General features: G+C 40.3%; 6 protein-coding genes across 12 annotated transcripts in view; 5 read left to right on the top strand and 1 right to left on the bottom strand.

Annotated features, from left to right (window-relative positions):
• Window positions 1-48,167, top strand: part of cntnap2b (contactin associated protein 2b) — a 53,770-nt gene extending 5,603 nt beyond the window's left edge. Inside the window, exons 2-25 of the mRNA XM_083525263.1 lie at window positions 16,312-16,422; window positions 20,064-20,257; window positions 20,858-21,005; window positions 22,472-22,675; window positions 25,437-25,621; window positions 27,003-27,146; window positions 28,823-29,081; window positions 29,894-30,043; window positions 30,551-30,713; window positions 33,412-33,518; window positions 34,408-34,527; window positions 34,634-34,746; window positions 34,844-34,928; window positions 35,549-35,705; window positions 36,464-36,591; window positions 37,132-37,302; window positions 37,587-37,805; window positions 37,992-38,228; window positions 38,547-38,771; window positions 39,048-39,181; window positions 39,679-39,772; window positions 41,719-41,949; window positions 44,385-44,459; window positions 44,924-48,167. Coding sequence (XP_083381389.1) covers window positions 16,312-16,422; window positions 20,064-20,257; window positions 20,858-21,005; window positions 22,472-22,675; window positions 25,437-25,621; window positions 27,003-27,146; window positions 28,823-29,081; window positions 29,894-30,043; window positions 30,551-30,713; window positions 33,412-33,518; window positions 34,408-34,527; window positions 34,634-34,746; window positions 34,844-34,928; window positions 35,549-35,705; window positions 36,464-36,591; window positions 37,132-37,302; window positions 37,587-37,805; window positions 37,992-38,228; window positions 38,547-38,771; window positions 39,048-39,181; window positions 39,679-39,772; window positions 41,719-41,949; window positions 44,385-44,459; window positions 44,924-45,123 — 3,854 coding nt within the window. The 3' untranslated portion in view covers window positions 45,124-48,167. The remainder of the gene's footprint in view (window positions 1-16,311; window positions 16,423-20,063; window positions 20,258-20,857; window positions 21,006-22,471; window positions 22,676-25,436; window positions 25,622-27,002; window positions 27,147-28,822; window positions 29,082-29,893; window positions 30,044-30,550; window positions 30,714-33,411; window positions 33,519-34,407; window positions 34,528-34,633; window positions 34,747-34,843; window positions 34,929-35,548; window positions 35,706-36,463; window positions 36,592-37,131; window positions 37,303-37,586; window positions 37,806-37,991; window positions 38,229-38,546; window positions 38,772-39,047; window positions 39,182-39,678; window positions 39,773-41,718; window positions 41,950-44,384; window positions 44,460-44,923) is intronic.
• Window positions 48,168-50,559: 2,392 nt separating this feature from the next.
• Window positions 50,560-65,199, top strand: cul1a (cullin 1a). The gene is made up of 21 exons (XM_083525281.1): window positions 50,560-51,001; window positions 55,122-55,491; window positions 55,658-55,829; window positions 55,953-56,120; window positions 56,215-56,265; window positions 56,637-56,727; window positions 57,999-58,162; window positions 58,508-58,670; window positions 58,772-58,902; window positions 58,984-59,091; window positions 59,679-59,834; window positions 60,033-60,164; window positions 60,309-60,426; window positions 60,638-60,714; window positions 61,021-61,152; window positions 62,612-62,704; window positions 62,820-62,867; window positions 62,962-63,044; window positions 63,269-63,374; window positions 63,484-63,597; window positions 64,395-65,199. The coding sequence occupies exons 2-21, from the start codon at window positions 55,352-55,354 to the stop codon at window positions 64,473-64,475; spliced, it is 2,328 nt and encodes a 775-aa protein (XP_083381407.1). The 5' UTR covers window positions 50,560-51,001; window positions 55,122-55,351; the 3' UTR covers window positions 64,476-65,199.
• Window positions 65,200-66,680: 1,481 nt separating this feature from the next.
• mcm6l (MCM6 minichromosome maintenance deficient 6, like) lies at window positions 66,681-73,827 on the top strand. Its single transcript, XM_083525280.1, has 17 exons — window positions 66,681-66,834; window positions 67,520-67,666; window positions 68,045-68,155; window positions 68,340-68,589; window positions 68,695-68,860; window positions 69,502-69,647; window positions 69,987-70,137; window positions 70,271-70,412; window positions 70,497-70,638; window positions 70,726-70,833; window positions 71,208-71,363; window positions 71,450-71,578; window positions 71,854-72,015; window positions 72,217-72,325; window positions 72,417-72,611; window positions 72,715-72,854; window positions 73,621-73,827. The coding sequence occupies exons 1-17, from the start codon at window positions 66,740-66,742 to the stop codon at window positions 73,741-73,743; spliced, it is 2,472 nt and encodes an 823-aa protein (XP_083381406.1). The 5' UTR covers window positions 66,681-66,739; the 3' UTR covers window positions 73,744-73,827.
• Window positions 73,828-76,129: 2,302 nt separating this feature from the next.
• ahrrb (aryl-hydrocarbon receptor repressor b) lies at window positions 76,130-102,696 on the top strand. Its single transcript, XM_083525300.1, has 9 exons — window positions 76,130-76,392; window positions 76,729-76,806; window positions 80,325-80,506; window positions 92,005-92,102; window positions 93,165-93,254; window positions 97,292-97,412; window positions 97,748-97,881; window positions 98,734-98,912; window positions 99,962-102,696. Exons 2-9 carry the CDS (start codon window positions 76,745-76,747, stop codon window positions 100,869-100,871), a joined length of 1,776 nt encoding a protein of 591 aa, XP_083381426.1. The 5' UTR covers window positions 76,130-76,392; window positions 76,729-76,744; the 3' UTR covers window positions 100,872-102,696.
• Window positions 102,697-103,442: 746 nt separating this feature from the next.
• On the top strand, window positions 103,443-111,607 carry exoc3 (exocyst complex component 3). Of its 2 annotated transcripts, none has more exons than XM_083524779.1 (13): window positions 103,443-103,813; window positions 104,950-105,103; window positions 105,335-105,554; window positions 105,645-106,326; window positions 107,990-108,107; window positions 108,281-108,406; window positions 108,488-108,588; window positions 109,238-109,348; window positions 109,430-109,571; window positions 109,670-109,792; window positions 109,882-110,043; window positions 110,783-110,904; window positions 111,013-111,607. In XM_083524779.1, exons 2-13 carry the CDS (start codon window positions 104,960-104,962, stop codon window positions 111,200-111,202), a joined length of 2,241 nt encoding a protein of 746 aa, XP_083380905.1. In that variant the 5' UTR covers window positions 103,443-103,813; window positions 104,950-104,959; the 3' UTR covers window positions 111,203-111,607. The 2 variants fall into 2 exon arrangements, with proteins under 2 accessions (XP_083380905.1, XP_083380906.1); XM_083524780.1 differs by having other exon boundaries at window positions 103,653-103,813; window positions 104,958-105,103.
• Window positions 111,608-114,386: 2,779 nt separating this feature from the next.
• zcchc2 (zinc finger, CCHC domain containing 2) lies at window positions 114,387-142,129 on the bottom strand. Of its 6 annotated transcripts, none has more exons than XR_014530811.1 (14): window positions 140,738-142,129; window positions 137,339-137,438; window positions 137,101-137,189; window positions 127,427-127,498; window positions 126,552-126,649; window positions 123,718-123,812; window positions 122,245-122,328; window positions 120,505-120,565; window positions 120,071-120,191; window positions 119,937-119,980; window positions 118,923-119,020; window positions 118,244-118,339; window positions 116,814-117,909; window positions 114,387-115,055 (listed from the first exon to the last, which is right to left on the bottom strand). XR_014530811.1 is itself a non-coding variant. In XM_083525274.1 (14 exons), the coding sequence occupies exons 1-13, from the start codon at window positions 141,434-141,436 to the stop codon at window positions 116,864-116,866; spliced, it is 2,703 nt and encodes a 900-aa protein (XP_083381400.1). In that variant the 5' UTR covers window positions 141,437-142,128; the 3' UTR covers window positions 114,387-115,055; window positions 116,838-116,863. The 6 variants fall into 6 exon arrangements, 4 of the variants coding, with proteins under 4 accessions (XP_083381400.1, XP_083381399.1, XP_083381397.1 ...); XR_014530812.1 differs by having other exon boundaries at window positions 137,339-137,441; window positions 140,738-142,128; XM_083525274.1 differs by having other exon boundaries at window positions 116,838-117,909; window positions 140,738-142,128.
• Window positions 142,130-144,179: the final 2,050 nt, after the last annotated feature.

Here is a 144,179-nt window from a genome sequence, read left to right as displayed (position 1 = left end):
TAATTCAATTTATTTTGCATTATTTTTATTTTATTTTTCTTTAATTTACTTCTTGTCTGCCTTCATTTATTGAGACTGAGAAATAACTGGATCATGTCAGCATGTGAAATTCTCTACAGTACATTCTCCAGGAAATGATTTCACTTCTAAACCATCAGTAGAATTTTTGTCTGAATTTTAAACCCACAAAAGAACACAATTCACCCTCTTCAGTGTGAGATTGAAAGTTGCCCTGTAAACACAAACGGCGATTAAGGCATGGAAACTCTCTCGAGTTGCAATCATCCATCTCATGTCAACCCATCATGCCGCAGGGCTTCTCCAGAGGCGGTGCAGGTACTGAAAACACCCTCCACTGCAACGAGTGTGGAAAGAATAGGGGATTCTCTGTCCACTGGCTAAAGCAAAGGGGTTTATAAAGTGAAATACCGTATTGATTACGATAAAAGGTCAGCAGAAAGCTTTCCTGGACGATGGAAGTCAGCATCGGATTACTGGAAAGGTGGAAGTTGGGATGGCTAAGTGCCAGAGATGCTGTCCATTTCCACAGCTGTATTAGCATGAAGTCACTGGACTAGCATGGTCTAGAAGAGACAAGCACTTGATGAGGCCTCCAACTTTGTTTGGGGAGGAGCCACACGTGATTGAAAAGGTCAGGTGTCCCAATACTTTTGTTCATATAGTGTGTCTTATACGGAGGTTTTCAGCTGGAGGGTTAAAGCCTAAATGTGTATCTAGCAAAGTGGTTGATTGGGAGACAATGTCTGTTGTGAAAAGCGCTATACAAATAAACTTGACTTGACTTGACTTGACTTGGTTTATCCAATCAATACTCAATACAAAAATTTGTTTAAATTTGTTAGACCCAATTTGGCCAATAAGTGTTTATGTGTTCCACTTATTTCATCATAATTTTACAAATGTCTTCATTTCTTTCATTTTTCATTCATTCACTCCCTCAATATGCAGATTTCTTTACCATTTAAGAGACATTTTTGAAGCTGAACATAAAGCGCAAAAGAATCCTGTCATAAAAAACAGAATTTGCCTCAATGTCTGTGTCTGAGTGAGTTTTCCTCTAAATAACTCAACAAACAGCCATTATTGTCTAAGTAGCTGGCAACAAGGGTCAGTACACCCTAACATGTCAAAACTGTGTCCAAATTGTATATTTTTTGTGAGCATCATCGTTATCCAGCTCTGCCTCAATCCTCTTGGTCATGGAATTCACCAGAGCTGAACAGGTTGTTGCTCTGATCCTCTCCCACTCCTCCATTAAGACATCACGAAACTGCTGGATGCCCCAGAGGTGCTCAATAGGTTTCAAGTCCGGAGACCTACTTGGCAGTTGTCATCTTGTGTTTGGGGTCATTATTATGTTGGAAAACGGCTGTTCAGCTGAGTTTCTAAACGAAGGGCATCATGTTCAGAATGTCACAGTTGAAATCCATGTTTCCCTCAATAAACAACTCCCCAGTATCAACAGCACTCATGCAGCCCCAGACCATGATGCTACCACCACCATGCTTGACTGTAGACAAAATACTATTTTCTTGGTGCTATTTATCAGGGTGTCGCCACACATGCTGGACACCATCTGAGCCAAACAAGTTTATCTTCAGACTACAAACTGTTTGCGGGCTTTCTCGTGAGCCAGCTTCAGAAGAGGCTTCTGGACCGGCAAATACAAATTGATGGCGTATGATCTGAGCGCTGACAAGAGGACCTTCCACTTCTGCAACCTCTAAAGCAACGCTGGCAGCACTCATGCGTCTGTTTTATGAAGTCAGCTTCTGCACCTAACAAACTAAACATTTTTAATCGACCATTCGAGGTCCGTTCCAAGTGGAACCAGTTTTGGAAGACCTCTGTATGAGCCTGTACTGTAACTCAGTTTCAGGGCTTACTGATCTTCTTATAGCCGAGGCGTCTTTGTGGAGAGCAACAATTCTCAAATCCTCAGAGTTCTTTGCCATGAGGTGCATGTTGAACATCCAGTGGTCAGTATGAGAGAATTGGACTCAAAGCAGCAAATTTTAACTGCTCTAATACAAGATACACAAGCAGATAAAATCATAAACTTGATGAGGATGTGTGACTTTGCACGGTTACATGACATACAGCTGTTATCACTTAGGGTGTACTCACTTTTTTTCATACTCTTTTACTATTGCACAATATATACTCTCCACCCCCAAAAAACTGTCAAGTCTAAATCAAGTCGAATTCATCATCGGTTCAAATGTGTTTTTATGTAGAGCTTTTCGTTGGAAAAAAAAACTGTGACCAGGATGAATGTCCAACTTTTAGCCATGTTGTTTTTTTCTTAGCATTTTACCCCATAATTTATAATGTTAAATATAATGTTATTCATCCTATAACATTACATATGATGTTATATATAATGTTATACATAATATTTATACTATAAGTCTTTGCAATGTTTTTTTAACTGCTGTTCATTCGAAAGAGAATAAAAAAAAAGTGGATGGAAGCTCGTCCGTTCGTCTGCAGTGGCACAGTTTCCTGATCCCAGGGCTTGGTGCAAGGCAGGTTAAACCTTGCCGAAACGGGAGAAGCCCATCGGTTCAGAATATGGACGAGTCCCAGGAGCCGAGTCTGACACAGATCCTCAGGCAAAGAGGCTGCATGTGTTCCCAGAATAACTTTACTTTATCCTCAACGTGATTTTCCTGATGTGGCTGCACTGATATGGAATTACGGTATTGGGAAAAGAGGGGACGGTTCATTCATTCATATAGTCATCAGTTGAGCGTTCTTGTTTTTTCCTGTCAGTTTTGGTTGAAACAGCTTTCATCGACATATTAGTCTATTTCTATTTAAACTACACTATATTTGTGGAAACTTGACTATAAGATTCGTATGCGCTTTTTGAACATTATTTTCCACATTTAGTGGCCATTTGCTGTTATAATAACCTCTACTCTTCTGGGAAGACGTTCCACTTGATTTTTTGGAGATTTGTGGAGATTCAAGGGATTTAGTAAAGTCAGGTACTTGTGTTGGTGTGGTGAGGAGGCCTGGGGTTCACATACATCCCAAAGGTGTTCAGTAGTGTTAGAGCTCTCTAGCAGGAGATCTTCCACACACTTTCAACCCATAAAATCATTTTTCAATGGAGCTGGCTTTGTGCACAGTCATGCTGGAACAGGTTTTGGTCTCCTAGTTTAAGTGGGGGGAAAATGTCATGCCAATCGCATCAGCGTGACACACAACCAGGATAGACAAATAGAAATTATAGCTGCAAGCAGCAGTTTGATGGACCAAGAACCCAAACTATGAGTATTCACTGGAAAGCAGGGCGGTAACTTGAGACACAGGGATTCCAGAGTGATTTGTAAGTTCTCTCATAATATAAATGTTTTGACCATGGACAGTAGTGGAATTCTTTAATGGTAGATTGAATGTTCTAGATGAACAAATGGGGAGCATGGAGTTTAGATGACACGAGCCAACCCTGGTGAGGACTGGATCAAATGAGATATAAGCATATTAAGCAAGTTTTTGTAACTTTTGACCAGTGGGAGGCACTTAGAGTTCAACGATTTTTACCAATTAATCAATCGATAGTTTTTAAAATGGATACTGGTTTAAAAAAACAAAAAAAATAACATTCCATGTAAAATAGTATTGAACTTATTAAAAAAATAATAAAACAGTACTGAATAAAAAAATGAATTCAAAATAAATTAAATATAAATGATATTAATTAAATTAATATATTGATAAATATTGAAAAAAATAAAAGACATGCATTCAAAATGAAAATAAAAAGTAACAGTAATCCGAAATGTATATAAAAAAAAGACACCTTAAATAAACAGTGCATGGCATCAGTGATTTCCCTCTAGAGGTCGCTTTTCATACTGTATAACGCAACCCAGAAAAACTATTGGTAGAGATTTACTGCAGATACCTGCCTGATAGTTCCAGCAATCAGAAATCAGTGCAGAATAATTTGCAAAGCCTATGAATCGGTTGACCTTTACTAGCATTATCATGAAATGTTGAAAACATGGTTTTGTTGTCAGATTCGTCAGACCATTGTCAAATTCTTATCAATTTTGGGACAAAATCCAGGATGGCAAAACAAATCTAATTAGGGACTCAGACATGCCTGACCTATAAAATGTAGATAAACATTCTTTCGGCTTCTCCTATTAGGGGTCGCCACAGCGGATCATCCGTATTCGTGATCTGCATGTTCGATTTGGCACATGTTTTTACGCTGGATGCACTTCCTAACGCAACCCTCCCCATTTATCCGGGATTGGGACCAGCACTACCTATAAAATGTACTGATGAATGATACTCAGTTAAAATTTGACCTAATGGTGACCCCGAACCATTGACAGCACCCAATTAGTCTGCCAAATTTCCCAATTTTTTTTAAAAGACAATTCTATAGGCTTTCATAGGCACCCTAGCTAGAAGAGAAAGAGGAGGAAGAAGAAGGAAAGGTAGAATAACAATAGGGCCTTTTGTCTTGGGCCTAACAAAAGCCTACAAGTCTTCAGTGCATTGCCCCCTAAAAATACAGCACCGTCCAAGAAATTACTCAAACAAACTCATTTCAATTTGGATCCTTTTGTTGAAAATATTAATTGAAACTTAAAGCAAATCATGTTATAGTTGCAGCGGAATGTCATACACATCAGCTCATCGTCAGACAGCTTTCAGAGCGTAAAAATAAGAAATTGGATACACAACATTGTATTGCACTGCTTTCATCACTATACACACATACACTTTCTCTCATAAACAAACACACATACACTCTCTCTCATACACACACACACACACACACACACACACACACACACACACACACACACACACACACACACACACACACACACACTCTTACCCTTCTGAAACCCTGCAGCTGCTCAAACTTTGGCACAGAATTCCAAAATTTGACCTCAGAGAGAACATTCTGCTTTTTTTGTCTTTTTTCAGTTTTCATTTAAACTGTGAAATGCCACAGGGGCAAACACTAAATAGAAATGTCAGCGTTCATTAAGCTGCGCTCTTCTGTCGTGGGTCTTCGCCCCCCTGACTTGCGTCGCTCCGAATCCTGCAGGTGAAAAGTGCTGTAATTTCCCTCTTTCCCTGAAAATGCAGTATCTCATTCAATATTCATGATGGTGAGGAGAAGAATACTCCCTCCTAAAACGCTTTACAGATCATTACATTGTGACAAGAGGGTAAAAAGTTAGCAACTGGAATTAGGGTCGTGCATTCTATATACTGAAGATACGAATGAGTTTCAGATCAGGATTATAGACACAAGAGATGGCACCAAAGCAAGTTTAATTGGATTAGCACCAAAACCTGGGGAATTAACCGTCTGGGTTTTTTTTTCCTCGTAACGCTAAAACGAACTTAAATTACTCTTTGTTTTTTTGATCGTACAGATATAATAGTAAATACATCATTCGAATCTGTAAAGGGTCGACAGACAGGGGGCGCTCTCTCTCATCTCTGTCTTCTCTCTTCACAGACACATCAATAAAACAACCTGAATCTCAGTGAAAACTGACCTCACAGACATCATAAATACATGAATAGAAATCATGAAATGTCTACTTTTAAATAATCCAAATAATTCGGATCGAAAACATAGATTATTTGCTTCCGTATTACGTATAGAGGTTAGAAGAGGTACAGGTGCTCTGGTATCACCTCATTAACGTCTGTGTGGAAACATATCAAATCGTGACCTGATGATTTACGTCATTTAAAACACCATCATTTCTTTAAAACATTTACAATAATATTTGGTCTTCATGCTCTATGTTGAGTTTGGTTTCACTAATAATAAACAGACATTTGCATAAAGCATCAATATTTGTCCATGCTCATGTTGATTAGAGTATTAAAAACTTCAAAACGATTAATCACGATTAAATATTTATTCGATTGACAGACCGAATATTAATATGATGTAAGGTTTCGTTACCAGCGTGACCCTTAAACAGGTCGTAGTAATGGTTACTTTTTACTTAAGTACATTTCAGAGCCCAAAATTCTTTACTTTCACTTAAGTAAATAAAGTGTAGTCAGTACTTTTTCCACCTTTGCTCAATACTCCCATAACCTGATGAAATATTAACCCATAACAAAATGTTCAGAGCCCAATTCAGAATGTTCACGATTTAGTCTCCAACTTCTTGCTCACTGCCTGAAGTCTCTGTTCTCCCTGTTTCACTCTGTCAGAATCCCCATAATACACGCACTCTATCCATCTATTTATTTATGTCTCTCTCACCCTCTCTCTCTCCTTAAGTGACCTGAATTACTCTTTCACTCCTCCTGCCTATCTACTAAGAACACTCTCTATCTATCTATTTCCTTGTGCCACTCCCTCACTCCATCGTGCTGAACTTGACCTCGCCAGTGCTTCATCTGAATTTCCACAGTGATCACAGCAACGCTGATCATCCGCATGCATTATTAATCAAGGCGGCACGGCTGCTATACTCTCAGCCCCATTAACCCGCATCGAAAATGTTACGCATTAGCTAATTGTGCATGACGATGCGGGTGTCCAAAAGACACTGCGAAGTTCCTCATGGAAACAGAGCTCAGAGCTGCTTTTGTGTGCGCTACTCTAAAGGCTGCTGACTTCCTTTAGTTTAATCCAAACAAATTATGACCACAATTATTAAAAAAAAACGCAGGCCATGAAATTTTCGTAAAAATATCACAATATCACAAGTAGCCATCATCTGTAGGTATCATTCTCCAGAAGCTGATTGACTGTAATTTGATGCTGGACTTCATGTCAGTGTTCATTTCCAGGCATGATTTTAGATGCTTTTTTATGTCTGTTATCTGACACCACAATGTTTTGTCGAAAAGCCTCGAATTCCTGGCGGCAGAAGGAAGTTATTGGGTAAAAAAGCAATGGTCTCCAAAATCCCGTGAATAAGAACTGTGGAAAATAAATGGCTTCTTGAGAAGAACTTGAGGCAGGCATGGTCTTGGTTTACCTTGGCTAGCTAGCTAGATAAATAGACCAAGACCAGACCTGCCTCAAGAAGTAAAAATCCTGATAGATAGATAGATAGATAGATAGATAGATAGATAGATAGATAGATAGATAGATAGATAGATAGATAGATAGATAGATAGATAGATACTAACATGTTTCACTGTAATACATGTGTTTTCAAGGTAATAGTTATTGTAACTTCCTTAGACTTCTGTGCATCCCTGTCCCACTGTACTTGTCTACATCGTCTACACTACAAAAATGTAATGAGTGAAAGTAAAAAGTTGTACTTGAATTTGTACTTCATTACTTCTCATCACTGCTCAGCACAGTCCTCCAGACTGATCATCTAATCAATGCTCTATTTTAATGAACTTATAAGACTTATGGTTTTTCCCCTAATGGATGACCAAATATCTGAAAAACTCCCCTTGACTTTACATCCTTCTAAACCCAAGGAATTATTGCCAAAAAACCAAACACTGATGTCTTCAGCGACCTCTGACTGAGAAATGAGAATTCCTGATGATTTAAGAACTGCACAGTTGAGAAGTCAAGTCAAGTCAAGTTTATTTCTATAGCGATTTTCACAACAGACATTGTCTCAAAGCAGCTTTACAGAAATCAACAGTCAAGGTGAATGGTGTGTGTTTATCCCTGATGAGCAGCCGTGGCGACTGTGGCAAGGAAAAACTCCCTAAGATGTAATGAGGAAGAAACCTTGAGAGGAACCAGACTCAAAAGGGGAACCATCCTCATTTGGGTGACATCAAGAGTTTGATCATAAATCTTTCAACAGTACAGAACACTGGAGAGTGAGAACTAACATGAGTACTGGAGTATAAGATTATGAGTAAATGTTCTTTCTACAGTCTTTGGTATTAAAGTAGGAGCTACTGAGTTCAACATTTGTGATCATCACAGGTCCAGCATCAGCTTCTCCATGCCAGAGCCTTTAAACACTCCAGGAGGTCCAATGTCAAACTCCACACATGCAGTGGGATCCAATTGGCACTTGTACGTCTCTAGATGGTTCAGGATGTTGGCATCTACTTCTTCAAAGTCCATAATCTTCATGAGGTGGGACGTGACTGGAGCTGGCCAAACCTCAGGAAGCCTCGGGATGGGGAGAGAAAGAGAAGCAGTGGAGAGGAATTAGCGTAGCTGCTGTTCATGATATTAACAGCACAAGTTGATAATGTGATGTGATCAGATGTTCTGGAGCACAAGGTTATAATGTGATGTGTGTTATGTATAGGCTTTGCTAAAAAGATATGTTTTTAATCTACACTTAAACTGGGTGAGTGTGTCTGAGCCCCGAACACTGTCAGGAAGACTATTTATTGAGAAGAAATGGCTTTGTGATAAGCAACTCACCGGATGTTCTGGAGGTAAAAAGAGACGTTTATGTTTACCTTCACATTAATGAATTATGCCAGGTTTAAATGTATACTGTGTTTGGGTGTTGGCTTTGACATTTTATTTTAGCTGACAAGCTCCTGGCAATGAGAATGAGAACAAAGGCTGTGTGCTCTCATAGCTCGCATTGCGAATGCAGAAAGAGTCACAGCCGTCTGTCTGCAAGATTAATGCACTCCCTGTCTGTCTACTGGCACCAAGGAGGGAACCACATCATTCTCTGTAGTGGACTCAGACTGTGAAGCTATACACAGACAGGCAAAAAGACATCAAAATTGAAGTAGGTAGATGGATAGATGGATGGATGGATGGATGGATGGATGGATGGATAGATAGATAGATAGATAGATAGATAGATAGATAGATAGATAGATAGATGGATGGATGGATGGATGGATGGATGGATGGATGGATGGATGGATGGATGGATGGATAGATAGATAGATAGATAGATAGATAGATAGATAGATAGATAGATAGATAGATAGATAGATAGATAGATAGATAGATAGATAGATAGGTAGGTAGACAGACTTAAAAAACTGATTGTACACTTGCTTCACGGAGGACGTCTTTGGCTGCAGTAGCATTGAATTTTCCATTGACTTGAAATAGAAGACCGAAACCAGCTCCATGAAGATATGCTTTACATGGCTTAGAGCGGCCTCAACCCTATTGAACACTTTCGGGATGATTTGGAACATTGACTGCACTCAAAATCTGTATTTAGACGATTGTAGCTGAATCCGCACAAATCTCCACGACCAGACGCTATTTATTATTATTCCTTTTATTATTTCTGATATTCAAATATTTCTTCCAAGCTACGTCCACCAAACTCAAAACAGACCTTCAGCTGATTTTTAGTTTCACGTTTGGAATTGTGTTTTTTTTCCAAAATTCCCATTGACTTCCATCCTATATTTTGTTGACCATTAAAGACAATGCCTTCGATACCCCCAAAGACCTTCCATGTGGAAGATCTTGTCGAAGTCACTCAGATCCTTACACTACCAATTCTTTTTGTCCAACACATCGACTTCGGGGACGAAATGTTTACTTGCTGCATGATATATACAACTATTGACGCCACGGCGAGATCATTTTTATTCACTTCAGCACTGTGCTAAGGGTATAACAAGAGACAGATATACATTGTAGGTAGACTCGAAGACAGATAGGAATAGAAAGTTTCACACAAGACAAAGAGTAGACAGAGTGATAGGCAGATACAGAAAGATGTTTAGACAGATGGGTAGACAAGAAGTGATAGAGAAAAACTGAAAGAGAGATAATAAAAGATAATAGATGCAGTTCAAATGTGTGACAGAACAAACTTTCCAGGACAAACAGAAGCTAGCTCTTTCAGCTCACTGCTAATGGTTAAAAACTATGAAAGAATCTGTTTTTTTCCCCTTACATTAAGAGTACACATTTATCTCTATGTCTTTCATTTTTGTTTTGATCTCTCTCTTTCCCTTTACTTCCTTATATGCATAGTAATGGCTGGAAGCTAAACGCTGGTAATGGTGGGCTTCATTGAAATAGACGTCAAATGTTTTTGTGCTGTAGAACGTAAAGGCTGATAGGTGTTTTTTTTTCCCTCCACAATATGGCTGCATGCCTGAGTTCCTTTACTGCAGCCGGAGATGGAGAAACACGATTAACGTTCCGCTATCTGCTCACGCTAATGGAAGCTTAAAGGCAGCGTTTAATGGGTTGGACCGGCGTAAGGAAATTTCATTTACCTCCGTCCACTCTTCACTCTTTGCTGCCTTCACCCAGGATGAAAGCAGAATAAACGCAGGAACTTTTCTTTCCTGGAATCAGCCTTTTTTTTTCTTTCTGTTTACTTTTGACATCATGATAAATGCAACAAGAAGGGATTAGCTTTGTCACTTTTCCATGCTTTATTCATAAGAAGCGCATATCCTCTCAGGAGCGTCTTCAGAGTTGTGTCTGGATTTAATGCTGAAACTCTGTGCACCACAATTCAGACCTCAGAAGTAATGTAGCAGTTAGATGGTATCTCGAAGCTTCATTAAATTGCTTACACGAGCAACTGTTGGTGCACTGTATTATATAAAATAATAAAATGCATAATAAGACGATGTGCTGGATCAAGTGCTATTTTCGCATTTTGAGATTTTAATTCTTGTCATCATTTTTGTCCCATTTCAAATGTCTTTTGCTTTTGTGTGGCTTTGACGTACGTTTCAACTGCGAAGAAGAACATTATTTTAATATTTCAGTCCGTATTTTCTATCCCGGGGCAAATACTTACATTTAAACATGGTTGTGTACATGAAAACGACACACAGGAAATTTGCACATCAATACCCGTGACCCAACTCTAAATATACTCAACTTTATATGTGTTAATATGAATATACAATATGAAATTTTAAATACCGTTTATATTTAAATTACCCAATGAAGCTTGACGGTTTCAGGTCCATTTTACCAACTCACTTATACGAGACGTTCCGTTTTAAATTTGCTTGTTCACACTGTGGTGCAATTATATTTGGGAAAAGCTTCTGAGAATAGGAAGCCAATTGAGCCATCATTCCCTTTAGAGGACACCCTGGGTATTTTTAGAATCATCTCAAGTCAGCACTTTGGCTGTGTTTCGAGGCATAATGAGGCAAGGGGTTAAATAAGGACAGCTTTAGAAGTCTTTATTACATATTGCAACAAAGGTGAGGTTAATGAAGCAATATTAGGTAGTATATGATTCTAGATTAGCATACTGGAAAGAAAACTGCACGTGTTCGCGTTTTAAAACAGATTCAGGTTCGGATCTTATTGCATGACTGTGATCGTGAGGTAAAATTGCTACTTCAGCATTTGCACACAGAGATGGTAATTGTGCAGGACCAGCAGTGGACAGTAAGGAAGTACAATGATCCCCCGGAACGTCTTAGAACGTGACCCCCGCGAGTTCCGAAAATACCCGCGAATCTTGGACGCAGCCCATATGGTACCTTATTGTATTCATTTAGACATTATGTCACTTCAATAGAATAACGTGTTTTAAAAAATGTTAGGAAATTTGTTAGCGAAAACGTAGTTTAAAATGTTATTCCTAACGTTCCTGGACATTCGGTGGTATCTACTGATCACCAACATACAGTTCAACAGCAACCATGTTGAGATTGATAAATGATATAAGAAACGGTAGTAACATTATTTGCTTGGAATGGCCATGACCTAGATGATTTCATACAAAAGAAAATCTAATGATTTGCAGAGAGGTATACTACCCTACTGTTCCTCATTCTTATTCCAACCATTCCAGGTCCCTGATTTCTTTGATTATTCTAAGCACTAGCTCCAGTGCTCTAGTTAGCTTTTTCACTCTTACTAATGGCCAGGATGCGGAGAGAATGACCTATCCACCTTTACCATATTTCCTGCCTGAAAAACAAACCGCACATAAGCAGTTATACCCATAATCATTTTTACAGCAGCGCCCCCAGGAAACAAGTGGATCCTGTGTGCATACTGAGAACTTTCAGAGGGCTTCTCAAATATTTTTTCTTCTCTTCTGTTTGAGTAAGTGTATTGATTTTATACATTAAAAGCTTTTTAGAAGTGGAAAACTTTGCAGGTTTGTGCCACCTGCCAAATGTAATTATTATTGGCCTTGCTAGTCTTTACCCCCCCACACTCATCCAGCATGCAATCTAGTCACTTGTTTTGAGCACCTTGCCAACCAAGGTCATCCCGAAAATGTGGGTGTTTCACAAAAGAGACATGTGTCACGTGTATTTTTTGCCTTTGTGTGAGAAACTTAAGGTCATGCCAGCCCACCCTTGCAACCTTCTCATTATGCAAAGGGGCACACCGATTACTGCCCCTATTAGCACTGGTTGCAGTTCTTATCGTGACCACTAGGTCATATTTGTATGCAGCTAAAATGAGGTGCAAACTCTGCAAATTGGAATTTTAGCAAAATGAACAAGACAACACAACCTGAATTCCTCCTTATCCTATTTGTGATAAAAAAGCAAAAAAAAAGGCGAATGTTCTGGAAATTCTGTAAGAAGTTCAAAGTAATTATTTAGAGAATAAAGACAAGTTCAAGGACCATCGTTTTTCCATTATTGCTGTGTTTTTTTCTCATCTGACAGACTGAGAGACTTGATAAGTGGCTGAACTGGGAAACTTTACTTCAGTCCAGATTGGGGCCGATTGCAGTGCATAACATAAAAATGTTCTTTTTGCATTGCAAGCTGATGCAGACGGTTATAACATTATGCGTGGGTTATTGTTCGAATGCGATCATATGCATTGTTTCTATAATAACAGCACCAACTATACGATCATAATGTACACGAGTGCACATTTTAATCACAATGCACAAAATTGTAGGAGCCTCTCACAGTTCCTTTATGTCATCTCAGGGAGTTTTTTATTTTGTTCTTAAATTGGTGAGGGTTATTTTATTGTTTATAAAATGCAAAGACAAGCACGTGTACGTTTTCCTCATGTCGAGTAATCGATCGATGCGAGTGCACTTTGAGCTCGTATCTGAGAGCAGGGAAATCTGCTAGAGACTGTCGGAGATAAAGATCACATTTCTCAGCAACTCTGCTTCCTCTGTTCCTGAGCCCAGAGTCCTGAGGATTTCCCCAGCTATATTATTACTTTGTCTAAATATTACACTACTAGTGTGGGGGTGTTTGTGTACATATTTGTGCGTGTGTGTATGCACACATTTATTTCCGTAATTCCCTGAAAGTGTCTATTTAAGCAATACTGGTTCAGCAGTTCTCCGTGATTTCTTTTTTTTGCTTTGCACAGAGATTAAACGATACACTCAGGGACTCGACTATTGCTATTCATAAATACAATTTTGTTTGGAAGGGAAATTTATAATCCTGTCTAATCTCTGCAGCTCAACCTTGTAATACAACACACAAAGTTATTATTTTGGTTTTGGATGATATTTGGGGTGTCTGAGCCTGTTTATGTGCTTGCTCAGCATTGGGACTATTAATGGCTTTCTGGATGGGGTTTATTACACAGGGATAAAGTTGAAATATAGCAGAAGGTTTGTGTGTTCTTTTTGAACATCCAACTCCACATTTAGTCCCTATTTACTGATGTAACCTCCACACTTCTGGGAAGATGTTCCACTAGATTTTGTTGAGATTTTGGCTCATTCAGTCACACAGGTGTTAGTGAAGTCTAATGAGGTATGTGAGGTCTGGGGTGCAGTCAGCGTTCACAGTCATCTCAAACCTATGTGAAGCATATATTGGCTTTGTGCATAGGGGAATTGTTATGCTGGAAGAGGTTTGGATCTCCAATTCAAGTGAAGTGAACATTTCATTTTACAGCATCCAAAGGCATCCTATACAACTGTGTGCCAACTTCATGGTAACAGTTTGGAGTTAGATGATCCGCTGTGGCGCCCCCTAATGGGAGAAGCCGAAAGAAAAAGAAGAAGAAGAAGACTTTTTTTTCCAGAACTTTTTTTGGAAAAAGCTCTAATGGACAGTTTTTTCCACACTAATTTATCTTAGTTGAACAAACACAGATTTTTTTTTTTTTGCTAATGGCGTATTACAGTCATTGTAAAGCTTCATGCTTTGTAACATTTCTCATTAGTTCCTGGAAAGGCACAGATCGTCATCTCTGCATGTCCAAACGTTCGTCTAGGCCGAAACCCCCCGACCACCTGTTCAGCTATTTTCGTGTAGGGAAGTGTTAAAGCTGTGTTCTTGAAAGCTGTCAATCTTCCGATATGCACATTGAAAGTATAATGAGGGTGAATTTATAATGTAAAACGTTATTGGTGTAGCTTTGCTCGAATTATCTGAATGATTTCATCCTCGAAGTGGATTAAAAACAGTGCAAATAGATTATGTATGCACTTTATTTAATACCGTTTTATCATTATTCAATATATTTTGTCATATTTGTTTTGATTTTCTCGTATTTTTATATTTATAGATCCTTTTATCTGATGCACAATTTTCTGAGCAGCCGATCAGGTTTACATTTCACTGCAAGTTGTATTTTGTGTAGGGTTGCAAAATTTCAAAGATTTTCCAGACTTCAATGCTGACGATTAGCCCTTTCTCTGCTCTGTTCACTTTCAAAAATCATAATGTGGAGTATTTCTTGCATGTTTGAGCACTTTGTGTAATTCGAATCCTCATCTGTGTGTGTCAGGGTGTGTGCTTCACCGTAATGAATTTCTAAACTCGAAATGGGAGAGCAATGAGACACTGTAAGAGGTCGAGGATTTGCTTCACCATCTCATGCTCAACAGCAATATATGAGAAAATGACTAGAACATTCTGGTATTCCTGTTTAAGAGCAGTGCCTGATGAAGACAAACTACATTTTGTTATTGTTTTTAAGTAAACAATGAGAGCAAAAATATTGGGACACCTGCCTTTTCTGGCCATGAGCGGCTCTTCCCCAAGTCTTTAGAGGCGGTAGAATGAAAGTTCCCTTTCTAGAAGACCCAAACCTGTTCAAGCATGATGATGCCCATGTACACAAAGCCAGCTCCTTGTAGATATGCTGTACATGAGTTGAAAGTGTGTCGAAGCTCGTGAGTAGTCTGCTATAGAGCTCAAACCGTATTGAACACTTTTGGGAAGAATGTGAATACTGACTACACCCCAGGCCTCCTCATCTCCCCTACATCAGAACATGACTTTTCTTACACCCTGGTGGCTGAATGAATCTCACACAGATATCCACAAAATCTGGTGCAACATCTTCCCAGAAGAGTGGAGGTTTTTATAACGGCACTGTGGAACGCACATGCCAATCTTACGGTCAGGCTTCCACAAACTATATGTCCATATAGTGGGCCATGAAACCTTTAGCTTAATTATCAGAAACTAAGAAAACAACTTGATTATAGAGAGCTCGTTGGTTTAGGGATGAGGAAATGGAATAAAGGCATCAGAAGGCATCAGTTTACAAAAAAAAATTAAGTGTTTAAAATTTACCACACACACACACACACACACACACACACACACACACACACACACACACACACACACACACACACACACACACACACACTGGTAAACTAAAGCTATGCTGTTTTAAACTGTTCATAGTGAGTTTGCCAGGGTGCGATCCGGTGAAGAAAACCTGTTCAGAGGTTTCACAACTGCTGTCCTAGCACCTTCTTCACTGGGTGACATTTAGAGAAGGGTATTACTCACAGTTTCATGCTCGATGAGACGTGATACATAGACATAATATCGCTTATTCGCACTGGAGGCAGCAGGAGGACATCAGGATGGTGTTTCCAGAAGATTTTCTTCAACCTGGATATTTTTAATAGGTTTCATTTGACAATTTTGGATGAGGGTATTAAGAAACGAGATGCTTACACATTCTATGAGATTATTGTTTCTTGATTAATGGATGGCTGATATTTCAGTGGTGTTTGGGTCAACTTTGGCCCATGACTGTAATAATCATTAAAGCTACTTGACTTGACTTGAATGTGTTCTGGCAATGCTTTTAAGGAACAGGGATTAAGAACCAGGCCAGGGTTAAAGGCAAATAGACTATTCCTAAAATAAAAACCTGTCCCTGTCTGGGAAAAAAACCTGAGACTGGGGTGGAGGTTCATATTCCAACAACCTTCAAGCATGCGGCCAAAACTACTTTGGAGTGCTTTAGAATGTCAGAGCGCAGCCCTCAACTTGATCGAATTTCTGTTCACATAGTGGTTTTTATGCAATCTGCGAAAGAGGGAAAATTCTGATCATGCTATCTTCAGATTAAGCTTGCTATCATCTCTTGTAATTGTATCACGCTAATAGTATTGTAGTAATCATTTCTCTTTCTGTTGTCTTCCTCTGTCTCTCTTTCTTTATTTCCAGTGAAGTGTGATGAGGTCCTGGCGAGTCCTCTCCCCTACAGCGCCTTCAGCAGCTCTTCTGTACTGGCTTCTGATTTTGGCGCAGGCTACGCTAAACTCAACCGCAGAGCCGGTATGAAGACACACACATACACACACACAAACACACCTGCAGAACATTGTAAGAAATAAGAAAGTCCTCACTGATCTGAGAACAGCATAGCTGTGGTTTGCCATTATGTCTCAGGGTGCGATTCGATAAAGAAGACTTGTTCAGAGAATTCTCCCCTGCTGTCCTGGAACCTTCTTCAGTGGATGACATTTAGAGAAGGGTATTACTCAGGGTTTGATGCTCAATGAGACGTGACACATAGACACGATAGCGCTTGCTCGCACTGGAGGCAGCAGGAGGACATCAGGAAGACATCGGGAAGTGTTTCCAAAAGATTTGCATCAACCTGGATATTTTTAATAGATTTCAATTGACAATTCTAAATGACGGTATTAGGAAACGAGATGCTAACACATTATATGTGATTATTTTTACCCGGGTGGCTGATATTTGAGTGGTGTTTGGGTCAAATTTGGTCCAGAATGCAAATCATTCCAAGATGATGTGCTCACTCGATATATATTGTTCTGAAATCTAACTAGCCAGCTAGCTTGGTCAATGTTAGCATAAGAACCTGGCTATGTTCATTTAATTGAAAACCTGGTTATGGGGAAGTGGTAACTCAGTGGTTAAGATGTTGGACTTCTGATTAAAAGTATGAATTCCAGCACCACTATGCTGCCACTGCTGGGCCCTTAAGCAAGGCCCTTAACTTAACTGCTCTGTGTGTAAAATGACAAATGTAGGGCACTGTGCATAAGGGCAAACAAGTAAGAAAAACACAACAGGGTGTGAAGCTGTTGGAGAACAATCAATGATGAGGTGGTGTGATGTGGGTAACCGATTGTGAAGTAATGGAAGACCTGGAGAGTTTTATTTCACTTATATTACAGCGGTTTTCCAGTGCTACAGATTTTAATGTATTAAATACAGCTGTGGACAGTAAGAAAGTAAATGTAATTTGTTACTGTGCTTAAGTAGCTTTTTCACGTATCTTTACTTTATTGAAGTGTTTCCATTCGGGGAGACTTTTACTTTCACTTCACTACATTTCAAAGTCAAACATCTCACTTTTTACTCAATCAGCACTTACTTTTTATTTATGAGGATAAAAATTGTACTTGTCAGACACACAGCAAGCCACCAATCAGGGTCGAGCACGCGCTGTGTTTTAATCTTGTTTTGATTGGCGCTTAGTGGAATCTACTGATCACCAACATACAGTTCGGCGTCAGTTCAACAGCAAGCAGAACAGTTAGAGAGGAATAAATGATGGAAGACACTCCAGACTAACTTGCCAAAACACTTGTGGCCTCATTTGCATGATTTCTTTTTAAGTCATTGAAAAGAAGGTTCTGGGCTCATGATCATTTTATTATATATCAATCAGTGTTTGACTCATTAATATCATTTTATTAACAGATTGTTGCAATAAGAGTAACATTAGAGTCTTTTCACATGAACTTAATTGATTAAGCAAAGTCTTGTGACGTTTAATTGAACGTTTAAAATGAGCACTTTTACTTACTAGAATAGAGTATTTTACATCGTGTATCTCTACTTTTGCTCAAGTACATGGTTTGTGTACTTTGTCCATCACTGAATAAATAACATATAACATGTTATCCATATAGAAATAGAGTTGCTGTTAAAGAAAATGAGTTGATGCCTTTTAACCAATCAGATTTGAGAATGTGTAGCTATGCTGTGAAGACACGGTACAGTGTTGAATAATTCAGAGTAGGAAGGATGCCTGGAAAATGTGGGTGGGGCAGAAAGAGGACGAGGTGGTATTTTTAATTTGCATATCATGCATATTTACAGTGAGGAAAATAAGTATTTGAACACCCTGCTATTTTGCAAGTTCTCCCACTTAGAAATTATGGAGGGGTCTGAAATTGTCATCGTAGGTGCATGTCCACTGTGAGAGACATAATCTAAAAAAAATAATCCATAAATCACAATGTATGATTTTTTAACTATTTATTTGTATGATACAGCGACAAATAAGTATTTGAACACCTGAGAAAGTCAATGTTAATATTTGTTTGTTTGCAATTACAAAGGTCAAACGTTTCCTGTAGTTTTTTACCAGGTTTGCACACACTGCAGGAGGGATTTTGGCCCACTCCTCCACACAGATCTTCTCTAGATCAGTCAGGTTTCTGGCCTGTCGCTGAGAAACACGGAGTTTGAGCTCCCTCCAAAGATTCTCTATTGGGTTTAGGTCTGGAGACTGGCTAGGCCACGCCAGAACCTTGATATGCTTCTTACAGAGCCACTCCTTGGTTATCCTGGCTGTGTGCTTCGGGTCATTGTCATGTTGGAAGACCCAGCCTCGACCCATCTTCAATGCTGTAACTGAGGGAAGGAGGTTGTTCTTCAAAATCTCACAATACATGGCCCCGGTCATCCTCTCCTTAATACAGTGCAGTCGCCCTGTCCCATGTGCAGAAAAACACCCCCAAAGCATGATGCTACCACCTCCATGCTTCACAGTAGGGATGGTGTTCTTGGGATGGTACTCATCCTTTTTCTTCCTCCAAACACGTTTAGTGGAATTATGACCCAAAAGTTCTATTTTGGTCTCATCTAACCACATGACTTTCTCCCATGACTCCTCTGGATCATCCAAATGGTCATTGGCAAACTTAAGACGTGCCTGGACATGTGCTGGTTTAAGCAGGGGAACCTTCCGTGCCATGCATGATTTCAAACCATGACGTCTTAGTGTATTACCAACAGTAACCTTGGAAACGGTGGTCCCAGCTCTTTTCAGGTCATTGACCAGCTCCTCCCGTGTAGTTCTGGGCTGATTTCTCACCTTCCTTAGGATCATTGAGACCCCACGAGGTGAGATCTTGCATGGAGCCCCAGTCCGAGGGAGATTGACAGTCATGTTTAGCTTCTTCCATTTTCTAACGATTGCTCCAACAGTGGACCTTTTTTTCACCAAGCTGCTTGGCAATTTCCCCGTAGCCCTTTCCAGCCTTGTGGAGGTGTACAATTTTGTCTCTAGTGTCTTTGAACAGCTCTTTGGTCTTGGCCATGTTAGTAGTTGGATTCTTACTGATTGTATGGGGTGGACAGGTGTCTTTATGCAGCTAACGACCTCAAACAGGTGCATCTAATTTAGGATAATAAATGTAGTGGTGGTGGATATTTTAAGGGCAGACTAACAGGTCTTTGAGGGTCAGAATTCTAGCTGATAGACAGGTGTTCAAATACTTATTTGCAGCTGTATCATACAAATAAATAGTTTAAAAATCATATATTGTGATTTCTGGATTTTTTTTTTTAGATTATGTCTCTCACAGTGGACATGCACCTACGATGACAATTTCAGACCCCTCCATGATTTCTAAGTGGGAGAACTTGCAAAATAGCAGCGTGTTCAAATACTTATTTTCCTCACTGTATATCAGAATGATTTTTTTTGGTGATAATAGGTGTCGAGATGTTTCTAGAGCATTTTAGTGATTTCCTGTTGTAGTAGCATCCAAAGTATTTTGGTTCATTTTTCCTCCTTCATATCGAGTTCTACTTTGTGTTTAAACTCTATCTGTACTCTTACCCACAGGGAATGTTCTCATGTTCAGAGTACAGCCTTTTTTCCTCTCTCTCTCTCTCTCTCTCTCTCTCTCTCTCTCTCTCTCTTTAAGGGAATGGAGGCTGGTGCCCATTGGACTCAGACAGGTATCGATGGCTGCAGGTGGACCTCCGGGGAAGGAAACAGATCACAGCTATAGCAATGCAGGGTCGATACAGCAGCACCGACTGGACCAAACAGTACCGGCTGCTCTACAGCGACACGGCAATGAACTGGAAGCCTTATAGGCAGGATGGCAACATATGGGTTAATATCTTTACGCATTATTCAAAGATGAGTCACTGTGCTATCTGACAAGTCCTAAAAAGTGCTATTTCTTAATCAGTGAATGTATTTTTCTCCATGTTTAATTCTTATACATTATGACTAATAAGTACATCCTATCATTTTAAACTTGTTCTCAATAACTAATAAAACCGAAACACTTCTTGTGACCCTGTAGTATAATATCACCATAATGACCTCAAACCATTATACCAAAATCCATTAGAATAGTGTAATATTCACATCCCACAGTCCATTCCTCATTTTTATATTTTTTTTATTTTCCTTCCTGTCCCTTCTCTCTTCATTTTATTACGAATTACAATAAATAATAGATCCTTCTCTGCGTCCAGGCGTGGAGTTCAGTATCATTGGGCTCATCACTCAGTCAGTATATTATGAGATAATAAATGAAAATTAGTAAAAAAAAAAATTTGCTCACAGCTAATGAAGCGGAGTAAATTAGAATGGAGGATTGCCGTCACGCGAGTCGGGTGCAATGATGCGTCGTCTGATTGATGTGTAAAGCAATAACAGGAGGCTGTGTCTGGGTCTGATGGGTCTCTTCGTTTTACCTGCCAGACCTTTTCAGGTAACTGGAACTCAGAGCGAGTGGTGCGTCACGAGCTGCAGTACACAATCGTGGCCCGATATCTTCGCTTTATTCCCTTGGATTGGAGTGCAGATGGGCGAGTCGGGATGAGGGTGGAGGTCTACGGCTGTGCGTACTGTGAGTGTCCGCTGCAGTCACAAGCTGGAAACATAAGTTCAGATTGTTTTATAGAAATGTTTTTACTTAGCTGTTCAAACCCTAGACTTTCTTGCTTTTCTTTACCCTTTTTTCCAAGTAACGATTGATTTTCTAATGAGGAACTAATTGAAAAGGCAATTTAAGTCTCAGGACAAAATTTGAAAAGTTGAATAGCTTAAAATAAACTTTGTGTTTCCAAGAGTTTAGGTGTTACTAGCTTGAAAAAATGTTGAAATAACTTGAAAAATGTTAAATAACTTGATTGTGAATAAGAAGGATATCACACAAGACACTAGAAATGTAATGTATATCCCAAGAGTTTAGATGCTACCTTTCAATTAATAATTTCCCCAAAAATTTAATTCCACCCAATTTTTTCTTTTTCCTTTGTTAGCTACCAATTTTTTTATTTCTTTTTTAAATGTTGGGTCACAGTGCATAATATCACACTCATAGGAAAGCGCTATCTGCCCCCTTCCACATACACAAGCTCATGGACAGCCATGATTGCACAGTGTTGCTGTGACTGGGGAGAGACTGCAATGCTGTCTAATAGTATTAGAGACGCATGCATCTTCTATTTGTTTATATACAACAAACTATGTAGCAAAAACACACAGTAAATGAGTGGAATAAAGTTGAATCCAAATGTCACAATTTTGGCTATAGCAAAAGAACTTGTGTAAGACAGAGAACAGAAGAGAAGATGTTAGCCGACTGCCTCACCCTCACAATCAAACATGGAGGTGGAAGCCTAAGGGTTTGGGGTTGTTTTGGAGCAGGGAAGGTTGGAGATTTATTCCAGGTGAAAGGAACCAACATGGCATTTGTTTGGTTAAAGTAAATCTTCATAGCGTTACATGACCGGGTTTGTTGCATAGAAACAAAAGGAACATGCATGTGTCTCTTAAAAATGACAAAAGACTAGGTGTTTCCACACGGCAGGCCTATGCACTGTTTCACTTTATTGAAAAGTACTGAACTTTCCGTACTTTGCGCAGTGCCGGTTTACTAGTCGGGATGATGGATGATAAACCACACAAGCCTCAAATGTACAACAAGGCTCTGAAGGTCCACTCCATGCATCATAAATGAGTTCTAAATGAGCCTCATTACGTTTTCTAAAAAACTGTGCAAATGAGCTCAGTTTGGTGAAAGGAAATTGTAAGGGATTATAATTGCTAGTGATGCAACGTCTAAAAATTGGAGAAGCATCGCTTATTGGGATAATATTTAAATCAACAAAAAACTTTAAGCAAATACAATATTCTGAGAGATTCTGATTAGTTTTTCGGGCTGAAGAACACATTGAACAATGCCTGAGGCTTAAAGTGGTTTGAAAAATGTCCTCTCAATGCATCGTAGGGGTCGGGGCATGGGGGGGGGGGTGTTATTTCAGGTTATAATTTAACCCTGAAGACATTTCTGTTCTTTGTGGTTTGAAGGGGCCGATATGATCAGTTTTGACGGACAGGAAGTGATATCATACCGTTTTCGCCAGAAAAGGATAAAGATCCTGAAGGATGTTATTTCATTGAGATTTAAGACGAGTAAAGGAGAAGGGCTTCTGCTCCATGGAGAGGGACAGCAAGGCGATTACCTCAGTCTGGAGCTGCGCAGAGCCAAACTGCTGCTGCAGATCAATCTGGGTAACGTTGACTTGAACAGATTCTTCAACCCCGACATACAAAGCCAAAATGTTGCTTTTTACAGTATATTAATGGTATAATAATACTAAATAATAAGTCATTCATACGTGTTAATAAATATAACAGTTGCTGCTTAATTACATTTAAAATATATAGACTTTTGCAGTGCAATAAGCTATACTCACACTATGTACAGTCAGTTTACACAAAATAATAAGTATATTTTGGATGATTAATAAACGGAAGCTTCAAAGAAAGTACAGTAAATTTTTTGACTGAATGGCCTTTTTTACATTTAACATATTAACAAATACTACTTGATAAAGAAATTGTTGTGTCTGAGCTTCTTAAATTAGTGGAGAACCACAGCTGCACATGCTAACTGAAGAAATGTTTGTCTCATTAATATGCTAAGAGTAAAAACTAGCTTGATTATATGTTCAATTAAATTCGGTTCGATTGTTAGAGGACGTTGTAGCTCAGCGGTTAAGGCTCTCGGTTATTCAAGCCCCAAGCTTCACCAAGCTTCCACTCTTTAGCAAGGTCCTTAAAACTCTGTGCTTTAGTGGCACTGGATCATATCTGACTCCAGCTTCCTAACATCGTTTGACGTTAAAAAAAATCACCTTTATATTTGTAGGGCACTTTTAACATTAAATATTGTGTCAAAGCAATGAACAGTGTCCATAAGTTTATCCCTAATGAGTGAGCCAGTGGTGACAGTGGCAAGGAAAATCTCCCTGTGATGGTACAGAGGAAACCTTGTGAGAAACCAGATTTAAAATGGAACCCATTCCCATCTGGGTGACCCTGAATGTCCAACATAGTTTAGGTTATCAACTGTTCACTAAAGGAGACTGGAGTGAAAAACTGTCCGTGGCTTTTGCAGCCTGAAGCTATGGTAGCAAACTTTTTATATTAATATGTATGTAAGCTGGTTAGGGAAATGGTAGCTCAATGTTTAGGGCTCTGGGCTACTGATCAGAAGCTCCAGAATTGCCAAGCTGCCACTGTTGGGCCTTCGAGCAAAGCTCTTTACTCCCTTTTTGCTCCAGCTGAGAAATGCAAAGAAAGAATTTTGCTGTTCTGTAACGTATATGCAACAGGAACAAAAAATCTTTAGTCAATAAACTGGAATGTTCCCCACCACAAAACATTTAGCTAGTGAATGTGCTAAGTTGTACAATGAAGTGATAGATGAAAACAGAACAAAAAACTAGATTGTGAAAATTCAAACTGGTTTGTCAATATTCTGGCACATGCTAAATGGGAAAACATTCTTAAGAAAGGTCTTTAAAGGAAGTGTTACATACAGTAGTATTCGACTGAACTATTTTTACTTTTAAAAAATGACCTTTTCAGTTTCAATATACAGTGGAACCCGGTTATCTCGCCCTCGGTTACCTCGACAACCCTATTAAGTCGACGTTTTTGAAGTGGAACCGCCAAATTCTCGCTTTTTCTAAGCATTTTTTATCGGTTATTTTCTATGTCGCCGAACCCTGATATCTCGAGCACAAGGGGGGGAAAATTTGCCATTCAACGTCGGTTATCTCGGTGCAGCCGCAGAAGAACTCGCGGAAGTGGCGGAAAAATCAAACCTTACAGCTGCTCCAGGTGTTGTATTGTATACTGGTGAATCTCTGCTGTTAGTTAGTGTTTGTAGTGTTAGTAGGGGCGCGGCGCGGCTTTGGGAAGAAAAGAGCAGCCGTTGAGAGAGTGCCGGTGGAAAGACACGTACCGGGATACGCATGAGCGATAACAACGACCGCCGTGAACCAACATATACCAACAATAACGGACAGTGCGAGTGTGGAAGTTTAAATAGGAGCTGGTGATGAGGATAAACGAGCACCATATGTGCGCGATTGAAGCCGGGAGCTTCAGAGAAAGCGACCAAGAAAACACCTGTCACGCTGAAGGGGGCTGAAGGGGGCGTGGCAGGTGGATTCCTGACAGATAAACATGTATGTATTTTTATAACATGCCTTCATCAAACAAATCGCAGCAACGCTGTTGTGTAAAAAAAAACTCCAAAAACACGTGCATGCACATTCTCATTTATTAACGCACATCATGTACATAAAGAAATTTCAAGCACGTTAATATACTGCCGCCATTTTGATTTTCGTTTATCTCGATCATCGGTTATCTCGATGCTTTTTGGCGACCCCCTAGGACATCGACATAACCGGGTTCCACTGTAATAACAAAATCATTGCATGAAGAGAGAATTGTTGACTGAACTCATAATATTAGAAGAATTCCAGGTGTATGATAACAGGAAAATGTCTGGAAAGTGTAAAACAACCAGCTTGTGAAAATTCCATCTAGTAAATAACAATATTAGCATAATCGAACCCTAAACATTTAGCTAGTGAAGCTGTTCATCGCTAAATAAAAAAACAATACTCACTAGTGAGTATTTTATCTGTAAAACAACTAGTGATTATAAAAGTGTTAAACAAACAAGTAGCTGGTGAATTTGTATACTGGCATATGCTAACCGAGAAAACATTTTAGCGAATGTGTTTAGTTAAGTGCTAAATAAATAAAAAACTAGGTAGCGAATACGCTAACTGATAAGCAACTAGTCACAGTGGCTGTGTGACCATGAAGTAAAACTATTACAAATGTTCATCAAAATTACAAGTTAAAAGTTTTTCTGCCATATAATTTTAAAATTTTATTTTTTTGGGGAATCTATTAGTAAACATTCTGAAAGGTTTTGCATTTCCCTCTGATGCCTGTACTACTCCAGGTAGCAATCAGTATGGCTCGATTCAAGGTCACACGTCGGTGTCGAGCGGCAGCCTGCTCGACGATGACCACTGGCATTCTGTGAGGATTGAGAGATACCGGCGCAGTGTGAACTTCACCCTTGACGAGCACACGCAGAGTTTCCGGACCAACGGCGAGTTTGACCATCTCGACCTAGACTATGAGGTCAGTCGCTTCGCCACACGTTCGCGCCTTTTTAAATGTATTACTCCAGCACTGGTACATTGTGTAATCCTGAGGTGATATTTCATCATTACGCGCGCTTCTGAGCGGGACGTCTGAGGTTATTATTCATTTATGAGCGGCGAAGGCGCAGACTTTGGACAGATTTTTTAAATTAGCCTCAGGCTATCTTTCAGCAGCCTCTTTGCCTGTCCCATGAGTCACGTCAAGCAGCAGCTAGGGCATGAATATTTGAATATAAGCCTGATAATATAGAAATATAATAATGCAGCCTTTTCTCGCTCGCTCCGTCTCACCCCGGCTTGTTCGGAGTGTCCGCTTTAATTATTACCCTGATGCAAAAGCAAGTACCTTATTGCAAAAACAAAAAAAATGGTTCACCAGGGACTATTAGTGGTGACTGACAGGCTAAAACTCTTCAGTCTTTGGAGCAGCGCCAGGTTTAGAGCTTCCGTTGGGCTCTTACAGCCTGCACACACACCCTGGACTTTATCTGTTTTCTAGATCACAAGCTGGTGTTTTTTTAAACAATAAACATATTTACAAGTAGAAAATCTTGTTACGGTGAGACATGCATCTTATACGAGGTGGTAAAGTTTCGAGACTAGCGCACCCCAGATCCGGTCGCTTTTGCCGAATGTTCTCACTCAGCCTTAAAACCACTTGGACAAGCTGCAGACCTGCCTCGCCTTTTTTGATTGTGGAGATGAGGGGCTTCCACTGTGAAGACTGTTGCTTAATCTCAAAGTCATGCCCGTACACCCAAGTTTTGTCACCAGTAATAATCTTTAACATTAAGAACGGGTTATCCATAGCACGCTGACGGAGTTCTTGGCAGACTTCGACGTGGTGTTCCTTCTGCTCCTGGATCAGCAGTATGTTCAAATCTCACGTGAGAATCGTCTGGAATGTTCCATATGACACACCGACAATGGCAGCAATGTTGTGGATTGTTCTTTGACGGTCATCATGCAAAAGTTGCTGAATGGTTTAGACATTTCCAGGGGTTGAGCTCGTTATAGGTCTCCTGATCTCTCATCGTCTTCAAATGATGTTCTTCAACTTTTAAAGATCATGTTAAACGTCTCTGTGGCAGATTTGCCCAGTTTCATGCATAATTTCTCATTTGCGCTTTGTTCCAATTTGCTGTCCATGATGAAATCGCAGATGTGGTGATCAGAATGTACACAGGACAATGTCTTTTGGCACACTGTCTTATGAAGGTTGGCGCTCCCTGTGACTTTGCATTCCATCTGTTACAAACTAGTCTCGAAACCTTTTTATACAAACTCGTAACAATCTCATAATAATCTTAAAATTGTCTTATATTAATCTTATAATAACATGCTTGTCCTATTCATAGATCAGTTTTGGAGGAATGCCTACTTTGGCCAAGCCCAGCTCAGGAGCTCCTCAGAACTTCATCGGGTGCATGGAGGACATCCATTACAACGGGGACAACATCACCAACTTGGCACGCAGGAAACGAATCGACACTTCTAGCTTTGTAAGTGTTGGTTTTGGGTGTTTTTTCTGTTGTTGATTTTTGTACCTGACTCTGGATCATTGTTGCTTATCGAGACTCATGCTGGGTCCAGAACATTTTTACACATGTTTGCTTTCGTTACAGAGAGCAGCTCGATGCTTGGGGTTGGAACGTCATCATTTTGTTAGAAATTAAATCCATTCTTGATACAATAGATTGCACTGGCCAGCATCTTCATTACTGAAACTGGAGTCTGGTGCTTTAAACCTTCTCACAAAAAGTTTTTGAGCTACACATGTTATAAGTGAGGGAAATCCACATCTGTTTTAATCTGAAAGTGTTTGTTATGCGATTTTATTAAATTTTTTAAAACGGTATTGTCATGCTGGAACAGGTTTGGGTCTCCTAGTTCAAGTAAAGGGGAAATTTCCTGCTACCGCACTCAAAGACCTCCTATACAGATGTGTTTCTCCAACTTTGTGGTAACAGTTTGGGAAAGAACCACATGTGACTGGAAAAGTTAGGTGTCCTAATGCATTTGTCCATATTGTGTGTATTATATATAAGTTCATACATCTAGAGATCTGCCTTCTCTAGATCGTACACAGAGACAAAGGAGTGTAATATGATTATTATTTATTGGAATGAAATTGAATAATTAGTTAATTAGTTAATTACTTCAGGAGAAAATGTGGGAAAGAGAGAGTACAGTGGTTAAGATTTTATAATTTCTGATCAGAAGTTCGTAAATTCAAATCCCACTGTCATACTGCCACATCTGAACCCTTAAGCAAGCCCCTTAACCATCAAAAAGGGAGTCTGCCAAATGCCATAAATGTAAATGTAGAGGGAGAGATTAAACGTGTTTGGATTACATGTGGGCTGCATTTCTTTTAATAGCAAAGCTGTTGGTGTGCCATTACCTTTGTGCCATTACCCTTATCTTCTCTCAAAAGCTTTATATTCACCATATACATTACATGAAACACAAGATTTAGCTCACACACTTTCTATGCAACTTCAACTGTATGCTACGAAGGTTACAGTTGTTTATAAGGCAGCGCTTTCATTTAGAACAATAGGATTTATATGCTCACCCTCTAGCCAATCAGAAACGAGTATTTGGACTTTTGTATAATTTCCTTTGTATTTTTGTCTTTCATTTCTGGACTTGTGGTGTCTCAGTAATGTTTTAAAATCTGCTTTCATTTGTCGTCTGTGCTGCGTACAACCATTATGCAGTGCATTGAGCTTGGGGACTTATGTTTTTTAACCAAAAATATGTAAGTGATTTTACTTTTCATTGTCCTTGAACTTTCCTCTACAGTGTTGTGTGTGTTTGTGTGTGTGTGTGTGTGTGTGTGTGTGTGTGTGTGTGTGTGTGTGTGTGTGTGTGTGTGTGTGTGGGTGGGTGGGTGGGTGGTGTTTGCTTCCCTCAGTAGATACCGAGTAGACAGCTGTTTTGTAGTGCACAACTCATTAGTGTAAGCAGTGAGCTAATGAGTTGAACTCTAGGGTACCAAAGAACGCATGTGAATTCCTTTTCCTGAATTCTTACCGCCGTGGAAGCAAATTATTCTATAAATGATTCTTCATAAATGTTATGAATAATAAATCATTTATACCATTGCAATAACATAATACTACTATAAAAAGATTTAATTTGGTTTAAAACTTGTCCATATGCTGTTTCCCAGCGTAACCTGACGTACACGTGCGAAGCCTCGCCGACGTTCCCGGCTTTCTTCAACTCCAGCAGCACTCTGCAGCTCCCGGGCCGCAGTGACGCAGATACGGTGGCAGTGAGCCTGCAGTTCCGCACGTGGAGCCCCAGCGGCCTCCTGATGTTTACTCCTCTAATGCCTGGTGGAGTCGAGGTCAGCCTCGTGGAAGGCAAAGTGGTAGTGCACATCTACATCTCACAAGGAAAGAATACACGGGTGGACATCTCCTCAGGTAACAGTGCAGAGCTACAGATGTTTCTAGATCTTCTGGTTTTTATGTAAATGATGCATTATAATATGTATAAAAGCATGTACACCACTAAAATATATATATATATATATATATATATATATATATATATATATATATATATATATATATATATATATATATATATATATATATATATATATATATATATACACTGTATATATAAAGCGTCAGTTTCCATGTTTGTGTGTTCGAAGTGGAAGTACATGGACAAGTCCATACTGTTTGCACGTAAAGCTTCAACCATTCATACAACATTTTGCACTGAAGTTGCGGCATAGCAACCACAAGCTAGGGCGCTAACGTTAGCTCTATCACGTCAACGTCAACGATAATCTTTTCAAAACAGTGATTTGTGGGCCTATGATCTAACCAAGTACAGGGTGTGTTTATTAAACCAAATTTATTAAACCAAATTTTCACTATTATTATTATTATTATTATTATTATTATTTTTATTATTATTAAAGCCAATGCAGCTGTAAGTGCATTTAAGATTTAAAGAAAGTAATGCTAAATTGCTGCTAACTGTAAATAGGTGAACATATTAGGCATCATCAATGAAAGAACTGTAGCTTCAATCTTTATTTACTTATTATTAATGGATCAGATTTCAAACACATCTCATTATATCGATTATAGTTTCTGAAAAGGGAATAATCATTGTATAAATATTGTAAGTTTTTGGCCAAAATGGTCCTATATCGTTGCTATACAGCTCAAATTTTTGTTGTTTGGGTGCATTCAATCCAAATCATTTTATTCTTGCACAGGTTCAGGCCTCAATGACGGCCAGTGGCACAGTGTTCATTTCCTGGCACTGGAGAGCTTCGCTATGCTCACCATCAACGGTGATGAGACGTCGTCCGTCAGAGCAACGCTCCCCATCCAGATCCGCACAGTGGGAGATTACTACTTCGGAGGTCTTTCTGTTCCATACAAACTGTTTTGCCCAAGTGGTTCGTTATTAAACACTGATTTGGATTGGATTATATTTAGTACAGATAAAATTGATTTTCTTCAAGAAAAGATTTATTATCAAAAGCTTATTTAATATTTAATAATTTCGAATTGCCTTGCTTCCCAACCACAGATAGTTGTGACATTGAAGGAAATAAAGCATGTGGTTATAAGTAGTTTCTTATGATTATTTGTTACTTTGACTCTGTAAAGCAACATTGAGATTTAGTAAGTATTAGTAGGGGGCCAAGCACCTTTTTCGCTTCTCATTTTTCTTTATCAATAGCTGAGGTGTCTTTGGCAGCTCATAGAATTGTTGCTCATTGGCTCACTGATTGAAAAAGAAACATTCTGACCAAATTTGGCCCCAGTGCTGCCACAGCTCAGGGGAATTTGAACTTCAGTTGAATGTGCATTTATATTTGGTACCTAAATTAGACCTAAATCCGAATACTGGTCTCCGTACACAGGCTATTTCCCACGGACAGACCTCTCGCCATCTCATCGCTCCTTCCACGGTTGCATGCAGCTCATCCATGTGGACGAGCAGCTGGTTGACCTGCATGCTGTAGAACAGGGAAAGCTGGGAGGTTTCGAGAACGTCAGCCTGGACATGTGTGCCATCATCGACAGGTATGCTAACTATTTTCCCAAACCTTTATTATCTCAGATTGTGTTCAGAGTGAAGGTAAAATTTGTTTTTCTTGTAATGCAAAATGAATATTTAGGCCAGAGATAGAGATTCAAAAGAAATATGTAAAAAAAATTTTTAAATCAAAAACCTTGTTACAGTTATCAGGACTATTTAGCAATCACGAGAGTTTCAACTGTCAGTGGTGGACGAAGTACAAAAACCAAGTACTTGAGTGAAAGTACAAAAGTATTTGCCTTCAAATGTAAAGTATCCAAAGCACTATGATTTATTATGGCTTTAATCTTCCTATTATATTTTTTCTCACAAGACTCTACTTAATCAACAGCACACTGATCTATTAAAAGAATGATATCAATAAGCCAAACACTGATTAATATCTATTAAAATGATCATAAACCCAAATTTCTGCTGTTCAACAGATGCTGAACTGTATGTTTGTGGTAAGTAGATACCAATAAGCAGCAATCAAAACAAGTTAAAACAGAGCATGCGCTTTGGAACAATCATCTTAAAATCTAGCAACAATATAAAAACTCTACCCAATCAAATTAGTGTATCGAAACTAAGTCTTGTGTAATGCTAGTTTCAATCCATACATAGTTTCTATCTATCTATCTATCTATCTATCTATCTATCTATCTATCTATCTATCTATCTATCTATCTATCTATCTATCTATCTATCTATCTATCTATCTATCTATCTGTCTGTCTATCTGTCTGTCTGTCTGTCTGTCTGTCTGTCTGTCTGTCTGTCTGTCTGTCTGTCTGTCTGTCTCTGTATGTCTGTCTGTCTGTCTATCAGCAATGTGAACCCCAAAACCATAATTTGCAAAACTAGCAGAAATTTCTTGCCTGTCAGATTTTGTGGTTAGGAGCATTTTAACAGTTTAAGAGCAGCAAAGCTTGAACGGTCTATCCTTCTCATCTTGCTGTTTCTTCTCAGCAGGAGCTCATCTTCAAAGACGTCTTCCTTTTCCTAACTTGTCCTTGTTTGTTTGACCCGAAAGCCCCCAGGATGTTTGGGATCAGACCAGAGCGGTCTTTTGATCTCAGACTGCCTTTACTGTGTTGGGTTTTTGGAGTTATAACTCCCCGAGTGCAGCTCAGTAGGGAATTGGGACTGGCATATGGGGCAATATATGGGCCATACTGCTCCTGTGGATGTACCTGCAAACTCATTCATCATCGCGACAGCTCCGGAGCTACGGGCTGTTTGAATCTGCGGCGTTTAAGTCGTTGTGACAGTTTGTCAGAAATTATACACTCGCCAAAATTGGATTCCTTGATGTTTAACAGTTATTGCTCATATCTTATTAGTTCGATGTGAAAAATGAAGCTCTACTCTGAACATCTAGCATATAAGAATAGAACAATATCAGCTTTGTATATAGTTTTTCCTAAATATTATTTTACTCACGGTAACTAGACATATTAGCATCTTAAAAAAACGTCCATTCAACAGAGTCAACAAAAAGTTTGCCGAAGTTGACAGATTTGCCAAATTTTCTAACAAGAGTTTGTATAAGAAATAAACTCTGAAAGGAACCAGACTCTTCATTAGAGTGACTCCAAAAGTCCAATCATTATGGTTCTATCATTGTTAAACTGTTCGCTGATGGATGCTTGAGTGCAGAATTGTTTGTAGCATTTGTAGCCCTGAGCCCATGTGGCACCTGTTTATATTAATTACAGTCCAAATCAATTTATAAGGTTTCTGAGTTTAAGCCTCCACAGTAACTTAATGGATTTTTAACCAGTTTAATTGGAATCATCTTCAGCTGCAGCGAGTGGTTTCCAGCTAAAGATTCAGAAATAGAATGTCAGGATGGTTCAGGCAGGTCGGGAAGGAAGAAGGGGGCAGGATCACTGGTAAGTCAGGAGGATGTATAGCTCGACAGGGTGGTAAAGATAGGAGGACAGGAAGTGAGAAGAAGAGAGAAAAACATGGGTTATTATATATCCTTCATGATACGTAACAGCTAAAGACACTTAGCTATATTTGTTTTTATTCAACAAGGCAGTCACTGATATCCTGAAACCTTCTCCCGTTTGGTAACAATCAGGAGGTTTTTCCTGTTTTATATATATATATATATATATATATATATATATATATATATATATATATATATATATATATATATATATATATATATATGTATATATCAGGCATAACATTATGACCACCTTCATAATATTGTGTTGGTCCCCCAAAACAATACTGACCCATGGAGCATTAATAGCATAAACTTCTTCAGCAGTTTAAACTACAGGAACTCGTCTGTTGGATCGGAACCATGCGGACCTCGGACGCCCACGACCCTGTTGCCGGTTCACCACTGTTCCTTCTTTGGAGCACTTTTGATAGATACTGATCACTGCAAAGCAGGAACATCCCACAAGAGCTGCAGTTTTGGAGACACTCTGACCCAGACGTCTAGATGTCACAATTTGTCAAATCCTTACGCTCGCCCATTTTTTCCTTCATCAACTTTGAGGACAAATTGTTGACTTGCTGCCTAATAAATAAATCCCACCCACTAACAGGTGCCATGATGAAGAGATAATCAGTGTTCTTCACTTCAGCGCTCATAATGTTATAAGGTCATAATGTTATGTCTGCTTGGTGTATAGTCCCTGTATAGACTGAAAAGCTGACTGTATTGTCCTGCAGGTGTGTCCCAAATCCCTGTGAACACGGAGGCCGATGCTCTCAGACCGGAGACATGTTCAAATGCAGCTGCGATGGAACTGGATACAACGGAGCGACCTGCCACACATGTACGCTGCCACGTATATCAACCACATCATTGCTAATTACTGTGTACTATCATGCAGCACATTCTAGTCAAAGGCAATGTTGTAAATTATAACTTAACATATTTTTCTATATGCAGTTTACACTATATGAACAAAAGTATCGGGACACGTGGCATTAATCGATACCACAAATTACAGGCACACAATTGTATTGAATGTCTTTGAAGGCTTCACTTTATCTAGGAGACCCAAACCTGTTCCAGCATGACAATGCCCCTGTACACAAAGCCAGCTCCATGAAGATCTGCGTTCAATGTGTTGGAAGTGTGTGGAAGATCTTCTGCTATAGAGCTCTGACCTTTGAACATTGAATGTGAACGCTGACAGCACCTCAAGAATTCTCACTTCACCTACATCAGTACTTGACTTTACTAACACCCTTGTGGCTTAAAGAATCTCACACAAATCTCCACAAGCACACTGGAAAATCTAGTGCAACATCTTCCCAGAAGAGTGGAGGGTATTACTGAAAAAGAGGACAACATGTGAAATTAAATACTCCAAAAAGTACATAATGATCTTATGATCAGATTTCCACAAACATTTTTCCATATAGTGTATCTTAGTGTAATTTTAGCAGTCTACTCCATCATGCTAGGATTAGCTGATTAATGTGTTTGCTAACAATTTATGACTAGCACATTGCAAGTGTGCAGTATTCCTGAACTCCTTCAAGGTGTTTTGTCTTCTCTTTGCATTCAGGCTAAATTTAGCTGATTAATGTAGTACAGAAATAAACTGATTTAGCAATTATTACAGGTGTGAGGTGTGTGTGTGTGTGTGTGTGTGTGTGTGTGTGTGTGTGTGTGTGTGTGTGTTCGGAATTGTGCTTACCTCTGCTTCTGTGCAGCGATCTACGAGCAGTCATGTGAGGAGTACAAGCACCTGGGCAGACGCTCAGACTCGTACTGGATCGATCCGGATGGGAGCGGACCTCTCGAACCGTTTAAAGTCATCTGCAACATGACTGGTGAAGAGACTCTTTCTGCTTACTCTGAAACATTGGTCTTTTTTATACAGATGATGGAAATTTCTACAATTTGGTGTGTGTGTGTGTGGGGGGGTTGATATTTCAGGCGATAAAGTGTGGATGATGCTGGTGAACGATTTGCCAGCTCAGAGTGCGGTGAACTCCGGGTCTGCTCAGGGAACTGTACTGAAACTCAATTACAACGTGTCTACACAGCAGGTGCGCTTTTTTTTTTTTACGTTAAAAAAACACTACTGATATTAAAAAAGGCGAAAAATGTTCGACAACATTATGTTTTTGTTTGGTTTATTTCAAGATAAACACCATCACCCGCAACGCAGAACATTGTGAGCAGTACATAGCCTACACCTGCCAAATGTCCCGCCTTCTCAACTCCCCAGGTAATGTGTGTTTGTGTGTTTGTGTGTGTGTATATGTGTAGATCTTCACTCTATCTACCTAACTCACACTTTCCAAGATAGTGCCCCGGTCCTGATTACCTACAAGTGCATTATGGGTATAGTTTACTCTCTAGACATAATTATTATGTAATTGTATGAATGATGAGTTACTAAAATACAGTGTACTTCACCTTGTTCTTGTGAAGGTGATGTCATGTTATAGATATTAATCAAAATGTTTTGGCGAAACAAATGATGTCACTGAAAACTGTAACGTTAGCTGAACACTTTGGTCACACTGTGATGCATGAAATTTTGGTCACATGTGATGTGACGTCTGAAATCACATGATTGCATAGAAACTTCAATGTAAACAGAAAAGCTATGAAATGAAGAGAATAGACTATTGGTAATAATTCAAGACGTATTCATAGATAAAACAGCTGATGCGTTTGGGAAAACTGCGAATGGGAATATGTCCTTCGTAACATAATAACACCGTACTGATGTTACTACAGAAACGATCATATTTTAGAGTATTCATCATCAACATCTTGTAATCTGAACCCTCAGAATCGAGAACAAGTTTATCATGTTGGTGCACTTTGTCATTCTGTTAGACGGCCCGCCGTATACGTGGTGGGTCGGCCATGGGAACGAGAAACACTTCTACTGGGGCGGCTCAGGCCCAGGAATCCAGAAATGCGCCTGCGGTATTGAGCGCAACTGCACCGACCCAAACTACTACTGCAACTGCGATGCAGACCTGAGAAGATGGTAAGACATGAGACCTTCACTCTGTCCATAATGTCTTAACATCAATTACAATGAATAGTACAATAGATACACTGTATGGACTGATCCAAAGCACTACTGATACATTATATGTATTAAAAAAACTATTGGGACACCAGACTTTTCCAGTTATATGTGGTTCTTAACCAAACTGTTACCACAAAATTGGATTTACACAAGTGTATCAGACATCTTTGGACATGAAATTTTCCCTTTATTTGAACTACTAGACCCAAACATCTTCCATATGCTTTACATGGGTTTGAAGGTGTGTGGAAGATCTGGATGTGGAGTTCAAACCCTATCAAACACCTTTGGGATTATTTGGAACACTGACTGCACCCCAGGCCTCCTCACTTCATCTCACCTCACAATGAGAACAAATCTCCATGAGCACACTCCAGAATCTAGTGGAACATCTGGAATGAGATGTTTAAGAAGAAATCTTATGGTCAGGTTTCCACAAACTTTTGTTCATATAGCGTATATTTCTGTTAACCAAAAGTCATGATAGTACAAACTATCATGTGACTTAGTAAAGACACTTAGTACAGATAATCTATTTCAATGTGCAAATACTGTATGACATCTTTAAGCAGTGATTAGCAAAAAAGCAACTCCCTGAACACCTACAAGACCAGACATGAGGACCAACTTAATGGCACGTCCCCCTCTGGTGGTCGGTATGATTTATTGGCGTGTCCTTCTTCTAATTTATTTGATGACTTTTTGACTCTCAGGAGGGAAGACGCAGGTGTGCTGATGTATAAGGACCATCTCCCCGTTACTCAAGTGGTCGTTGGGGACACGCATCGCTCTGGATCCGAAGCCAAGCTTACCGTGGGACCTCTGCGTTGTCAAGGAGACCGTACGTGAAATGCATTCCGGAAAAGATATACGGAATTATTACAGTGTTACAGTGAAAATTTGCAAAGAAATATAAAGAAATTTGAATATATTGTTAAATATTTGTGCTACAAGTATTGGCACCTTATGAATTCATATGAGTGAAATATTTTTACATAATTACAAATACAATTTTTACAATTATTTTAAAAAGTGTAAAACTTTTTTTCTTGAATGTATTTAAATGATTTATAGAAATGTTACAGCTAAAAAGGCCTTTAGTAAAGTCTAGTTTTATCAGGGGTTTTTAAGTGTAAAAGTAAAATTTTTTCCGTTTGTTTGTTTGTTTGGTTGTGAGGTCTGACTAGCGTGCTCTCTGAACATCCAATTGAAGGACAGGAAAATGCAGATGTTATCAGATGCCTTCTAGAGGGCCTTGAATTGGCCAAATCACGATCTGATTGGTCAAAGCAACAGCCACTGTATATCTGTGTTGATGTATCTATATCTATATCTATACAAAGAATGCTGGGTAATTTTTTCACCTACGCTCATCATACAGGAAACTTCTGGAACGCCGCGTCTTTCATCACCCCAGCGGCATATCTGCATTTCCCCACATTTCAAGGCGAGTCCAGCGCTGACATCAGCTTCTACTTCAAGACCTCGTCGTCGCATGGCATCTTCCTGGAGAACCTGGGCAACACCGACTTCATTCGCATCGAGTTGAAATGTAAGAATTTTTGAAAACAGAAAAACACCTGAGGAAAATAATAAATAAATGGGAAAGCACCTCAAAGTTGTTGTACGTTTCTTACACCATGGCAAAATGCTAACAATTTTAAATCGCATTCAATAAGGGACAGTTTTGTGATTTCTTTTACAAAAGGTAAAGGGGGGGGGGGGGGGGGCGGTTTCTTGTATTTCCTTTTAACTTATTTTTTTATTCCAAATACATTTCCTGCATTAATGGAACATTTATTTCGTCAGTTATAGATAATTTTTCTTTTCACGTAGATGCTAACGTCGTCTCCTTCTCCTTTGACGTGGGGAATGGGCCTGTGGAGTTAAACGCCCGATCGCCGACGCCCCTTAACAACAACCAGTGGCACAGGGTGGAGGTCGAACGCAACGTCAAGGAAGCCTCCCTGCGATTGGACAAAGTTTACAGAGACGTGCGCCCGGCCCCGACTCAGGGCCACGCCCGTCTCCAGCTCTTCAGTCAGCTGTTCATTGGTAAAAAAAAATAAAAAATCAGTCAATTACTGTATTTCATTCTGGAACGTCTTGTCATAACTGTTGCCATAACCTTTTTCCCCAGATAATAGCGCTACATAGTGCTAATGCTACACAGACACATTTAATTTTTATGCTAATATAAGGGCTAAAATGCAAAGCAGTGTTATATATTTTTCATTCTAGGTGCCTCTGGAGGGCAGAGGGGATTTCTCGGATGCATTCGCTCGCTTAGGATGAATGGCGTGACCCTTGACCTGGAGGAGAGAGCCAAGGTGACTCCAGGAGTAAAGCCCGGCTGCTCGGGTCACTGCCCCAGCTACGGTACACGCTGCCAAAATGGAGGCAAGTGTGTGGAGAAATATAACAGCTACACGTGTGACTGCAGTCTCACGGCCTTCGATGGACCCTACTGCTCTGACGGTATGACATACAGTCCACCTGTTATCTACCGCGCTGTTATGTGTGTTATGGATGTAATACATTTCTTTACATTGTGTTTGTTCAATCATATTATGATTTTGTCCGATTTAAGCTTCCTGATAGATATATAGACAAAGGTTTTGGGACACCTGACTTTTCCAGCCATTTCCATATAGTGTTACAACTAAAATATACATTTTTAGATTTGAATGTTTCTAATATTTGTAATTTCTTCGATTGTACAGAGATTTTTTTTCCCATTCTTTCGTTTAAATCCGAGGAAGCCATTTTATTTACTTCTTCCTTAATGTGCTCTAGATGTGGGCGGGTACTTCGAGAGCGGCACGCTGGTCCGCTATGACTTTATGTCTGGCAGCATCTCGTCTCCTGCGGAGAAGGGCGTGTTAGGAGCTCTGAGTCTGGAGGGAAACCTGACGCAGGAGGAGCTCAGCTTCAGCTTCAGCACCTCTCACGCCCCATCCGTCCTGGCGTACATCAGCTCTAAGACTCAGGACTATCTGGCAGTGGTGCTTCGAAGCAACGGTTAGACTTTTAACAAGCAACAGACACGGAAGAGGTTTTTATGTAATTCAGGAGTGAAAAAAATCGATCTTGAAGACGCTTTGTGGAGGTTGAGCTGGTTTTAACTTTGTGATAATCACAACGACGACATTTCGCCTTTCATTGCCCTGTATTGTTTTATCTGTATTATTTGTATTATTATAGAAATAATTATTACACAGGCCGCATATGTTTTTCTTGTAATTCGTCCTCCCTGTGATGTTGCTAATATAGCATGTGACTTGATTATGCTCTCAGGTACACTGCAGATCCGCTACAACCTGGGCGGCCTGAAGGAGCCATTTGTGATCAGCCTGGATCACCGCAATATGGCCAACGGTCAGCCGCACAGCATCAACATCAGCCGACATGAGAGACTCATTCATCTGCAGGTGAAGCGAGAAGCTCAGATTCATTCGGTTTTGTACTGGAAGTCAGCATTATATCATTTACAGCCCTGCTCTAGTGCGTGTAGTGAACATTGACAGTGAGATAACTTGATTTGATCTATATATAATATATATATTACACAATTATTAGACAAAAGTTTGGACACCTATCCATAAGATCACAACATCCCATTCCATATTTTGTTCCCATTTGCTGTTATATTAACTTTCATTTTTCTGGGAAGGTGTTCAACTAGATTTTGTGGAGATTTGTGCTCATTCAGCCACCACGAAAGTCAGGTACTGATGTAAATGAGATGAAGAGGAATGGGGTGCATAGGTCAATAGGTCTGAAATCAGAGCTCTATAATAGGAGATCTTTCAATCCAACATCTCTCCATGAAGCAGGATTTAATTATAGATTTAACTATAATTGGAGTACAATACAATTAGATTTGGGTTTTGAGTGTGTTTATATTTGTGTTTTTCTATGTGTACAGTTAGATCATTACCCCACCACCAGCTACTCCCTCCCTGAAGCGTCCGACACCGAGTTCAACCTGATCAAAACCATTTTCCTCGGAAAAGTCTTCGGTGAGCAGTTCCAAAATATACAATTAAGGACCTGGAGACCAGATTCATTAAGCTAAGCTTTCACACAGCATAATGTGTATTTGTGTGCTGTCCAGGTTGCTATATATAGAAAGTTCAAATGTCATGTATTTTTGTGATGTGAAACTAAGAATCGTGTCAGAGCTCTTTTTCACCCTCAGTGTTTAAATACAGTGTATAGAAAAAGAGAAAAAGAATCAGAAACATGATAAGGGGTACAATAGGATGAACCAGTCATACACTATATGGACAAACGTTTGTGGACAACTGACGCTAAGACTGTGCTTTTTTGGTTTGGGTCTCGTAGTTCAGGTGAAGGGAAAATTTCATGCTTCCACATCTAAAGTCTAATCTCCAACTAGAAGAAACACATTTTTGTTTTTGTGGATGTTCCCCGACATGTGTCCAGAAACGGTTCAGACGTCCAGCTGTTGATGCATTAACTTATACAGGTGTTAGGATTTCAAATCTGTGTTGTAGATGGGAATACAGTTCCACTATGACCATATCCAGAACCACTTACATTTATCTTATTTATACAACTAAGCAGTTGAGGGTTAAGGGAATTGCTCATGGGCCTCAGCTTAGAGGTGCTGAGATTTTAACTTGTGACCTTCTGATCAGAACATCTTAACCTACAGTTACATTTAAAGCATTAGGCCGAGCGACTTACATTTATCTCATTCTTAAAAACTGAGACGCTATGAGGTTGAAGGCCTTACTCAGGGGCCCAAGAGTGGCAGCTTGGTGTGGCTGGGATTTGATCTCACGACCTTTAGATCCAAACTCCAATGCCTTAACCACTAAGCCACCCCTCCGGTGAGCCATTACATAGACAGTAGAAGCAGATCCCAGACCCTGAGAACTGAAAACTCTAAAATGCACCACACACAAGCTTCAGGAGGCAGCCAGGAAACCAAACAAAAAAAATTGTGTAAGTCGATGATGAAGTATATGACAGACAGGAAGGAACGGGCGTAAAAATAGACGGATAAAGGAAGACAGATAGAGAGGCTGACCACTGAGGGGCTCAATACTGGAAGGAGAACATTGCTGCACGTCTGAGAAACCAGACAATTGCACCTACAACTCATATATTTTTTTTCTTTCTCTCTCACACACATACACATACACAGGTTGCTCTGTTTTTGTTAATGTAAGCATTATATTTCACAGTGCTCTCGAGTTATCAAATCTGATTGGTCGGAAAAATGCGTGAATTCATTTTCCTACAGCTGCAGCTTTGACACCGGTTTATATTAATGCGCATAGTTAAATTTAGTTTACAGTAACATTAAATTAAGTGGATAAAAAAGAGTGTTAATACTCTGAATCTCGCCGTGGTAGACGCTTTAGAACTGGAAACAGCTCAGCTCTAAGGTGAAACATTTCCTTGTCTATCCATGACCGATTCGTTCCCATCCTGGTCTTTTATTCCTTATATACCCAGGATGGTACACATTTATTATATTGTCATATCGGTATGGAGAAGTCTTAATTTAGTCAAATTGTCATCCTCGGTTATATAAAGTGTTATAAAGTGAAAACTGGAGGAGGTTTATGGATGTGGTGAGGGAGGACATGCAGGTTGTTAGTTTGAAAGGGGCAGATGTAGAGGACAGGGGGGGTATGGAGATGGAGGATCCGCTGTGGTGATCCCTAATGGGAGCAGCCCAAAGAAGAAGATGCATATATACAGTGGAACCTCGATACTCGCAAGCTCGCAACATTATTGTTTCTGACTTTTTAAATGGAACCGGACTCAGCCTCCTTCTTTCTGGAAATAAACAGGAATTAAATAATTCTGTACATTTCAGCATTATTTATAATAAAACTTGTGCATTTGCGCTCGAGTATTGCAGTGCTTAATAGATGCAGGTGGCTCAAACTAATGTAATGTATTAATATATTATGTCTTTTTTTTATAGAAACTGGTCAGGTAGACAGCGTGCTCATAGAGCGCTATAACACACCAGGGTTCGTCGGCTGCCTCTCCAGGGTGCAGTTCAACCGCATCGCTCCTCTGAAAGCGGCATTAAGACCGAGCCCTCCGTCCACCGCCTCCATCCAGGGCGTGCTGGTGGAGTCCAACTGCGGGGCTTTACCGCTCACCATCCCAGCCATGTCGGTCACCTTCAACCCCTGGCAGCCCGAATCAGGTGAGGGTGTAAGGATAGTCTGAGGGGTAATTATTTACTGTATTGGAAAAAAAAGAATTTATACCTGATGCAACTGTGGAAAATTATTTGTTGAAAATGTAACTGTAAATGGATAAAAGGTAAATGTGCTTTTATTTATGACCTATTTTAGCCATGGGATTATGTCACCTCATGCATCTATATACTCTGCATTTTAGTGCCAGGAAAAAAATAATATATATATATATATATATATATATATATATATATATATATATATATATATATATATATATATATATATATATATATATATATATATTGTATATAAGCGAGAATTGTATATAAGCAATACAAGTATAAAGTTGTAATATTTTGAGAATAAAGTCAAAAATACGAGAATAGTCATAGCAGTATGAGAATAAAGTAGGAATTACGAGAAAAAAATCGTAGCAATATGAGAAAACGGTTGTAATGTTTTGAGAATTAGGTAAAAAGTACTAGAATAAAGGTGTAGCAAGGCGAGAATAGAATTGTGGCAATACGAGAATCAAGTTTTTTGTAGAATACAATTTAAATGACGGGAATAAAGTCGTAGCTATGAAATTGCAAAACAGTAAAACGTTTCTCACAATTCTGTGATTTTTTTTTCAAAATTTTACCACCGTATTCTTGTAGTGCTACGACTTTACTTTCATAATCTTCGATTATTTATCTATTTTGAACTTGGCACTAAAACACTCTCATAGTATTTGTATAAATGTGTATTTTTTTATTACCTAATAAAAACCATTGTATACAGTATTTCGATCATTTTGATTCGTTAGTATATTTGATTGGTTATTAGATAGTATTTATAGCTCTTACATCATTAGGAGATCTGCGTAGTCAATAAGGAACACAGGAACAACTTACGAACAAATTCATGGTACGAACGGTCGTTTGGAACGTAACTCGCTCGTAAGGTGAGGGGCGTCTCTATAGATATAAATAGGACACTAATTGTATACAGAACATGTTGTTTTTTTATTTAGAAGCCATCGTTGACATCGTGGGGATTTTTTACTGCTCGTTAAATCTTTACCGATTAGCTCGCGCCGTTTTCCCTTCAGGCTCGTGTTGCTTCGTGATCATTAGCAAGGATGCCTGATCAATCCACGCCTCGCTGACGGTTCATGACTGCTGGTTCTCCTGAGGCTGAAGATCTATAGCTCTTTTCTTCTTCCTTCTTCTCATCATTTTGAGTATTCTGAGCTCTGGATTTAAATGTCTGGGATGTAAAAGAAAACAGCCAAACACCCACAGTTGAGAGAGGTGTGTTTAATGAATATTCGATATCGTGAAGTTGTGGATGTGGATGTGGGTTCAGAAGATGTTTTTGTGAGACAAAGTGGGAAAATATTGCTAAGATGACTGAGTATCACCTCTAAGTATTGGTTTAGGGGTGTGTATACTTATTAAACTAAAGTGATATTCTAGGACTCAATTTATTTTACTTTTTAATCCTCTAAAGATGTTTCTGTTTTATTTTTACATCGATTTTTTGAACTTTCTTCTTTTCTTTTTTTTTTTTTTACGTTCACTTCAGGTGTCCCAATACCAAATTTATGAAATGTGCATCTCAACTAATTATTAGCATAATTAATACTCATTTAAATACTAGTATTTACATGTAACAGGAGGCAGAATCAGCACGACTTATTTTGAATATTCATTGCATATTTGCATATTATATTTAGTAAACACACGTGTGTATTTTTTGTGTAACTCAATAGTGAGAAAGGAAAAGCAACAACTTTACCATAGAGCAACATTTCATAGAGTTTCTAGTAGGTTTATTGTTATGATCCCTGGAATTTATTGTATTTTTTTCCTAGAGAAATTGTCTTTTTTTGCATTTTGGTTCCAAAAAAACAAAAAAAATACAGGCCATGGTGCTGCAGCTTCTTGGTTCACCTTGCGATTAAAGAGACTCTTCTCTGAAAAATGACGTTTCTCTGTTTAGCAGAAAAACCCAACGCTACGTGATAAAAGGTTGTACAGCAGAAGAAGACCCTAATGGATGGTGTGTTCTTAAAAGAAAGCGATAGTGAGGATGCTGTCTGCGATCCCTGGTCTACAGAAAGGATTAGCGCTGGCACATAAATCACGTACCATGTGTTGTGTTGTGTGTGTGTGTGTGTGTGTGTGTGTGTGTGTGTGTGTGTGTGTGTGTGTGTGTGTGTGTGTGTGTTTGTGTAGCTGTGCATTTGGTATTCCTGGGTTTTTTGGGCATGTAGAGTGTGTGTCCCACTGAGACGCCAGCTGAAGGGAGCAGACGGTTTATCTCAGATCTGCTCCTGTGCCAACCTCACCCTCTCATCACAAAGCACACTGATTGTAACACACACACACAGAGAGAGACACACATGTTTAAATGAAAATGACCATTTTTTTAAATCTCTTCTTTGTTTCAGCTGGGATTCAGTTCCCGTTTGATGACGAGGGAGTGACCCGGGACGGAGTGAAACGCGACTCTGCGATAATCGGAGGTGAGGTTTCATGCAGGTTCACTTCACTTTATACCGAATCCATTGTGTCTAAGGAATTATCATAGAGATTTTGATCTAGTATATTAATAATATAAATATACTAACATTTATACACATCTGGCGTTACATTGATGTCAAACACTGATGGAGGTGAAGGAGGAGGCCTGGATTACACTCAGTGTCATTTCATCCTAATGGGATTTAAAAGGGTTTAAGCTCTAAAGCAGACCACTCAAGATCTTCCAAACACTTCCAACCCATATAAAGCAGATCTTCATGGAGCAGGTTTGGCTCTCCTAGTTTAAAAGGAAAATATTACGCTTCAGCATCCAAAGACGTCCTGTGCAATAGTGTGCCTCAAAATATTTGGGGTTAGCTGTTTGGAGAAGAATAATACGGCTGGAAAAGTCGAGTGTCCCAATACTTTTGGCATTCATCCATTTTTTTTATGTGCTGTTCTTCAGGCATCATCGCAGTGGTGATTTTCTCCATCCTCTGCACGCTGGTGTTCGTGGTGCGCCACCTGTTCCGCCACAAGGGCTCGTACCACACCAACGAAGCGAAGGGGGCGGAGTCGGCGGATTGCGCCGACGCCGCTATCATCGTAAATGACCCCGCCTTTACAGAGACCATTGATGAGAGCAAGAAGGAGTGGTTTATTTAAACCCCTCCCCCATCCCTGGTGCATGAAGAAAAGGGGGTTATTCTATATACCGACACTGACGTGTGTGTGTGTGTGTGTGTGTGTGTGTGTGTGTGTGTGTGTGTGTGTGTGTGTGTATGAGTGTGGGGCATCCTGCAGACTCCAGGAGCAAGTGGAGTGTGTTTACTGGCAGACAGGACACTGTCCGGGAATTACACTGTATATAAACCCACTTCATCCTGTTCACGTCGAGAGGAACATCTTCTCGCTTTCCACTGACGGATGGAAGCGATTGGGAAGCAGCCATCAGAAAAGGTGGATGGATTTCTTCTGAACACCTTCTTCATGAACCCCGAAAGCACAACGGATATCTGTGTAACAGACGATGACACGTGATTGTACGTTAGTAGGTTTTTCAGCACAGCAGTATGGGACATGAGCAACGTTTCTCAGTTACACTGCGAACTTTATACACCCCGACTTCTACAGACGTGTTCATCCCCCCTTCATGTGTGTGTGTGTGTGTGTGTGTGTGTGTGTGTGTGTGTGTGTGTGTGTGTGTGTGTGATTTATCCAATCCCCTCGTATGGAAAACAGGAATTTTTAGGAACCAAGCATCCCAGTCTCAATAGTGCTGTTGGAGTTGATAACAGAAAAATGTCTCAGAAACAGGAAATGATTCAAGAAATAGAAAAATGGGTTTTAAATGGGTTTGACTGATCGATTGTTTCCTTGATTGATTGATTGGTTTGTTTGATTGTTTGTTTATTTGTCTCTGTGGTTCAAAATGTACAGCACGAAAACGACAACCTTTTTAAGGTTATTTTTTTGTTTGTTTGTTTAATTTATTCATATTATTTATTTGTATGTTTGTTTTTGTTTGTTTGTTTTTGAAATTATTGATCATTATTTTTGCAACGTTTTATGTGTAGATATTTCTTTATGTGTAAGTTTTGCTTTTTTTGTTTTAATACATTTATTAATTTGTTGTTGATTTTTAGGTTATTTTCTATTTTCTATTGTTATGAATCGATTTGTTTATTTATCTATTTATTAATGGATTATTGTTTCATTTTGTATTTTTATTTATGATTTGTCTATCTATCTATCTATCTATCTATCTATCTATCTATCTATCTATCTATCTATCTATCTATCTATACATTTATTTATTTGGTTATTTTTTCACATTTTGTGTTATTTATTTATGCTTTCTTTTTATAAAAAAAAAATATATATATATATGAATTTCCTTTTTTTGTTTCAATGTATTTTTTGTTTGTTTGTTTTGTTTATTCCAAAAAGAAAGGACAGCGTGCCAAAATAAATCACAGGATACAGACACGGATAAATAAATCTGTTTGTTTGTTTGTTTGTTTACAAGTGTGGATCTGAAGGAAGACACAGTGCCTAAAATGTGTTTTTTTTTTGCTTTTTTTATTAATTTGCCATTCTGTTCGTATGCTTATTGTTTTGTTTTTTATATGATTTTAAAAAATGAGATTCGATGCGGTGATGATCTTCATCCAGCTTGCAGAGGATACAGAACTCAAGCAGAATTATGTTTGTTTGTATCATTTATTCACCTGCGTGGTCCTACAGGAAGCCTGAAACAAACTCTTGCATGTTCTCTGATGCTTTCCAGCAAAAAAAAAAACTCCTGATTGGATGTGATGCTGTGTGAGAACATGAGCTCAGTAAGTCCTCAGATCAGGAAAATAGTACCAGGTGAGTTCATCAGATTCTCAACTGCTCATAAAATCCTCATAAATCCTATTTATTATATTGTTACATCAGAGTTTCAGTTTGCTGATCAGAGATGGTGTAGTCTAATGATGGCAGATACACAGCATTATTTCCTATATACAGACTATCAGCAAAAGTATTGGGACACCTGACTTTTCCAGCCATATGTGGTTGTTCCTCAAACTGTTCTCACAAACAATCGTATCGGACGTCTTTGGATGCTGCAGCATGAAATTTAACTTTTGGTTGAACTTGGAGACCCAAAACTGTTCCAGCATGACGATGCCCTGGTGCACGAAGCACAGCTCCATGAATATCTGCTTTACATGGGTTGGAAGTGTGTGGAAGATCTTGAGTGGCCTGCTAAAGAACTCGAACCCTATTGAAAACCTTTGGGATGAATGTGAACGTGACTGTACCCCAGACTCCCTCACATCAGCTACATCAGTACCTGATTTGACGAACATCCCTGTATCTGAATGAGCACAAATCTCCACAAAATTTAGTGGAACATCCTCCCAGATGAATGGAGGTTTTTATAACTGTAAATGGGATTTAAAGTGGAGTGAGATGTTTTTTTTGTTTGTTTTTTAAAAAGCACATCCCAATGGTATGCTCAGGTGTCCACATAACTTTTGTCTATCTAATCAAGTCGAATGCAATTTGTATCTTCGTTTTATCTCAATTTATTAGAACATTGAAGAGACGCACAAACTTGAGCCGAAACCTTGCTTTCTTTCAGTATTAATTATATTTAGCTTTAAGGAACATCTCGTTGCTATAAATTGCTCCTGGTAACTTTTCCTACATTTGTTTCAATAGTGTGTAAATGTATGCACACCACCCTAGGATAGAGAATGTAATTTTCTATTTGGCTATATTTTGTCTCAGCCATTCGTTTGTTTGTTTGTTTGTTTGTTTGTTTGTTTGTTTGTTTGTTTGTTTGTTTGTTTGCAAGCATGTTCATTATTAAAGCGAACGTTTTAACCTCACGGATGTTGTCGCATTTTCGTCTTTCTGATAATCAAGTGGCATTTTGCTGTTGTCAATAATATTTCAATAGGAAATTGTATGTATAGTTTCATTTATTTGTTTAAATGTTTGTTTGTTTGTTTGTTTTCTTCCCTGAATGCAACATTACAGCAAATAAAAAAAAATAAAAAAAAAGTGAATGCCGTTAATATCCATCTATGACACGTTGAGCATTGAGTCCACACACAAATCTGCCGTTTTAATTGTTCTGTTTTCCCAGTTGTATGAATGAAGAATTTATTTCAATAGTGAAAAAATCAATTAAAAATATTGCATTGTTTCTCAAATGAGTAGCCGCTGCATTCGAGTGCGACATGACCTCGCTGACCTTCAGACTAAGAGTCAACTCGATTTCGGTTTCCTCAGCAGCTACGCGCAGTTCATTTTCTGTTATTTCTAACTTTTGTGTCTTGGTGCTTATACACATACAATATACAAATACGGATGTATATAAATATGGTTACAAAAGACTGATTTTTACATTGTTGCATGAGCGTAAAGAACCAGGTTTTGAAAAATAATTTGGCAAATAAAGAAAATAAACATAAGTAGATTCTAAAATTTTACGATTGTCTACTGCATTCATTCATTCGTTTCTCAGTTACGCCCCCGCCTTCGACTGCTGCCCAATCCTCACAGCACCGTCCCTTACGGTCCCTCCTGCAGGTGATGAGCCCACGGGAAGGCGGCCCCACGTCACTCCGACGTCACGGACCTTGATATTTCCCTTGTAAGGGACCCCTGGAGCATAGAGGGTTAAGGGCCTTGCTCAAGGTCCCAAGAGATTGTCTACTGCAGTAAATCAGAAAAACATAAACGATGTTAAAAAAAAAAAAAAACAGGATCTGATTATTTGTATCTATTACATGTTTGTTTAAATGGTTATAATATGGGTTAATTGTCTGGTATTCAATGCCACACTTATGGCTTATATACACGTCTCGGTTTCCAAATATCAGTTGGAAGTTATTAATTTTCGAATTATTCAAAAACAAACAGGAACAAACAAGTCAAATTAATTCTGGGTATAAATACAAACTATGAAATGAGATGCAAAAAATTTCAAAACTCAAACTTCAAAATTTCAGAACTGGATTATAATTTTATTATAGCATATATTTTTCATTTGTTGCTGGTTTATTTAATGAATTATGTATTTATACTAAAATGAATGGAATATACGTACAAATTATAATAATATTATAGCATTAAATAATTTTTTTTTTATTTTTTTTATTCATTTATTTGTTTAAATAATTGGAAGTTAAGTAGAACATCAAACTATAAATTAAGATGCAAAATATTTTTAAGATAAAATTCAAGTGCTCTTATAAATCAAATAACCTGGATTATAACACTGGTATAGCATTTATGTATTGATTTAGATTAAAATGATTGGAATCTAGATACAAATTAAATCAAAAGGTCCTCCTAACTAGTATTATATAAAAAAAACTGGATTATAATATATTATTATACTTTAATTATTATATTTATATATACACAAATCATATTTATATATATGCAAAATAATTTTAATGTCACTAATTTTATTAGCGTGCTATTATTCCAGCGAGCATTTCTGTTTGACCATTTTTATAAAAAAATATATAAATAAATATAAAAGAGGCAAAATTCAAACCTTTAACGCAACAAACATTTATTCACGCCATCCTTTCTTTACCCAGAGATAAAACAAACAAATAATCTCAAACATAAAAATATTAATCACTAAACATTTGTTTTAATGATGCGCCAAGTTTCAAATCTAAACACCAAAATCTGCCATTGTGCACACATCCGACGTTTAAAACCGTCCGTGTGGAAACATGGAAAAAGTTTCTTTTGGTGTTCTGATGATTCCCGCATATTCGTCCTCATTCAGCGTGTATCCCTCGTACTGGCAGCATTCCCACGAACGGACTGTTTACTATAGTATTGTGAACACGTGTGTTCTATGAAAGAAGATTCTCCTTTCAAGCAATAAATCTCTTCCTCCTTCTCATCCTCCTCATCTCACTCACATTCTTTTCAGAGGTAAAGTGCAGGGTCATTTGTTTTATTTTTTAATTTAAATTGTGTACTAATGTTTGTTATTTGTTTCAGATACATTATGGACAATAATTTGTACATAAAATACCATTAAAAATAATTTTATATGAATATTTTCTGGGTGTTTGGATCGTATTATATAAGTTTACATAATTTCCTATTGGGAAAATACGCTGTGCATTGAAATTTTCACAAAAATAAATGTAACTTTAAAACATTTACAAGAATATTTTGTCTTCATGCTCTATGTTGAGTTTGGTTTCACTAATAATGAACATACATTTGCATAAAGCATCGATATTTGTCTATGCGCATGCCGAATAAAGTATTAAAAACTTGAAATGTATTAATTTAAGGTACTAATTTGCGATTAATCACGTTTATTAATGACAATCATGCAATTAATCTCTCTCTCTCTCTCTCTCTCTCTCTCTCTATATATATATATATATATATATATATATATATATATATATATATATATATATATATATATATATTATTTATTTATTTATTTATTTATTTATTTATTTATTTATTTATTATATTTGCACACATGTATATGCATATGCATGAAAGTTTGTTTTTATTTGTTTATTCAAATGAACCACTGATTTAAACAGCGCCACTCAATAAAAGAGGAAGCAACCCAGAACCCGATTCACACACTGTCACGTTTCTTACGGACAACATTTCTGTGAACGCACCTTCAACGCCATATAATTGGCAGGGTCCTAAATGTAGCCCTTTTAATTACATAGTGCACTTCTTTTACCGTTACTTTATGCACTACGTAGTGCACTTGTAAATGGTGTCGGGGTGGATTTGGGCTCAGACGCCATTTCGGAGCTGCAGTTGTAGCTTTGTTAGCGAAAAGCCCGACCTGCGTTACAGTGAGCGGAGGCTGAGTCCGGACTGCTGAGCGGTGTTTTGCTTGTTGGGGGGGGGTATAGAGAATTTACGAGTTGGCAATTTATCCGGGAAGTGGAAATTAATTGTAGGTTTGTCTGCATTCCATGTGTTGGTGATCGGAAGATTGAGAAGCTCGCGCTGCTGCTGCTGGACAATGGTAAGAGCGCGCATTTAGCCGGTTAGCCTGCGACCCGGGACTGCTAGTTCACCTTAACCATCTGACTCGGTTTAAACCCAGTCCCTAATCTACCTGTATGACTCATTACAACGTATTATACACAGTTATTCATAATAAAACTAACCCTACTCGAGCCACCAACCCGGGCCTCTGCTAAGACTTGCTTGCTAGCTCGTTAGCTTTAGCTGCTAGTTTTTTTGCAAACTAGCATAATCAGAACGGTTCCGTGATACGTCATATCTTGTGTGATTTTACACAGCAATTTATAATCGGACAACAATCCATTTAGGGTTATGGGGGGAAAAAACTGAACCGTCTTCCGCGAATAACAGGTACCACCGTAAGGCTTTGACATCCCATAATAATAATCATCATCATTATCATCCCAGGTCAGCGCGTGACTGTGATCATCCACCAGATGTTCATTCCACATCGAACACGTTGAACCAACATCTGGATGTTTACTGACAAGAAGCAGCTCGTTGTTGTTGTTTTTTTTTGTTTTGTTGGTTTTTTTTAACCATTTCAGATTTTCCCTCCTTTCGTTTCCATAGTAATATATTTGCTTTGATGCTGATCATGATGACATTCGGTTTTCAGGAAGGAGTCTCCAGTGTCAGTCCAGGAGCTGAGACTCCTGGACTTCCTTCAGGCACCTTTACTGGTTTTACCTTTACCTTTACTGGTTTGTCTGACGGTGTTCTAACAAACCTGATAGAAGGAAGTAACTTTAAGGGGGATTTCATAACATCTCCAGAGCCTGTCGAAAGTTTTGAAACACCTCCGTCTCTCCTTTGAGAGACCCGAACTTAGTCTGCTTTGCCTGTCCAAGTTATGATTCGTTATTCAGTAGTTGAAGGTTTATTCATGATCCAGTTCATCCCAGAGCAGTTAAATAAGATTTAGGTATGGTGACTGGGCAGGTCTTTCCACTATAGAGACGACTGTTTGCTCTTTAAATAACGCTTACAGAGTTCAGACATACGCTTTTTTCTCATCGCTTTGTTGTATGGTGAAGTCGGTTCCAATGAGACGCAATCCAAACGAAATTGCATGAAGTATTGAAAGGTTGCCATGTTCGTTCCTTTCACCCATTATACATCTCCAACCTTCCCTGCTCCAAAACAACCTCAAGTTCTTCTGTTAGGATCCAAAAACGGGAAATTTGGACCCACAGACCTTCCATTTATTCACCGTTCAATTCTTGTGTGTTTTTGCCTTTAGAAACAAAAGGATATGCAGTTATGGGAAAGTAATCTTCTCTTGACATGGCGATGATCTTCCTGTTATGGATTATTTCTCTATAACAGCACACCTGCACGTTATTTATTCCATACAGAGTCTTGTAAATCTTATGATTCATCAATGTGTACCGATAACGGCAGCTAGTTTGAGTCGTGCCTGCCCATAACCGTTTAATCAACCGTTTAATCGGATACGGAATGAATAAATGTAAATATATGATTAATTCATTCTAAAGAGTAAATACAGCAGAGCGCTCTCCGTGCAGCGCGCCGTCTTGCGTGTAAAGACGAACAGCACATAGTCAACGTTTTTCCTCTAGAGGCCGCTCTTGTAATGGCTGTGGACCGGAAGCTGGAAAATCTATCGATTATTGATTTTTTGGGTTTTCTTGGTGTTGACAATTCCCTTGTTGTCCAGCTTGATTAATGAGATCCAATGTATTTAGTAAAGTTTTGGACACTATGACAGAGGGTTGGATTGTTTAAGTCCTATGTGATTTGAGAACTGCTCTGGTTTTTTTTTTTTTGTAGAATGTCATTTAAAATTTGCTTCTTTACAAAAAGAAGTGTCCTGGTAAATCCCAGATGCTCACAGGGTCTCCAGTTTGTTTCTTAGCTTGGCTTGCTCTCCGTCAGGGGTGTTCCACGTTCTCCTTTTGTCCACTTGACGTTTCTTTTGCACCCCATAAACATTGACTTCAATCAAAGGTGTGATCGAGCACGGGAAAGTTCCAGGAACCCTCATATTGTTCACAGCAATCCTGACCAGGATGAAGTTGTCAGTGAATGACGTTTTAATTTTGTGGGAAATGCAAAGAAAAATTGTTTGGTGTGGTGTTTGGATAAAAATCCTCACTTATCACACAGTAAAATGCAGATATATAATAAGCATTTTGACAACAACTTCCTCTGAACTTAGTCACTTCCTCTCCGGCTCTGTTTTCGCAGTCGGACTCCGCCGACTGTCACCACCTGATGCCCTCGGTTTACCCTGTTAAGGCCTTTGATCTCTTATTGCCCTCATTCTCTTAGCTGTCAGAACGCGCGAGAACAGCGACGAAGACTGATTAGCTCAATTTATTGTGTTCAGCACGGCCATTGATGTTCAGAGATACCGATCTCATGTTTTGATTAAAGCCCGGGAAACGGCTGCAGCCCAGACTTTCCACGACTCTCAAAAGACTCAATTACAACCGATCACACGATCGAGTCACTCGTTTGTTCGGAGTCATGACCTCGGTTGCAAGCTCGCATGCCGACACCACCCTCTCTGACTATTACTGTTATCCATCCACGCGCTTGGTCCCGTTGCTGTGGTTACCAGGATGAAACACTCAGTGTCGCTTCCTCACAAGCCATTATTATCCAGAGGGAAAACAGCTGCACCTTCTATTAGCAGAAAGACAACGTCAGAATGACAGACAGACTTGATTTTCTCTCTCGTGGTACCGTTCTTTCCATTTTTACGCCCACATCTCGCATGCGCTCCGGGATTCTGACGCTGTCTTAAAAATTGTTTTTAAAAATGTAAACTGTTGACGTTATCATATGAGGTGTTCAATGTCCGATTTTACATAGAAATACCAGTTTTCTCCCAATAGGTTAATATGCAGCTTATAATGATAACGCTGCAACTAAAAATGTGAAAAGAAAGAATCTTTTATAAAATATTTTTGTCGTGCGTGAGTCAATTCAACGCCCTCTGTGGTGGATTCAAGTTTCCACTTACCAATATTGAACAATATCTGGGAGATTCTGTAAAAGTAAATAGATTTTTTTCCGGTGCACCGATGTCACGCTCTTCTTAAAACGCGCTCGCACGGGCGATTTAGCCGATTTACCCTGCCGACACGTAAAACACAAATCTTGTTTGCAGTGTTGCTTTTCTGCACTTAATGATTTAGACTTAGCGATTGAAAAAAGTTTTGTCGTTTGATGTTTTGTGCTTAAAAAGGCATCATCAGTTTCATCTGCCAGTCGACGGGCATCTACTCGTCTGTTACCACGCAAAAAAAAAAACTCACACAACCTATAATTCGACTGTAGGAAAGACTTAACTATTATCTGTGTCTCCACAGTAAGTGTTGTTAGTGTGGATCCATCCTTAAGCCATGTAACACACCAATAGGTTTTCGCTTGAACGCGTATTTTTCTCTCTGTTTTTGGGCCTTCTGTCCACATTGAGACTCCGTTTTCCCATTAACAAAAAATCAGGCTTTTTAAAACCACCCTCCAAAATGGATAAATAACTTGATGGCGATGGTGAAGAGCCAGAAATTTAATACAGCGACGGGTGGAAATTACGCAGGTCGAAGCGTTTTGTGCAGTACAGGGAAGTATGCGTTTTCAGACGTTTCAGTGTGGAGGAGCAAATTGTGGACGCAGAGCTTTTTTAGACGGAAACGTTGTTGCATCCCGAATAAGAATAGATGTAGCCTTAGGTGAAGCGAGTGCCCTTCAATTTAAGTGAAGTCCAACTAGAAGTAGGACATCAGGATAGAGGCATCAGGCAGGTGGAGAGAGAGAGAGAGAGAGAGAGAGAGAGAGAGAGAGAGAGAGAGAGAGAGAGAGAGAGAGAGAGAGAGAGAGAGAGAGAGAGAGAGAGAGAGAGAGAGAGAGAGAGAGAGAGAGAGAGAGAGAGAGAGAGAGAGAGAGAGAGAGAGAGAAATATGGAAACACTTAATTGCTGGGTGCACAGCGTTTGATACTTCCTACATTTCCAAGCATTTTTTGCATGTGATTGATTTCCTAGATTATATATTATATAACATTCAGCATTACGTTAATGTAAATCCAGAAGAAAAAAAACGACCGAAGGCCATTATGTAACCTGAACCGTATTCGTCCTTCTCCAGGTTTCTTTCCTGACTCTGACCTAAGTGTCCTTTCCAGTCGACGGCCGATCTGCCTCCCCGGTCCGAGGCCCGGTGTTTTCCTCCACGTTGTCGCCGCTGTCCGCCGCGCCCATATGGAGGACTAGCTGGCCGCCGTCTCACCGAGCCAAGGGACACGAAGAGCAGAACGCCAGGAAGAGATTCCGACACAGCAGCAGCAGCAGGAGGGAAGACGCAGGGGAGGACCGAGGATGTCGTCTACCAGGAGCCAGAACCCTCACGGACTTAAACAGATTGGGCTGGACCAGATCTGGGATGACCTGCGAGCAGGCATTCAGCAGGTCTACACGCGCCAGAGCATGGCCAAATCTCGCTACATGGAGCTCTACACGTATCCTTTAACGCCGGGGTCAGATGTTGTAAGGAAATCGATTGGGTGTGGTTTGAATCGTCCAACCTGATTTCAGCAAGTCATGTTGTAATTTAGCAAATTGTTATGTGTTATGTGGTATATACCTGTGGTATGAATCTGTAAGTCCTTAACTACATGACTTTAGTCACGTGTATAATTACTGCACCAGCGTGCACCAGTCGAACCAGGCTCGCGGCATCCCCCAATCAAAACCTTCCAAGAAGGCACCCACTCCAGGAGGAGCCCAGTTTGTGGGCCTCGAGCTCTACAAGAGACTAAAGGAATTCCTGAAAAATTACCTTACAAACTTATTAAAGGTAAGAAAGAAAGAAAATTTTTTTATTTATTTTTGCACGTTCTTCCTAAGAATCTGCCGGGACACGCGGCCCCGAATAAATTCGATATTCACAAACTCATGACTTCTGACTTTCTGCTCTCAGGACGGAGAGGACTTAATGGACGAGAGCGTTCTGAAGTTCTACACGCAGCAGTGGGAGGATTACCGGTTCTCCAGCAAAGTGCTTAACGGTATCTGTGCCTACCTCAACCGCCACTGGGTGCGCCGCGAATGTGACGAGGGCCGCAAAGGCATCTACGAAATCTACTCGGTACGCTTTGCTAAAGTCAAGCGCATGCACGTGTGTGTGTGTGTGTGTGTGTATTTGGGAGAGTGTATGTAATTTATTTTTTCTTTCTTCTCAGCTGGCTTTGGTAACCTGGAGAGAATGCCTGTTTCGGCCTCTAAATAAACAGGTTTGTGTTTCGTAGTGCGTTACATATAATGTCGTTCTTTCTTCATAACTGATGTCACAAAGAGGTCCAAGCATGTACACAAAGCAAACTTCATGAAGACCGGTTGGAGTGGAAGAACTCCAGCAACCCCTTCACATCCTCAACATCATAACCTATTGATCATTAATGTACCTGAAAGATTGATAATCTTAATGACTCTTTTTACAATGCAGTACTTATAGATTTGTAGATAGTAGAAAGATGAGTGGAGCTTGGGAATGGGTTGTTCAATGAACGGGTGTCCACAAACTTTTGACAAGTGCTTGTACGCTAAATTGTACTAAATGATGCATCAGCGTCAATAAGCTGTTCTCTTTACTATGCTTACGAAGGTTACAAATGCAGTATTGAAGCTTATTGAGAAGGAGCGAAACGGAGAGACCATCAACACCAGACTCATCAGTGGCGTAGTTCAGTCTTACGGTGCGTCCCAACTCACTTTCGTTTTTGTTGTTGTTTTAAAATGTTCCTGTTTGTACTTTGAAATTGTTTAATAAAATGTCTTATTTTCACAATATTTCAATTATCCACAAAACCTATTCCTTCTTAGGACACACAAACTGATTAGACCATAAATGGTCTATATTTAAGGTTGTACATAGTCTTATAAATATGGATCCTTTCAGTTATTTATCTTCTATACCTGCAGCTATTTATTTATTGTTTTTGTTTACAATACAATTCATCCTATTGTACTGTTGTCTAGACCAAGAAATCTCAGTCTGGAGCATTTCTACTATAAATCTACAGTACAGATTTTTTTTTTTTTTTTAGGAACATCCAACACTTTTCACAAATTCTCATTATATTTGTTTAATATTCAAGTCAATGATTTATTATAACACAAATGTAAATATTAATTAATGAATTATTAATTATCTATTTATTATTATATAACAGTTTTATTATTTGTTTATATTTAATTTTTTTAATTATTTATTTAATACTTGTTTTTATTTTTATTTGGCAACTTTTGTATTTATTTATTTATAAACAATTTTTAACGCTATTAAGGTTTGATTTAACCCTATTTAGGCATTCAGGATAAGATTGTTGGAATTGTGCTCTATTAGATCACCTATATTGGAGGTCAACCAATGGATTTTCGCGACCAATAGCTAGTTTGGATCGTACTCACCGATAACCGATCAATCAACCGATTAAAACCAGTTTTTTTAATGGATACTGGATAAGAAAAGAAAAATACACATCATGTAAAACGGTACTGAATCATGATTATGTGTAAAATTAAATAAATATGGATATAATGATTTTATAATTAATAAATTATAAATAATAAATGCTGTAATATCGTTTATGCCTAAATAATGGGACATAAAGTGGTTAAAAATGCACCACCTACTTGTTTGGTACCGAGGTATTACTGTGATTACAGTGATTCACCTCTAGGGGCTGCTCTTGTAATGACAGCGGATTTTTTTTAGCTGCTCCAGCAACTGACGCAAGCCGGAAAAACTATCGGTATGGCTTTTTGCCTAAAGTTCGAACTATCGGTGTCGATTAATCGAGGAAACCCGAGGAGTTAGCCAACCTCCAGTATATATGTAGGTCGTTACGTTACTATAACGACAATTACGAAATTTTGGTTCCCTTGAATATGCTTTAATCTGCAAGTGAGCTGCAAGTTAGTGACCATTATGTATGTGATAAAGGGACGTTTTTCTTCTCTTCAGTTGAGCTGGGCCTGAATGAGGACGACGCTTTTGCCAAAGGCCCTACTCTGTCCGTCTACAAGGAATACTTTGAGACACAGTTCCTGGCCGACACCGAGCGCTTCTACACGAGGGAAAGCACAGAATTCCTGCAGCAGAACCCAGTCACTGAGTACATGAAAAAGGTCTGGCAATGACAAGAGCTTTCTTTGGACTATCAGGTGGATGAAATTGTGGTGACAATTTGGTTAAACAAATACACTTAAAAAATAAATATATATATATGAACTCCCAGACAGAAACTGGAAAATATTTCTCAGTATGAAGAATGAAGTCTGGACAGATTGCCTTATAAGAACAAACTTGCAAGCCAGAATTTCAGAGCTCTGTAGAAGTCTTTCCCAGTGCTAATTTAATCCAGATGCATTGCAGTGAATCACAGATTGGTTCATTTTTGCCATTTTTTGTTGTTGTGTGTTTTCCCAAAAATGTTTAAGCTGTCTTCTAAATTTTCCTTCGTGTGGGTGCAGGCGGAAGCACGTTTGTTGGAAGAGCAGAGGAGGGTACAGGTCTACCTCCACGAAAGCACGCAGGATGAGCTGGCCAGGAAGTGTGAGCAGGTTCTCATCGAAAAGCACCTGGAAATCTTTCACACCGAGTTCCAAAACCTTCTGGATGCAGACAAGAACGAAGGTATGGAGTTCGGAATAAAAAAAACAAAAAAATAAAAACTCAGCTGTGTGCTTAGCTCCATTTCAGTAATGCGTCTGGTTCTCCTCTGGTGTTTTCTGCAGATCTTGGCCGCATGTACAACCTGGTGTCTCGGATCACGGACGGATTGGGAGAGCTCAAGAAGCTTCTGGAAACGCACATCTATAACCAAGGCTTAGCTGCTATTGAGAAATGTGGGGAAGCTGCTCTTAATGTAAGTGCGAAGACTCTCTCAACAGGGTCTAAATCTAAACTCCCGCATCTTTTGATCACATGCTTATTACTTTTGGTCCAGGACCCCAAGATGTACGTCCAGACCATTTTGGATGTCCATAAGAAGTACAACGCCTTAGTGATGTCTGCGTTTAACAACGACGCTGGCTTTGTTGCTGCACTAGACAAGGTAAAGCTTTCATTAGATCCATGCGATTACGTCCACGTGCACGGCTGATACTGAAATATTGTTTGATTGGCAACAAAGAAAATGATGTATTTGATAATCTGTGATGAGGATTTTAAGATTCAGTGATTCGCATCGGCATAAAAGTTTGTGATTCATATATTTAAAAAAACGGTTGACATCTGTATTGCGATGCATCGTTTTTAACACATTTGCATCGGTCAAAAGACGATTTAATAATTTGTGACCAATATTTGATATGTAGATTAATTTCTCCTCACTAATATGACGTCTCAACGCTTTAGAGAAAGAGGCGTGTCCTGAGAGTCACATAGAATACAGATTTACATGGCAGAGGTAGAGCTGTAACTTCCTGGAGACACAACCGGAAAAGAAAATCTGGTTCTTTATATTTGTCTTTAATGTATCATATCTTTTGTTACGCATTGAGATGCGAATAGCATCGGCCTCAGTTATGGAGATGCACATCACACATCTGTCATTGATGCACTGAACGTTTATGGAACTGACTGGAAAGTTAGCGTGTCGTTTTTTTTAATTTTTTTTATTTTTTTTCCCCTCAAAAAAAGGCCTGTGGGCGCTTTATCAACAACAATGCCGTTACCAAGATGGTCCAGTCGTCCAGCAAATCCCCTGAACTTCTCGCTCGATACTGTGACTCTTTGCTTAAGAAAAGCTCAAAGAACCCAGAGGAGGCCGAGCTTGAAGACACTCTGAATCAAGTGGTGAGTTAACTACAAGTAAATATGCAAAACACTTGCCAAGGATGGTGGAACTTTATTCATTAACTAGGAATTGTATTTAAAATCTGCTCCTGATTTGTTGTGTTAACTTGCCTAGACACACAGTGTGTGTTTTCCCCGTAGTGTTGCTTCATCACTCACTTTATTTGAGCTTCCCTCTTACCTCATTCTCTTCTCCAGATGGTGGTGTTTAAGTACATAGAGGATAAAGACGTGTTCCAGAAGTTTTATGCGAAAATGCTGGCCAAGCGCCTGGTCCACCAGAACAGCGCCAGCGACGATGCCGAAGCCAGCATGATCTCCAAACTGAAGGTTTCACTGGCTTTTCTCAATGACAGCACTTCTTTTTTTTTTTTTTTATGCAGTTATCTTGAGTTTTTAAAACATCTATAAAAGAGTCATGTCAGGATGTCTATGCAGTAATGTGACTGAATATGGCCCTGTGTTTTCCTACAGCAAGCGTGTGGCTTTGAGTACACGTCCAAGCTGCAACGCATGTTCCAGGACATCGGAGTCAGCAAAGACCTAAACGAGCAGTTCAAGAAGCACCTCACTAACTCGGAGCCTTTAGACTGTACGTATAAGCACTCAGACCACTGTATTACGATGGAGATGCGTTACAATGACTCCACTGTAACTTGAAAATAAGTGGAGACATGGTCTAGTCGAAAGATTTTCAGCACAAAAAAAACCAGCAAAAACATCTGGATTTGATTTTTTGGCCTGTAAACAATTTGAGCCCTAAAACATGTTATAAAAGTGCTAATTTTGTTTCCTCTTTCCAGTGGATTTCAGTATCCAGGTGTTGAGCTCTGGTTCCTGGCCTTTCCAGCAATCTTGCACTTTTGCACTGCCTTCTGAGGTACTAAACACACACACAAACTCATGCGCAGCTATTTAATTAGGAGGCTGAACAGTGTCATTATTGGCTTACTGCTTACCATCTCACCCAAGGGGTTGTTATCCTCTCGGTCTGGAATATCAGCTGTTTCAGTCTTGTTCAAAATCACACACTTTTTTTTATTATTTTTATTTTTTTATAACTACTGAAAGCTCAATGAACTTAATAATAATTAACATGCATAACTAAGAAGCTGCTTCACTGCATTGCATTATACATCCATTTTCTGGGTGTTCTTTTGTTCTCTCTAAACACACAAACACACAGTTGGAGAGGAGCTACCAAAGGTTCACAGCCTTCTACGCCAGCAGACACAGCGGCCGCAAACTTACCTGGCTCTACCACCTGTCCAAAGGAGAGCTGGTCACTAACTGCTTTAAGAACAGATATACCCTGCAGGTAGGACACACACTCCTGCACATTCAGCAGCAGAAAAACATAGAGTCCAGCCTGGTTTCAGATCATCAGTTCGAAGATTTTTTTTTTATTTTATTGGATTATATGAAGAATTAATAAATAAGACACTTTATTTAAGGATATATATATATTTGTGTATGTCTATCGGCCTGTCTCTTTTAATAAATCTATTCAGGGATGCAAATCTTTATAATTGAGGCCGATGCGATTCACATCTGAATGCATAGTCAGCGATACGATACATTAACGATACATATGAAGCAGCTACTGATGCGATACGTATTCCCCCCCCCCATTGCGATGCAGTGCGATCCGATTTCGAATCAATAAAATATGATGCAATGGAAAAAAAAAAATATATGATGCTCTGCAATTCAATATGGTGCAGATAATTCACTTTTATTTCTTTGGTTCAGACAGACAGCAAATCATCAATTTACGTAAGTGCCTTCTGACTTCTAAACATGGCCCCTTTCACAAACACGCCTTTGTAGTGCAAAAAAGATGAAATAAAACCAGAGGTTCTTTTCCTGTTGCGTCTCCAGCAAGACGCAGCTCTACCTCTGCCATGTTAATCTGTATTCTGCGTGACTCTCAGGACACGCCTCGGTCTCCGTAGTGCTGCGATACGTGAAATTCACTTAGCAGTAGCGGTGCTGTGAAACAGTTTAGCGACGAGAAATCGATCGACATATTAAATATTGGTCACAAATTATTGGTCACTTTTCAAAATAATAAAAGTATAGCGCATCTACTAATAATTACATACAAAGCAAATATGTTAAAAATGATGCAGCGTAATACAAACGCCAACTGATTCTTACTATATATATATACATATATATATATATGTGTAACAATTGTAGACATTCGACTTAATAGTCAAACGTCTGTGGAATCCTGATTATAAGATTCGGATGTGTTTTTTTTTTTTTTTTTTATAATCCCGTTCCACGTTTACTTCGCATTTGCTGTTACAATAACCTCCACTCTTCTGGGAAGATGTTTTACTACATTTTGGAGTGTAATTATGGGATTGTATCATAGACCCACAAAAGAGAAAAAACAAAATATGTAAAGGATATGCAGCTTTTTCTGTGTTGTTTTATCATGGAGGATTAGGATTTGAGAGACACTTTTTTTTTTTTTTTTTTTTTTTGCGCCATCGGTTTTACTTTTTAGTTACTTTAGTTTTTAGTTGTTCTTTTTTGCATTCAAAGACCCAGAATTCAACATGACACAAACATTTAACGTGTACTGGCTGTCTAACGAATGTAGATTGGTTTTAACAAGCACTTTTTTACTTTTACTGTGTGTGTGTGTGTGTGTGTGTGTGTGTGTGTGTGTGTGTGTGTGTGTGTGTGTGTGTGTGTGTGTGTGTGTGTGTGTGTGTGTGTGTGTGTGTGTGTGTGTGTGTGTGTGTGTGTGTGTGTGTGTGTAGGCTTCCACGTTTCAAATGGCCATTCTCCTCCAATACAACACAGAAGACGTGTACACCGTCCAGCAGTTAACTGACAGCACGCAAATCAAAATAGTGAGTTGGTCCGATCACAAAAAAAACCCCGCTTGTTTGGCCTCTTTTAATCCCACAATGTATTCATTTAAATAAACATTTTTTTAATTGGATTTATTACTTTTTTTTATTGCAGGATATTTTGGTGCAAGTTCTACAAATTTTATTGAAGTCCAAATTGTTGGTGGGGATATTTTCTAGACTAAATTTTATAAATTTTAAGTATTATAAGTATCATGCTAATATTGATGCTGGTGTTGATGCGTGTCACGATGCAGGTCCTGGAGGATGAGAACGCTAATGTGGACGAGGTGGAATTTAAACCAGACACACTCATAAAACTTTACTTGGGTTATAAGAAGTAAGGCGGATTTTTATTCTACATTTTTTTTTCTTTCTTAAATGATTGTGCCCAGAATTGTGACTCTAATTAGCATGATTGAGTGGATATTGCTTTTTTTTATTGCATTAAAATCGCAAGTTTCCAATTCCAATAATTTGCTAATTATTTAATGTAAAAGAAATGTTTGATCCCAATTTAGTTTTAAGTGATTTACATCATTGAACTTCATCTTATTTGTCCAGTAAAAAGCTGCGGGTGAACATCAACGTACCGATGAAGACGGAGCAGAAGCAAGAGCAGGAAACCACTCACAAAAACATCGAGGAGGATCGAAAGCTCTTAATACAGGCAAGTTTCGCCGAGATCCCGCTTTTCTCGTCGCCAACGACAATTTGAATAGATAACGATATCAGCCGGCGTGTCTATGAGTAAACATCAGATGTGTGTATTTCTGTAGGCTGCCATAGTCCGAATCATGAAGATGAGGAAGATGCTGAAGCACCAGCAGCTCCTAGCCGAGGTCCTTAACCAGCTCTCCTCCAGGTTCAAGCCCAGAGTTCCCGTCATCAAGGTACAAAATGCAACAGCATGACACGTTCATTTTCCCGAAAAGCACTCCCCTTACAGCAGTGCATTGACGCTGTAATGTTTAAAGGCTAGCTTTAAAAAGTGTACTTGCTGATAACTGATGGATAAAATGGATACTGGATTAAAAAAAAATAATAAAGTAACAAACACTTCATGTAAAACAGTATTGAACTTAATTACAAAAATAAAAAAAAAGCAGTACTGAATCATGAGCATGTGCCAAATTAATTAAATATGAATATATTTTAATTATATTAATCAATATTGAGAAAAAAATAAGACGCAATAAAACACCCCAAAGAAATAAGTTACATCCAAAATGAATAAAAGACCCTTCAAATAAACAGCACAGTGTTAGTAATTCACCTCTAGAGGCCACTCTTGTACTGTATAATGACGGCAGACCATTCCAGCAACCCGGAAAACCTATCTGTATTGATTTTTACAGATGGTTCCAGCAATCAACTGTCAATGCCGATTTATTTGCAGAAACGGTCGACTTCTAAGCCCAAATTTTCTAAAACACTATGATTATTAAAAATACGATTCGGACATTTATTTAATATTTAAAGATGGATGTGCCGGTCTCACACTGCTCACTGCTCCATCAGTATGGACTTTTGCCGATAGCTAACAGTCCCAGCAACTACAGGTGCCGATTAATCGCTAACACAATGACCCGAACGAGCTCTACTTTCAATAGAAGTATTGAATCTTTTTAAATATAATGTGGATTGTGTGTGAGGAGCTTCAATCCTGTTTTTTTCTTCTCTCTTCCAGAAATGCATCGACATTCTCATAGAGAAGGAGTACTTGGAGAGAGTGGATGGCGAGAAGGACACTTATAGCTACCTGGCCTAAACTTTTGTGTTTTTTTTTTTTCTTCCCCAACTTCCTCTTCCTCCCACCCCTCCGTCTCTCTCGCTTTCTTTTAAGTCGTCCCTAATGTAATAAACATCATTCCTTCTGACGTTCAGCCTGTCATTGGGAATGTGTGAGAGGTGGAGGATTTAAAATTTTTTTTTGCTGCTGCTGTTGTTTTAATTTAAAACCACAAAAAAGAAAGAGAAGCTGGAAAAAGAACCGCTCTCGTGAACGTATGCGTGTCATCGTAGCCGGAGTCTGATGAGCTGGACTTCCCCTTTAAAACAACCCTGAACTGGCTCAGGACGGACAGACTTCATTATTGTAAATAAAACCCGGACATTTAATCCGATAAAAAAAAAAAAACGATCCATTACTGAGAAACACCCCCCCCCCCCCTCCCCCGACCCGCTACGGTTTGCATGCAAACTGCCTATGTGCATTTAAAGTCATAAATGATCAACAAAAAAACACACACACACAACTGAATAGTAAGTCAGTATGATGTAAGGATTCTATCGCTTTGCGATAAAATGGCCAGAAAATCACGTTTTAACAAAAGGTAAAGATTTTAGCTACATATCCCACAAGGACAGCAGTGTGTGTTTGACCCGGTCTGTAGCCGTGTCCCCGGCGTCGTTTCCTGTTATCAGATATATCATTTGTATAGTGTGGTTCACTTTTTTAAATGTGTGGTAAATAAAAATTAAAGGTTTCTGTACGCCTTTCTGATGCAGTCACGTCTTTGAGGTTGCCAGGTGTTCATTAGGAAGGATTTGATTACATATTCGATTTTTGTGTGTGTTCCTTTTATTTATTTTAATTTTGTTTTTACAATTATTTCATTTAAATGAATGAAGTACCGGGTAGCTCAGTGGATGGATGTCTTGGAATAGGTCATGAGAAGGCCATGGGTTCAAATCCCAGCATCACCAAGCTGCCACTGCTTAGCCTTTGCTCAAGGCCCTTAATCCTCAACTACTTAGTTGCCTAAATTACATAATTGTTGGTCGCTCTGCCTAATTGTTATTCAACCCAGCAGTTGAAGGTAAAGGCACCCAGTTTACTGTTTTTGTTTGGACTTGAACTCACAACCTTCTAATGATCAGTCCAACATCTTGTTACCGACTGACCACTTCCCAGGTGTGGAAGCATTTGGGAAAATGACCTGGAATGGCATAAAGCAACATCTCAACCCTTTTGCTACATTCCAGAACAGTAAATTTAGGTAGAAAATGGTCAAACCAACCAATGAGGGGCTTACTACTGTTTATTCATTTGGCTTGAATATATAAACCGACCAGGCATAACATTAAAACATCATGATCAGTGAATACACTTATTCATCATGGCACCTGTTAGTGGGTGGGATTTATTTATTGGTCAACAAGTGAACATTTTGTCCTCAAAGTTGACGTGTTCGCAGCAGGACAAATGGGCAAGTGTAAGGTTTCGAGCCAATCTGACAAGTGCCAAATCGTCATGGCTAGATGACTGGGTCAGAACATCTCCAAAACGGGTGGGCAAAGCTCATTAATGTACGTGGGGAGCGAATGCTGCTCAGTGTGGTCCGATCCAACAGACGAACTCCTGTAGTTCAAATTGCTGAAGAAGTTAATTATGTTAATGCTCAACGGGTCACGGCTGCTTTGGCAGCAAAAAGGGGACTAACACAATATTAGGCAGGTGCTCATAATGTTATATCTGATCTGTGTATCAGCAACAACTGGCAACCACTATACTGGAGGAGTACTACAGCTGTGTCATATAATAACCATGGTTAAAACTGCTGGATGTCTAGAGAGAGAGGATCTTTTTTGTCAACTGAGCATGTATTTTTATCTCTCTTATACCACAGCAATCCTTCCAACACAGTTTATAATAAAAAAAGAAAACTTCCTGTTATCACTTACACTTTAGCTTCTACAAACACTGGCCCATATCTAGAATAGTAGTCAGAAATCTTGCGATCACTCCCACAAACGTCTCCTTACTGACGTCTGTTCCATATCAACACACACCATACAAATCTGGGTGCCTTATAACTATAATAAAAAATAATATTTATTGATCACTGGTGTATTTTTTTCCCCCACACAACACCACCACACACCACGTGTTAATCACGTGTTCGCAAGTGCCGCACAGGTTTCATTCGCTGTCACGCGAAATCAATTAACACCTTCCGACCAATCAGAATCGAGAATGCGTTTAATTAAACCTTCAATAAGCAGCTGTATTTTCAGCCCCGGTGCTGGAAAATGGAGCCTGCCACAGAAGCCACCAACGCAGGCGTGCAAGTGCGGGATGACCTCGCTGAGAAATGCCAAAAACTGTTTCTAGAGTTTTTGGAGGAGTAAGTCTGGGCTTTCCTGCTAGTTTGAATATCAAAATAAACTTGAAACGGAGAGGGAGGATTAAATGTAATATTTCCTAACATTCGGAATTTCTAAATAATTGCAGTTGCGGCATTGCGCCTGCAGATGGCACTCGTGGACCGTTTGAAATTTCGCCTTGAGTGTAAACACTATTGAACGGTTTTATCTGAATTGTTTGGAATTGGGATTTTTGGTAGCCTTTTTAGCGTCTTCTAAACTTTAGCATACAATTTGTCAGCATAAAACCAGTATTCAGAGCAACTTTTTCCCTTTTACACCCCACTTTTGATCTCTCGAGCGAGACCGAGCTTGAATTTAATATGTCCAAATATTTGGGATTTCTAAATTATTGCTGTTGCTGCATTGCGCCTGCAGAGGGCGCTCGTGACCCGTTTAAAAATTCGCCTTTAAACCCTATTGAAGGGTTTTATCTGAATTGTTTGAATTGGGATTTTGTTTGCTAGCCTTTACAATGTATAAGCATGAAACCAGTATGCAGAGCAATTTCCCCCTTTTTACACCCAATTTCTTCATAATTTGGTCTTGTTCAGATCTTCTACCAGCTAGCAGGTTTTAATAATCTTTGACTATTAAGATAGTTGACACTCCTGCAATTCTAATACAATAAGTTTCAGCCCTAGACTTTTTTCTAAATGATTTTAGGTTTCAGGATAAATCGGGCGACCCGCTGTATCTAGCAGAAGCCCAGGAGTTGATCCGACCTGAGAGAAACACTCTGACTGTGAGTTTCACCAACATTGAACATTATAATCAACAACTGGCAACCACTATACAGGAGGAGTACTACAGGTGAGTCATCAATAATACCTTTTTTTTTTTTTTTTTTAAACTGCTGGAGGTCCAAACATCTAGACAGTGAGGGTTGGTTTTCCTGCAAATCTCTTCTAGACTTATCTTAATAATGCTATGTGGTTTGTTTTTTATTGTAATGTGTTTTTTGTGGTCAGGTTTAAAAAGGGTTAAGGTGCTTTCTTAACAGCCCAAGACTGGCAACTTGGTCATGTTGGGATTTGAACTTGCAACCTCCCAAACAGAAGTCTAATATTTTGAACCATTGAGCTACCACTTCTCACTACTCAACTGATGAGGCTGAGTGTATTTACCCTTGAATTAAAGGGATGAGACAAGTAGGGCCAATCTGATCAACGCTGTCTATATTGTCTTTAGGGTTTACCCCTTTCTCTGTAGAGCAGTGCGCCATTTTGCCCGGGACCAGGGGAACATCCCGACATCCAAAGAGTTTTACGTGGCCTTTTCTGATTTTCCTTCAAGACAGAAGTAAAGCTTTTTTTTTTTCCCTCATTCTCTAAGAATACAGAGCTTTTTTTTTTGTATTGAATGCATTTTAATAGCGTCCATTTGTACAATAGTTTGTATTAATGTTATCCAAAGTCATTACAATTAAGGCATCCTATTCTGTTAATCTTTTTAATAAACCAGATTTGTTTTTCTTCTCATGCAGGATCCGTGAGCTTTCGACTGCACGTATCGGCACTCTGCTGCGCATCAGCGGACAGGTGGTTCGGACTCACCCTGTTCACCCCGAGCTGGTTAGTGGTACTTTCCTTTGCCTCGACTGCCAGTCTGTCATCAAAGATGTGGAGCAGCAGTTCAAATACACGCAGCCGACCATCTGCAAGAACCCTGTGTGCGCCAACCGACGCAGATTCATGCTGGACACCAATAAGTCGCGCTTTGTCGACTTCCAAAAGGTAAGTGACGTGCTTAGTAACTGGTTCCTTGCATTCGAACTGGCAGCACGGTGGGGAAAAACACCAGAATCCCGTGGGTGAAAAAAAGCAACGTGTTGGTTTCAGTTGCGTATTCAGGAGACTCAGGCAGAGTTGCCCCGTGGCTCGATCCCACGCAGTGTGGAGGTGATTCTGAGGGCTGAGGCCGTAGAGTCCGCACAGGCTGGAGATCGTTGTGATTTCACAGGCACTCTGATTGTGGTCCCTGACGTGTCTGCTATGGCTCTTTCCGGTGAGTACGGTTCTGTTCTGGATTTTGTCTTTTTAGCAAAAACTAAAGAGAAACTTGTATCTGAGGTAAACTGCTGTTGCTGAGCAAATCCAACTTCCAGAGGTTCACTGATTAGGCATAACATTTAAGACCGGTGAAGTAAACAAGACTTATCTTTTCTACGTGGCAACATTAAGTTGGTGGGATATATTATGCAGCAGGTAAGGATTTCAGTGAGTTTGACGAGGGCCAAATTGTGATGTCTAGACGACTGGTCTTCTCCAAAACTGCAGCTCTTGTGGTATGCTGCCGGTCTGCAGTGGTCAGTATCCATCAAAAATTTCCAGGGAAAGAATGCTGGTGAACCTGTGACAGGGACATTTTTGGCCAAGGCTCATGGCCCATGTGGTTCGAGCCAACAAACAAGCAACTGTAGCAGTAGTTAATGCATGAAGGATCAGGACTTCTTTTGGCAGCAAATGGGGGACCAACACAATACTAGGCAGGTGGTCATAATGTTATGCCTGATCAGTATATACCAATATTGAGAGAATTTAAACTGATGTACTTTGACACCCCATACATGCACACCGAACTATTCCAGTTGAGCGTGGGGAAAAAACACAATTATTTTTATATATTTAAAATTATATAAAATGCAGGCACCAGGACTGAGACCAGCAGCAGAGTGACTGGAAAGGAAGGCTTTGAGGCTGATGGGATCCAAGGCTTAAAGGCATTGGGAGTCAGAGAGCTCTCTTATAGACTGGCCTTTCTGGCCAGCTATGTTGCTCCCACAAACCCCAGGGTGAGTTTGAAGTGTGGTTTCTACCGGTGCAGGGCTGTTTCTAGCCTTTTTGGCACCCTGGGTGCCAATTTCCATTGTGGCTTCACCCCTATACCATACAACTCATTTTCAACAGTCCATAAAAAGGTTAAACACATTTTAATTATTGCAAAATTGCCTGAATTCAAGTATTTAAGCATATACTGTACACTTTAGTAGAAAAGCAGGTAAATAAATAAGTGAGGGCAGTGGCAGGGCAGGTGGCGGTCACTGGCACCCCCTGAGCAAGTTACAACCTATGTTTGCCAAAGCCTATAAACATTGCTGTCTCGGTGCAAGATTTTTTAAAATTTTGTGCAGTTTGGAGGGCAGGTGCTCCGTCAGGAAGACCAGAGTGCGGAGAGTGTGAAGAGCCAGATGACCGTGCAGGAGTGGGAGAAAGTGTTCGAGATGAGCCAGGACAAGAATCTCTACCACAACCTGTGCACCAGCCTCTTCCCGACCATCCATGGTGTGCTAGTTTTTTTGAGTTGCTTAACACAGCTAGGATTATGATCTTAAAACTCCAAGACCCCAGACTTTAGGGTTTCATTATGAAGAGATTTTGTAGTTGTTTACTTCACGATTCATTGAACCACTTGTAGGGAGCGATGAAATCAAGCGTGGGATATTGCTCATGCTTTTCGGCGGCGTTGCCAAGACCACCATGGAGGGAACGTCTTTAAGAGGAGATGTCAACGTTTGCATAATTGGTGATCCCAGTACTTCCAAAAGCCAATTTCTGAAGTAAGCCTAACGCACTGCTGTGGAATTCTGAGTGATCGATAGAAAAATATCCCACCACTTGGCCACTTGTATCTTGTCTCTCAGGCATGTTGAAGATTTTGTTCCGAGGGCTGTGTATACGAGCGGTAAAGCCAGCAGTGCTGCCGGTCTTACTGCTGCTGTGGTTAAAGACGAGGAGTCTCATGAGTTTGTCATCGAAGCTGGAGCCCTCATGCTAGCCGACAATGTAATCTAATCAAAGCGCCACATTATTTTACTTTTCATATAATTTGTGTGTTAAATTAATCCTATTATCTTTTACATTCTGGACCAGGGAGTATGCTGTATTGATGAGTTTGATAAGATGGAATTAAAGGACCAAGTGGCCATCCATGAAGCCATGGAGCAGCAGACCATCTCGATCACCAAGGCTGGAGTCAAGGTATAGAATTGAGGAAAAGTCAGCAGGAATGTCTGGCTGTTGATTGTGGCCTTCCAGATATGAAAGTCTTTCGACTTTCAAAGGATTTGGTGAGACTGGAGTAGCTGCAGCCCAGTCATTTTCCTATGGGATCAAAGTATTTTGATTCTTCCTAAAGATTTTCTAGTGTTAAATCTTTTAACCCCTAAGTTTTGCTTGTGACTGGAGCATTATGTATCATAATAGAACCTATTACGATTTTCTTTTTGGGCAACTCTAATCTTAAAATTAAATGGTTTGTCTCCATTTATCCATATAAAAAAAAAATTCTTGACTGGAAATAATCATTAGCAATTTATTAGCAATAGCATTTTTGTGCGTTGTGTATATTTTAGGCCACGTTGAACGCCCGCACTTCTATCTTGGCAGCAGCCAATCCCATTGATGGCAGGTACAATCGCTCCAAGTCCCTGAAGCAGAATGTAAACATGTCGGCCCCGATCATGTCCAGATTTGACCTTTTCTTCATTCTGGTGGATGAATGCAATGAGGTGACTCTGAAAACGCTGTTAATAGTATATTTTTAATCAGTTTTGAATTGTTTGCCTATAGGTTATTAGAATGATGTTATTTGCAGGTGACTGATTATGCCATAGCCAGGCGAATAGTAGACCTTCATGCCAGGAATGTGGAGTCCGTAGAACGTGTTTATGCTGCAGAGGACATCCAGAGATACATACTATTTGCCCGGCAGTTTCAGCCAAAGGTCTGTGGAACAGTCATTTTACATTTACAGCATTTGGCAGATGCCTGCTTATCCAGAGCGACTGAGCAGTGCAGAGTAAAGGACCTTGCTCGCGGACCCAGCTGCGGTAGCTTGAAAGTGCTAGGATTTGAACAAATGACCTTCCAATGCCTTGACCACAGAGCTACCACCTCTCTAAAGAGTCCTAGAGCTTTGGCACAAAGCACTCTGGGGCATTGTCATTGTTCAAGTTAATGGCTTGAATATTGATTTTATTTTTTTTTATTTCCTCCTAGATCACACCAGAGGCCCAGGAGTTTGTAGTGGAGCAGTACAAGCGGCTGCGTCAGAGGGACGGAGGCGGCACAACCAAATCCGCTTGGAGGATCACTGTGCGACAGCTGGAGAGCATGCTGCGCCTGTCCGAGGCCATGGCTCGTCTTTACTGCTCTGATGAGGTCTGAGACAGGCGTGTGTGTGTTTGTGCTCAAGTGATTCACTATTTATAAAGTTTTTCTTTTTTTTTTTTTTTTTTTTTAAAGCTTTTGAGCATTGTCAATTCAGCCATATCTGCACCACCTAGCGTTTTCCTGGACCACACCACAGATCTGAAGATCACTTTCTGCTACACTAATGTGAAATTTCTCTCCACAACCAAGGTTCAACCCAAACATGTAAAAGAAGCGTTTCGGCTTCTGAACAAGTCCATTATTCGCGTCGACTCGCCGGATATTAACTTTGACCAGGAACAAGATGACGATATGAACGGTCTCTTATAATTCAAATATTTGAATAAGGATTCTATATTTATAGGAGAATTTGAATATTTATAGGTTGTACATTTCAAATCTTTGTGCAGATCAGAATGACCTGTTTGCTGGTGAGACAGAGGGTCAAAAAGGTGTTGCTGGTGATGCAGTGGAGGCCATGGACACCGGCGGGCCAGAGCGGGAGGAGAAGACGGCTTCAGTCAAACAGGCTGTCCGGATGTCTTTTGCAGAGTACCGCCGAATCTCCAACCTACTAGTGCTGCACATGCAAAAAATGGAGCAACGTGAGTTTTTATACAGCAAACAGAAATGAATAGTGTCGAAATTGTCCATTATAATTGATGTGTGGCCTGGACCCTGGTTAGTGAGTAAATTTTTGCCTTTTAGTGGATGAAGAGTCGTCTCTAAAGAAAAGCGAGCTCGTCAACTGGTACTTGAAGGAGATTGAAAGCGAGATTGAGTCTGAGGCTGAACTCATTGCCAGGAAAAGTCTTATTGAGAAAGTGTTGCATCGGTTGGTCCATTATGTGAGTGCAGACGTATTTCAAGATGTCTTTTCCAGAGAAACTTATGCAACTAATGTTGAGGTTTAAGGGCCCTATACTACCAATAGTGGTAGTTTGGTGGTGCTGGGATTTGATCTTGCAACCTTTTTTTAACCTTTCTATCTTCACTACAAGAATAACATTTAACATGTAATGCCCCACCCCCAATACTCCATAATGGAGCCAAATGAACGAATCAAATTCGAAGTAACTTAAACATATTTTGCATAGTTTAATGTCATTTATTCTGACTGACTGAAATTATTATTGGCTGCAATAAAAAAAAAAAAAAAAATAGGAGCAAATCAGCAGTGTTGTTTTTGGGAGCCAGAAAACTTTATTTTGATCCAATTGTGGAACATAAATTGTTAAAATGTGGTTTTAATTGATATGTAACATGCAGAACCTGTCAAGTTTGGGGAAGAAAGTAGTCTTTTATGGTTCTTGAGAGGCACAAGCATCACACATTCTTTTTATTTCTATGCAGCAAACTAGGTGATTTAATAGTATGCAGATTTTCTTTGAACAAACTTGTATGTAAATGTCCAGATCGTCCACTTTCTCATTGAAATGTTTTTGTTGCATAGAAACAAAAGGAAAATACATGCATCTCAAAACCATAAGACACTGTTTCCAATCATATGACGGGCTCTGTAGCCTACACATTCCTTCTTTGTTTTTATTTATAATATTTGTTACCTTCACTTTCAAAACTTCAAATTGTATGCATTTTTCTTTTTTATTCTAGGACCATATCATCATAGAATTGACCAAAACTGGCCTAAAAAAGGTTTCAAATGAAGGAGAAGAGCCTGTTCTGGAAGAAGACCCTTTCCTAGTGGTTAATCCTAACTATGTATTGGAGGACTAGAGGAGTGTGTTTGTTGATTTAGGGTTTTTTTTTTCCAGTCCTTCTTGGCAATGTATTATTAATTGCTTATTATAAATAAATTAAGTTGGAACGTGGTTCTTTTTGTCCTTCGTGGACTACTTTTCTTTACACTAGGTGGAGCAAGAGCCATGTAGAGCAAATGGATCTCCAGCAGTCTGCCACTGTTTAGCAATAAAATACAACTTGAGTAAATCCTTCAAATTCAAAAACATTTACACAGGGTTTAAAGCAGGTTCTGAATTAGACAAGTTTAACCCCAGGTGAACATGAAGACAAATTCCTTGACCTATATGCATGCTGCAATTATTACAGCCATAATTCAAGGATGTATTATTAATGTGTTTATGGTGAATAATAATAGCAAGCCATTCACTTCACAAAAGCGCTTTTATTATTAGATTATTGAATGCATCGCCATGGGGGAAATGATTGTCTGTTGGAAGCTACCTGGAAAATGTTGATCTATAGTTTATTTTTGGGTCCACTGTTGTTGCAGATGTGTGAACTTTGAAACTAAACATTGTGTTAATGCAAAAAGTACCTTTTTATGAAGTAGAATCTTCATCTTTTGTATAGTTTGTGCAATTTTTCATCAAATTCCACTATAACTTATATCCCAGTTTATACTGATCAGCCAGGACCTTAAAAGCATGTGGTCTGCTAATGAAAGTTATACTGAAAGAAATACTTGAGCAAGTACACAAAATGGGCAACTATGATCGAAATCCTCATTCAGAGTTCCATTGCTTGCTCCTGTCCACCAATAAAAGCATCTACCACGTGCACATGAGCATCAAAGATGATCCAACAAGCCATGACCAAATGTGATTAGTCCTGATGATTCATGTTTTCATTGATATGTAAACAGCCGGGTTTGTGCAAACCACAAACATTGCTGTAGACCAAATACACACCTCCTAATGGCAACGCTTTCAGCAGGATTGTGTGCTGCCACTCTGCGCAAAAAAAAAAAAAAAAAAAAAAACGTGTTCATGTATAGTTTAAGGAATATAACAGGTCCACTGTGTTGGACAGTACAAATTCCCCACACCTTAGTCTGAGCAAAGGATGTATTGGACAAACGAGTCCAGTCCATGGAAACCCCACCTGGCGGCTTGGAAGAACCTGTTTCTAAAGTCTTTGTGCCAGATACCACAGCAAACCTTCAGAGATCTTGCCTCCACCAAGCCTCATGTTTTGTTTTAGTACTTGGATCTGTCCCGTGCTTTAATCTCCTCGTTTGCATAACTATGCTTAAATAGACACCAAGTCTCTGCCGTAACTGCATCAGCTACAACGCGTTTTGGAACTAAGGGTCCACCATTTGCACCAACAGTTCTTAAAGTTCTTTCTCCTATTAAAAGCATTGAGGCAAAAATAACATTGTTCTGTTGTGACATCAGAATGGGACACAATCATATGTGAAAGTACAGCATCGGGCAACAAGCATATATAAATACATTATATTGACAAAAGTACTGGGATACCTGACTTTTGCAGCCATTTTTGTTGCTTTTCCCAAACTGTTACTACAACGTTGAAGGCACACAATTGTATAGGATGTGTCTGGATGTGCTAGCATGAAATATTCAGTTCACTTGAAGTAGGTGACCCAAACTTGTTCCAGCATGACGATGCGCCCAAATCCCAACACCAAGCTGCCTCTCCTGGGCCTCTGAACAAGGGCCTTAACCCCCATAGCTGCTCAATTGTATGGATGAGATCAAATGTAAGTCACTCTGGATAAGGGTGTATTTCGAGTGCTTTAAATGTCAATGTAAATCTCGAGAAAACTGGAACTGCTTTTTAAAAATGTGGCGCTTTAACAGCAAATGGAGACGAAATGTGGAATAGACTTATGCGTAGGTGTCCACAAACTTTTGTCCATATACATTATAATAAAAGGTGCATTATGTATGGTTAGGAATTCGTTTTTTTTTCATGATTGTTGTTTTTTGAAAAATCCTTAAGCTTCTTGCTTACAAAGCTCCACCTCCAGAAGTAAAAAAGTGAATCCAAACACAAATAAGCATTTTTTTATGGCTTAAATCATTGTTTTTTGATCATAGTCGGGAAGTTTAGTCATTTATTTTTCAAAAAAATCGAATGAAATAATAAAAAGGTTATAATAATAATTGCACCTTTAATGAGAAACGAGTTGCCTTTATAGCCACCTGTTCCTTCAGGATCAACTCTTGATAAGTGATTTATATTTATAGAGTTGTAATAAATGTAACGATATTGGATTATATTTGTAAGTAATTAATTTATATCGTGATAAATATCGTTACTGAAAAAAACAACAACTCTTTCATGTAAGCCGACACGGGCCGCGCGAGACGGACGTGTGCGCGCATCCTGAGAGCGTCGCGTGCCAAGCGCGAGCCTGAAACGCAAGGATGAAACCACCACCCCTGAGCTGAGTATATAAAGTCCAGAGACACATCTGTCCTGAGGAGAAGCGCACCGCTCTCTGTTCCACCACACGTCGCAATTGCTGTCGGCTTTTGTATTAAAATTTTTTTTTTTTTTGCACATTTTTTAGTCTAGTTTCAGACTTTTCAATCCTCAAAGCGAAAGGAAAACGTCCTGGATTTACCTAAGCTGTACTTTTTCCGTCACAATTTGGTGAGTGTTATTTATTTCTAAGCTGAAACTTCCTGGAGTTGAGAAAAAATATAAAATATATGTTGCCCAATATAAATGCTAAACATTAAGAACCATTCATGCAACTTTAGTTTTTTTTACAAAAAAAAAACAAACCATGTTCTGGGGTACTAAATGCACTCCTAGGTATAAGTCTATGTGTTACTGGGTCTATAGAGCTTCTTATGATGGTCAGCATTTCTTTCTACCTTTGTAGTGTAATGATGTAAAATACTTGATTGAATTCTTTAAATATCAATACTTGAAGAGAAGAAATGCAGGTAGGAGACTCACCTTTCATTCATGTTTCTTGTGCAGTGTAGTGCCAGACATCATGATTCCACCTGGAGACTGTATGTATGCTGGGAGGAAGAGGAGAAAGCCCATTCAAAAGCAGCTGAGTATTTCAACTTTCATTATATTCTTATATCCATCACCAGACTCGCAAATACGGACGACATCGTGATCGTGTATGGAGTTTCGATTTGCAGCATAATACAACATATTAGGATTGATCATGATGTACCATGTTGGACGGGTGTTTAAAAGGTGTATGTCCATGATACGCCCAGAGAAAAAGTCTGGTTTATAAGTATATTTGGACCTGTTTTACTGTTTAAAGCACCTGATGATTCCATGAGTATTTTTTTTTTTTATGATATAATGAATATTTCAACTTTGATTATATTCTGATATTCAATACCAGAGTTTTGATTGCCAAAAATAATACAAAATATTGTGATCGATCATGTATAAGGAATAGTATACCCTGTGGTGGAAGTGTTTAAAAGATCCATGATCCATCCAGAGAAACAGTCTGGTCTTCCTTGCCAACCATTATGATTCCACCTGGAGACTGTCTGTATGCTGGCAGGAAGTGGATAAATCCCATTCAAAATCAGCAAAATATTTCAATTGTTGTTGCAATCATAGAAAAAAACAGCACAACTCTGGCGCAGTTGCACAAATAACTTGCCACGATTCAGTTTCAGAACAGTGTACTTACTATTTAGAGATATTTCGACTCTTCGTGCATCACAGGACCCATAAATATGAAGGAATTTGCATTGATTGAGTCGCTTATTAGCCGTAATTCAAAGCCGTTTAAAGGTGCGATATTGATTCTTCCCAGTGCAAATGATCTACAATTTAGAACTCTTGATGCCAGCAAAAGTATAGTAAATGAGTGAGAAACTCCATGCTGATGTGTTTATGTTTATATGGGCCTCTTGCCGTTTTATACACACACTCCACAGGCCATTGTAGGAGTTAGAAAAAAGTGATGCAAACGTCATCAGACCGACATGACTATTACAGATCCTGTCTCGATAAAAAGGTTGATGTTTACAGACATGACACAGATTGCTCCTGAAAGTAGAACACGCCATCGTCACATGACTCGGCATACGCATGTGGAGATCCAGCACGGTTACTAAGAGGATGTCAGGGCTAAATAGTTACTGTTTATCAGATACACAATGATACTTTGGCAGCTTTATTGTTTAAGGATGGCACGATACCACTTTTCTTTTCCCGACAACAATACTGACACTAAAACCTTGACTATCGAATGATATCGATACCCGAATGATATTATTTACTTCGTTTTATTGAAACGCGACATTTTTTTTTTAATGCTTACATTGAAAACGTATTTAATATAATAATAAGTTCAATGAAGTGTTTTTTAAATGTAAACATTTCCAATTTCAAAAACACATTTCTTTTCCAAACCCAATTCAAACTGTTACCAGATCTGATATCCGATATGTTTTCTCAGATATCCGATCTACCATTATTTATTTTGCAGCCTAACAGCGATACGTTTTCTATTATTGCTGCATCCTGTTTTATAAACCTTAAAAAAAAAAAGATTTTTTTGATATGTACGATATTATAAAAGGCTTTCAGGCTCGTTTTACAGTATGTTTCGGTTATGCCTTTGTACTGTCAAATACCGTCCTTCTTGTTTTGCAAGATTTGATTAAATCTGAGTGGAAAGTAGAGCTTTATACGCTTCAGAATTGTACCTACCTCTTTTATCAGCAGTCACATCATCAATAAACACAAGTGACCCAGTTTCATTGGCAGTTTTACATGCCCATGCCATAACAATGCCTTCATGTTTGAGAAATGCTGTGCTCAAGGATGGGCAGTATTTAAGATACATGAATTTTAAATATAAAACAGGATTTTGTAATTTGTATTTGATATGGTGGATGAAAATGGCTTCATATTTTGTATCGAAATACTTTATTGTTTTGTATTTTTGTCATTTTAAAATACTTTGTAAGAAGTCTACATGACATCATAAAAATGTGGCCTCTGATTGGTGCCTATTCAGTATTTTGCACAGACTTGTTGAGATCAGAACAGAAAATGTATCCATATGGAAGAAGGTGCTGAAGGTAGGAAATGTGCAGGTTGCCGAAGATTGATAAATAAATAATTGATTCCCGAATATTGTACAGTATTTGAAGAAGATGATCATGATTTTGCACACCATTGTATGAATGACCGCCTGACACATAATATATATTTATATTTATGATTAACAATGATTAATTAGAAACTAGTTGCTCAGAAAATATTAAATAATATAAAATAAAATATATTTTGATGTATCTTTGCCCAACCGTGAGTGGATCATGATCCCTTCCTTTTCTTTTTTCATGCTCATCTTTTTTAATCATTCTTAGTACGCATTATTCTTAATCTTAATCTCTTAATTGTGGACTTTGACAAAGATATTCCTCAAAACATCATCAAAGGTGTTCTTGGCTTGGCTAGATGTTTTAAAAGGGGTTTTCTTCATCAAGGAAAGAATTCTGTGATTATACACTTTAGTTCCTTTCTAGATCTTGTAGGTATTTCAGTTTAGCTAGCTTTTTAATACGTTAGTTTTATTTTATTTTATTTTATTTATTTATTTAATTATTTTAATGACCTGATTGTTGATTTGGCTACTCTTCAAGTAGAGGAAGTGGTAGTTTAGTGGTTAAGGGATTGGACTGGATCTGAAGTCCCAGCCACACCAATCTGCCACTCCTGAGCCCTTGAGCAAAGCCCTTAACCCCATAGCTGCTTAGTTGTATAAATTAGATAAATATAAGTCGCTTTGCAAAAGGGCTTCTGCCAAAATGCTGTAAATCTAAATTTCTGCTCTTTTTTTCTGATAGGTCTGTTATTTAATCATCTTAACGATGGCCTGCTACACTTGCATTGATACCCCTTTGGACCCACCAAATGCAAATTTCACACTTGTAAACAACTTAATATATTGTATCTCTTTGATTCATCATAAAATAATGGGGACTCTGCCTACCATAACACTGCTTGTCAATCGAGTGCGATTACATTTGCCTGTAAAAAATAAAATGTAAAATAAAATTCCTAAACGATAACAACAGTATTTTTGTTAAACCTCTTATTGTCTACACTTTAAAACTATTCGAATTGATTCCCTTTAAATCAATGGTGAGGGTGTAGAGAGGCAAAATTATGAAATTGTGTCCTACTGTTAAAATGATTCATGTGTAAATACGTGTTCATGGAATTCAATCCATATTCATAACCCACCAGCTTTATAACTCACTTAGGTCGCACTTTTATCCTGGATTTGTTTTATGTTATTGTGTTTTACACACAATCAAGCAGCTTCATTTATTTTTAGAATTAAAAAGTGATGGGTCTGTGTGTTGTTTAAATATAAATCTTACACTATAATAAAAAAATTCAATAAAACACATGAAAACACTTATCAGATCCGGCTCACGTTCCAAGCTTTTTTTTTTTTTTACAAGCCAACAGAACTGAAGCAGCTGTCTGAAATCTACCTTACACTTAACCCCTTAACGTACTCTTCATGACCGAACCTGTTTTGTAACACGTCCTGTCTGTTGTGGTTTAAGCAGAAAACCAACAGGAGTAAACCAGAAGTCGAACCCGTCGAAGAGACACCGGGACCGACTTAATGCCGAGTTGGAGCGACTGGCCAGTCTGCTGCCCTTCACTCCAGAGGTCATCTCCAAACTGGACAAGCTGTCGGTTCTTCGTCTCAGCGTGAGCTATCTCCGCGTCAAGAGCTTCTTTCAAAGTAAGAACAAATACGCAGGGCAATTCTAAAGCATTTCAAGTCATTCCAATCCTGGTAATGCTGTGCCATTGGGCATTTGCGAAACTTATGTATGCAGAAGAAGGCTGATAGCCCTTTGCTCAGCCCAGTGTATGATTTATATAATTTGCTTGAGGTTCATTTACATTGTAATAGATTGTTTGGCAGATAAGCAAAACTATCCAACTGTACAGCTTAACTTGTCTCTATATATAGTGGGGGAAGTAAAGAAACATTAAACCACATATACATAATGATTAAAATTTGGAATTGTTCATTGTTCACACATCCTGGGATTGTCATGATGCCTATCATGTGCATCAAAAATAAGCTTTCATGTGTCACCTGCTAGTGTGACTCTAAGATCAAATATTCGCCATGCATGTGTACACCCAGTTTTAGGCATTCAGAAGACGCCCTGGAATCTAAATAGTGGAGGGAAAAGATTTAAGAAAACAACCATGCCAGCTGGCCTTTTGAATGTTATGGCTCTGACTGAGTTGGTTTGGCTTGTGTTGACTTTGCCATGGTTCTTTTGTTCTGAGTGATTTATTTCTGGAAGGCCAAGAATGAAGATTTTTTTTTTTTTTTTTTGTGAATCATAATGGCAGTGTTATTGTAATTAGATCACTGGCATTCAAATCAAATTGTTATTTTTGTCTATATGTGTGCAATCTGTACAACTGCACTGTACACGTCTAATAAATGCTTCTCTTAGGATTTTGGATTACTCTATTCAGGTATATCTTGTAGCATGTTGAACAATAATACTCAAGCAAGGGTATGTGGATCCTTTGAATCTTGGGATTTTAAGGTGTTAATATTGCGGCATGCCACCATATCATATAAGTAAATCCTGGTCACGTTTAACTTCCCAGTTTCACTTACGTCAATTCAAATGCACAGGTTGTGTTGTTTTTGTGTTTTGTTATTTTGTTTCTTACTTACTTGAACATTTGTTTGATGCAAATAGGTTTTACAAGGTCACCACCATCCCTTGTTGACTCCTTTACAGCTAAACCCTTTTCAACATTTCAACATGAAAATAAGAAATAGAAATAAAGGATAAAAAAATAAAGTAAATAAATGTAAAAAAATATAAAGTATAAGAAAAAAATATATATATATATACACATGGATATTCAGCTCTGGTTGAAGGAAAGACAGTTTTTCTGAATTTCACATTGAAGAATATACTGTACCAATGTCTGGACATACATTTGTAAAAATTTGACCTGTGATTAAATGACGCTTGTTGCATATTTTGCGTATTTTGATCTACAGCCTGTTGGACAAACTGAATCATCTTAGCATGCTAGCTGAAACGTGGGACAGAGGATAAAGGGACACATATCAGTTCAAGATTAAAAGAAAGTTGTGAATCCCAACTGGCTACTTTATTATTAGCGCCCCATCCTATCCGAGACCAAATAAAATTCAATCCTTTTTTTACTTATTTAGATTAATATACCGCACTTCTTACTGTTTATAATCTTAAACCCTCTTACTCATTCTCCCCTGATTGGCTTTTTGTCAATTATCATGTAGGCTTGAAAAGCTAAAGTTTAAAGGTTGGGGGTTTTAAGTAGGCATATTTATACCCTGAACGGAAAAAGAAAGATAAGGAAAGCTACTTTATACTTGCCACATGTACTTTTACAGCACTGTAAAATTATTTCTCCACATATCCCAACGATGTAAGGAAGCCGGGGTCAGCCATATGGAGTTAAGGACGTTGCTCAAAAGCCCCAAAAGTGGCAGCTTGAACCTCCAAACTTCCAATTAGTAACCCAGAGCCCTGTATGGCTTTGAGCAGCTCAGGAACGTCAGACCATAAAATTAATCGGCATAACAATAAATATAAAATTGGACAGGAAATCGGAAACTAGACTCTGTGAAGAAGTCACCGTGCCACCTCCTAAAACGTGACATGACTTCTTGTTAACCACATTTGTAGTGAAAGCTGATGCGAACACGCACACGTGTCTTGTGATGTAATATTGTGACAATTTATTGATTCATTTCCACATGGCAAGCTTATTGAGATAGATTTCACATTGCTGAACAGTTGCACCATTCCTTTTTGTGTCTGAAACACAGGATGGTCTGCCACATCGTTTACCATATCAATAAATCATGTTTTTTTTTAAATCATGTTAAAGCACATGAATGAGAAGTTTCGACATTTTAAGCAACTCAGAGCTATCGGTCAGTGGCTTTCAGAAGAGCTGGTGCTTTGGTGTTTTGAGGCTAGTACCATAATCCATGCATTGCAGCACATGAGGGAGTAATTGAGCTCAATGTGAAAAAGCTGGCAGCTGCCAAGATAAGACATTCTAGCACTGAATGCCTCCTGGGAAATGCTTTCTTGATTACAACCTGGCAAACCTCATAACCTCTGAAGCAAAATAGGAAGGTCCTAACAGAGTTCAGCCGCTCTGTTAGTGCTTCTGGTTGATTGTGGATAATTCGGATGAAGCTTTTGTTCCAATGCTTGTAATAGTTGTAAAGATTTTAGGACAGGTTATATCTTGACCAAAATAGTTCATTTAGGTGCAGTTTCCAAAGTGAAATGTTAATGGAACGATCCCTGAGAGGCAGGAAAGAGTAGAATACGGCTCTTTCGTTTGCCCTGCAGTCAGGATTTAATTAAAATGACTGATGCATATTAGAGCAATTAATCATAATTTATACGATTGTAACTACTGCAATGTGTCAAATGTCCCATAAGTCATTATAAAAAAATGTTTTCCTCCGAATTATGACGTATTGCCTCTTCTCTAAACTTCTCTATTTACTTTTTTTTTGTGTGTTTTTCCAAAAAAAAAAAAAAAAAAAAACAAGCCTGGAGAAAAAGCCTGCTGAAGTTGAGTTTATTCAAAGATAACCAGAGCGAACAGATGTTAGACTGATGATCCCTGGAGTCATAAATGCCCATGAAGGAATCCCAATTACGTGTGTGCTTGGCAGGCATTCCACTCTATCTCTATCTGGCAGATCCTTACTGAGCATTGCGTGCAGATCGGAGGAAATTCCATCACAGCCTGCCTGTCCTGCAAAACACTCATTCTTTTTTCCCCTTCTCCCTTTTTTTTCTTTTTATTGTGTATATGTTTTACATTCCAAACAGACACTGTTAAGAGCTTAAAAGAGGGACAGTCGAACGAGAATCGCTCCGTTCCCAGTATGCGGTTTTAGCGCCGAGGCCGTGCACTGCCTTTAACACTCGTTCGTGAGAAATCCGTCTGCCTTTTGTGCCCTTGCATGCCTCCACCTGCCATTCCTGTTTGGGAAAATTACTTATGATCCATGTGAGAGAGTTCGAATTTGAATAAGTGTTCTCTAATTGAGAAAAACAGCTTTGAGGGGAAACTAAATTGATCAGATTTATATTCGTTGGCAACAGAAGTCAGACCCATCTGCACGCACTGTCGTGCAAACCAGCAATAAATGACCCACATAAAGAATTTTGGCTCTGAGCGATGCTGTGCTGTGTGACAGCTGCTATTATGTGCACCTGATGTTTCCCTTTTTAACACCTCGTTTGTTCCTGGTCAGACTTCCCTAATAGTTTGAGGGTAATTTAACCCTTTTCTTGAGTTTTTTAAATTTGCACAAAGGAGCATTGACAAAAAGTCAAGGTTCTTCAGAAATCCATTAATGAAATTTCACAATCTTTAGTGTGCCTGTTCTCTAAATAGCTTAAAGTCTATATTGGGCATTAGGTGTAATTTTTTTAATTAGAGGCAGTGGGTGTTTGCAGAAAGTGCTGTTCCTATTTTCGTCTATGACTTACGCCTCTTCAGTCGATTTATCCTTGAGCTCCACTTATTCACTTTTATATGTTAATAGGTGTGAAGTAACGAAGTACAAATACTTATCAGTACTCTAATTAAGCAGATTAAGTGGACAACTTTTTACTTTTACTCAACACAAATATCTGTACTTTCTACTTCTTACATTTTTAAACCAGGCTCGTTACTTTAGTTTTGATCTATTTAATGACATGATCAAAATTATTTCCTCTCATTGTGTACCATTTTCAGCCCATTAAACCTATTTCTTGTCATTTCGTGGCTTTTTAAATCTACTGCTGGTGCATTTCCTGGCTCTCACACACCACAGATGTAGACTAGCTAACAACAAGCACGGCAGGAGGCAACAAGAACGGTGGGGTTTACGTGGATGAGACACAGGGAATCAGCGATGCACAGTTGCTGAGATCAGAGACATTCCTGATCACCTGATCATCATCACCTTTTCTCTGCTTGTGTTCTATATGGTGGATGTTCAGCTTGAAAACATTAATTAGATAACAACATTTAAAAATTCGATCGTTAGATCGTTTATCGCGGTTTTGGAACAGAATCACCGCGATAAACGGGGGGATTACTGTACAATGTAACAAGCAAAGCATGTGCAGGGTTTTGTTTCGTTTCGAGGCATGTTTCAAAAACGGTGTATTTTTTTCGTATTGTTTTGTACAGAAACGAACGAAAACGGTTAGCATGAAATGCAAGAACGGTTTATAGTGTTGGATTTATAAGAAAGCTTTATTTAAACCATGCTATAAATAAAACCAAGCGCTGTAATCAAGCAGAAATGTATATTTCAAATATATATTTTTTAAAGCATCTCCTTCGCAGTGTGATTTGTTGCTTGTAGAATTATAGCGACTGTCTAATATTATATCTCCCTGTTATGAGGCATGACAGGAAGTCATGATTCGTTGACAGAAAATGTAAGCCGATTGGGCATTAGAATCAGACATGTTAAAGTGGGTCAAAAGCTTCAGAGTTGATGCTCAGAGTTGGTTGTGGCTTTGGTTAGTCTTAGAAGTGGTTTGCTTTGAAAGGCGAGTTTTCTCTGCGAAACAAACCACTGTTTGGTCTGTGTGTGAGACGCTGGTGATGTCACACATTCATTTGTCCTCTATTAGCAGTGCAAACACATACATACATTTGTCGGTCTGCACATCTAATTGGGATAAAGTCCTTCTTTTTTCACATAATACCTCAGAGGCCAAACAGACTGATCTCTGATTCCTCACACTTCCTCACAAAAATCTGCTCGAAATCCGCTGCACTGTTAACCTTCAGACAGAACCTCCTCACCCGTTGCAATGTGGTTGTCTGGCAGTAAAACAGGCACGCTGGCCCTTTAAGAGGCTGCGCGTGCAAATGGAAGTGGAAAAAAAACAGGCCTTGCGTGACTGTAGCAGACTGGGCCCTGACCTCAGAGAGCCGCTTATGAAAATGATCTGTCCATCAGGGCACACGAGACCAGCCGTGCACAAATGAGCCTGCTGCCTCCGACTTCTTGCAGTCCTCCACCTACTGTATACTGTATCACTCTCACACGCTCCTTCTCTGTCAGCAAAATACACACGTTACATTCCAGCCCATTATAATCCCATTGTGTGTTGTAAAGAATAAGGTGCAACTACCTGTGTGTAAGGCTGATCAGTCAACTGGGCTCAAAGCGAGCTCTACTTAGCCATGTGTAAGGAGATCAGCGGTAATTACTCGGCTCTAGAAGAACAGCTTTGTGACTGGTTCTGTAGCTTACACACTGGCTGGGGAAAGTCTTCGAGATTAAGACCAGGCTTGGAATGCAAAGACGTTATGGTGAAACGTGGAGGGACGTAAAAATTGATCAAACTATAATTATGCTCATGTTTTTATGTCTAGACTACAGATGTAAATTAATGCCCTTATAATAAATTAATGCCCTAATAAGGAGGTGGTGTTTCAGAATGTCGGAAGGTTGGAAGCTCAGAAGCTGCCCCTCTTGGGTTCTTGAGCAAGGCCCTTAACCCTCTGTGCTCCAGGGGTGCTGTATCCTCTCTGACTCTGCGCTCTCACCCCAGCTTCCTAACATGGCTGGGATACGTGAAGAAAGAATTTCAATGTGCTGTAAGTGACGAATAAAAAGCACCTTTCTTTCTTTCTTTCTTTCTTTCTTTCTTTCTTTCTTTCTTTCTTTCTTTCTTTCTTTCTTTCTTTCTTTCTTTCTTTCTTTCTTTCTTTCTATAAAGTAGCAGATGCTTTTATTTCAGCAAAATGGGGACATTTTTATCATTCCATTAAAAATAGGGTTCATATTTTGGCATGTTTACACATTGTGAATTTTTGTTATTGTGCTAGTGGCCTAAATCCATTTGAGAGAAGTGAATATTTATATTTTTTTAAAAATCCCATCGTCCATCTTGTAAAAACTAACATCAAAGCCGTAGTTAGCTATAAGTTCACCAAGGTAATTTCAGGATACACTCACAAACACAAACATGTATATATACAGTATGTATATATATATATATATATATATATATATATATATATATATATATATATATATATATATATATATATATAACTGAGCAAGGCCAACGATAAGATACATCAAAAGATACATATGGAGCAGCTGCCGATGTGATGAGATACGATTCAACCCTATTACGAGGCAGTGCGATTGAATTTCGATTTAATTCAACACAATATATATACTTATGTGACTTATATATATATACCATTACCATATATACACACACACACACACACACACACACAAACACACACACACACACACACACACACACACACACACACACACACACACACACACACACACACACACACACAAACACACATACTGTGCATCTTATTACTGTGCTCAGTCTTGCCATGGTGTATGACCTGTGACAAGAAACTGTCTTCCACAACTTCACCTTAATAGCAGAGCTCAGCTATTCCTCCCCAGGTGAAGCTCTTACACGTCAGTTTCTGTTTCAGTTACTGCCTGTATTTCAACCTAAATATGAAACTGATGATCAATAGCACCTGCTTTGTATCATCAGTTAAATAGACTCTGATCCCAGTCTGCTCCTAATCTGACACCTGACTCTGGTCCTACAAAACTTGTGCAAGTGATCGAAGTGTTCAGGTGTAAGAATTGGAGCTAAAGTACTGTATAAAGTACTGTATGTACAGTACAGACCAAAAGTTTATATATATTATATATACAGTACAGACCAAAAGTTTATATATATTATATATACAGTACAGACCAAAAGTTTATATATATTATATATACAGTACAGACCAAAAGTTTGGACACACCTTCTCATTCAAAGAGTTTTCTTTATTTTCATGACTATGAAAATTGTAGATTCACACTGAAGGCATCAAAACTATGAATTAACACATGTGGATTTATATACATAACAAAAAAGTGAACTGAAAATATGTCAAATATGTGCAAAGCAGTAATCTAAGCAAAAGGTGGCTACTTTGAAGAACCTACAATATGACATATTTTCAGTTGTTTCACACTTTTTTGTTATGTATATAATTCCACATGTGTTAATTCATAGTTTTGATGCCTTCAGTGTGACTCTACAATTTCCATAGTCATGAAAATAAAGAAAACTCTTTGAATGAGAAGGTGTGTCCAAACTTTTGGTCTGTACTGTATATATATATATATATATATATATAGATAGATAGATAGATAGATAGATAGATAGATAGATAGATAGATAGATAGATAGATAGATAGATAGATAGATAGATAGATAGATAGATAGATAGATAGAGAGAGAGAGAGAGAGAGAGAGAGAGAGAGAGAGAGAGAGCAAGACCCTTCAATATGATATAAATGTGAATGATTGCAATTTGGTTGGTTTCGAGATTACAGATCAGTTGTTAAAGTGTAGTCAGGTAGAATAATCCCAGTTTATCCTGTGAGTGCTGTTTAAACTAAATTTGGGTTTGTTTTCACTGAAGAAACTTTTACACTGCATAGTTTTCTGCCATCTTTGTCACTTTTTTACTTTGCGAATGACCAGTTGCCCATGAATTTGCTGTAGAAAGAGATTTTTTAAATGCCTGACGTGAGACGCAAATTCACTGGAATTCTACAATTCCGGTTACGGGAAAAGTAAAACCAGTGCCGATGGATCGGATTAAGCTTCCTTAAGAGTGAGCCCATTTTCTGGACAAGCCCCAATTGCAATGACTGATGATCACAGGTCTTGTGTGCAGTAGTTGATCTTCATCATTTAATCGGCCATGAAGAAAACACATCGCTGCAGAGTGTACGGATTTCCAGCAAGATATTTTCCTGAGATATCTCATTTTCAAAACCAAACCAGTAATTATCATAGAGCTGTGCAGCTAGTTTAGATTTGACCACTGGATGTCAATACAGGTTTGATACAATACAGCATGATGGCCTGTTTTCAGATACACCAGTGTGAATATTGACAAAAGTAAATTATTTTTTTTTAAATGCTTCAAATAGCGTAAGTCCATCACATACAGGGACCAACTGTTACCTCAAACAAACGATTTAGAAACAAAGATGGTGTTTACAAATAGCATGCGGAGAGAAAAACGCTCAAATCAGAAGTTTGGGTGAGGAAAGCTTTTGGCAATGGAGTCACTCACTTCCTTTCTACATACTAGCTCTGTGGCTCAAACACACATCTGCTCATAAATTTGTATGTCACAGTAAAGAGTGGGCCTGGTTTTTATTTCTATCCCCCTTATCAAAACAAGTTAGCGGTAAAATGCAGCGAGGAATTTCTTTTTGTTCCAGGGCGAACAATGGGTTTGTGAAATGTAGCTTCTCCACCTGCTTTACAGAGACCACCTGGACATTTTGGCAGTGTTTTTCTTATCAAATCGACGGAGAGGCATATCTTCAGAGAGTTAAGCGAAAGGAAAAACAACGCTCTCATTGTGTTCCACATGCGAAGGGTATGAGAATGTGTTCGGATTGTTTGCGAGGGGTCAATAAGTGAAAGTGACAGATCTAAGACTGAACATTACCACTGAGAAAGCTTTTAATTTCAGGCCTTGTAGCGCTCTCGGTAAAGGTTGCTGCATACACACGCGCACACACACACACACACACACACACACACACACACACACACACACACATATGCATATTCACTTCTATAAGGGGGGTGGGGGGAGGAAGGGAAAATAGCACACTCGCACGCTGAGTCACAGAGTCTCTGCACGCAACAAAGATTATTTAAAGACGGATTTGGGAATCCCTCATTCACCCCTCCCTAGTGCGCGTGCACACACACACACACACACACACACACACACACACACACACACACACACACACACACACACACACACACACACACACACACACTTTTTTTTCCCAGCCTCTCTTTTTGTATGTATAACATCCTCCTACTTTTTGCCCTGTTTCTTTTCCATCTTGTCCTGACGATAAACAGTCAGATTTAACATGAATCAGGTGAAACTGCACACACACACACACACACACACACACACACACACACACACACACACATACACATAGATACACATACACATAAACACACTCTAGCCATGAACATCTTATCAAAAACCTCTGTGCTCTCCGCTTTAAAACTTACACATACACACACACACACACACACACACACACACACACACACACACACACACACACACACACACACACACACACACAGACAGACAGACAGACAGAGAGAGAGAGAGAGAGAGAGAGAGAGAGAGAGAGAGAGAGAGAGAGAGAGAGAGAGAGAGAGAGAGAGAGAGATAGATAGATAGATAGATAGATAGATAGATAGATAGATAGATAGATAGATAGATAGATAGATAGATAGATAGATAGATTTGTCATATTTACAATGTGAATATTTAGATATCTTTGATCTGTCCGTTCTCAGGTTTATATGGTAAACAGGAAGCTGTCAGTACACCGTAGCGTGACTAATGAATGAAGGAAGTAGGATGTGAAAGTGCCTGTTGTAATAAATGGACATTCTGGAGGTTTGTATCTCACTACTTCTGAATAAAACCTCTCCTTCAATGACTTTTAACGGCTGAAAAATCACCTGCACTAAATCTATTGTTCTTCATTTCCGTCTTCATTCTCTTAATGCTACAGTTACTCTCCATGTAGTATACATTTCTGTCCATTTTACACGTGCTACCTGCGTGAGAATGGTTATGACGCACATCTTGACAGTTATTAAGAAAAAGGAAGTGAAGATTTGAATCACATGTTGGACATTACACGCTCAGGGTTGGGACATCCACTGAAAGATTTCCTCTGGCTTCCAATGTCAGACGGCATTTTAGTTGCAGTGCAGATGCTAAAAATGACAGCGTGCATTCATTTCGATGATTTGGGGGATATGAGCTTTAGTAAGACAGGTTTCTGAGAAGATGTATTTAGTGATGAAGTCGTGAAACTGATTTTGGCTCGATGGAGTAAAAGTCCGTGATTAGCATTTTGTTCTTTTCATTAAAATTCATTTTCCAAATTACTCCAAGCATATGTGACTCATTATAAGATGCATGTTTGTTACTTTGCCTCTCGGATGTCAGGCTGAAATGAATTCCGTAATGAATTGTTTCACTGGCACAACATGTGTATATCCTTATGTAAAGATGTGACAGTTGAATCCCAGAAGAACCCTACGGTCATCCCGTGATTCATTTAAAAGCTGATGAAGAATCGGAAATGAAAACCGTCTCGGTTAAACTTACAATTGTCTCTAAAAATGTTTTAAATTAAAAGGAGCATTCCAACGCGAAACCCGTAGTTTAATGCGACTCCTCACAAGGACTCTGTTTTTAGGAATTTCAAAATAGTTTTTTTTTTATCTGCAAAGCAAACATATGCCACTTGACTCGCCGTATTCGGCAAAGGCACGCACACTTGGAGTTATTTTTCCCCGTCTCATTCAACCGGTCACGGAAAGCGCTGCGGTAAGCTCTGAGAAAACCATCAGAATCTCTGAGAGGATCGGTGGCGGAAAAAATCGAGGGCTGGCACGGCAGCGGGCCGTGAACTCGGGCACCGGATTCCTGTGTGGTCTGACATGTGGTCGGGATGGTCAGGGTGGGGATAAAAGTCTTTTTGTTGGGTTGTGCTTGGCGTGAGAAACATTTAGAATGGTGGTCAAGCTGCAGCATTGTCCTTCATCCACAGCCCAAATATTGAACTCGAGTGCAAGTTCGGTCGTTTAACGTTCGGATTGTGTTTTCTCAATTGTGTATGTAATGGGTGTATGAAAGTGTATAATTAAGCCTCTCAGCATTTAGTGGAATGATTTAGGAGGATTTTGGACATTAGCTTGAAAATTATTCAGGTTTACAAATGATCATAAAGCTCTGGGAGCTTAGTGGTGAAGGTATTGGACTTCTAAAGGATCTGTAGGACGTGAGTTCAAATCCCAGCCACCAAGCTGCCACTCCCAGGCGTCTGAGCAAGGCCCTAAGCTGCTCAGTTCTATGAATTAGAAAAATGTAAGTCGCTCTAAATAAGGGCGTGCACCAAATGCCATAATTGTAAATGTAAACCTCTCACACAAATGTAAATGTAAAGCTCTCCAAAAAAGGTTTGTTTTGGCAGTGTGGATAGAGCTCCTTGCTCATTCTTTCTCTCGCTTTCTTTCTCTTTCTGTCTTTATTTCACAGCCATTCAGGAGAAAACGAGCAAAAAGCAAATCCCTGCTTCTTGCAGTCCTGAACCCAAGAAACACAACAGCATTCTGGAAAGTGATCTTCTTCTGGAGGTGTGTAAGTGTGTGTGAGAGAGAGAGAGAGAGAGAGAGAGAGAGAGACAGACAGACAGACAGACAGACAGACAGACAGACAGACAGACAGACAGACAGACAGACAGACAGACAGACAGACAGACAGACATCTACTTCTTTTTCCTTATGTGACCCTGCAGGCAAAAAATGTCTCTTCTCAGACACCACAAAGCAGATTAAAAAAATCAACGTGTAATGATGGTAAAATAGTGTTACGTCACGCATGTTAAGTAGAAAGCCGTCTCCTGTCTCGCTCAAGGGTCAAAAGTCAACATTAAAGACCCGATCCCATCCAGCGACAGTACTTTGGTTTAGGACTGTGCGTTTTCAAGATGAACAGTACCGCTTATCCATGTTCACATGTCTGAGACCTCATATAATTAGTCAAAGTTATACACAGCAGAAAGTAAGAGCCTCTCTTTCTGAATTACTAGTATGTGTGCCGGAAAAGCATCACTGTGGTCTGCCTTTATACAAACAATCACATTGTTACAAATTGCCTAGCGACCTGAAACCACAAGAACACAGAAGTGTTAAAAATTGGTCACTGACCAGAAAATAGATTTAATAGTCTCCAGCGTTCATCCCGTTCTTTTTGAGCCGAAACCAAATTCGCAAAACACTATGTGGTGTTTATACAAATGCAGAAGTAGTGTGCAACAGTTGTACACTTGATTTACTATCCAGGGAGATGCAATTTGCTGACTGAAAATTCAGAGGACACAAAAATGGCTGAATTGTAATGAATAGGTCGCACATTTGGTATTTTATCTATCTATCTATCTATCTATCTATCTATCTATCTATCTATCTATCTATCTATCTATCTATCTATCTATCTATCTATCTATCTATCTATCTATCTATCTATCTATCTATCGCAGTAAACTGAGTCCATTTTTATAATGCACGATCTATAATTGTAATATATATATATATATATATATATATATATATATATATATATATATATATATATATATATATATATATATATATAGTCTATAACTTGTTCATGTCCTTTCCTTCTCTCCTCTCTAGTCTTTGACCGGCTTTGCGCTGATTGTTAGCTCGGACGGAGTCATCTTCTACGCTTCCTCTACGATTGCAGACTATCTTGGCTTCCATCAGGTGAACGTGTTTTTTTTTTTTTATCATATTAAATTAGCTGGATATCTTCCTAGCTGATGCAGAATGATGATAGTGTAAACTAATATTAAGGCTACATAATAATAGATTTTAAGAAGTCTGCTGATTGGCCAAATTAATTTAAATGTGTTTCCGATGCCAAATATCATTTCTGATTGGTGTGTTGAAACTCATTCTTCGGTCTTAGTATGAGCTTCATGCTGCTGATTTGTGGTTCAATCAGAAATCAGGATTTTTTTTTTTAGACAAAACTTTAAAGAATTTTAAGGTTGCCAGGTCATGACCTGCTATATTTAACCACAAGCGACTCTCTCTCTAAAGCCTGTAATAAAACACTAAGTAAAAAATCAAAGCATCTGTTTGTATCCTAGGAAACTTTCATTGGATATAAAGTCATGTGTGGTTGTCTGTAAAAAAAAACAAAAACAGATTCATAGCCAATTCTGGCATGCGAGAGACGAAAGAAGTCACATTTTTGCCTTGTTTTGTTGTTTTTCTTTCCCCCCACAAGGTTAATTTACAGGTCTGTTACAAGGGTGTACGTGTTAAGTTTCTCAGGCCAGCACTAAAACAGCTCTCGTAACAAAAGTAATTGAACAAAAGAGTCATCGGATCTGGAAGCTGAGTGAAAATTAGATGGGATTGGCCTTAGTTGGGCGTGCGAGCACAGCTTCGTGAGACAAAGCGTTCAGCCGGTGCTTGTTTCAGTCAGGGTTATAATGGAAAGGTCGAATATTTTACTGAGTTTTTTTTTATACATGGTGTATAGCCATAACGCTGGGAAAAGTGTATGGTGAAATTATGCATATAAACACTCCCCCTATGAAAAGTTGAAAGCTCTGTCTTTTTCTCACATCATCATCATCGCATTGTTTTGTCTGTCATCATGCACACTGACCTGCTGTCACGCAATGCCTAAACAAAAGTCTAGCTGTAAAAGCCCTGCCCCCCCCTACAGCAAGAGGAAGAGAGCGAGGCACGAGATCTCAAGCTGTCAGACAGACGCTCTGGCACTAAAAAGGAACCTTTAAAACACTCGAACGGCTAAAAATAAACATAAATGATCGCAGGGGCTAATCCGGATTAAACACATTTGCCTGCTTTTAGAAGTGCTAGTTGACTATATTTATCCACTATGCAATAAAAGACATTATTTATAGATAATTATATTATAAAAACTATTTTTCTGCACACTTACAAATGCTCAAGAGATTAAAAACTGAAACTAAACTAAAAGCATTATATATCTGCCAGTAATCTGCCAGTCAAATTTTTATTAAAAAAAAACCGCAGCAGGACTTTTAAATTGTGAAATTGACTGGTGAATATAAAAATAAAATTATATCTTGACTGATTCATGTAGGATTTAAATACTTTTCTTATTATAATATTATCATATATACAAAATCATCAAATATCTGTAAAAAAAAAAATTAATAAAAAAAAAAATATACAGTGAGGAAAATAAGTATTTGAACACCCTGCTATTTTGCAAGTTCTCCCACTTAGAAATCATGGAGTGGTCTGAAATTGTCATCGTAGGTGCATGTCCACTGTGAGAGACATAATCTAAAAAAAAAATCCAGAAATCACAATATATGATTTTTAAACTATTAATTTGTATGATACAGCTGCAAATAAGTATTTGAACACCTGTCTATCAGCTAGAATTCTGACCCTCAAAGACCTGTTAGTCTGCCTTTAAAATGTCCACCTCCACTACATTTATTATTCTAAATTAGATGCACCTGTTTGAGGTCGTTAGCTGCATAAAGACACCTGTCCACCCCATACAATCAGTAAGAATCCAACTACTAACATGGCCAAGACCAAAGAGCTGTCCAAAGACACTGGAGACAAAATTGTACACCTCCACAAGGCTGGAAAGGGCTACGGGGAAATTGCCAAGCAGCTTGGTGAAAAAAGGTCCACTGTTGGAGCAATCATTAGAAAATGGAAGAAGCTAAACATGACTATCAATCTCCCTCGGACTGGGGCTCCATGCAAGATCTCACCTCGTGGGGTCTCAATGATCCTAAGGAAGGTGAGAAATCAGCCCAGAACTACACGGGAGGAGCTGGTCAATGACCTGAAAAGAGCTGGGACCACTGTTTCCAAGGTTACTGTTGGTAATACACTAAGACGTCATGGTTTGAAATCATGCATGGCACGGAAGGTTCCCCTGCTTAAACCAGCACATGTCCAGGCACGTTTTAAGTTTGTCAATGACCATTTAGATGATCCAGAGGAGTCATGGGAGAAAGTCATGTGCTCAGATGAGACCAAAATAGAACTTTTGGGTCATAATTCCACTAAACGTGTTTGGAGGAAGAAGAATGATGAGTACCATCCCAAGAACACCATCCCTACTGTGAAGCATGGGGGTGGTAGCATCATGCTTTGGGGGTGTTTTTCTGCACATGGGACAGGGCGACTGCACTGTATTAAGAAGAGGATGACCGGGGCCATGTATTGCGAGATTTTGGGGAACAACCTCCTTCCCTCAGTTAGAGCATTGAAGATGGGTCGAGGCTGGGTCTTCCAACATGACAATGACCTGAAGCACACAGCCAGGATAACCAAGGAGTGGCTCTGTAAGAAGCATATCAAGGTTCGGGCATGGCCTAGCCAGTCTCCAGACCTAAACCCAATAGAGAATCTTTGGAGGGAGCTCAAACTCCATGTTTCTCAGCGACAGGTCAGAACCCTGACTGATCTAGAGAAGATCTGTGTGGAGGAGTGGGCCAAAATCCCTCCTACAGTGTGTGCAAACCTGGTGAAAAACTACAGGAAACGTTTGACCTCTGTAATTGCAAACAAAGGCTACTGTACCAAATATTAACATTGACTTTCTCAGGTGTTCAAATACTTATTTGCAGCTGTATCATACAAATAAATTGTTAAAAAATCATACATTGTGATTTCTGGATATTTTTTTTTAGATTATGTCTCTCACAGTGGACATGCACCTACGATGACAATTTCAGACCCCTCCATGATTTCTAAGTGGGAGAACTTGCAAAATAGCAGGGTGTTCAAATACTTATTTTCCTCACTGTATATATCTTGGCACCATGGAACCTGTTAGTGGATGGGATTATATTTATTAGGCAGCAAGTAAACAATTTGTCAAAGTTTATGTGTTAGAAGCAGGAAGAATGGGCAAGCGTAATGTTTTAAGCGAGTTTGACAAGAGCCAAATTGTGGTGTCTAGACGTCTGGGTCAGAGCATCTCCAAAACTGCAGATTCTGTGGGATGTTCTCGGTCTGCAGAGGTCAGTATCTATCAAATGTGGTCCAAGGAAGGCACAGTGCGACAGGGTAATGCACAGCCAAGGCTTTGATGCACGTGGTGAGCGAAGGCTGGTCCGTCTGGTTCCGATCCAACAGCTCAAATTGCTGAAGAAGTTCATGCTGTTAATACTTGACGTTTCAGGATTGTTTTGGCAGCAACAGGGGGACCAACACAATATTTATCTAGGTGGTCATAATGTTATGCCTGATTGGTGTATTAGCAATCTGCGAGGTCCAAGCATCCTTTGCAAATAGTGGTCCCAGTGGCCTAAATTTGCATATTTTTGGTCATGTTTTGAAACCGTACCTCATATTCCTGTAAAAAACAAAATCAACATTCATTTTTTACTTTCACAATATGTTTAAAAATAGGCCCTTGTTAGGTGTCAGAGCCCCACGAGAGTGCACATGTTCCTGAAAAATTCTTCCAATCAGTGCAAATATGATATCTTATTGTGGTTTCTAGTGTGTGTGTGTGTGTGTGTGTGTGTGTGTGTGTGTGTGTGTGTGCGTGTATGTGTGTGAGTGAGTGTGTGAATATCTGGACTTACTTGGTTGGTTTCCTGAGAGATCTCCTTGGCAGGCCCATTGTACACCACTCACCCAACCATGGAGCAGGTCAAGTGTGTGTTACAGCGCAGTCGCCAAACACAAAGGGGTCACTGACGCAGGAGGTTAAACGGTGTGTTGTGTGTGTGTGTGCTTTGCTCTTGTGTCTTTGGCAGACTGATGTAATGCACCAGAACATCTTTGATTATATCCATGTGGACGAGCGGCAGGAGTTCAGAAGACAGCTGCATTGGGCTATGAATCCCCAGCAGGAGCACCACTCTTCCTCAGGATCTGGTGTGTGTATATGTGTGTGTGTGTGTGTGTGTATGTGATTACCAGAAAAGCATCTTTACATACAGGCAGAATGCTGAACTATGTTAAATTTAGGTTAGGAAAGAATTATAACTAGATAATATATTAATATTAGTAATTCTTATAATCTTAAGAAAAAATCATCCTATACGACACGATACTTCTTTGTTAACTTTGGTAAAAGTTTGGGAATGTAAGACATATTAAAGAGGCATGATTTTAATAATGCTCCACATTTAGACCATAAAAAGTGCATGCTAATGAATGAGAGGAACATTTTGATCATTATATCCTTGCTCTGAATTGTGTATGCACAGATGAAGACTATGTGGTGAGAAGTCTGTTTAATGCACATGAGCAAGACAGCGTGCCTCCTGAACTTTCTCCGTTCCTCACTCGCTGTTTCATCGCTCGCGTACGCTGCCTGCTTGATAACAAATCCGGCTTTCTGGTGAGTCCAGACACAGGGTGTGCAGGTTTTTTGACTTGGTATTGGAATGGTGCCAACGTTATGGCATATGCCTCACGCTGTTACATTTTCTTTTACTTACAAATTATCGGTACTTGCTCACTTTCGTGGACTTTTGTGGAGCGAAATGATCGAAACGTTTTGACCCTACCGAGAAAAATATGACGCTATTATACATTGTATGGATGTGCATCTACATAACTGATGTTGATGTGATTCACATCTCGATGCATAGCCAATGATACAATATAATAAGGATACATATGAAGCAGCTACTGATGCGATTCGATACGATTCACCACCATTATGATGCAGTGCGTTTCCCGATTTGATTTGACACAATGTGATTCCAATCAAATACGATGCAATGAAAAAAATATGATGCTATACTATTCAATTTGAATAATAAAAAGTTTAAATAAAACCAGATGTCCTTTTCCTGTTCTGTCTCTGGAAAGATGCAGCTCTACCTCTGCCAGGTTAATCTTTGTTCTATGTGACTCTCAGGACACGCCTCGGTCTCCAAAGTGTTGTGATACTGTACGTTGTATTTATATAGCAGCAGTGGTGCAGAGAGAACGTGCTCGAGAAACAGTTTAACGAGGAAAAATCAATCTACATATAAAATATAAGTCACATACAAATGCGATACAAATGCCAACTTGTATCCGATGCACACTTTTTAAAATTGATGCATCACATGGTTTTACGCTGGTGCACCGATGCGAATCAGTGAATCTTACCATCATTAATAATATACAACCAGGATCATGTTTATTCTTGTCATTTTGTTTGTCACATACTATCTACTATCTTTTTTTTTCTATCCTACAGAGGATGCAGTTCCAGGGCAGTCTGAAGTTCCTCCAAGGCCAGAAGAGGAAGAATAAATCTGGTGCTGTGCTTCCACCTCAGCTAGCCCTGTTCTGTGTGGCCGTGCCACTTGTCCTGCCCTCCATCACCGAGCTCAAGATAAAAGGCATGATGAGCAAGCAGAAAAGCTCCAACATCAGGTCTGTATTTTAAGTATGTTTATCTATTTGCTGTAGTAAGTTATGAATGGGTTTATGCACTTTATGGATGTTGGTAGTCTTTCATTTGTGCTAAATCATTGTGCTGAATGTGGAGTAGAAAAGACATTTAAACCTCTTTCTGTAGGATATATAGAGAGACACTGAAATGCTGAGATTTTCATCAGGAGTGACGATGATGGACAGGATTAGAAATTAGTTTATTCAAGGAAGTGTGCAGGTAGGACATTTTGGAGATCCAGGTAAAAGAGACGCGATTGAGAGGGTTCGATCATGTGCAGAGGAGGAACATGGGGTATTTCGGTAGAAGAATGCTGAAGATGGAGCCGTCAGGCAGGAGTAAAATAGGAAGGCTAAGGAGAAGGTTTATGGATGTGGTGAGGGAAGACAGGAGGTGGTAGCTTAGTGGTTAAGGCATTGGAATTTGGATCGGAAGGTCACAGGTTCAAATCACTGAGGGGCCCATCACTGAGCTGCCACTGTAATGTAAATGGTAAATGTAGGTGGACGAGGTGAATGAGGCAGATGTAGAGGACAGAGTGATATGTAGATGGGTGATACACTGTGGCGACCCCTAAAGGTGGCAGCTGCATGAAGAAAGAACAATTGTGTTATCCATTCACTTTTTGTAACGCTACAAATCACATGATAAATGAATCTTCAAGAAGTATGAGGGTTTATTTGCAGGAAATTGTATTTAATAAAATTGCATTATTGCAAGAAATTGTTCATAGAATTATAAATTGCTTGTTACATTCATGGCATTTGGTAGATGCCCTTATCCAGAGCGACATACAACTAAGCAGTTGAAGGTTAAGGGCCTTGCTTAAGGGCCCAGCAGTGGCTGCTTAGTGATGCTGGGAATTGAACTCATGACCTTATGATCCGAAGTCCAAAATCTTAATAATTGACTGGCCACTTTTTGTGCTGTCTATGACTAGATACTATATGAAACATAAAAACATTTCATGTTGCGTTAGATACCGTTATGTCCTGTACATTGCATTATCTAAGTGTATTCATTTTTGCAGTGAGAAGAGGAACCACATCACACGCACCCCTTGCGATGCTGGCGACATGCCGCTCAACTGGCACAGCGAATCGTGGCCGACTCTCCCCAAAGAAGGCATCCAGTATAAAGACGAAGGTTTCTACACCCAAGAGGAGCCCCTAAACTTCTGCATGTCTTCTACGCCTGTCCCTAAAGTGCAGCCTACGCAAAGCCCCTGGGACTCTCGTTGTCACTCACACGGCTACTTTGGCAGTAAACTGGGGAAGCACATGCAGTTGGGAAAATTCCGCTTCTCCTCAGCCATGTCGCAGTGTAAGCCGTATGGGCTCACTGATAAGGAAGGGTACTGTGGCTACAGGAAGACTGAGAACAGATACATGGGCAGCAACGATTGTTATGGCAACCTACTGCTGCCCGAGGCGGCTATAAAGACGGAGCATGACTCCGACTCAGAGAATGGAGGCAGCATATACCCCAGCGCCCCCCAGAACGGTGTCTGGCGCTACAGCACGCCCTTCCCGGACATTAACCAGGTGAAAACAGAATCTGAATATGACGAGTATTATTGCAAGCCGAGTGTCACAAACATATCAAGTATCAACGGACACCACAAATATCTCTACACCGGAGCGAGCAGGCCGCTTAAATGCGTCCTTAATAAAGACCACTCCGACACACACAGCCTCCCGGGAACAAACTGCCATGCGTACAGCTCTGAGTCCAGGGTCTTTATGCAGCCCGACTATAAGCTGAGCTACGAAGTCAGGAACCACAGTCTTCTTCACTCTATCAAAAGAGAACCCATGGACTCTCTGCCTTGGACTGATGGCAGCCATGATGCTATTCAAGAACATGTGGACAGAAATGAGGCCAGTTGTGCCCTAAACCCAGTGGTCCACAAAACCAGTGCCTATTTGTATATGCAATAATCCTTAGCGACAAATGAAACATTTTGAAGCTCAGGTATATGTCTTATTAATGACAGGTGTAATAACACTTGTTTTTAAGGGCTAGTTCTATTGCACTTTAAAAAATATCTAGTATTTTCTATGTAATATTTGTAGCATAACCTTCACAGTTACCTGATCTTGAATTTGATGGATTTTCATCATATAAAGTTTGGGATTATTTTGTCTATTTCATATAATTAATTCTTTTCTAAAGTTTGATTTACAAAAAATACAGACTACAATTAGAAGGAATGAAGGATAATTATGGGATACTATTTATACCACAAGGAAATCGTTATTCTGATTGGTCAGTTGGTGTCGAATAATTTTCTCTACCATCATGAACTCGAATGCATTATTAATCCTGTAGTAATAACTTGTGTGTTTCACATAATTAAGGGCTAATAATAAATAGACGTGTTATTATTTAACAGAAAAGAAATCACACATATATGAGGAGGTATCAAACATTTAATGGTGCTATTCTGACCAGGTGCGTTACTACGTCTGCGATTTCATCATGTACAGCAAGTTAGAACAAAGAGCAAACGCGAAATTCTGCGTGAAACAGCAAATCTTCCATAGAGACGTTTGACATTATATACATTCGAGGTGTTTCGAGTGACACGAGCGCTACAAGAGTGGAAGAACATCGCTGGAAGACAACGAGAGATCGGGAAGACCTTCAACTAACTCAACTCCCAAAAATGACAAAACCATTCGGCAACTTGTGCATAATGATCATCGGAGAACAATCCACAAAATCTCACTTCCACACCCACCCTACTCACCAGATTTGGCTCCTGTGGACTTTGCCCTCTTTCCGAACAATGAAGATCCAACACAGAGGTCACGTTTTGACACCATTGCAGAGATGCAGTGCGAATTGCAGAAAGAGTTTGACACGCTTTGAAAAAATACTTCCAGGACACATTACAGGAGTGGCAAGAACATTCTAAATGCTGTATTGCTGTGCAAGGGGACTGTTTTAAAGGTGATAGTGTGTAAACATTGATAAATGAAGTACTTTCTTGTAAACAGACCTAGTCTCGAATATTTTTGATACCACCTTGTAGTCTTTGGTGCAGATTTTTATAAGAAGATGTTTATTTAACTGTTATAGAACGAGTCTTCAGTGTCAGCACTTGAGGTGAGTTTTCAGCACAGGAAGTAACTTAAGAAGGTTATTTCATTTTGCTCTTTAGAATAAGAGAAAAAAAACCCATCTGTTTACAGCTGCTATAGCAAAAGTGATAATAGGACCAAGTTTTTTCTTACAAATTCTTCCGACTAGTAATACGTCAAATGCATTAATTCTGGAAGATTTAGTTTGCTGTCAACCAAAAACTATTTGTAAACTGTGTATTTTGTTCATTTTCAGCATCAATGTTGCTGTTAACACTAGTCAACAGGGAAATCTGTCGATGCAAAACAGTATTTTTGTTCTGTCAGCTAGAATCTGTTTTGTCTGTTTGTGTACAAATGGGATTTTCCATTGAAAATTTAGTTCTGGGATTTTGTCATTTCATTTTATTTCTTGATTTCAAATGTATTTGAAAAAGTAAGATTTAAATCAAAGGTCTCAAACATGATGATAGATGATGCCTGCAGTACAATCTCCTGTTTCCTTTTCATCTGATCGAGAGCAACGTTTCATCCGAGGACGAAGATGCTCCTGGCGTCAGATTTGCATGTGCGTGCAAAAGCGTGCAAGCGACAGTGTGCACTCATGTGACTCTGTGTGTGTGTTTGTATTTGTATATTATCATAATGCGATTAAAAGAATTGCCTAATGTCTGAATAATTTAACCTTGTCTAAAAAAAGGGTTTTGGTCGATAACAGTCACCGTTTCTGAGTATAAAGATGAGAATATGCTCATCAAAAACTTAATGATGATGCAGTTCTCATTATAAATATTATTGTATTGTTTATGGTCAAATCCTTTCCTATGCTGTGTTCAAATTTTATCTTCTTCTTTCGGCTGCTCCTATTAGGGGTCTTCCGTCTTCATACTACTCTGTCCTCTACCTGTCCTACCGATATACCCCATGTCCCTTCTGAATCAGCAGTGTCGGCACCTGTAACTTCAGAAACATGAGAATAAAACTGCTGCTTTAACCAATCAGATTTTTAAGTTGGTGACACCAGGGCCATCTAGCAGGCATACAATAACATTTTCACGTCCTTCGCTTTGGATGGTCACAGAGCACATTATTCAGAGCTCAAATATGTTCATGTGGATTTAATAGCCGTTTTTGTTCATCCCACAACAGCTGACAGAAGAGAAGAAATTGATTTGGTGGCAGATACAAGATTACAAGGACATTAACAAGATGGATTTTATTTCTTTAAGAAAAGCTGGACATTGTGAGGAAAGGTCAACCAAAACAGTTCAAACCAGATGTTAAACCTTTGTGTTTTTTTCCTGTAGAATTGGAGAAAAACACACAATTTGCCTTATAAATCTCCAAGGAAACCATTATGCACAGAAAAGGTTAATATAGACGCTTCTGCTAGAGTTTATGTATGTGGACGGTGCAGCTGTGGCTACAGTGAAAGGAGACTCGTTGATTTGTGTTCATTGATTAAGACTCCTGTCTGTGATGCAGCGCTCTGTTATACAGGGTTTCTGTAATAATATTGATAGTTTTTATAGCCGGGGTGTTATAATAATGGAGGTACCTCAGATAGGACACCACTAAAGGCCTAGGTGTGAAATTACATTTTAAACGCAGTTTATTGCGCAAATCGAGCGCAGACTTGACCTGTTCGACCCACCGACTGTCAGCTGCTCCTGTAGGGCGGCGCATAGTCACCAGGAAGGCTGTGCACTAGCAGTAAGAGATGTTCTAGCAAATAATATTACATTCATGCTCCAAATTGCATCTTAAAGCTCATAAGGAACCTGTTTAGTCCTTGGGTAAGTCAAACCAGGTTTTTTATTTATTTTATAATGTCTAAATTAAATCGGTATCGAGCGAATGACCGTCGTCTTTTCCACTCGTTAGCTTTTTATTAGCCGACATAGGCCGTATTGCTTTTAATCCCGCCTTCTTTGCTGTGATTGGTTAGATTTAGCTCTAGCCTCTCACCGATTGGATGGTTTAGTTGAGAGTTTGATTATTGACCAATCCTCGATAACGGGGCGGGACTTTTGAATGCCGAATGCGGAAGTAGCGCCTGTTTGTAATCGCCACCCCGTTTGTTTGTTTTGCTTTATTGGAAGTCACTTAATTATATTTAACTATTTTTTTTTTCAAGCTATTGATTTTATAACCAGCAAAAAACAAACAAACAAAAATACAGACATCTAACGTTTAGGAATTAGTTAGCTTGGTTAGCTGGTGTTAGCTAAGTGGACAACGTTCAAAATGGGGGCCCAAGATATTTATTATTCACACAGCAGCATCATTAAGTATTTTACACATCATATAACATTAATATACGGAAAGAAATGTGCATTTTCCAACTGCAATATTGCCATGGTGTGTATTTCAAGGCTGTACCTACCTACACACACACACACACACACACACACACACACACACACACACACACATCTGTCTGTCTCTGTTTAATTGTCTGTCTATCTGTCTATCTGTCTATCTATCTATCTATCTATCTATCTATCTATCTATCTATCTATCTATCTATCTTTGCAGCCCGATTCTATAATTTTGTTCATTATACTGGAACATTTGTATATTTATAGATTTATTTAGTGAAAGTAAATCATATCGTTAAACATCCTACTTTGTTGCATAGAAACAAAAGTAACATTTACGAGTCTCTCAAAATCCATAAAGGTCAAGTTTTTCTCCAAACATTTACCAGGCTCTGTAAATGTCAAGTTTTATGTATACCACATTGACATCCAGTGAACCAGACTGGTTGTTGTGGATATTGGCAGAAATCTGTTCATTCTTTATTAAATAAAAAATAAAATTCAGTATCATCAGTTATATTGGACCTTGTAGCTAAGAAGATGATGCAACAATGTTTGATCTGTGCAGCATCTTATACAGATGATCTAAGTGTTTCCTGTTGGTGTTTCAGTGTCACAGCGATGGAGGAGACGAACAGAGAGGCTGTAGCTACGGCAGTGCAGAGGGTGGCCGGGATGCTGCAGCGCTCCGACCAGCTGGACAAAGTGGAACAATACAGACGTAGGGAGGCGCGCAAGAAGGCTTCTGTCGAGGCCAGACTTAAGGTAAGAGTTGTTTATTTTTGTTCTACGTCCGGTAGAATGTTCTGCCACTGAATGTTGAGAATGGGAGGAAGTGTCTTCTAGTTTGGTTTGCTTATGTGTCCCAGTAGAAATATCTTAAATGTTGACAAACAGACAATACGATAATTTGTCCCGTTCTAGTTGAATTGCGTTTGCAATCATGAAGTGCTTCAAATAAGTATGCAGGAGTCGTCATTTTCTTTCTTCTCGCAGGCCGCCATCCAGTCTCAGTTGGACGGGGTACGCACAGGCCTGACGCAGCTGCACAATGCCCTGTGCGATGTCAAGGACATCCAGACCTCGCTGGCTGACGTCAGTAAGGACTGGAGGCAAAGCATCAACACCATCGAGAACCTGAAGGATGTCAAGGAGGCTGTGGTGCAGCACAGTCAGTTAGCGTCTGCAGTGGAGAACCTCAAGAACATTTTCTCAGGTGAAGATTCTTCAATGTTGTCTCCATTAAGATCTTGAGATTAACGGTACTGATGCGATTGTATATAATGTAATGCAATTTCTACGTCAGTGCCGGAGATCGTGAAGGAGACACGCGATCTGATTGAACGTGGCGAGATGCTCCAGGCGCATCGCAGACTCATGGACCTAGAGTGCACACGGGACAACCTGCTGTACGAGCAGCACCGGCTGGACAGCAGGAGCACGCCCGAGCCCGGGCTAATCGGAGCCTACTTCGGCGAGGTCCAGGGTCTCTCCGATGAGCTCGCTAAGCAGCTGTGGCTGGTCATACAGCGCGCACTGGTCACGGTGCGGCGCGACCCGACCATGCTGGTGTCGGCTGTGCGCATCATCGAGCGCGAGGAGCGGGTGGACCGGCGCATGCTGGAACGCAGCCGGCAAACCTCCTTCCTCCCGCCGGGTCGGCCCAAGAAATGGAAGAACCGCATGAGCGAGGTCCTGGAGGGCACGGTGAGCGGGCGCATCGAGAGCGCGCAGGCCGAGACGCGGCAGTCTGACAAGATGTGGCTGGTACGTCTGCTGGAAATCACTCGCCGCTACGTGCTGGACGACCTCCTCATCGTCAAGAACATGATGGTGCAGTGTTTCCCGCCGCACTACGACACCTTCCACCTGTTGCTCGACCTCTACCACAGAGCCGTCGCCGCGCGCGTCCAGGAGCTCGCCGAGGACGACCTGGAGCCCAACGAGATCGTGTCTCTGCTCACCTGGGTGCTGAACACATACACAAGGTGAATAGTATGGGCAGTAGCCCAAAAGAAGGACACGTGACTTTTCCAGCCGTATGTGCTTCTTCTCCAAACTGTTACCACAAACTTGGAGACACACAATTTGAATGCGGTAGCATGAAACCCTTCCTTCACTTGAACAAAAAATCCATTAAAAAACACATCAAGGCACTCGTATGGCACCTTTTTCTTCACGGCTTCTTCAGGTAAAAGGTCTGTTTGTCTTGCAGCACCTGCACGCATTGTTTAGGGACGATCAGGTTGTGACCTGTCGATAGACACGTCTGCGGAATAAATGCAGCGCTTTGTTTAAACGGTGCATTTCTTTTCACCCAAGGCTTCTTTTCTTTTCATTCAGAGACTCTCGTTTCATTCGGACTGCGTGTTCAGGAGTTACGTCAGCGCTGACGTTGAGAACGTTTTATGCAGTCAGAGTCAGGTAACACTTAAGTTGAACTCCAGCTCTGGCCTGTCCATACAGGTTATGCAAACAACCTGCACCTTTGCACAGTTGTTCACTAGCACTAGTAATTCCTAGCCCAAAAAAATCTGGGATAGAAAATACAGATGTTGGAATAACCTCCAGTCTTCCAGGATGATGTTCCACTCGATTTTGAATAGATTTGTAAGAATTAATTTAGCCACAAGCGTGTTAGTAAAGTCAGGTACCCGCGTGATTTGAGGAACCCTGGAGTGCCGTCAGCGTTCACGTTCATCCCAAAGGTTTTCATTAGGGTTTGAGGTCTATAGCAGGCCACTCAAGATGTTCCACGCACTTCATGGATCTGGCCGAAAAAGATTTCATGCTATCGCTTTCAGACACGTCATATACAGTTGTGTGCCTCCAAGTTTGTGGTAACAGTTTGATGAAGAACCACATATGGCTGGAAAAATCTGGTGTCCGAATACTTTTGTCGGTGTGGTGTAAATTAATTGAGTGACCAAAAAAAGAATTAGAAGAATAAGAGCCGAGTGCATTGCCAATATATCACTGTATTGGCAGTGCAGGTTGTAAATTTGGTTTAATGAAAGAAAATGGCTTTCAGTCTTCAGAAACAGTGTTGTATAAAATAGCACTTGACCCAGGAGCATTCTTTTTTTATTTTATTTTTTTTATCATTTTTAAATTTTTGAATGATTATTTATATACGTTTCTACTTTTTGCCAATTAATCAGCATCAATAGTTGATTGCTGGATTTAACAGCTGCAAAGATCTGCAAAAATCCATACCGATTAATTTGAATCAGTTTTTCCGGGTTGCGTCCGTTTGCTGAGGCGCGTTGAGAAGGTCCACTGTCGTTATAAGAGTGGCCTCTAGAGGCGAATCACTGACATTACGTGCCATTTGTTTTTACAGCTTGCTGCACGGAGAGCCTTATATTATAATTTAATAATTATATAATTATGTTGAATTAATATGTTAATATTTATTTCATTTAGCACATTTTCATGATCCGGTACTTTATTATGATTACATTTTTATGAAGTTCAGTACTTTTTATTTATTTTTATCCGGTATCCAATAAACGATAAATCAAATGATTTTTTTTTTAATCGGCAAGTACGCTCCGACCTAGGTATCAGTAAAATTCACTATCGGTTGACTTCTAGTTGTGGTGATTTATGCATGTTTTTATGTTTATTTATTTTATTTTTTTATTGCAGTGCGGAGATGATGGGACATCCAGATCTGTCTCCCGAATGTGACGCCAAGCAGCTGGAGCCTCTGTTGCCCGAGAGTGTGGTGAACAAGCTGCTCGGCACATACCTGACCACCTTCACCGTAAGTGTGCATCGTTTTTGTTACCATGGGAACTGATTTACTTGTTAAAGCACCTTCATGCTTGTCGGCATCACGTCACACCTTCATTGATTTATTTTCTGTCATGTCGAAAAAAGCTTTCATTTTGAAGAAAATTGTCTTCATCTAACGCAAGTCTTTCCTCCCTGTAACAGTCCAACATCATAGGCTGGCTGCGGAAAGCTCTGGAAACAGATAAGAAGGACTGGCAGAAGGACACGGAGCCCGAGGGGGACCAGGACGGCTACTACCAGACCACCCTGCCTGCCATCGTCTTCCAGGTAAACACAGCTCCAAGCTCATCTTCCAGCTTTACTGCATGCTTAGAGTCCTCGCTAATTTGTCCCTCTGTCTTGCTTCAGATGTTTGAACAGAACCTGCAGGTGGCGGCTCAGATCAACGAGACGTTTAAAGAGGAGGTGCTGGTGCGCTGTTTGAAGGAGATGAACTCCTTTCTCATCAGGTCAGAGTTCATATGGCAGCACACGTCCCTTTTTATTATACATTCCCTGCTGAATATAGGAGACGTCCCCTCTCACTGTGTTCCTTCTGACCGTGTCCTGTCTCACTGCGTCCGCTCTAACTTTATCCTGTCACACTGTGTCCCTACTGACCAGTGTCCTGTATTACTGTGTCCCTACTGACCGTGTCCTGTCTTACTGCTTCCCTTCTGACCATGTCCTGTTTCACTGCGTCTCTTCTGACCATGTCCTGTCTTACTGCATCCCTTCTGACCATGTCCTGTCTTACTGTGTCCCTACTGACCGTGTCCTGTTTTACTGCGTCCATACTGACCGTGTCCTGTCTTACTACGTCCCTACTGACCGTGTCGGGTCCTGTCTTACTATGTCCCTTCTGACCGTGTCCTGTCTTACTACGTCCCTTCTGATCGTAACCCGTCTCACTGCGTCCCTTCTGACCGTGCCCTGCCTGACCGTGTCCCGTCTCACTGCATTTCTTTTTGACTGTGTCCTGTCTCACTGCATCCTTTCTCACTGCTTCCCTTCTGACCATGTTCACTGCATCATGTCTTCCTGCATACCTTCTGTCTGCGTAAGGTACCGTCTCACTGCATCTTATCTCACTGCGTCTGGTATTGCTGTTCGTTTCAGGTACAAGGAGGAAGCGATCGTTTACAAAGAGGAACACTTGAAAAATCGTCAGCTCCCACAGTGCTACATCCAGTATATGATTGCCATCATCAACAACTGCCAGACCTTCAGGTAGGTTTTTGTTTATGCTGAGATCACGCGATACGAGCATGCGGGTTCGACGCTCTCTCTCATCTGCGATATTTCATTTAGGGAGTCTATAAATAGCCTGAAACGGAAATACTCTCAGTCAACCGAGCCCAACCAGAACGACGTGGCCATTGGAAAAACCCTGAATGACGTGGCCAAGGAGGGTTGCCAGTTTTTATTGGATGAAGTCTTTTTGGATTTGGAGGTAAGAAATCAGGCTGCTGTCTCTTGTGGGCATGGCTTGTCGAGCCTGAACAAGTTAGCGAAAAAGTAGCTTGAATGGTTTCTTCTCCCATTGAACAGAATCATCTGAACGAGCTGATGACCCGGAAATGGTTGGCAGGCTGTCACGCAGTAGACACCATCTGCGTGACGGTGGAGGATTACTTCAACGACTTCTCCAAAATTAAAAAGCCTTATAATCAGGTACCAGAAGCGAAACGGATCCCTTGTTTCTGTTCTTTCGTTCCCATTATTTGATCTCTTAGACTGCGTGTACGTGTGTGTGTCTGTAGGAGATGACGACCGAGGCTCACCGGCGCGTGGTCGTGGAGTACCTGAAGGCGGTCATGCAGAAGCGCATCACCTTTAAAAACGCGGACGAGAGGAAAGAGGGTGCGGAGAGGATGATCAAAGAGGCGGATCAGTTCAGCTTCCTTTTCAAAAAACTCGCTGCTGTGAGTTTCCTCTTATTTCTGCTTATTTCTTACCGACGATCAGTTTTAGTGGAATGTCGGTTGCTCATAACAGCTTATAATCAGAATTAGAGAAGAGACATTATGTTAATTGTGTACAACTGATTAGTTTGATAGAGATGAGAATGATTGATTATTTGAGGTTATAATGATGGTTATTAAAGGTTAGAGCTGGGTATTAGGGGATATACTGCTGATTTTAAATTTTCTACTAATGGGTTATAATGCTAAATGGGTGTTGATCGGTTATGAAGGGTTATAAAGCAAGCTGTTTATTAGGGGATATATTGTTCATTTGATATGTTGCTATGACTAGTTATAAAAGGTTATAATAGTGATTGGCAGTATGGAGTTCTAATGCTGTTTGGGTGTTGACAGGTTATAAAGGGTTATAATGCTGTTTGGCTATTGATGGGTTATAAAAGGTTAGAATGTAAGCTTTTTATTTAGCTAGTTAGTAGGTTTATTATTGATCGGCTATGAGGAGTAATAAATGTGGATTGGTTATAAAAGGTTATAATGCGAGCTGGTTATTAGTGGTTGTATAGTTGATTGGCTGTAAGGAGTATATAATGTAGATGGGATATTAAAGGTTATGCAAGCTGATTAGAGGTTATGATATAGAGTATAAGTGGCATGAGTGATTGGTTATAAATGGTTATAATGCTGATTCGGAGGTAATTATACTGAACGGTTATAATGCCAGTGTGACTGTGCACAGGGAGAAGACACAGACTGGCTGTGTGGCTCCATCTCCGCCATAGCCGAGGTGTTTAAGCTGACGGACCCCACTCTTCTCTTCCTGGAGGTGTCCACACTGGTCTCCAAGTACCCAGATATCAGGTCTGCCTTCACTTCCTGTTTCACCTTCAGCACTGCTATGGTGTGTGTGTGTATAAATGAATAATTGCGTGTGTGTGTGTGTGTGTGTGTGTGTGTGTGGGTTGCCAGGGAGGAGCACATCGTGGCCTTGCTGGCGGTTCGAGGCGACGCTACCCGGGACACGCGGCAAATGATCATTGAGACGCTGAACCAGAGCAAACCGTCCGTCTCCTCCAACTCGCTGCCCATCTTCAGGGACATCACCATCCCAACCATCTCAGCCATGACGGCAATGGCCGTTCCCAAACTGCTGAAATAACCAGCTAAACCCTGACCTTCGACCTGTTTGGAACCTCGTCTTCAGGATGAGAAGCGTCCCCATTCCGCATGCACATGTACAGGAAATGCTTTGTTTGTTTAGTTTTTTTCGTTTGTTTCGTTAACACTAAATTGATGCTCCACCTCGTTCCTGCGTTGGGCTAAACAAGACTGGATAATCAATTCTCTGGCAACCCAGAGCTTCTGTATGATCCTCTGGAATAGAAATTAACAACCCGATCCTGTAATGCTGGCACGTCCTGTTTACTGGCGTGACTTCTTGATTTCTTCACAGCCTGCACTTCCTGATGGGTGAAACAGAACCACACCGAGTGCACAGATGCTGTATAACGATAACGAGAGCCGTGAAAATCAATTCGGATTAATAAAATTATGATTAATGCCATTTCTAGATGTTTGTGCGAGTTATTAATACACACACAGCTGTGACTGAGCGATGAATCCTGGTTCTTGCCCTATTGGCTGATCTCTGGCTGATCCCGCCCCTTTTTCATAGAAAACTTTCTTTAAATGCACATGATCACCGCATGATCGCGATTGCTTACTTATACACGACGGTGCAGGGAAACGGAAATTTTGGATCTAGAAGTTGACTTTGGGACGTCGGGAATTGTACGGAACCGGTGTGAGCTCGTTACGACCCACTTCCCGTTAGTAATAAAGGAGCAGTAAAGTGGTGCATAACGAGGGTTCGCTGTAAAACCTTTCATAAGAAAGGTTCATCTGGAGGTTCTTATACAAGGTTTTACAGCGAACGCTTGTTGTGCACCACTTCTCTGCTCCGTTATAACTAACGGTAAAATGTTCGAAACGAGCTCAAACCGGTTCCAAACAATTACAGACGTGCCAGGGTCACCAACTCCTAGTTCCAAAATTTCCAGTTTCCCTGCGCCACTTTGTCAAGTTTATTTCTATAGCTCTTTTCACAACAGACATTGTCTCGCCATGGCGACTGTGGCGAGGAAAAACTCCCTTAGATGTTATGAGGAAGAAACCTTGAGAGGAACCAGACTCAAAAGGGAAACCCATCCTCATTTGGGTGACATCAAGAGTGATTATAGTCTTTAAACAATACAGAACACTGAGAGTGAGAACTAACATGAGCACTGGAATGTACGATTATGAGTGATGTTCTTTCTACAGTCGTCTGTGGTTATAAAACCAGGAGCTACTTAGAAACTTATAAAATAGCTAAACATTTGCAATCATCACAAATCCAACACCAGCTTCTTCACGCCAGAGCCTTTAACACTCAAAGAGGTTCAGTGTCCAAACTTTGGAGGGTCGGCATCTACTACTTTAAAGGTCCACAATCTTCATGAGGTGGGACGTGACTGGAGCTGGAGCAACCTCAGGATGCCTCGGGGTGGGTAGAGACTCTGTAGAACTTGTTAGGGGAGGTGGTAGCTTAGTGGTTAAGTCATTGGACTTTGGATCTGAAGGTTGTTGTAACCTAATATTTTCCCTTCGCTTGAACCTGTTCCAGCATGACAATGCCCCCATGCATAAAATTCCATCTTCATGAAGATGCTTTACATGGGTTGGAAACGTGTGAAAGATCTCCTGCTATTGAGTTCTGATCTTAACCATATTGAACAGAATGAATGTGAACACTGACTGCACCCCAGGCTTCCTCACCTACATCACTACCTGACTTTACTCACACCCTTGTAGCTGAATTCATCTCCACTCCAAAATCTAGGGGAACATCTGCCCAGAAGAGTGGAGATAATCATAACAGCAAATGGAGACTAAATGTGGAACATAGTCTGGTGTCAATTAACTTTGCTTATGATGTACACTATATAGAGAAATGTGTATGCCAGTTTAGTTCACTGTGTTTTTAAATTCCGCCCCCTAGTGGCTGTGAAGTGTAACATATAACACGCTTTTTTCCCCCTCCAACATTTATTGCTAATAATTGAACAGAGAAAACGCTCGATTTGCTTAAAATGCAAATACGATCAGCGAAACGTTGTAACCTCCGTATTATTCATTTATATACAAAATTCAATAAACAATCTCCGAGGCCTAAATAAAAACAAACTTTTATACAGTACAGCATCGTAAACCTTTTACACTGCTAAAAGTTCTGACTAATACAGTTGGCAGGTTTCTGGGTTCGCGACTAGAACTTAACGTCTCAGAACATGCAAACAAAATATGAATAATAATGATGTAGAAAGGCAATGCCTGGCATTAAAAACAAAACAAAACACAACAAAAACAACCGGCCATCCGTCTGCCAACCAATTTAAAGGCCTCGGGTTCTCAGTCTGGTTCTACAATGACACGTGACTCTGTATTGATCAGTACAAAAACAAGCCAAATCTCTCCATAGAAAAACAAAAATATCTGTGGCTTTGTCAATTTCTTTTCTATTTTAACCCCCCAAAGAAGTGATCACAACTTCGATACCGAAGTTACACAACTTGTACAAATAAAGACTTCTGAACTCTTGTTGCAATCAACACACAAGGTTTTTTATATTATATATATATATATATATATATATATATATATATATATATATATATATATAAAGAGGAAAAAATAAATCTCCATCGTGAAACGTGGTTTCCGTCCATTCTTCGCTTTCTGTAGCCTCAACGGCGTGTTTATATTCATAAGTCTCGAAAGAGGCGACGCTCAGAAATAAGACTTTGTTACAGAATCAGAGTGCGAGTGTACGAGCGGAGGTGTGGTGCTTAGGAGGCCCTTTGGTGCGGAACCTAAACATCCAGGGAGGTTGGATATGGCTCCTCCTACACGTGCATATTTGATCCAAGAAGGTGGATTTAGACCTGATCCAGATCCTGTAATCAAATTCAAATGTAGATCTGAACCTAAGGCTACTTCTTAACCCTGCTCAACTCCACCCCCTGGCGGTTTAAGTTGTGTAGTGAGGGCGATCCGTCACGTGAGACGTGCGCTCGCTTTGTGTATGACGTTTAGCGTAAAAAAAAAAACACACGCATGCACCATGCATTGGCCGCGAGGCGCCCCCTGCTGGACACACGCTGCTCTGAGTTCATGGCAGGGATTTATGCTGTAACTATCAGTGCACTTTAATACCTTACTTTTTTTCTGTTTTCCACAGTTACAACGTCTGACTTAAAGTTGTGTTTTACATTCAGAACACTCACATTGAAGAGTATGTAGCCTTAACACAAAAATTATTTGTCTTTTAATGACTATGTAGTGTTTGGAAAAGAAAAGAAAATTCAACTGCAAGTATAAAGGATTTCCAAAAGCCTTAATCAGGCCTCTGTGATAAAACGTCCATTGAAAGCAAAAAAAAAAAAAAAAAAAAAAAAAGAAAAACACAGGCCAATTAAGTACTCAGATTCAAGCGTTTTTGTCTGTCTGTCCATCCGTCCATCCGTCTGCCTCCTTCCTTTTTTTTCGCTCCAAACCTAAAGACTTTAGTGTGTGTGTACACACACACACACACACCAATACCTCCTGGCTAAATAAATTGAGAAGCCTTTTCTCAAAAACCCTAAACCTGTTCAAAGTCCTGAACGAAGTTCTTCACCAGATCTGCACTGGGGGACGGAAAGGTCATGAATGTGGAGTCGTGTTCTGGAGCAGGTTCTTCCGTTTTCTTATGAGTGCCACAAAAAACAAAACAAAATCAGGATCGAAGCTTATAAAGGTGGCTAATACAAAGAAGATGCGTGAATCCCATCGCTTTAGCGCGCTCCGCTCAGCTCTGGTGTGTTTAATAAAGAAAGCGAGACAGAGCGTCTTCTTGGTCCCCGGCAAGCTTCAATCAGTTTTGTCTAGTGTCTCTGATGAATGTGGAGCGACATACTTAAGCCGGAAGCCACCTGAAACACACACATATACACACAAATGCATCAAAGAGGCAGCGACACACAAGTGCTCATTGTTTTTCTAATACATTGTGGTCATCAGATGGAGACGAGATGTCTCATATATTGTGGCCATATATATAAAGTATCTCACAAAAGTGAGTGCACCCCTCACATTTCAGCAACCATTTTAGCATATTTTCTCAGGGGACAAAACTATAGAAATGTATATATTTTAGAGTATCAATGTACAGTTTGTATATCAGTACAGATTTACTGTCCTCTAAAAAAATAACTCAATATACAGCCATTATTTTCTAAATATCTGGCAACAAAAATAAGTCCACCCTAAGTGATAACAGCTGTATGTCGCTTAACTGTGCAAAGCCACACGTCTTATTCATCATGTTCATGCATTGTCCCTTGAGAAGATACACTAAAATGGTTGCTGAAATGTGAGGGGTGTACTAACTTTTGTAAGATACTGCATATATATATGTGTGTATTAGAGATGGTAAAATCTGGCGATTCACATCGGCATAAACGTTAACGTGATACATCGATTAAAAAAAGTGTGCATCAAATCCACGTTTGTATCGCAATGCATCATTTTGAACATATTTGCATCGGTAAAAACATGTATTTATAAATAATTATTAGTAGATGTGCTAAACTTTTATTATTTAGGAAGTGACCATTAATATGGGACCAATATTTGATATGTAGATCGATTTCTCGTCGCTAAATTGTGTCTCGAGTGCGTTCTCTCAGCGCTGCTGCTGCTGCTACGCGCATTTGTACTGTAATACGTGTTAAATTATAAACAAAGTACAGTATGCAATTTATTTTTGTTTATTTATATCCAGCTATACAGAATTGTAATTGATGTATCTAATTTAATAAATACAGATTGTTCAATAGAAGTATCGTTTGGCATTAAAGGGCATTTATTACTGATATGAAGATTTATAGACCGTGACTATAAATGTTAACAGTACCCTGATTAGAAGTTCAGGCATTTCTGTCAGCACATGGGGCAGCAATGCTGCTACTTACTAATAAGTGACTCATAAACCATGGTCTCGCCCACGTCTTTTCTACTGGTGTACCAGGTTCATTTCATGGGTCAAATTCACTGCGATAAAGTCAGAGCAACTGGAAAGACTTCTGATCAGAAGGTGGCGAGTTCAAATCCCAGGATCACCAAGATGCCACCGCTGGGCCCTTGAGCAAGGCCCTTAACCCTCTACTGTAAAGTTGTATAATTGAGATAACTACGTCACGTCATGGATGAGAGCGTCTGCCAAGTGCCATGAATGTAAAATTTAAATAAACGCCTGTGTTTCCTGTCCTGAATCCTGACATTTTCTCCAGCTGGAGGGGGGGGGGAGGTGGTAGCTCAGTGGTTAAGGTATGGGGCTCTGGACCGGACGGTCACAAGTTCAAATCCCGGCACTACCAAGCTGCCACTGCTTGGCTCTTGAGCAAGGCCCTTAACCCTCAAGTCGCTCTGGATAAGGACGTCTGCTATAAATGTAAATGCATCTCTAGTTGCATTTGGTCTAAGAGAAAACAGAACTGCATTGGTTTCAGGCGTATTGCCATAGTAACAGATGAGGTAAGTGCTATAATGTATTTCCTGTTTTGGACCTTGGACTTCGCACAAATGAAGGAAACCTGTGGGCACAATTGTTGTTGGCAAATACGAGTGCATACGTTACAATTTCATAACCAAATTGCGCATACGACAGATACACTCAAAACTCCACTCACTCAAAAGCAAAAATACACAATTACAGGGATGTGGACTGCGGGGACACTCATCACCTCCTGGCACTGGCGTTACCTGGCTGCCCGGCGTCCATGGAAGGCTGCTTGCAGTCATGCGCGTAGTGTCCGCTCATGCCGCAGTTATAACAGGACACGGCGCTGCTCTTCTTTATTCCTGTGGCGTTGGGCATGGCACCCATGGAAGGAAAGACGGGCGGGTAGAAGCGTCCAAACGGCGTGACCTGGGGCATGGTGGCGTAGCCCGGTTGTGCGTGCATCAGGTGGTCCGAGTGGGCTTGCAGGAGTGCGCTGCTGGCGAAGGCGGCGCTCGGAGATGTGTGGGTATAGAAGGGCAGCGGAGTCCCGTTTCCCTGATGCCCCTGCGTGGGGAAAGTGGTGCTGCACAGCGAAGGTGCCAGCTGGAAGAACGGGGCAGGTGGGCCAAACATCTGGCGGGCAGGATGTGCCGACAGGAAGAAGCTGGCGGGAGACTGGTGGGCTCCGCTGCCTCCGCAGGTACCCCGGCAACCGCAGGCGTTGCAGCCCGTGGGTTGTGACTGCGCAGTGCTATTGATGTATGCCGTGTTCTCGCTAGGGGTGGGCATGCTAGCAGGAGGCGGCAGAGGGGCAGAGCTCGGGATTTGTGTAGGAATTGTGCCAGCGAGAGGACACTGGACTAAACCGGAAGGTGTGTGAGGACTCTGGGGCTGAGTGCTTGCCTTGGCACATGGTTTTCCCGGAGCAGCAATGCTGCTGGGCGGAGCCGGTTCAGGGAAGGCGGGTGGCAGTGGGCACTGAGAGAGGTCTCCAGGGATGGCCATGCTGGGCCTCGTATCCTGTTTGACCAGAGGGATCGTGATGGTGAGTTTATTCTCTCCGGGTTTGCCTGCATCTCTTTGCCCTGTGCTGTACTGCACGGCATATGGGAGGCACGAGGTCAGTGCCAGTTCCAACACAGCCGGGGGGTGAGGCAACACTTCCGGTTCCTCCACCAACGGGTTGACCATGGCGACCGCCTTTCTGCCCGTGCTCTGCCCATGGGAGGGTCGGGATGTGTCAGCTGGCTCCGGGACCGAGTTATCCGACTGACTCTCTGTGTCTGAACAGGTGGAAAACACACACACACACACACACACACACACACACACACACACACACACACACACACACACACACACACACACACACACACACACACACACACACACACACACACACACACACACACACACACACACACACACACACACCAAATTTAAAAAACAGTGCATGCAAATGCTTTCTGATGCATAGAGCAAATTTCAGTGGGATGCAATTCAGTGCAATTTCATGCATCAACATGATGGTGTGATGATGGATCTCATGGATTTGTGAAAGTGGTGGATGGGGTGATGGATGTGATGGTGTGATAAATATAAGAGTAAGACAGTGACCTTGTGTTTCCAGGCTGTGTTGGTGATGAACGGGACTCGACGGCACTGAATTTGAGCTTTCTGAAGATGTGTCTCCGTATGTGTCTCTCCCGGATGCTTAGATAAAACACAGTGTACATGTAACCACGATTTATACATGCTACAAACATTCCTCACACACACACACACTTACAAACCTACCCTCACACACACAGGCATACTCTTACACACTTACCCTTATGGACCTTACGCACCACACACACACACACACACACACACACACACACACACACACACACACACACACACACACACACACACACACACACACACACACACACACACACACACACACACACACACACACACACACACACACACACCTACCCTCGTATGCACACACTCGCACTACACAAACACTCACACACACACACACACACACCCCTACCCTCGTATGCACACACTCGCACTACACAAACACTCACACACTTACCCTTACACACACACATACTTACCCTTATGGACCTAACATTACATACGCTCTCACTACGCAAACACACACACACATAAGCACGCACGCACGCACGCACGCACGCACGCACGCACGCACGCACACACGCACACACGCACACACGCACACACGCACACACGCACACACACACACACACACACACACACACACACACACACACACACTTACCCTTACACATGGACTGATTCATCATCTGGACTGCAGGAACTCTTTGAATCCCATTGGGAACAGAGCTTTTCCCCACAGGGCCTCTCCTGCCTCTGTCCCTGTTAAACACACAGTGTATTAATGTACACACACACACACACACGTACACACGTACACACGTACACACGTACACACGTACACACACACTGCTGTTTCCTTTTTCAGTTGATTAAGAATTAAAGCCTGTTCCTGGTACACAGCTGCTGCAGCATCTCACACTGACAGTCATCAGGTTTCCTTAATTTCATGTCTTTTTCTTTTTTCATCTTAATTAAACACCATCCCAAACATTTTGATGTTTTCAAAACTTTCCACACATTAAGCCAATATTCGAGTCAAATTATTGCATCATGACCAGAAAGGCAGAAAATGGAAACACTTCTAAAATTTTGTTCTATTTTTTTCCTTGTTACGTTCATTCTTTTGTCCACGATTGTCTGACGCTTCTTGCTCGTGCATGATTGGTTTTCCGAAATCAACTGGACTAGGCATGAATATTCCCTTCTACTGCATTCAATTGTGTGCCTCCAAATTTGTGGGAACAGTTTGGGAAAAAAAACACATGAAAAGTCAGGTGTCCAAATATTTTTGTCCATATAGTGTATATGGGGGCTTCCAGGGGGACTCTGATGATCATAAGTTCAAATCCCAGCCACTCCTGGGACCCTGAGTGAATGCCCACCCCCAAAGAAATATTTTCTTTGATTTGATATATTTTATTTTCCCTACGCCACCATTAAATCTGTTTAAAGTGGGTGGGGTTTGTTGTCCCTCAAATGCTATTGGCTGACATGTAAAATACACCCCTCTGACTTCCTGGTGCAACCAGGGAAAAAAAAACAACAACAGAATGAACAACTGCCTCCTGCCTCTTAAAAACCATTTCACAGGTACATTTGAGTGCATGACATCTGGACAGCTGTGGTGCTACAGTGACTCGCTCATGTCATGTCGCTTTGTCAGGTATTAGGTTACCTTTTGCCTGCCGGTCTCGCTTTGACCTTCCTCTCCTCACACTCCTGCAGGATGTGAAAGAAAGTATGAGTTATGCGAATAAAGTGGAAGAAAGGAAGATAGAAGAGAAAGAAGGAAGGAGAGGTAGAAGTGACCTGATCTGGTTCTGTTCCACATGGTTGGGAGCTTCGCCTCCTTCCCATCACATCACTGTAGGGCTCTCCGTGCATATTCTTCCTGCTGCAGTCCCACTGCGTGCCGTCCATGTGCTGCTTACTGCGTACGCGCACACACACACACACACACACACACAAGCACGCACATCAGACTTTCTATCCTTCTGAAAACCTTCAAATGACAATTATTAATGCATCTAATGAATGTTATTAATGTAACTCTGTCCTGAGTAATAAAAAAAAAATAAACTCTGAGATTTGCTTTTCTATCCTTGTGGGGACGTTTGATCTTTACCATAAGAAAAAATTTCACAGGAAAATTTCGATGAGACCGACAAGCCAGAGATACATCTCAGCTATATACACGATTCTGAATGTGTGCGAGTGTGTGTGTGTGTGTGTGTGTAGCTCACCCGTGGCTCGTGTTTCCGGTGCTGTGTGTTCTGGAGCGGGAGACCCCGTACGCGTCTAGGTCTAGACGACAGAGATTCGTGTCAATAAGAGTTCACAAAATTCACTCGAAACTGTGTGCAGTTACTCAGAGGCACAGACGGTTTTTCCGGGTGCTTCTGAACACCGCTATCGTACACAATCTTCAAACAAATGACAAGCAAAGCTAGGACGCAAAAAGGGGCATGGCCTGAAGTCTGAACCTCGTCAATCGGAGGCTATACACTTCCCTGTACATGTTAAGTACAGTACACCAGTAGTTCTCATGCCGAGGTCCTTGTTATCATAATACATACACATGATCTGATTTTTATGGTTCATCTACGACTTACTATTAATGACAAAAACCAACATACTGTTCTTCGTAGTATGATAATAATAATTATTATTATTCTGAAACCATTTTTAAAATGTCACACCTCCTAGAATTTTTTAAGCCACATCCTGTGTTTCTCCTGGTTTTATTCAGGTTTTTGATGGTTTTCCGGCTACAGAAGTGCAAAGTGGTCATTTTTTAGTGATACTCTTAAACCTGTAAACTCTGATCTGCACCTGCATCTTAACACTCATTCATTCTCTCTCTCTGGCCTTTGATATTTTCCTCTCTTCTTTCTCTTGTCTTTTTTTATTTTTTTTTTATTTTTTACTTTTTCTCTTGCATAGCTGCCCCTGTGTAAGGCCCTGAACCCTCAGTGCTCCAGGAGTGCTGTATCATGGCTGACTTATTCTCTCTCTCTCTCTCTCTCTCTCTCTCTCTCTCTCTCTCTCTCTCTCTCTCTCTCTCTCTCTCTCTCTCTCTCTCTCTCTCTCTCTCTCTCTCTCTCTCTCTCTCTCTCTCTCTCTCTCTCTCTCTCTTTCTTTTACCCTTTGACCTTTCTTTCCACCATCCTTTTTCCTGTCTTTCTTTTCTCCTTTCATCCTTTATTCTTTCATGTCTTCTCCTTTCTTTCTCTCTCTTTTGTGTTTTTTCCTTCTTTCTGTCTTTTAACTATCGTCACATTCGTCAACTTTCAGACTTTCCTGTTTTTATCAAACCAAAATCAAACTTTTACAGTATATCAGTACATTACAGAACAGCTTCAACCTTAACAATGAAAAAGCTTCTACACCAATAAATCATGCCAACCTGGACATAACGTATTCTGGTAGTTAAGTTATAATATTTAATTATATATATATATATATAAAGTCTTTAGAGCTCCAATAAACAGCTTGAATATTACTGCACACGTATCAATGTCTTATTGAAATCTTATACTGGAATGGCTCACATTAATCAATAAACATCTTTAATATTGGCATTAAATAGTTTTCTTCTACTGGCAGGCAGATGATTTTATTTGTTTCTCTAAAAATAATAGCAAGTTTCAATAGTGCGAATGGTCAAAAATGTTTGGTTAAATCACCAGATTGTTGTTTTATTGTGATCTTTTCATATGAAATACAACATCACTTCGACTGTCAAGATATTTTTACTTGCCAAGATCAGAAATCATGGACTATGTTGATCAAATAAATTCCTTGAGCATGATTTAGCTCGAGCGCAATGCTGAAGGAACGCGTCTTTGTTGAGGAAATGCATTCGGAAATCTCGTTATATATTTTTGCCCTGAACTCAAACTATCACTCGGAACTGCTTTAAGGTTTAATGCAGCAGATGTGGGCAGTGCATACCTGTGTGTGTGTGTGTGTGTGTGTCTTACCCTCATCAAGGCTGGAAGTCTCGGAGCAGTCCTCCGAGAAGCGAGGCGCCGGCTGTCGGGTTCTGGCACCAGGTGCGCTGTTACCTGCGCAGAGCAGCAGATATCAAACCTCCCACAGTGCGAGCGCACACACACACACACACACACACACACACACACACACACACACACACACACACACACACACACACACACACACACACACACACACACACACACACACACACACACACACACACACACACACAGGCAAAGGAGATACCGCTCAAGCTAGCCTCCTGTTTCCATTCTGGCACCAGACAGAAAACATAATGGGTAAGTGAGTGTGTGTGTGTGTGTGTGTGTGTGTGTGTGTGTGTGTGTGTGTGTGTGTGTGTGTGAAAAGCAGCGTGCTGGAAACTGTACTGTAATCTGATTTTCCAATATCCAAGACCTGTCACAACCCGTGTAATGGTTCATGTGTTTTTCCTTAACCTCCGTAAGGGGCGAGTGTTTGACGTGCACCTGAGCTCGTTACGCTTTAAAGAAGCATTTTGTTATTTTACACGCGAGACTGCACGTTGCACGGAGAGTGCTATATTACATTTAATCTTTATTATTTACAACTTATTCTTATTTACTATCAAATGCACTGACCTACATTTACAACCTCAATTCTAATATTTGTTCTATGAAATTATATTAATTTATTCCCAACAGTTTATTCTCTTCATTTCGTAGCGTTTCTCTCGGCTGCACTGCTTCCAGTACGTGTATGTGGATGTTACATTTTTTTTGTCCAATCAGATTTTAGCCTCGATGTGCTGCCATGTCAATCTAATCTGCCCAGGGCCTTCACAATCAGTACTGCTGGCTCTTTGACCATTGAGAATATTATCAATAAGTCTGTTTCATAGATTTCATATTCTCCTTACAGGGCAGCTCGCTGACCCAGAATAGCGTCAGTATTTTTCCGTCCTCTGATTGGTTGGTCGGAGGGAAACTGTTACAGCCAAGTTCGACTGGCAAAACACGTGTGTAGCTCTGCACACATTAATACATCTGAGTTAGAATTTTTTTGTTAGGTTTGGAGTCTTAACTGGGTTTCTTGCTTTAGTAAAATGGTCTTCACCCTCCATACATGAAATGTCTCTCTTTCTGTAATGCCATGTGTTATATTGCGTTTCTGTATATTATTGATGGTTTCTATAATTGCGATATGATAGTGGTGGTATTAAGAGGTGGATTAAGTCGGGTACGTCCCCACTGAAGGCCCAGGTACCAAATGCACTGCCCGCCACTGCCTACATCAATACCTGACTTTACTTACACCCTTGTGTGTTAATGAGCACATATCTCCATAAAATCCAGTTAAACATCTCAGAAAAGGGGAGGTGATTCTAACAGCAGGCAGCAAGGTGTATTGCGAAGGAAAAGCCTGTGTGACGATGAGCTCGTTAGTGCTGCTGAAGTGACCATGAAGTAAACACTTACTGTGAGTGCTGTGTAGGGAAGACGCTTCGAGCAGAAAAAACCCTGAGTCCTGGCACATCTGTAGGAACTCCCGTGGCACGGATGCAAACCTTGCCCTGTATGAGACACACAGAGCAGAGATGGGAGAGAGAAAGAAGAAAGAAACCTGAGTGAGTGGGTGAGAGGATTAAAAAAAAGAGCAGGAGAATAAGAACTAGTGAGCAGCAAAGCAATACGAGAGTGTTAATTTTTTATTCAGGGGAAATGAGCTCCCTCTTTCAAAGGATATGCTGCACATCCTCATATGTAGTATACGATATGATACAGTTCTGATACGATTCTATTTAGAACCAATATAATAACATTAATTTCTGATTCAATATGTTTCAGTTTAGTCAAGTTTTTGCATCATGGAAAATCCCAGGCAATGAGGACATGGCCCTGCCCAGGCTACAATAACATGGCCCTGCACAGGCTATGACTATAGGACAGGACCAGGTAAAGAGCACAGTCCACACCCAGGCTACAAATACAGTCCACACCCAGGCTACAACCACAGGCCACATCCCAGCTACAAATACAGGCCACACCATGTCTATATCTACAGGCCATACCCAGGCTACAACTATAGGCCACACCCGGCTACATCTACAGGCCACACCCGGCTACATCTACAGGCCACACCCGGCTACATCTACAGGCCACACCCAGGCTACATCTACAGGCCACACCCAGGCTACAACTACAGACCACACCCAGGCTACAACTACAGACCACACCCAGGCTACAACTACAGACCACACCCAGGCTACAACTACAGACCACACCCAGGCTACAACTACAGACCACACCCAGGCAACAACTACAGACCACACCCAGGCAACAAGCACAGGCCACACCCAGGCTACAACTACAGACCACACCCAGGCTACAACTACAGACCACACCCAGGCTACAACTACAGACCACACCCAGGCAACACCCAGGCTACAACTACAGACCACACCCAGGCAACACCTAGGCTACAAGCACAGGCCACACCCCGACTACATCTACAGGCCACACCCAGGTTACAACTACAGACCACATCTACAGGCCATACCCAGGCTACAACTATAGGTCACACCCAGGCTACAACTATAGGCCACACCCAGGCTACATCTACAGGCCACACCCAGGCTACAACTATGGGACACACCCAGGCTACAACTACGGGACTATTTAGAACCAATATAATTACATTCATTTCTAAATCAATATGATTCAGTTCAGTACAGTTTTTGCACGATGTAAAAAGTCACAAGCCCAGGCGATGAGGACATGACTACACCCGGGCAATGAGGACATGACTACGCCCAGGCAACAACAGCACGGCCACGCCTAGGCTACAGCATAGCTACACCCAGGCTACAAGGACGCGGCCAGGCTAAGAGCACAGGTCAAGCCTATGCTAAGACTACGGTACATGCCCAGGCTAAGAGCACAGACCACACCCAGGTCAACAGGTCATGGCCAAGGTACAAGGACAGGCCACGCCCAGACTATGACAACAGGCTACATCCAGGCCGAAAAAACGATAGCATTTTCTTATTTATGCACAAGCCACAAACTACTAACGAACCCTGCCAGTGTGAATGCAGGATCGTACAGTAAGATGACAAACTGTTCCATGAGGTAATTGTGTAGCTTGCTGCCAGTCTCTGCTTTCCCTCAGGACTAATCTTCTCTCGAGCGAGAGACATACTCGAAAGACAAGCACTCCCACCAGAGCGAGATAATCCCCTCCCTACACACACACACACACACACACACACACACACTGCCTGCTGACCTAAATACTCCAACCTGCTGCTTGTATGAAGCAGCATATCCTCAAAGCGTTCGCACTTAGTTAGAATCATCATCTCTGATCTGCACGACACAAAGTTGATTTTCGCCGGCCCGCCTCTGACGCTCCTGACGGATTAAAATAAATAAAAAGAAACACTAATCGCACCTCCTGCTGTCAGTATCAGCACTGGAGGTTTATATGGGACGCGCCGTTCGTGCAGTCAGATAAACAGCGCGAGCCGATGTCTCCGAGAGATTCTCGCGCTCCCTTTTTATCTGTCTCTCATCAGCTGGAGCTGCTCATGGAAACATGTTTACGCTTCTTTAGAATCACATGCACGACGTATATACATCACAGAGATCAGTATATGAGGGGAAATAAACAGTGCCTCGAAAAGGGCAAGGCAAGATATTTCCACGTATGAAGGAAACCTAAATACAAAATTCGAATCATATATCATCAGCGCACACACACGCTGGTAGTCCCCCGAGTTACAACGGTTTGACTTAAGATCTTATGAGGATGATACGACAAAATTGTAAAAATAACAAAAATAAAATTGTAAAAATAAGTGTGTAGCAGCTTATCTATGGTATATATTTTGCTAATTACGTAATGTAATTTGAATTATACATACGTTTATATATAATTATTTGCGATGCAAATGTATGTTTATTAATAGTAAAACCAAACTCAACATGGAGCATGAAGACAAAATATTCTTGTAAATGTTTTAAAGTTATTACGGTGCTTTAAATAATGCAAATCATCAGGACACCAAACGGAACCTTTGCCATGTTTCCACACGGACGGTTTTCACTGCTGGACGTGTGCACCACTGCGTTTTTGTATTGGTCTAGGGAATAGGGAAAGTCTCTGCTTAAGAATGTGAACCGCCAATAAAGAAGAAGGAGAAAAAGAACACTACCTGCTTCGAACCTACTAAATAGGGCCGCTAGCTTAAGAGTCGTGTGAAGGCTGGAGTTTATGTTCCTAATGGAACAGGATTGAAGAGGAAACTCACCTGAGCATTCTTTCCTGCTCCCTGTGCTCGCTGTCAGCTCGAGTCAGTAACCCGATAACATCCTGCTCGAAACCTCCCGCACGCTGTTCCTTACACAGCTACAGACAAAACAAGGAAAACGGGTTTGATTTATAAAACATTATACAATACACGCACAATGGTTTTTGTACACCTGCATGTTCCAGATCTCCGGGCCGCCTCGCTTCAACTACATCAGTACCTGACTTTATAAACACCTTTGTGAATCCAAATAAACTCCAAAATAATTGAGTATAAAAAGCACATTGAATCTTATGGTCAGGTGTCCACAGTTTACAGTGTCTGTCAAAGGTGTGAAGTCTTTTATGGTTTTTGATACACAAACTGGGTCAAAGGCAAAAACACACAAGAACTGGACAGTGAATAAGTGGAAATAAGTTCTGTGGACAGATGAGTCCAAATTAGACGTCTTTGTCTCTACTAGGAGAACTTGTGTTAGATGGAGAACAGGAGAGAAGATGTGATCAGACTGCTTCACCCCTACAGTCAAACATGGAGGTGTAAGCTTAATGGTTTGGGGTTGTTTTGAAGCAGGGAAGGTTGGAGAATTATTCCGGGTGAAAGGAACAAACATGGCAACCTTTCCATACTTCAACACCATGCAATTCTGTCTGGAGTAAATAGTCGTCTGGAGTGATATCTATCATGGAATGAACTGCTCTGGGATGAACTGGATCAAATCTCCAACTAGTGAAGAACATCTTTGGTGAATTTAATAAATCCTTATGCTATTGAAAGACCCAGTTTGTTGCATAGAAACAAAGGGAACATAAATGTGTCTCTCAAAAACCATACTAGCATTTGATTGAACACGAAATGTGAAAAAAAATATATACCTTTAAAAGAAAGTCCTGTAGTTCACGATGACTTTTGGTCACAGCCGTAGACGACGAATCAGACCATTTAACCTGAAATACGAGCGACAGGGTTAGACTTACAGACAGGTTATGCAAAACATTCAGAACATGGGTCTGCTTACAGCGGAGCTATTTCAAACACGACAACAATCCCTCATTCCACATGGCTCACATCATTTCTGCCTCGCTTCTTACAGCTGCGTCGTCCACAGAAAGTGACATGAAATTTGAATCGGACTTTTCAGCCACTGACTCATAACATTTATGTGTCTGGAGTTTAAAAAAGTGTGACAGGAGGAGAAAAAAAAACCCCGACAGCTCACGATGCGTCAGAACCGGCAGTTGCGATAATGACATCAGTACACGGTCGGAATGTTTTCGGAGTAGCGCAGCACGACTAAAAATAGGCTGACGCTTTATTTTCACGAGAACATGGTTACGTGGCTCATTGTACAGTTTAATGCCAGATCGAGTGTAAAAGAAAAGAATCACTTTACGTATTTAACACAATGAGTTTAGGGGTTTATTCCTAAACAAAATCGTGTATCATACAAACACTTTTAATAGTTCTATCGAGATGGCAGTTGGATCGAAGGCGACGGTGTGTCCAAATTATTTCAAGGAGGATACGCAAAAAGAATTTCTCCAAATAATCTCAAACAGCAAACAAACTCAGGGTCACATGACTCCAGTGAAACAATTGTGAGATAAGTGCGGTCTGAATTCAGTTGGTTTGCATCGCAGTTCGAAACGAATACGATTGGTCAGTAAGTGTGCGAGATTATACAACATTATTCATTTTCAGTTTAATTCAAGTTTATTTCTATAGCGCTTTTTACAATACATTGTCTCAAAGCAGATTTACAAAATAAAAAAATTTGAGAACTAAATTTACATTTTTAAATGTGGGTATTTATCCCCCGATGAGCAAACCTGGAGCAACTGTGGCATCCCTTAGATGGAAAGAGGAAGAAACATTAAGAGGAACCAGACTCAAAAGAAGAACCCATCCTCATTTGGGTAACACCAAGTGCATAAATATAAATCATTAAAACATTACAAACACCAGAGAGTGAGAAATTTCATGAGCACTAGAGTGTGTGATTATGAGTAATGTCCTTTCTACAGTCTTCTACAGTCAGTTGACGTTATGGAACCAGGAGCTCCTGCGAATCTCATAAATTAGCTCAACATCTGAGATCATAATAGATTTAACACTGACTCCTCCATACCAGACCTTTAAATGTTTAATGATGTAGATGCAGCTTGTATACTCAATACTTTGTTGAAGCTCATTTAGTACCAATTACAGTCTCAAGTCTTTTTGAGTTTGATGCTTCACAAGCTTCACACCTATTTTTGGCCAGTTTCTCCCAAGCTTCATCAGGTTGGATGGGGAGCGTTGGTGCACAGCCATTTTCCGATTCCTCCAGAGATGGTCAATAGGGTTCAAGTCTGGGCTCTGGCTGGGCCACTCGAAAACATTCACAAAGTCGTCCCGTAGCCACTCCTTTGTTATTTTGGCTTTGTGCTAAGTGTAGTTGTGCTGTTGGAACTGTCGCTCCAGTCTGTTGTCCATCAAGCTCTGGAGCAGGTTTTTATCAAGGACCTCTCTGTACAATGATGCATTCATCTTTCCCTTGACCCTGACCAGTCTCCCAGTTCCTGCTGCTGAAAAACTTCCCCATAGCGTGACGCTGCCACCACCATGCTTCACTGTATGGTATTGGCCAGGCAATGAGCGGTGCCTGATTTCCTCCAGACATGACGCCTGGCATTCAGGCCAGAGTTCAATTTTTGTTTCTCATGTTCTAAAAGAGTCCTTCAGATGCCTTTTGGCAAACTCTAGGTGGGCTGTCATGTGCCTTTAACTGAGGAGTGGCTTCCGTCTGGCCACACTACCATACAGGCCTGATTGGTGCAGAGACTGTCGTTTTTCAGGGAGGTTCTCCTCTCTCCACAGAGAAACGCTGGAGCTCTTTCAGAGTGAACATCGGGTTGTTGCTCACCTCGTTGGCTAAGGCCCTTCTTTCTGTTTGCCTCGCTTTCTGCCTTGATTTTGTCTCTCTTTCTGTCTGTCTGTCTCTCAGTCAGATCGCAAGTCTTTTCATTTCAACTACCTGATGGACCAATTATAAAAAGCATTTCACTGTGTATGTTTGTGTATGTAACAAAAAAGAAAATAGAAATTTGACTAACATCTGTAAGACTTCGTACATAAATAACTCTACCTAAAAAAAAACAACCACACTTTACTGTGGAGCTCAAGTCTTTTTTGTGTTACAGCCTTCTACATTTAGAACACCGGAAACAGCAAGAAGTGGGTCGTTCCACTGACTGAAGAATTCCCGAAGGCGGTTCGAAACTAGATTAAGATTTACGGTTCGGTTGTACGAGTGGAAAAATATTGAAAGCTTTTGTAAATGGAGGATGACTGGCGAGGCCGCGTTTCGCTCCTGAGCTCATTCCTGTGCTATCTTAGTGCCAGTGTGAGTCATGGCGGAAAATTCCTGCGTATCCTGAAGCGCTCGCTAGAGGTCGGAAAATGAAAGCTCAGTCTCTCGGCTCAGGATGTTCTGCATTTACACACTCGGAAACTCACAAAATCGGAAAAAAATATCACAGACCTGCTTGTAAATAAAAACTAAACAAAAAGAGAAAAAACAAATCTCTGGCATGCCTGCGATATTTTTTGGCACGTGCCACCTCAGACTGGGTCTCGATCAAGAGGATGGATGTAATTCTAGCAAATCTTTATGCCCCAGACACCAACAGCAGGGTGATGAAGGGTTTATCTGCACCGGGGAGCTGCCTTTCAACACCAAGGGGGCCTGGAGAGTGAAGTAAACACGGAGATGTTTTGTCTGGGTTGCCCCCCCTTAGCTGACTGTTTCGCAAATAAATGCACTACTGATGTCTTAATAGCAGGTTTAGCACTTAGTAAAAGCACAGAGACTCGCACAAGCCAGGAGTCCCAGGAAAAATTACGAAAACCTCCTTTGGCAGTGATGTACGAGGAACTCTGCTTGAAATGCACGGAAGGCTGAGAGTGAGAGGAAATAATTTCCTGCTCTTTTGAAAAGCTGGTGCAGGCCGGGATTCCTTACTTGCACCACCTCTCTGACACACACACACAGGAAAAAAAAAAAAAAAAAAAAAAAACACAAATCCTCTGGAGATAAAACGGGAAACAAAGGATTAGATCAAGAATTTCTTACACGGCAAGCCAGCAGGCGTGGAGTGAAACGGTCAGCACTGTGCTTTTTGGCTGCTTTTCAAACTAGCGCACACTCGAGCAGTGTGAGGTCTGATGGGAGGAAGACCGTGGAGGCCGCGATTACGTAACGGCGAGCTGCTGCGATCCGAAGACTCTGGAATTTGAACCTGCATTAACAACACCTGTCAGCTCCTTGGGCTGTCCCTTTAGCAGGAAATCGAGCTATGAAAAAAATCCCGTGAAAGTCAAATATAGCGCATATAAACAGTTAGTGTGCTGTTGATGTCTGACGTCTGATTGGTCAGAAGATTTTCATTTGCCCAAGTAGATCCTCCACACAATCTACTACTAATAATAAAAAGAAAGCATTCCTATATAATAGAGGTGTAATGGTACACAAAATACACGGTTCAGTACAATCTTCGTGGATTGTTCCATTTCTAGTGCTAGTGCGTTTCTAGTGATGTTTCTGTATTGCTGAACATTATATGAGCGGCCATTTTGGACGGTCCTCTTTTATTCCTTGCCACAATTTGCGATCATTGGGATCATTTTTCGATCTCCTTGACTTGATAGCTACACTATATGGACAAAGGTATCAGAACACCTGACTTTCCAGCCATATGTGGTTCTTGCCCAAACTGTTACCACAAAAAAAATCTAGTAAACCCAAAGCTGTTTCAGCATGACAGTGCATCTATGTACAAAGCCTGCTCCTTTAAGATAAGCTTTATATAGTCTGGAAGTGTGTAGAAGATGGCCTGATACAGAGCTCAAAACCTTTTAAACATCCCCCAGGCCTCCTCACCTCCCCGACATCAGTTCCTGAGGAGTAATCTCCACAAGCAACCTAGTGGACATCACAGAAGATGGGGACAAAACAAACTTTTCTCCATATAGTATATAATCAATACAAATAAACAAAACGATCTGATGAATTTATAGAACATATTCAAGACAAAGCCAGACGTCGTAGCTAACGTGTAAACCAAGACGTATACAGCAGCCGTAATCACGCAATCGTTACGTGAAAACGTGATGTGTTATGTCTTAGCCTTAGTATGCGCAAAGTCTAGAGTAATAAACCGCATACCGACGTTCTATGTTGTGAGGAAAACTATCGCCGTGACGACGAGGAAATGAATGCACCCAGCTATAATAAACAGATGCAGGTTTATTACTGGTGGAGCTCGTGAACAGATTTTACTACTCAGGCCGAACTGCTTCTGCTCAGCCTGAGCTAAAGAAAGATGGATGAATTGGCAAGAACACACTCCTCCGTGCCACATACAGGCGAGCAGATGGTACGGCCCGCCAAGCTCCAGCTTTCTTTTCATGTGTGTGTGTGTGTGTGTGTGTGTGTTGCGCTAAAACTCAAGCACCTAGGCATGCACTAAAACAAAATATTTCTTAACATATAGTTTTGCTCTCATCATTTTACTGTTTTTACTGGAAAAGTATCGTTTGAGAGCTAGCTAGCAGGCTAGCGATCGTGTACCGCTAATTCACCGTCAATATGTTGCTATCTTGCTGACCAGTGAGCTCCATTTTACAAGGTTTTTAAACATGCTGTGTGTTTACTAAATGCTACTGAAAATTCTTTTCAATCCAGTACACACACTTAACAGCCATTACACAACATACACACTATGAACAAAAGTCAGTGGACACATGACCATATTGCTGCGTGCCTTTTGAACATCCCATTCCACATTTGGACTCCATTTTCTATGATAATAACGTCCACTTTTCTGGGAAGATGTTCCACTAGATTTTGTGGAGATTCATTCAGCTACAAGTGTGTTAATAAAGTCAGATACTGATGATGTAGGTGAGGTGAGGAGGCCTGGAGTCAGTGCAGTCAGTGCTCACATTCATCCCAATGACCTTCAATAGGGTTTGAGATCTATAGCAGGGCACTCAAGATCTTCCACACAATTCCAACCAATGTGAGGCCGTGTCCACACTAAAATGTTTTTGTCTGAAACGGTTTTTTATTTTTTTGTCAAAGGAAACATTTAAAAAACGCTCTCAAAAGAGGATAACTTTATAAACGCTGTTTTGCCCGACTGTGAAAACAGAGGCTTGTGAATATGACGACGCATTTTTAGTCAAAAGCAAATAAACAGCAGGCGGAAATTATGCAGGGCGAAGCATCTCACTTTCTGCTCATGCGCAGTACAGGGACGTAAACGTTTTCAGCCGTTTCAGTGTGGATGAGCAACTTTTTGGAAACTTTTTCATTGTAGATGTAGCCTCAATCATTTCTTCATGGTGGAGTCGGCTTTGTGCACAGGGGACAATGTGATGCTGGAACAGGTCTGGGTTCATGGGTCAAGTGAAGGGAAAATATAACGCAACAGCCTCCAAAGACGTCCTATACAACTGTGTGCTATCAACTTTGTGGTAACAATTTGAGAAAGAACCACATATGGCTGGGAAGTCATGTATCCCAATACTGTACTTTTGTCTGTATACTGTGTATGTGGAATGTATACAGTGACGTTTGGGATTAGTTCATAATCTCTGGAGAAAAAAAAAAGTACCATCAGTACCACCAGAAAGGGACTTTAAAAGCCAAGCCCTCCAAGATCCACGAGTTCTATCTACCCAGAGGGAATAAATGTAATTTATTTATTTACAGCAGAAACCGAAGCGATTTGCCGCCGAACTCCTAATGACGCGTGGCGGCGTCCGAGAGCGTTTTTCCTCAGCGGATGGTGTCAGAGCAACTCTCCGTCAAAAGCTCGCTAGTGTCAAGGAAAAAAAAAAAGCCAAAGGAGGCGGGTCGAAAGGTTAGTCACGTTGTCGCAAGTGTCCTTAATATGTCTCGCCCACGCCTCCGGGTTCTGAAGAAACTACTACAAGATGGATGTGCTCCTCCCTTTTGGAGTGAGAAAAAGAAAAAAAAAGTCGGAGAAGATGCGCTTTTCAAAGCCAGCCAGGAGCCGCATATTTCAGAGGATGACAAATCAAAACCTACTGCTTTGATAGAAAAATTTGAGCTTTGATACACCACTCTGAATGCTTTCCAGATTTGAGTGGTGGATGAGAAACGGCTTATTTTAGCCAACTGAGGACCATCTCAGCTTTCTGGTGACACCAGAATGACTGGCTTGAGGGTTGATGATGGCAGCCATTAAAGCTTCGAAAAAACGGCTTTGAGCTTTGATTTATACTTTGATCTGTCAGCAGTGACGTCCTTATCCCGCGAATAAAACAACGTCAGTGTTTAATGTCTGAATCTCACACTCATCCTAATACAAGTAAACAACTAAACCTCCAATTAAATTTAGGGGTTTTACGTTTTTCTGATCTCGAATCTCGTTTCGGGGTGAAAGTAACGTTATGTCTTCCGGCTCGGATGGGCACAATGAGTCGCGCTTCGGGAGAAAAGAGAAACCCTGAATGCTGTTTTGCATGGTAAGAAAGCTCCTTTGTGTTAAGACAAACGCTCGCTGCTTTAGAATGACCTTTCCCAAGGCCCGTACGAAGCTCCAACACCACCCCACGAGTCCACCACAACACGTAAATGATACTACAGAGTATTATTATGATTATCTCTCCTGATTGTCTTCAAGACACATACTAACGTCTGCGTTTATTCTTAAAACAAAATAAAAAACGCTTTGCATCTCCAAGTCTTGTCTTGTTTTTTTGTTTTAACCTGCCAAACTACTCATAAATATTCATAAGCAGTTTTCCATGCTCATTAATATTCATTAGTTACCTTGGGGACGTTCTGAAATTCTGTTGCTTCGAAACAGAATTGGAGACGAATTCGATTTACGATACGAGCAAGAAAAACTACATTTTGCACGTGCGGTAGTGCAAGAGGCGATGTAGCAGTCTCTTAGCTGTAGCTAGCTTTTATTAATGAACTTCAATTTTCCTGAATGATCAATTTACGACATCAGGCAGATGCAATTGTCCACAGTCCGCTTGCCTCACTTAATAAAACTAAGCAGTTGAGGGTTAAGGGTTTTGTTCAAGGAACCGGCAGTAGCACCATGTTGGTGCTGGCATTTGAACTCACAATCTTCTGATCAGTCCACAAAGTCATCTGTTGGAACAGCTCACCAATGGCTACCACTTCCTGTTTACCAGTCACTGTAGTTTGTTTCTCCCTTTGCATACAAGCGAGCCAGAATACCAGTACTCAATATTCCTCCAGCAGAAGTACTCCTTTTACATGTCTAATTGAGCCAGAGTACAAAACTCTTTTCCCCTTCAATGTGCTCAAGTATCAAAAGTAAATGCACTGACTTATGAGAACGCTATATCACTGGTGAAGTGTAGTGTTCCATTCTCCTGCACATGAGACCTTTCTAAGGAGAGTTTTCTGCAGTTTTAGATACACAGTGAGAGAACCCTTATTCCACACGCACATGTCACATGTCACCAGTCACCACATGTCACATATGTGCCACAGGAATGGAGTCAAAAGTTACATATTAATTGTTGAAAATGCAGCAAATTCATCAAGTCTAAGTGAAGCCCCCACCCAAAAAAAAATAGAAAATACTCTGATGAAGTGAAGCTACCTGAAAAAACATTCCCAAGTACAAAAACAAAGTTAAAATCCTTCACCGGCATACAGAACGAAAGAGTTTTGGCCAGAACTGAACTGAGGAAGTCGCTTGAGTTAAAAAAAAAAAAAATCCCAAAAATGCAGGAAAACCCTATTTCTATCCCTCGAAATAGCTGTGGTGTGTTACAGCGCGTTCTATTTTCTCCCCGCATGACACGATTCGTAAAAAACGCCGAATAATTAGCACGAGTCGAGTCTGGCATTAAAGACACAAGCGAACGCTCTGGCGCCGATTTGGATTCGCGGAGAGCGACCTGCGGTGTCTTCTGAATTAAAAACAAAACTGATCTGGCATCCGACTGATGCTTGCTGTTTTAGAAGTCACACTTCTGCTGAGGAAAAAAAACAAAAACAAAGAAGCAGTCCTTCCAAGAATCTCTAGGAATCCTATCAGCCGTGGCCTTGCAGGAAGTGTGTGTGTGTGTGTGTGTGTGTGTGTGTGTGTGTGTGTTGTGTTTTCAGGGAAGGAAGGACTTCCTGGCTAAACGTAGTCGCTTTTTCCTCCCGAGAGAACCAGAATGACCCTACGACAATTACTAAGACAACAGAGAAGCTGAAAGAAGTCCTTAAGAGACCTTTTTCTTTTTGTCGACACTCTCCTTCAAACAGGCCAGAGAAAGAGAGCAAAAAGAAAGAGAAAGAGCAAAAGAAAGACAGAGAGAGCACAATATGGTGTTGAGCCCTTCACTCTCTCCCAGTCCAGACCAGAGGGACCGTCCACTCTGTCAACAACCGGATGTTTACTGCTAAGTGTCCCCCAGAGAGAAAAAAAAGCTAGCGCTAGTCCGCTATGGTATTTATCCAGCGTGCAGCTCGTGTCATTTTCAGGCTCCATGCATAATGCAGATGGAACGGAGTAAGTCAAGAACGACACGAACATCGTGTGCCAACAAGCAGATGTGAAGGGATGTGTTAAATGGGCGGGAAAATCCTGTACGTGTGAAACGCTGTCTGCAGTGAATTTCCCACAGCAAGTTTGTGCGTGTATTGATAAACGTCAATCACGTAATAAAAGCGGTAGCTCAGTGGTTAAAGATCAGCAGACTGCGAACATCCAACAAGATCCAATCCTTACGCTCGCCCGTTTCTCCTGCTTCCAACATCAACTTTGAGAACAAAATGTTCACTTGCTGCCTAATAAATAAATCCCACCCACTAACAAATGCCATGATGAAGAGATCCTCAGTGTTCCTCACCTTATCGCTTATAATGTTACAATGCCATAAACTTCTAGATGAGCTTCAGAAACATTCGAATACGACTAAAAATTTCGGAATATTTCTGTGTCAGAAAATATTTAATGTTGATTTTAGTCTACGCAGGTCCTAAACTTTTGAGCCAAACTTTGGTCAGTATCAAGCTAGCTATCTAACATGAACAAAAGAATTGGGACGCCTGACTTTTCCAGCCTCCCAAACCTGTTCCAGCATGGCAATGCCCATATGCACAAAGCTAGCTCCATAAATATATGGTGTACATGAGATGGAATGGAAGATCTTCTGCTATAGAGCTCTGAGCTCAACCCTATTGAACACTCGGGGGTGAATTAGACCACTGAATCTCACAAATCTCCACAGAATCCAGTGGAACATCTACCCAGAAGAGTGGAGGTTATTTTAACAGGAAAAGGGGACAAAATATAGAATGCAAAAAGCACATAGCACCCTTTAGATCAGTTCTCCACAAACGTCGTCCATAAAAAAGATCTAAATCCTGTTGAAAAACTTGTGGAAAAGCTTGTGGAAAACCAGTTTCTAGAATCTAGTTCACACACACACACACACACACACACACACACACACACACGGATGATGGCTTGCTGTGGATGATATTTTACAGACCTACCTCAAAGTTATACTCTCTGCTGTCTCCTGCCTGCAAGACCTCCTTCAGTTTGATCTTCTCAATGTGCACCACTGCAACATTGGCACATCCTAAGAGACAGTTAACAGTTAAAGCGTTAAAAAAAAAAAAAAAAAAACACCTCATACCAACGATGTTGCTGAAATGTGTATCGTGATATCATTGATCACGATATTATCGCATTGATATATCGTCCAGCCCTACAGGCCAAACACAGTACCTTGGCTTGGAGGCATGTTGTTGAGGTGCTGGATCGGACATGATGGCCATGTTCTTGCTTCAGCGTGTGGACAGAGCTGCTCCGGCCGAGAAAACTGGCTCTGCTAAAGCAAAGGAGAGCAACGCTGAGTATATGAACTCCATATACAACAATTTGGTAACATTCCCTTGAAAAATTAAATTAAATGCTTATAATTATAAATATGATCTTTTGACAAGATGCTCAAATTTTTTATGTGACATACGAATCTTTTAATATATTTAGCACTTTATTCCTGCATTCATTTCTATTACACCATTTATAAAAAAATTTAAAAATAAAAAAAAAAGGAGTACATTTATTCATTTAATACCACCAACAATCACTGGGTGGCTTCAGTAACTGGCCAAGAACACAGAGGCTCACATCCAGAGGCATTTGCTCTCTTTGGCCTCGGTGGTTTATTCACCATGTCATGGCAAATTGAACCTGACAGCCGCATCAGCTAGAGGTCAGCATGAAGGACAGGACATCCACAGCGCTGTTTAAACTCCGGGTAAGCCGTAAAAAAGAGAGCGATACGGAAGATCTAGCATTCAAAAGGGACTCTGGTGAACGGTAATCCGACATAGTCTTTTAAACTCAAATGAAATTATACATGAATATATATTTGGTCAACTTTAAAACCTCACACAATGACAACAGTCACGGCGATGGCAAAAAATATAGTCTATAGTTGTTTTTGCAGGTTTTAACTCTCATTCAGCTATTATTATATTCGCTTTTATCCAAATTGATTTACTATTGATTTAATCTTAATAAACTGATGAGTGCTGTTTTCGAACAGTGCTGCAATTCACAGGCTTCAACTGCCAGTGAGGAACTTAATCTGGAGACTCCTCGTATAAAAAAAACAACAACTAAACATCCCGTGCACAAACATACAGCCGGGTCCCTTTAAGGCAACATAATACTGATACCATAATAGGGCTATTCAGCTGAGACGGCCTGTTTCTCTGATCAAAAGCAGGCAAGAAGAATGAAAGGCATCAGTGACTGCCATCTCGAGCAGTCATTACAGCAATGTTCTCAAAACCCCCATTAAATCAAATACAAGTGCACGGTCCCTAGCCTAGTTATCTCAGAATGCCTGAAAGGCTATTAAACTTGGTGCTATTCAGCGAGGCTCCGCTCGTACAATCTTATTAGCTCGAAATCTGCTGACCTGCACTTCCTGCCCTCTAAACTCAGGTGAGTCACGTAGACCGATCCGGCCAATAAGAAGCCGTGCGCTTATCAGGGCTACACCCAGCAAGCGAGAGATCGGACCACGTGCCCGTTGAGAAGCTGTCAGTCATGTGAAAATTCCTGTCAGTCATCTCAAAGGGTTAATGAAAACAACCGTGTACAATCTAACTCTGGTTACAGTTAGACCAGGTCCTTTCCTGGCCTTTCCTGGTTTTTCCGTCTGTGATGGATGAAGTTTTTGACGTCAAAGACCGAAACCAAAACGAGCAAGTGCTGTCCGATTTGGCTAGTCAAATCAAAGTCTGTGTCTGTGTCCAGAATGTAGACGAATGAGATTTCGTGTTAAAAGAAAATGATTTCGAGAAACCGTGCGTCTGTTTAACACAAATTCAATGAACATAAATGACATCATAGCGTGAATCTGATCAAATTTGTAGCTTTACCAGGAAGCTGATCTGATTCCTATACTCTGTATATATAATCAAAAACACCTAAACGATCTTATAATCTTAACGCTTTTGACATTTATTTCTATACGCTGTTTATTCTTATCGGATTTTCCGATATATAAATAAGTTTCGGATTTCGAAACATCCAGAGCCAAAACCAAAATCCGTCAACCAAATCAGTCAGAATAGTCTTTAGATCAGCCTAAACACTGCACAGCGATGCATTACGATGGTGTTTCTCTGCTCTCACTCGCCTTAACTTCAGAAAGACTTAGATAACGAACTGACGAGTAAAGCTGGGTGTGTTAGAGTGGTACAAAGTACTAAAACAGGCAGTGAGGGTGACACAGGCAGCTCGATTGGGGGAACTCTGTATTAATTATTCACAAGGGGTCTTAAAGCTGCCTAAATTTGGAGCCTGGAAATCTTTTAACGCCTGGTCCAGGATCGGTATCTAAGGTATTCCGCAATAAATGCAAGCCACATATATATATATATACATACACACACACACACAATATATTGCCAATAGTATTAGGTCACCGGGTATGTGGTTTTTGAGCATCACATTCCACGTTTAGTCCCAATTTGCTCTTATAATTCCCTCCACTTTTCTGGGAAGATGTTTCACTAGATTTTGGAGTGTGTTTATGGAAATGTGTGTTTATCAGCCACAAGGGTGTTACGAAAGGCAGGTACTGATGAAGGTGAGACCTGGGGTGCGGTCAGCGTTCACATTCATCCCAAAGGTGTTCAGTAGGGATGAGATCAGAGCTCTATAGTAGCAAGATCTTCCTCTCCAATGCATGTAAACCAGATCTTCAAGGAGCTCACTTTGTGCACAGGGGCATCGCCATGCTGGAACAGGTTTGGGTTTCAAAGTTCAAGTGCATGCAATATTTTATAATAGCGCATAAAAACGTCTTGTACAATTGTGTGCCTTCAGCTTTGGAGTAACAGATTGGAAAGGAACCACATATGGCAGGAAGGGTCAGGTGTCCCAATACATTTGGCAATTTAGTGTATATATGATGTATAAAATTCAGGTTCGGTCTGTAATCATTGAAGCTGTAGTACGACCTGGGTCAGGTTTCATTTTCAACTCGTCTTGAAATTGCAATAAGCCTCGCCTGTCTGTGCTGTTTATTGGTATATTACAACCTTTATGGTTGTATATCAATATTTAAGTATTATTGCTGATGTTGGATTGTTCATTCAATATCATAACACACAATGCACAAGATAAACAGATATAGAAGCTTGAATAAAGTATGCAGTGGAAATGCATGCTGTATTCAGAAGAACGAGTCGTCTCGAAGAGTGATTCGTTCATTTTCTACTGGACGCGCACGAGCAAAGCTTCGCGAAATCTCAGTAGGTTGTGTACAGGAAACAGAATTGAGTAGGTCGTCATGAGTCCTCTGGTCCGAGTCGTTCGTTCTATTGTCATGTGACTCCCATATATGCAGTTATAGACACACATTGGAACTGTAGTCAAACTTTGTAGTCAAATCCTGGGACAACGTCTAGACTATTATTATTCTGTTTTAGACGTGTCAGTATGATATTGAACGACGATAAACAACCAGTAATCAGCCAGTAATCAGTAATAACGTCTGGCCGTGACGTCAGAGGGGAAATACAGGAGAAGAATCAGTAAAAAAAAAAGTGAAAGATCTCTGGGTATAAATGTGTGCAAAGTTTTATGTCAGGTCACTGTTACCAGGGTTTGGGTCGCGCATGCGCAGTGGCTCAGGCTCCTCTCCTCCAGCAGGGCTTCCACCCGGTCCAGCTGCGCCCGCACGACCTCCCTCTGGTGGAAGGTGAACGCCGGGTGCAGCGACGCCATGGCGAAAAGTAACGCCAGCTGCTCCAGCGTCGCCGGTCCCGGTCCGGGCTGCGGCACATTGAGGCAGTTGATGCGGCTCAGCGTGCCGTAGAGGACCGCGGCGCACTCGAGATTCTTTGAGCCGAGCAGCGAGAGGCAGACGAGCAGGCGCGAGAGCACGACTGGGTCGCGGACGTCGGCGAGCAGTCGCAGCTCGGCGGCGCTGTTGGCGCGCGCCTCGAAATCGCGTAGGACGTGGAAGTCCTTCCGCGCGAGGTCCTCGAGGCACGAGCCGAGGAATCGCAGCTCGAGCGGCTGACACATGTGGAGCAGACCGCACATGAACTCCACGCGCTTGGCCGGGCTGAGCCGCAATCCGAACCACTCGAACACCGCCTCCTTGTCGAGCTGCCGCGGTGTGCGCGCCGCTCCGTCCTTCGGCGACGCGTTGAACGCGATGTAGCCCCGCTCGCCGCCCCCTCCGCCGCTGCTGCTGCTGTTGGTCGTTGTGGTGGCGGTGCTGTTTTCCCGTCGTCGCTCACCGTCGGCCGCGTCGTTGTCTCCCTCCGCCGCTGGCAGCCTCATCTTCATCATTATCAACTACCGTTGAACGCGCATCGGTAACCGAGATCGCCTCCCGACCAATTCTTATACATTCGCTTTACAGAATTGGGGACGGATTTTCCAACCGGAATCCTTTTCCTGCTGGTTTTCTCCCCCTCCCCTGATTCAGTGTGGTCACTTCTCCGGATTACTCGCTCGCCGAGCCTCTGTGTCAATCAAACCTCAGACTCCTCCCACTTTCTCCTCAACTCCTCCTTCTCTCCAGCAACTTCTGGGTCCTAAAATCGCCGCTTTCATACTGACTCATACAATATTTTCCCTTTTCCTTTGATCCTTTTGACGTAATAATAATAATAATAATAATAATAATAATAAAAAACATTGAGCAAGGCTGCGGTTGCTAGGCAACTGGCCAATATGGCCGACAAGCCATAAAAAGCAGCTATTGACTCAAGCTAGTTTAGATCCCTAACCACTGGCATTATGGCATTGGCATCTGCAACCATTAACCAATGCTTAACCATTTTACAGCACAGAGAAATTCTCTCTTTTGCATATTCCAGTGATGTCAGGAAGCTGGGGACAGAGTGCCTATCTATCTATCTATCTATCTATCTATCTATCTATCTATCTATCTATCTATCTATCTATCTATCTGTCTGTCTGTCTGTCTGTCTGTCTGTCTGTCTGTCTGTCTGTCTGTCTGTCTGTCTGTCTGTCTGTCTGTCCTTTCTTTTTTAGTCTTTCTTTTCCTTTTTTCTTGTCTTTTTTGCTTTGTTATTTCCCCCCTTCCTTTCTTTCTTTCTTTCTTTCTTTCTTTCTTTCTTTCTTTCTTTCTTTCTTTCTTTCTTTCTTTCTAAAGACTGTTGACGTCATACAACTCATTTACACTGTAATTACACTTAACATCAAAGGCCAACACAATTACCATATCATTTCCTATGTTAATTTAAAAAAAATTGATATTGAACAAACATAAATATAGCCTACATACATTTTGTGACATTAGTGTAACATGTAATAACCTGCATATTATATATTTTTATATATTGTTTTGACAAATGAATAAAAGAATAAACAGAATCTTTATTTAGAACGATTAGATTGATTGTTTTTTTTTATTGTTATATATTCATAAAGAAAGAAGGTGGAATTCTTTAAAGTGCTAAAACACTTCAGGATGTGCTGTTCCTGAGAACTAATCAACATCAGGAGGGTAAAAGGAGCTGCGTTGCTCTGGTTGACGCTGCACTACAAACATGTCTTTATGTTCAGTTCATTTATTATTTACACAGAAAGTCAATATATTTATATATTGTATATTATATATAGTTAATTTATATTATTATAATTAAGAAATATACAATACATATTAATATACATAAGACACAACATAAGAACCTGAATTATCAAACATTTTACACATAATAACTGAATTCAACTCAACTCAAGCTTTATTGTCATTCTTCCAAATACACAGCATGCAAAAGAACTAAATGTCCTTACTACAGACCAAAGCAGTGAACAGTAAGATTAAACATTAGACCTAAATTAAGACTAAACAAAGCGGAGTAAGGTGCGATAAATATAAGGTAAATGTGATAAATAAGGTTAATATGTACGTGTAAAGTGTAAAGTCAGTGTACAGTCAGAGGTGACTGTGTTCACATGTGTGCAATATCCAATGAGCATATTTGAGCAGAATGAGCAGATGTATATAGTGAACAGTTAAAGTCCAGGAGTACAGATGTCTGTAGATGTGCTACAGTGTCCAGTGTGCATTTACGATACACAGTAAAGTGGTTGTGTGCGAGTGTGTGTTAATGTCCATGTAGTGAAGATTAATGTCCATAGTGCACAGTTACGGATGAGTAATCGAGGTGATGGGTGGGAGTTTAGGGCTCTGACAGTTCGGGGGGGGGGAAAGCTGTTGCAGAACCTTGTAGTGCGGGTCCTGATGCTTTTGAAACACATGCCTGATGGCAGGGTGTTGAACAGACTGTGGGAGGGGTGAAAGGGATTCTTCACAATGGTTGAGGTGCTGCATACACAGCATGTTTCGAAGATGTTTTTGAAAGATATGGCTTTGCAGTTTCCAAACCATATAGTGATGCAGCTGGCCAGATCGCTCTCCATAGTTTCTCTGTAGAAAGTGGTAAAGATGGGTGGTGGGAGGCTGGCTCTCTTCAAACTCCTCAGGAAGTGAAGACGTTGTTGGGCCTTCTTTACTGTGGAGTTGGTGTTGATGTTTATACTTGTATTATGTCTCTACTTTTATATATATATATATATATATATATATATATATATATATATATATATATATATATATATATATATATATATATAATATTACTTTACACCAAGAAACTTGGTACTACTGACTCCCTCCTGACCCCCTTTCCTGAAGTCTACAACAACCTCCTTTGTTTTGTCTATGTTGTCACCATTCTCTGTATGGTGTTTCATTGTCGTTGCTGATGAGGCCTATTACTGTCGTGTCATCAGCAAACTTGACGATGAGATTGGATTCCGACTTCACCCTGCAGTCGCAGCTGATCAGCATGAACAGCAGTGGGCTGAGCACACAGCCTTAGGGGGCACCTGTGCTCAGTGTACCTGATGTTCTGCTGATGATGCGCACTCACTGTGGTCTCTCTGTCAGGTCAAGAATCCAGTTGCAAAGTGGAGTGTTGAGTCCAGTGTTGAGAGTTTCCTCAACAGTTGCTGGGCGGTTATTGTTTTGAATGCTAAACTGAAGTAAAAAAAAAAA

This window comes from Silurus aristotelis (assembly GCF_946808225.1).
Source record: "Silurus aristotelis genome assembly, chromosome: 22".
In the NCBI taxonomy this organism is placed as follows: domain Eukaryota; kingdom Metazoa; phylum Chordata; class Actinopteri; order Siluriformes; family Siluridae; genus Silurus; species Silurus aristotelis.
Note: the sequence above shows the minus strand (reverse complement) of the source record. Positions and strands in the feature narration are given on the sequence as shown.

What these genes read in the sequence shown, in the direction of transcription:
- ahrrb (XM_083525300.1), top strand. Translation starts at nt 76,745, where the DNA reads ATGATTCCACCTGGAGACTGTATGTATGCTGGGAGGAAGAGGAGAAAG. An exon ending in CGTCAAGAGCTTCTTTCAAA is followed by an intron (nt 80,507 to 92,004) that starts GTAAGAACAAAT and finishes TTTATTTCACAG; the next exon opens with CCATTCAGGAGAAAACGAGC. An exon ending in AAAGTGATCTTCTTCTGGAG is followed by an intron (nt 92,103 to 93,164) that starts GTGTGTAAGTGT and finishes TCTCCTCTCTAG; the next exon opens with TCTTTGACCGGCTTTGCGCT.
- zcchc2 (XM_083525271.1), bottom strand. Translation starts at nt 141,436, where the DNA reads ATGATGAAGATGAGGCTGCCAGCGGCGGAGGGAGACAACGACGCGGCC. An exon ending in GAGCAGGAAAGAATGCTCAG is followed by an intron (nt 123,813 to 126,551) that starts GTGAGTTTCCTC and finishes TGTCTCATACAG; the next exon opens with GGCAAGGTTTGCATCCGTGC. An exon ending in GCGAGACCGGCAGGCAAAAG is followed by an intron (nt 119,021 to 119,936) that starts GTAACCTAATAC and finishes TGTGTTTAACAG; the next exon opens with GGACAGAGGCAGGAGAGGCC.
- exoc3 (XM_083524779.1), top strand. Translation starts at nt 104,960, where the DNA reads ATGGAGGAGACGAACAGAGAGGCTGTAGCTACGGCAGTGCAGAGGGTG. An exon ending in CCTCAAGAACATTTTCTCAG is followed by an intron (nt 105,555 to 105,644) that starts GTGAAGATTCTT and finishes TTTCTACGTCAG; the next exon opens with TGCCGGAGATCGTGAAGGAG. An exon ending in TTTTCAAAAAACTCGCTGCT is followed by an intron (nt 110,044 to 110,782) that starts GTGAGTTTCCTC and finishes GACTGTGCACAG; the next exon opens with GGAGAAGACACAGACTGGCT.
- mcm6l (XM_083525280.1), top strand. Translation starts at nt 66,740, where the DNA reads ATGGAGCCTGCCACAGAAGCCACCAACGCAGGCGTGCAAGTGCGGGAT. An exon ending in TTGCTCCCACAAACCCCAGG is followed by an intron (nt 69,648 to 69,986) that starts GTGAGTTTGAAG and finishes AATTTTGTGCAG; the next exon opens with TTTGGAGGGCAGGTGCTCCG. An exon ending in TCACCAAGGCTGGAGTCAAG is followed by an intron (nt 70,834 to 71,207) that starts GTATAGAATTGA and finishes TGTATATTTTAG; the next exon opens with GCCACGTTGAACGCCCGCAC.
- cul1a (XM_083525281.1), top strand. Translation starts at nt 55,352, where the DNA reads ATGTCGTCTACCAGGAGCCAGAACCCTCACGGACTTAAACAGATTGGG. An exon ending in CGCTACATGGAGCTCTACAC is followed by an intron (nt 55,492 to 55,657) that starts GTATCCTTTAAC and finishes ACATGACTTTAG; the next exon opens with TCACGTGTATAATTACTGCA. An exon ending in TTGTTGCTGCACTAGACAAG is followed by an intron (nt 59,092 to 59,678) that starts GTAAAGCTTTCA and finishes CCTCAAAAAAAG; the next exon opens with GCCTGTGGGCGCTTTATCAA.